This window comes from Haliotis asinina, chromosome 5, assembly GCF_037392515.1.
Source record: "Haliotis asinina isolate JCU_RB_2024 chromosome 5, JCU_Hal_asi_v2, whole genome shotgun sequence".
Classification (NCBI taxonomy): domain Eukaryota; kingdom Metazoa; phylum Mollusca; class Gastropoda; order Lepetellida; family Haliotidae; genus Haliotis; species Haliotis asinina.
In genome coordinates, this window is record NC_090284.1 from 73,662,791 (window position 1) to 73,781,571 (window position 118,781).

At 39.2% G+C, this 118,781-nt stretch overlaps 6 protein-coding genes across 6 annotated transcripts in view; 1 reads left to right on the plus strand and 5 right to left on the minus strand.

Annotated features, from left to right (window-relative positions):
• LOC137285252 (myosin heavy chain, striated muscle-like) overlaps positions 1 to 8,750 on the plus strand; it is a 12,155-nt gene extending 3,405 nt beyond the window's left edge. The window contains exons 10-32 of the mRNA XM_067817562.1: positions 1 to 104; positions 262 to 432; positions 639 to 942; positions 1,098 to 1,174; positions 1,406 to 1,493; positions 1,613 to 1,730; positions 1,917 to 2,174; positions 2,371 to 2,836; positions 2,994 to 3,349; positions 3,433 to 3,523; positions 3,676 to 3,819; positions 3,969 to 4,135; positions 4,257 to 4,335; positions 4,488 to 4,733; positions 4,892 to 5,088; positions 5,264 to 5,396; positions 5,542 to 5,758; positions 6,155 to 6,395; positions 6,543 to 6,735; positions 6,875 to 7,135; positions 7,449 to 7,688; positions 7,876 to 8,076; positions 8,560 to 8,750. The exon at positions 1 to 104 is cut by the window's left edge and continues 298 nt beyond it. Coding sequence (XP_067673663.1) covers positions 1 to 104; positions 262 to 432; positions 639 to 942; positions 1,098 to 1,174; positions 1,406 to 1,493; positions 1,613 to 1,730; positions 1,917 to 2,174; positions 2,371 to 2,836; positions 2,994 to 3,349; positions 3,433 to 3,523; positions 3,676 to 3,819; positions 3,969 to 4,135; positions 4,257 to 4,335; positions 4,488 to 4,733; positions 4,892 to 5,088; positions 5,264 to 5,396; positions 5,542 to 5,758; positions 6,155 to 6,395; positions 6,543 to 6,735; positions 6,875 to 7,135; positions 7,449 to 7,688; positions 7,876 to 8,076; positions 8,560 to 8,724 — 4,517 coding nt within the window. The 3' untranslated portion in view covers positions 8,725 to 8,750. The remainder of the gene's footprint in view (positions 105 to 261; positions 433 to 638; positions 943 to 1,097; positions 1,175 to 1,405; positions 1,494 to 1,612; positions 1,731 to 1,916; positions 2,175 to 2,370; positions 2,837 to 2,993; positions 3,350 to 3,432; positions 3,524 to 3,675; positions 3,820 to 3,968; positions 4,136 to 4,256; positions 4,336 to 4,487; positions 4,734 to 4,891; positions 5,089 to 5,263; positions 5,397 to 5,541; positions 5,759 to 6,154; positions 6,396 to 6,542; positions 6,736 to 6,874; positions 7,136 to 7,448; positions 7,689 to 7,875; positions 8,077 to 8,559) is intronic.
• A 13,844-nt stretch (positions 8,751 to 22,594) lies between these two features.
• LOC137285253 (myosin heavy chain, striated muscle-like) lies at positions 22,595 to 35,106 on the minus strand. The gene is made up of 32 exons (XM_067817563.1): positions 34,896 to 35,106; positions 34,617 to 34,760; positions 34,224 to 34,380; positions 33,895 to 33,922; positions 33,589 to 33,694; positions 33,371 to 33,463; positions 33,093 to 33,156; positions 32,452 to 32,550; positions 32,123 to 32,226; positions 31,536 to 31,937; positions 31,208 to 31,378; positions 30,698 to 31,001; positions 30,465 to 30,541; positions 30,156 to 30,243; positions 29,929 to 30,046; positions 29,482 to 29,739; positions 28,746 to 29,211; positions 28,085 to 28,440; positions 27,906 to 27,996; positions 27,608 to 27,751; positions 27,291 to 27,457; positions 27,091 to 27,169; positions 26,753 to 26,998; positions 26,394 to 26,590; positions 26,097 to 26,229; positions 25,738 to 25,954; positions 25,263 to 25,503; positions 24,459 to 24,651; positions 24,059 to 24,319; positions 23,520 to 23,759; positions 23,135 to 23,335; positions 22,595 to 22,786 (listed from the first exon to the last, which is right to left on the minus strand). The coding sequence occupies exons 1-32, from the start codon at positions 35,091 to 35,093 to the stop codon at positions 22,640 to 22,642; spliced, it is 5,790 nt and encodes a 1,929-aa protein (XP_067673664.1). The 5' UTR covers positions 35,094 to 35,106; the 3' UTR covers positions 22,595 to 22,639.
• A 4,057-nt stretch (positions 35,107 to 39,163) lies between these two features.
• Positions 39,164 to 74,437, minus strand: LOC137285256 (myosin heavy chain, striated muscle-like). The gene is made up of 32 exons (XM_067817565.1): positions 74,240 to 74,437; positions 73,886 to 74,029; positions 73,489 to 73,645; positions 73,268 to 73,295; positions 49,949 to 50,057; positions 49,631 to 49,723; positions 49,388 to 49,451; positions 49,136 to 49,234; positions 48,875 to 48,978; positions 48,150 to 48,551; positions 47,787 to 47,957; positions 47,194 to 47,497; positions 47,028 to 47,095; positions 46,147 to 46,234; positions 45,826 to 45,943; positions 45,426 to 45,683; positions 44,850 to 45,315; positions 44,329 to 44,684; positions 44,108 to 44,198; positions 43,783 to 43,926; positions 43,401 to 43,567; positions 43,146 to 43,224; positions 42,730 to 42,975; positions 42,388 to 42,584; positions 41,938 to 42,070; positions 41,534 to 41,750; positions 41,158 to 41,398; positions 40,722 to 40,914; positions 40,301 to 40,561; positions 39,816 to 40,055; positions 39,491 to 39,691; positions 39,164 to 39,364 (listed from the first exon to the last, which is right to left on the minus strand). The coding sequence occupies exons 1-32, from the start codon at positions 74,435 to 74,437 to the stop codon at positions 39,218 to 39,220; spliced, it is 5,784 nt and encodes a 1,927-aa protein (XP_067673666.1). The 3' UTR covers positions 39,164 to 39,217.
• Positions 63,076 to 72,779, minus strand: LOC137283253 (myosin heavy chain, striated muscle-like). The gene is made up of 23 exons (XM_067814678.1): positions 72,663 to 72,779; positions 72,492 to 72,561; positions 71,864 to 71,962; positions 71,515 to 71,618; positions 71,010 to 71,411; positions 70,494 to 70,664; positions 70,073 to 70,376; positions 69,801 to 69,874; positions 69,103 to 69,188; positions 68,700 to 68,957; positions 68,076 to 68,541; positions 67,750 to 67,959; positions 67,487 to 67,632; positions 67,223 to 67,313; positions 66,944 to 67,000; positions 66,765 to 66,851; positions 65,782 to 65,948; positions 65,463 to 65,541; positions 65,083 to 65,328; positions 64,518 to 64,714; positions 64,271 to 64,364; positions 63,434 to 63,634; positions 63,076 to 63,256 (listed from the first exon to the last, which is right to left on the minus strand). The coding sequence occupies exons 1-23, from the start codon at positions 72,777 to 72,779 to the stop codon at positions 63,104 to 63,106; spliced, it is 3,879 nt and encodes a 1,292-aa protein (XP_067670779.1). The 3' UTR covers positions 63,076 to 63,103.
• A 5,831-nt stretch (positions 74,438 to 80,268) lies between the features above and the next one.
• On the minus strand, positions 80,269 to 91,387 carry LOC137285258 (myosin heavy chain, striated muscle-like). The gene is made up of 28 exons (XM_067817568.1): positions 91,190 to 91,387; positions 90,855 to 90,998; positions 90,463 to 90,619; positions 90,240 to 90,267; positions 89,650 to 89,953; positions 89,396 to 89,459; positions 89,044 to 89,142; positions 88,697 to 88,800; positions 88,209 to 88,610; positions 87,785 to 87,955; positions 87,190 to 87,493; positions 86,851 to 86,921; positions 86,474 to 86,561; positions 86,225 to 86,342; positions 85,497 to 85,754; positions 84,106 to 84,571; positions 83,785 to 83,994; positions 83,525 to 83,670; positions 83,264 to 83,354; positions 83,003 to 83,059; positions 82,774 to 82,860; positions 82,272 to 82,438; positions 81,961 to 82,039; positions 81,581 to 81,826; positions 81,278 to 81,474; positions 81,033 to 81,126; positions 80,550 to 80,750; positions 80,269 to 80,434 (listed from the first exon to the last, which is right to left on the minus strand). The coding sequence occupies exons 1-28, from the start codon at positions 91,385 to 91,387 to the stop codon at positions 80,282 to 80,284; spliced, it is 4,704 nt and encodes a 1,567-aa protein (XP_067673669.1). The 3' UTR covers positions 80,269 to 80,281.
• A 9,943-nt stretch (positions 91,388 to 101,330) lies between these two features.
• Positions 101,331 to 112,505, minus strand: LOC137285265 (myosin heavy chain, striated muscle-like). Its single transcript, XM_067817578.1, has 29 exons — positions 112,263 to 112,505; positions 111,971 to 112,114; positions 111,559 to 111,715; positions 111,293 to 111,320; positions 110,984 to 111,089; positions 110,785 to 110,877; positions 110,520 to 110,583; positions 110,178 to 110,276; positions 109,630 to 109,733; positions 109,117 to 109,518; positions 108,669 to 108,839; positions 107,906 to 108,209; positions 107,700 to 107,773; positions 107,393 to 107,480; positions 107,146 to 107,263; positions 106,765 to 107,022; positions 106,119 to 106,584; positions 105,608 to 105,817; positions 105,357 to 105,502; positions 105,081 to 105,171; positions 104,651 to 104,707; positions 104,441 to 104,527; positions 103,987 to 104,153; positions 103,682 to 103,760; positions 103,294 to 103,539; positions 102,959 to 103,155; positions 102,657 to 102,750; positions 101,597 to 101,797; positions 101,331 to 101,480 (listed from the first exon to the last, which is right to left on the minus strand). The coding sequence occupies exons 1-29, from the start codon at positions 112,458 to 112,460 to the stop codon at positions 101,331 to 101,333; spliced, it is 4,599 nt and encodes a 1,532-aa protein (XP_067673679.1). The 5' UTR covers positions 112,461 to 112,505.
• Positions 112,506 to 118,781: the final 6,276 nt, after the last annotated feature.

Below are 118,781 nucleotides of genomic sequence, written 5' to 3' on the forward strand. Positions count from 1 at the left end.
TGTTCAACTGGCTGGTCAAGAGGGTGAACCAGTCACTGGATACCAACAAACCCAGACAGTTCTTCATTGGTGTTCTGGATATTGCTGGGTTTGAGATCTTTGATGTGAGTACAAGCAAATTTTTCATGTAGTAGCAAGACATCAGAGATATACATAATTTGTCAAGACTCTTTATCAAAATGTTAGTACACTTACCTTTAAGATAACTATGAGACTTAATACACATTGATCTTTCTAACCAGACTGACATTTGTGTTACAGTTCAACAGTTTTGAACAGCTCTGCATCAACTACACCAATGAACGCCTGCAGCAGTTTTTCAACCACCACATGTTTGTGCTGGAGCAAGAAGAATACAAGAAAGAAGGCATAGTCTGGGAGTTCATTGACTTTGGAATGGACTTGCAGGCCTGCATTGAACTCATCGAGAAGGTTAACAGTTCACTTGTAACTTATTCATGTTCTGTAAACGTAACAACAAAACAAAACCCAAACCACTTACCATTTATTACGCTGAATTTAAATAAATATAGCATGTTAATAATTATTCAGTTTAAGAGACATTTTAAATTGGTGCAAAGTAATTTATGTGCCATAGGGTTCACGTGATCAGTATTCTTTAAATGTTTATGTTTCAGCCTTTGGGTATTCTATCCATTTTGGAAGAGGAGTGCATGTTTCCCAAAGCTTCTGACAAGAGTTTCAAGGACAAACTGACTGAGAACCACATGGGCAAATCTCCAAACTTCCTCAAACCAAACAAGTCTATGAAGGGAGGTCAACACGGTGACTTCGCCTTGAAGCACTATGCAGGAACAGTTCCTTACAACATCGGAGGCTGGCTCGAGAAGAACAAGGACCCTGTCAACGAGACAATTGTGGATCTCCTGAAACAATCTAAGGAGCCACTTGTCCAGATGCTTTTCTCTCCAGCTGAACCAGGTGTGACACTATTCAATGATATGATTGGAGTTACTTTCATATTTGAGTTTAACAAGAAAGATATATGGGTGATTTAATAAAACAAATACCCGTTTTGTGGATAATTGTGGACAACCAATATGGTGTTGGTAATAGATATTTTTTAAATGGTGCAGATGCTGCAGCAGCTGCTGGTGCTGGTAAGAAGAAGAAGAAGAGTTCTGCTTTCCAGACAATCTCCGCCACACACAGGGTAAGAGTATATTGATAACGTTTTCCCTATGCACTTTACATGTGTATGTTTTGCAAGAGATCCTTTTTTGTGTTGGTATTGTGTAATATGATGAAAATGTTACACAAATGCTCATGAAACTATAAAAGACATTTATACATGGACAATCAATGCCTTGAACAAATGATTAGTTGTAATAAAAGTTATTTGAGCGGCTTCATGTAATAGTTGTGATTTAAATAATCGTTTCAGGAATCATTGAACAAGCTGATGAAAAACTTGTACACAACTCATCCACACTTTGTACGGTGTATCATCCCCAACGAAACCAAAACACCAGGTAATGACATTTTTAACATCCATTTCCATATACATTTTACAGTCAGTCATATATTTTGTATCATTTAAAGGGTATGATGTTCCTTGACAAATGAAATCAATGTGGAAATGTATTTCCAGGCCTGATTGATGCTGGTCTCGTGCTCCATCAGCTTCAGTGCAATGGTGTACTCGAGGGTATCCGTATCTGCAGGAAGGGCTTTCCCAGCAGGGTCGTGTACTCTGAATTCAAACAAAGGTGACAAATACTCAGTTTGATCAGTGATTACCAAAGGAAAAATAAAAGATCCACCATCTCTTAATTTTGAGAAATTTTCCATTTTTAACATGCATATAGTAGACAATGTATCATGTTTCATATGTAATGTCTTCTCATTCTTCACCACTAATTGTTCAAGTGTACTTTACTTTTCTTTAAAAACAGATACTCCATCTTGGCCCCTAATGCTATTCCCCAAGGCTTTGTTGAGGGCAAGGTCGTCTCTGGTAACATTTTGGAGGCTCTGAAAATGAACCCAGATGAGTACCGTCTGGGAAATACCAAAGTGTTCTTCAAGGCTGGTGTCCTCGGTTACCTCGAGGAACTCCGTGATGAGCGATTGTCTACCATCGTGGCTCTGTTCCAGGCTCACATCCGTGGCTACTTGATGAGGAAATATCTCAAGAATCTACATGATAAGAGGTACCAGTGTACACTTAATATATTGTCATAATATTTACATCAATCAATGCTTCTACTGCCATGTATCGAATGCATCAAATTTCAACGTCTGATAAATCAGTACCGACGCAAATCTTGTATGCTTTGATATAAGGTTAACTTGACTTAGCGTGAGTACACGTCATTCAATAACAATATCCAAAATGATTCTTTGCAGAGTTGCCCTGGAAATGATCCAGAAGAATATCCGCAAATGGCTGGCTATGAGGAACTGGTGTTGGTGGAGGTTTTACACCAAGGTCAAGCCTCTTCTCAGTATTGCTGCTGCTGAAGATGAGATGAAACAAAAGGAGGAAGCACTGGTAAAAACGAAAGAGGAACTTGAGAAGATCACATCTAGGTCAAAGGAACTCGAGGAACAGAACGTCACCCTGATGAAGGCCAAAAATGATCTAGTCCTCGAGGTCCAGACCAAGCAGGACATCATCGATGATTGTGAAGAAAGAGTTGAGCAGTTGCTTAAACAGAAATCTGACTTTGAAAGTCAGTTGAAGGAACTGGAAGAGCGCCTCTTGAACGAAGAAGATGCAAATGCTGATGCTGTTGAGAAGAGGAGACAAATGGAAACTGAAAACAATGAGCTGAAGAAAGATATTGAAGAACTTGAGAGCTGCCTTGACAAGGTAATTAAAATAATCTCATTTTCATTGAAACCGCATACATAATGAACCTGGTCCAACTTTATCTGCCCACAACTGATATGTCAAAAGTCAATTTTTCCAAAAATGATATTTTCAAAATCAATTTTAAACCCAAACTCAATATCTTTTTGTATTATAGGCAGAGCAAGAATCAAAAACCAAAGAAAACCAAATCAGAATCCTTCAAGATGAAATTGCCCAGAAAGACGAAGCTATGGCTAAATTGTCAAAGAACAAGAAGGACATTGAAGCCCAAAATCAAAAAACAGCTGATGCTCTTCAGGCCGAGGAAGACAAGGTCAACCATCTTACTAAATTAAAAACCAAACTAGAACATTCTCTGGATGATATGGAAGACTCTCTTGAACGTGAGAAGAAGGTGCGAGCTGATGTTGAGAAGGTCAGAAGGAAGCTGGAACAAGATCTGAAGATGACACAGACAGTTGTAGAGGAACTGGAATGTATTAGACGTGAAATGGAAGATACCATTAAGAGGTATTATGGTGTTATGTACTAAGACCATTTGATTGTGAAAATGCCTCATGACAACTTTAGTGACACATATTTCCTTTTTGCAGGAAAGATAAGGACATTTCCACGATAAGTTCACAGCTTGAGGACGAACAAGGCAATGGAGCTCAACTTCAGAGAAAAATCAAGGAGATGCAGGTATAAAATGGCTTGTGTAATTTTCATGCTCAACGTACATCCGAAAAACATCACTTTTGAAATTATTCACAACAAATTTATTTCCAAAGTAAACATCAAATACTAAAGAAAGTTGGAATGCAGTCCTCAGCCTTCTTCTTGACACATTTCAGGCTCACATTGGGGAACTTGAGGAGGAACTGGAAACTGAGAGACAATCCCGTTGTAAGGTTGAAAAGCAAAGGATGGAGTTGGCTCGTGAACTTGAAGAACTTTCAGAACGTTTGGACGAAGCTGGTGGTGCCACGTCAGTACAGGTACGGAACTGAGCTTAAAGCATAATCTTTCACTGTAAGGAAGTTCTTGAACAGTTATATTGCCACGACTGTTATTCCTACTAAAATTGCTATTCCTCTGACAAAATCAGAATTTATTTTTATAATTCCATCTGTTCAATTAATGACAGGTTGAACTGAACAAGAAACGGGAGCAGGAGATTCTAAAGATGCGAAGAGAGCTAGAAGAAAGTGCTATTCATCATGAAACACAGATGACTGTCTTTCGTAAGAAACACCAAGATGCTGTCAACGAGCTCGGTGATCAACTTGAGCAGCTACTCAAATTGAAGTGCAAGTAAGTGAAGAAAATGGCAGTTGTATGAGGAATACGTGATTATGGTCGAATGTGACTGAATAAAAAAGACACATGTTGAGCTGGGTTGAATTTTTACTCCCATTTTACATCATGTCTTCAGACTCGAGAAGGAAAAGCAAGTAATGAAGGTAGAAATTGATGAACTTCAAGTCCAGCTTGATCACGTCAAGAAGAACAGGGTAAGCAGCTACATTTGTTTAACTGTTGATGTTGCAATTGTCTCCAGAACATGATGATAAGTAATCATATTTCCGTTAAAATATATGAACTGAAAACCAATTCATAAATCCTTCTTAGAGGAAATATATTACAACCAAAACTTCCCCAACAGGGATGCTCGGAAAAGATGTCTAAACAGATGGAGACCCAGTTCACTGAACTGAACCTGAGGATTGAAGAGTCCACTCGACAAATCAATGAATTCCAGTCCTGTAAGTTCAAACTACAAACGGAATGCAGTGAGATCACCCGTCAGCTTGAGGAAGCTGAACATCACGTCAGTCACTTGAGTAAAGAGAAGTCCACTCTCTCTAGTCACTTGGAGGAAGCCAAAAGAAGTTTGGAGGAAGAAATGAGGGTATGCTAAGTACATGATCTAATTCGATTATCCTGTTATTCAGCATATTCACAATTTATCAATTCAGCACTAATCTAATGAAAAAACTAGTATCCATAGTGCAACATGATTCTTCTGGGCATTCTAATATGTCTAATGTTTATGACGTCACTATTCAGATTCGCATGAAACTCCAATCTGATATTCGAAACCTGAACTCGGACATGGACAGCATTCGAGATCTGCTGGAGGAAGAGCAGGAGAGAACTGCCACACTTCAGCGTCAACTGGCCAAAGCCAACAATGAAGCTCAGCAGTGGAAGTCCAAGTACGAGACTGAGGGCATTTGCAGGATGGAGGAGATTGAAGAGTCCAGGTAAACTCTAGGCCAATGTCATGAAATAATCCTACTTTCTTACACATATCAACGCCTCATTTTGGCTTAGCTTAACAAGTACCTATTCACCTTTATTGAATAATTCTATCAGTGGTGGGGCAGAATTTTATCATTTTGAGCAAGGTTTATGTACAACATTTTCTTGTTCCTCCAGGCGTCGTCTTCAGGTTAAGCTGACAGAATCTGAACAAAACCTGCAGGCAGCATATAGCAAATGCAACGCGTTGGAAAAGGCCAAATTTAGACTGCAGGGAGAATTAGAAGATCTCATGGTGGATGTTGAGAGGGTAAGTATATATGACAAATGGAATTCTCATCAGTGTATCAATGCATTGACGTGTTACTGTGGTGCGCCTCTGTGTAATGGATCTGTTCTTGCCATTGTCCCAGTGTCTTATATATTCACATCAAGCAAACCCATACATACTTCAGACAAACGCAATATCTACGACCTTAGAGAAGAAGCAAAGAACGTTTGACAGAACCGTGCATGAATGGCAAGTTAAGGTCACCAATCTGCAGACAGAGTTAGAAACTTCTCATAAGGAGTCCCGTAACTACTCAGCCGAACTCTTCCGCTTCCGTAGTGAAGTTGAGGAATACCGCAGTCAAGTGGAGTCTTTAACAAGAGAAAACAAGACCTTGTCTGGTTTGTATACGATACGCTTTATGTTACAATTGTATATATATTTGTAAAACCGTATGTATGAAGCATTAAGGACAATTATTTTTGTGTAAGTCTTCTTACATGTCCATTCTCGTGTTGACTAAAGGACATATATTCTGTTTGTTCCTGTACAGAACACTTGCACATGAACTGTTTTTTATGCTCTGTTCTATAAAATCTATTCGTTGAAGTCCACGAAATATCTAGTCAGTGAAGTGAAAGAAGCCTTTAGATTGTATGGGAACAATTTTAAAACACTTTTATAGACAATATCTTTATGAATCTTCTCCATCAGCCACATTACGTACTATTTTCAGTCATAAGATTGTTTGGTTAGACACAATCATGCATCTTATGCACTCGCTTCAAATTATCTAGCTGAAGTCCGTGAAGTAACAACTCAATTAAGTGATGGCGGCCGTGGTGTTCATGACGTCGAGAAGATGTGCAAGCGTCTCCAGATGGAGAAAGAGGAACTACAGACTGCCCTGGAGGAGGCCGAGTCCTCACTGGAAAAGGAGGAGGCCAAGGTGGCGAAGATAACACTGGAGTTAGCTCAAGTTAGAGCCGACATCGACAGACGTATAGCAGAGAAAGAAGAAGACTTTGAGAACACTCGGTGAGAAACAGTTATTGTCATTATACTTTGATGTAAGACTGAGGAATATCACACAGTTTATGCTGCATCATTTTTGACCCACCTGGCCAGCAGTCAATACATGTCTTCTGTTCAAAGGATATTGATCATGCTATTGTATGTCTGCAGCCGTAACCATCAAAAGGTTCTGACATCCCTGCAAATCAGTTTGGAATCAGAAACCAAGAGCAAAACCGACGCCATGAAGATCAAGAAGAAACTGGAACAAGACATCAATGAGCTTGAGATCGCCCTTGATGCAGCTAATCGTTCTCGTGTTGAGGCTGAGACAAGTTCCAAGAAATACTACGCTGAGATCAGGGTATATCATATATCTCTATAAACCATCTTTGTGAATTCGTCACGTGCATGGAGTTTGTAGCTGTTTATTAAGAATACCTTTATCACAAAATAATAAGTTACGATATATTTAGTAGAGGATATTTATCTGTCTATTTTAGGAGCTTAACATTAAGATCGAGGACATCCAGAAAGTGCGTGACGAGTCTCGTGAAGCCTATCAGTCCCTTGAACGCCGTTGTAACATGCTGAAGGGAGAAACCGAGGAGATGCGCACGTCACTGGAGTCGTCTGAACGCGCCCGCAAAGCCGCTGAACTTGAACTGAGTGACGTCACAGAACGTATGAACATGTTGACTGTCCAGATCACCTCAATCTCGAGCCAGAAGAGAAAGTTCGACAGTGACATCACGGCCATGCAGGTGAGATAGCAGTAGTAGCTATGAAGAAAATCATTGGCGTAGTAAAACAAACGTTATTTTATGAGTGTTTACAACAACCAGTTGAGAAGTCATTATCATCACCTCATTACTATCAAACATAGCGAATATGGTCGAGGCCTTACTCCTTTTGCTGGTCAAGCAGAATCGGGTATGGACAGAATATAATCAAACGTCACAATTAAAAAAACTGCCACAGCTTCACATCTTTTTTCTTCTGAAACCAGATAAAAAAAATTTTTTGAAACACATTTGCACCTACCCAATGTATTGAGCACTTTTGTTATGCCTACAGTCAGACTTAGAGGACATGCACAACCAGCTCAAGATATCCGAGGAAAACTGCAAGCGTGCTGTTGCTGATTTCACTCGCGTTTCTGAAGAGCTCCGACTTGAACAAAACAATAGCCGACAGCTGATGAAAGTCAAGATGCACTTTGAGAGTCAAGTTAAGGAACTTCTGATAAAAGTTGAAGAATCCGAGGGCTTGGGACTCAAAGGAGGCAGGAGGATGATCCAGAAACTCGAGATTAAGGTAAGTAATCCGGAGTTGTGGGCTGTTGTACTTCAAACACATGAAATATATACTGGCCCAGCTAATATACATCCAGCGATTTCTTCACTCAGAAAGTCAAAAGGAAAGGAAAATGATTTATTTATAACAAAAGACGATATTTTCTCATTAACTGGCAATAATCATATCTTCATTTGTGATCGTTTAGATTCGTGAACTGAATTCCGAGCTTGAGAACGAGCAGCGCCACCATGCGGAAACCCGTAAGAGTGCTCGTCTTGCTGAGCGGCGTCTGAAGGACCTGACTTTCCAGGCTGAGGAGGACAAGAAGACGCAGGAGAGACTCCAGGAGACTGTGGACAAGCTGAATGCCAAACTTAAGGCATACCGGGTACACATTGAAGAAGTGGTAAGTGAAGATACACTATCCGCATCTAACAATATTAAAACAACGGGTGATTTTGAAATGAATAGGAGATAATCAGTTAGGAAGAGCACTAGTGTTCCTGCAACCATTCGGGTGAAGTACAAATATGCTGTGTGCATACAGCTACATGTGTCCGAATAGATGAAACCATATACTGTATTGTGGTTATGTCTATCAGTGTGGTCCAATCAATGTTGAATGTCATCTGTCCACCAACACTGAATGTACGCTTTCAGTCGAAAATCATATCTCAGCATACTCACTTAATATCGGTTATGTCATGGCACTAACAACCTACCCACCCATAGTGTCAGTTTTTGTAAGACTAGGCTACACCAGGATTGCTACATGGATGAGGAGTTGTGAGCAGAATGTTCAATTTCCACAACAATCATTGACGAAACAGTGAACCCCAAAGTATGTACAAACACGATTACTTGAAAACCTATTCCCCCTTTCTTTCAGGAGGAGATTGCCACCATGAACCTGGCCAAGTTCCGCAAGATGCAGCAGGACCTTGAATATGCTGAAGAGAGAGCCGACTCCGCTGAGGCAACTGTCCAGAAACTGAGAGTCAAGAACCGCGTCTCTGTTTCGTCAGTTAGAATGTACTCCAAGACGCCGAAATAACTGACTTCGGCTATCCTCCAATGAATTGATCACCGTTCAATTTTCACACTTAATTTATTGATAGAACTTCTTTGTTTGAAAGCCAATGAAGTATATTTACAAAACGCTTTTGTGTCCTTATCATGTGGCAATATCGCGGCCGGATCTGCGTTTTGCATGTCCCTGTACCCATATGTGCAGCTATCACTCGGAACGTTACCATTCTCTTGATAAATGCTGAACTAGAGTACAGTATGCGTTACTGTGAATATATACTGACTGATACCCATGATTATTCACCCATGACTCTTCTCGTCCTATGTTGGGTAGTATACACGCACATAACACTTTCTCACTTACGGTTTTTAATACATGTATAGCATTTCTTACTAGACATGCACGCTACATAACATCTTCTCACTCCAGACCTTTAACAAAGTGTTTCCTACTAGACATGCGCACTACAAATATCTTCTCACTCAAGGCCTTTAATAAAGTGTTTCCTACTAGACATGCACACGACAAAACATCTTCTCACTCCAGGCCTTTAATATTCTTTCCTGCTAGATGTGCATACTACATAGCATCTTCTCACACCAGGTCTTTAATAAAGTGTTTCCCACTAGACATGCACACTACATAGCATCTTCTCACTCCAGGCCTTTAATAAAGTGTTTCCTACTAGAAATTCACACTACATTGCATCTTCTCACACCAGGCCTTTAATAAAGTGTTTCCTACTAGACATACATACTACATAGCATCTTCTCACACCAGGCCTTTAATAAAGTGTTTCCTACTAGACATACACACTACATAGCATCTTCTCACACCAGGCCTTTAATAAAGTGTTTCCTACTAGACATACACACTACATAGCATCTTCTCACAACAAGCCTTTAATAAAGTGTTTCCTACTAGACACACACACTACATAGCATCTTCTCACTTCAGGCCTTTAATATTCTTTCCTACTAGACATACATACTACATAGCATCTTCTCACTCCAGACCTTTGATATTCTTTCCTACTAGACGTAGCATCTTCTCACTCCAGGCCTTTAATAAAGTGTTTCCTACTAGACATACATACTACATAGCATCTTCTCACACCAGGCCTTTAATAAAGTGTTTCCTACTAGACATGCACGCTACATAGCATCTTCTCACACCAAGCCTTTAATAAAGTGTTTCCTACTAGACATACATACTACATAGCATCTTCTCACACCAGGCCTTTAATAAAGTGTTTCCTACTAGACATGCACACTACATAGCATCTTCTCACACCAAGCCTATAATAAATTGTTTCCTACTAGACATACACACTACATAGCATCTTCTCACAGCAGGCCTTTAATAAAGTGTTTCCTACTAGACATACATACTATATAGCATCTTCTCACTCCAGGCCTTTAATATTCTTTCCTACTAGACATACATACTACATAGCATCTTCTCACTCCAGACCTTTGATATTCTTTCCTACTAGACGTAGCATCTTCTCACTCCAGACCTTTGATATTCTTTCCTACTAGACGTAGCATCTTCTCACTCCAGGCCTTTAATAAAGTGTTTCCTACTAGACATACATACTACATAGCATCTTCTCACACCAGGCCTTTAATAAAGTGTTTCCTACTAGACATGCACACGACATAGCATCTTCTCACACCAAGCCTTTAATAAATTGTTTCCTACTAGACATACACACTACATAGAATCTTCTCACAGCAGGCCTTTAATAAAGTGTTTCCTACTAGACATACATACTATATAGCATCTTCTCACTCCAGGCCTTTAATATTCTTTCCTACTAGATGTGCATACTACATAGCATCTTCTCACACCAGGTCTTTAATAAAGTGTTTCCCACTAGACATACATACTACATAGCATCTTCTCACTCAACGCCTTTAATAAAGTGTTTCCTACTAGACATGCACACTACATAGCATCTTCTCACAGCAGGCCTTTAATAAAGTGTTTCCTACTAGAAATTCACACTACATTGCATCTTCTCACACCAGGCCTTTAATAAAGTGTTTCCTACTAGACATACACACTACATAGCATCTTCTCACATCAGGCCTTTAATAAAGTGTTTCCTACTAGACATACACACTACATAGCATCTTCTCACAACAAGCCTTTAATAAAGTGTTTCCTACTAGACATACATACTACATAGCATCTTCTCACGCCAAGCCTTTAATAAAGTGTTTCCTACTAGACACACACACTACATAGCATCTTCTCACACCAGGCCTTTAATAAAGTGTTTCCTACTAGACATACATACTATATAGCATCTTCTCACACCAGGCCTTTAATAAAGTGTTTCCTACTAGACATACAAACTATATAGCATCTTCTCACTCCAGACCTTTAATATTCTTTCCTACTAGACATACATACTACATAGCATCTTCTCACACCAGGCCTTTAATAAAGTGTTTCCTACTAGACATACACACTACATAGCATCTTCTCACTCCAGACCTTTGATATTCTTTCCTACCAGACGTAGCATCTTCTCACTCCAGGCCTTTAATAAAGTGTTTCCTACTAGACATATACACTACATAGCATCTTCTCACAGCAGGCCTTTAATAAAGTGTTTCCTACTAGACATACATACTATATAGCATCTTCTCACTCCAGGCCTTTAATATTCTTTCCTACTAGACATACATACTACATAGCATCTTCTCACACCAGACCTTTAATAAAGTGTTCCCTACTAGACATGCACACTACATAGCATCTTCTCACACCAAGCCTTTAATAAACTGTTTCCTACTAGACATGCACACTACATAGCATCTTCTCACACCAGGCCTTTAATAAAGTGTTTCCTACTAGACATACATACTGCATAGCATCTTCTCACAGCAGGCCTTTAATAAAGTGTTTCCTACTAGACATACATACTATATAGCATCTTCTCACTCCAGGCCTTTAATATTCTTTCCTACTAGACATACATACTACATAGCATCTTCTCACACCAGGCCTTTAATAAAGTGTTTCCTACTAGACATACACACTACATAGCATCTTCTCACACCAGGCCTTTAATGAAGTGTTTCCTACTAGACATACATACTATATAGCATCTTCTCACTCCAGGCCTTTAATATTCTTTCCTACTAGACATACATACTACATAGCATCTTCTCACACCAGGCCTTTAATAAAGTGTTTCCTACTAGACATATACACTACATAGCATCTTCTCACAGCAGGCCTTTAATATTCTTTCCTACTAGACGTGCACACTACATAGCATCTTCTCACACCAGGCCTTTAATAAAGTGTTTCCTACTAGACATACACACTACATAGCATCTTCTCACACCAGGCCTTTAATAAAGTGTTTCCTACTAGACATACATACTGCATAGCATCTTCTCACAGCAGGCCTTTAATAAAGTGTTTCCTACTAGACATACATACTATATAGCATCTTCTCACTCCAGGCCTTTAATATTCTTTCCTACTAGACATGCATACTACATAGCATCTTCTCACACCAGGCCTTTAATAAAGTGTTTCCTACTAGACATACATACTGCATAGCATCTTCTCACAGCAGGCCTTTAATAAAGTGTTTCCTACTAGACATACATACTATATAGCATCTTCTCACTCCAGGCCTTTAATATTCTTTCCTACTAGACATACATACTACATAGCATCTTCTCACACCAGGCCTTTAATAAAGTGTTTCCTACTAGACATACACACTACATAGCATCTTCTCACACCAGGCCTTTAATAAAGTGTTTCCTACTAGACATACACACTACATAGCATCTTCTCACAGCAGGCCTTTAATAAAGTGTTTCCTACTAGACATACATACTATATAGCATCTTCTCACTCCAGGCCTTTAATATTCTTTCCTACTAGACATACATACTACATAGCATCTTCTCACACCAGGCCTTTAATAAAGTGTTTCCTACTAGACATAGATACTACATAGCATCTTCTCACACCAGGCCTTTAATAAAGTGTTTCCTACTAGACATGCATACTACATAGCATCTTCTCACACCAGGCCTTTAATAAAGTGTTTCCTACTAGACATACATACTGCATAGCATCTTCTCACAGCAGGCCTTTAATAAAGTGTTTCCTACTAGACATACATACTATATAGCATCTTCTCACTCCAGGCCTTTAATATTCTTTCCTACTAGACATACATACTACATAGCATCTTCTCACACCAGGCCTTTAATAAAGTGTTTCCTACTAGACATACACACTACATAGCATCTTCTCACACCAGGCCTTTAATAAAGTGTTTCCTACTAGACATACACACTACATAGCATCTTCTCACAGCAGGCCTTTAATAAAGTGTTTCCTACTAGACATACATACTATATAGCATCTTCTCACTCCAGGCCTTTAATATTCTTTCCTACTAGACATACATACTACATAGCATCTTCTCACACCAGGCCTTTAATAAAGTGTTTCCTACTAGACATACATACTACATAGCATCTTCTCACACCAGGCCTTTAATAAAGTGTTTCCTACTAGACGTGCATACTACATAGCATCTTCTCACACCAGGCCTTTAATAAAGTGTTTCCTACTAGACATACACACTACATAGCATCTTCTCACAGCAGGCCTTTAATAAAGTGTTTCCTACTAGACATACACACTACATAGCATCTTCTCACAGCAGGCCTTTAATAAAGTGTTTCCTACTAGACATACATACCATATAGCATCTTCTCACTCCAGGCCTTTAATATTCTTTCCTACTAGACATACATACTACATAGCATCTTCTCACACCAGGCCTTTAATAAAGTGTTTCCTACTAGACATATACACTACATAGCATCTTCTCACAGCAGGCCTTTAATAAAGTGTTTCCTACTAGACATACATACTATATAGCATCTTCTCACTCCAGGCCTTTAATATTCTTTCCTACTAGACATACATACTACATAGCATCTTCTCACTCCAGGCCTTTAATAAAGTGTTCCCTACTAGACATGCACACTACATAATATCTTCTCACTCCAGACCTTTGATAAAGTGTTTCCGACTAGACGTACACAGTGCATCACATCTTCCCACACCAAGCCTTTAATAGATTGTTGCCTCCCAGACATACACCATGCATAACATGTTCTCACTCCAGGCCTTTAATAAAGTGTTTCCTACTAGATATATGCACCACACAGTCCCTTCTCACTCCTGGTCATTTATAATGTATTGCCAGGCGTATGCACTACATAATACCTTCTCACTCCTGGTCATTTATAGTGTAATACTAGACATATGCACTACATAATACCTTCTCACTCCTGGTCATTTATAGTGTAATACTAGACATATGCACTACATAATACCTTCTCACTCCTGGTCATTTATAATGTATTACTAGACATATGCACTACATAATACCTTCTCACTCCTGGTCATTTATAATGTATTACTAGACATATGCACTACATAATACCTTCTCACTCCTGGTCATTTATAATGTATTACTAGACATATGCACTACATAATAACCTTCTCACTCCTGGTCATTTATAATGTATTACTTACTAGACATATGCATTGCATAGAACCTTCTCACTCCGGGCTGTTAGTAAGGCATTACCTTCTCAACATAACCACAACATGGTACCATCTTACTACAAAGGATTCATTCTGTATTTGTTGCTGTAGTCTTTAACTCAAAGGTCTGTCCTCGTGTTGTGCATTGCAAATGTGAGTAAACCGTGAAGAGAATCACGAATTATCTTGTCCAATTACCTCAAACCGAATTCAATGTTCTTATTACTGATATTTCCTAAGTATCTGACTTTAATTTCGCATATTTGTATCGTCAAATATCCGCGTGAAATGACACTATTACGTGTATTTAAACGTATCATGTCATGATACAAACACGATTTATAAACATCCATGAGTGCTAATTTCAAGTATTTCGGTTCATTAAGTTTTGCACAAACCCGCAAAAAGCCGGTGTTAGATCATGTTACACGTACGAAAAACAAACATGGCGCGCTTCGTCCAACTCCTACATAAAATATAGCTATTTTGGTCAGAAGAAAGTTACAGAATTTCTCATTCTACAAGGGTTTCATTTATCATTTTCCGTTTAGTATGACGAGAGACAGACGAAAATTAAGATCGTAAAATCTAGCTTGTTTTCTAGTCAGTGCAAAGGTTACCGGATGTGATGTCAGAGACAGGGATTACCTGATGACATTCAATCGTTATTGAATATTAACAGAAAAGTTGGAGATATTCGTCTGGCAAACCCAAATTTAGCACAAATAACTTCTTGGTGTATTTTTGACTATATCATTCGCACATAGCCGACCCGGAAACAGTAGTCGATCGACACTACAGATGCACGTTTTTCAGTATTTGAATTTTTGTTCATATTGGGCACATTACTTTATTGTCCACTGAATATAACGATAGCAAAGATATAATTGTGATGCATGTTGATCCTAACTTATTCTTTTTTCTCACATGCCCCGACACAAAAACGTTCACAATCATCAGGCTCAACATCCGGTGCGCGGATATGGGCATGGTATTTGTGTTTCAAAAATGCTTTTCTTTTTGTGACGATGTAGTGTAGTGGCAACTGCAAGATACATGTTCTATAACCTAAAATATATTTTCATGAAATATTTTATGAAATCGGGGATGATTTTATACATATTGCGTTCATATTACATGTATGCAAGAATTATATGTCTCACTTCAGAACAAGTTGAATTACATTCATAATGTTATACAATAAATTAACGTTCTTGCTCTTGCTGGATAATTATGATAGATTTGTCAATGCTTTATGTTTCATAGCTGGTTACAACTTTAAATCTTTTCATATATTTTCATTAATAATATGACAAGTATTCTTCACTCCCAAATAGTCATGGGCAAAGACACTCAGGATCTGTCAATGCAACGTGCAAATAACGAAATTTTAAATAATGTCTTTCAGTGATGTGGAAAACTGACATTTTTACACAATTCTTTAATGTAACTACATGTATACCATAAAATATATGGAAAGGTGTTTCATATTATTTTGTGTGTTATATTTCTTTATAGCATCTTGCAAAAATGTACATCAAATACAAATGGATGATGAACTATTTTTATTTTCAACAGTACCTCTTTGTTTGGTGAATTATTTTTAATCACATATGACTAATGTCATTTATGTTGTTGCAGTAACAGCATATGTACACGTAATAAGTTATATTGTCTCTGGTGAATGTCAACAGGCCTCATATTCTGTAAATAGAAACTATCCTACCTTATTATCTTTTCCTTGGTTTAGGAGCAATGTCACAATATGAAATGAATCTATTGAACTTTCAAGGATTGTTTCTGTTTGCTGAAGTGTCTGATAATGATATATTCCAACTATTTAGTGTTCAATAGCCTAAACCATCATAAAACAAGAAATGTCAAGAACAGTCTTCTTTGAATAACAAAATGCCAAGGACTGAGCAGAATTTCGTTTAGGATCTGGACGCATTTGATATTTGTCTTTTCCACATACATATGGCAATGAAAAATTCCAAATCTTGAAAATCTGAATGAAATAGCTCCAAACTGGACAACAAAAACCACTCACTGCAGAGCTCTGTATTAGGAAAAAGAAATCTATTTGTCCCTGGTGCCACCTTACATGATTACCTTGATGCCACAAACTAACACAGGTTGCACCTCCTGCTCAACAGATAATTACCTGTCACTTGTAGTTTTGCTATTCCACATTCAGAACATCACTACAACAAAATTATTCTGGGTCTCGTATGATAATTTCATATTTCTTCATAAAATTCATCACATGAAAAAAAATGTGTCTCTCTTTCAATCACTGTCAGTGTAATCATTGCTCCAAGAGTTTGGATCATCAGTCTGTTTCCCAGATGAAGTCTGTTTAAAGGTCACATGCAACCAAAAAATCAAACATAATTAAAACACATTTATCACTTATTCATGACATCTAATATACATTGCTGCTTTAAAAAAAACCAAATAAACAAAATTATAAGCGTACAATCGCGATTCAAAAGTGCAATATTTTGTATTTGGTCTTACTCCCGCAGAAACGAAGCCGTCGGGAGACCGAACCCAGTGATAGCTGGTGGATATGCACTCAAGTGTAACGACGACTTCCGATTGGCTGTTTCATTTGCTGATATGCTGAGGGTTCATTGTGTGTACAGAAAGATGATCTGTTTGATGGACATTTTTGAAGTACAGCCTGTCACAAGAAAGTAAGATTCTTTATGGATAACAACCTCTTTTTGTGTACTTGATGCATCGTTTCAGTATGGATTCATATACTGTTGTCAAACAAAATCATATACACTAAAAGAAGTCGTTATCCATGAAGAATATATATAGAGATGTTGGGTTTGGAAAATACATGTTGTCTGAATTTGCGCTCGATCCAATCAAAAATCATGTCAGTAGAGTTGGTAAACTACTGCGTGGCTGGAATCTGTCATTCGTCCAAGTACAAAGCAGGACTTGAAACTGACAAGAGTTTGCACCAGTTTCCGTCAGATCCAGTCATCCGAAAAAAATGGCTGTAGTCTGTTTGCAACCCACAGACATAAAAACATGTCATGTATATCACACATGCCTAATTACATAATGTGGCACAGACTGGAGTCGGGTGCACGAGTCATAAATGAACTTATTATATTTATGTCGTATAGTCTAATAGGTGTTAAGTTCAAATTGCACGTGGTCAATGATTGAAGCTGTGTATTGCATGTTGTCTTTAGCAGACAGGCAGACAGACACATAGGTGTGAATAAACCAGACACTGAGCTTTCTCTGTTACAGAGACTGCTTACCGGAATCAACAAGCTTTTTTACGTAACGAGTAGATTATTTACTTGTTTGTGTACACAACCAAGATTAGACTACTGCTCACGACCTCAGACGCTGGGCAGACGCTGCATACCGTTTCAAGCTCCGCGAACCTATTCACTGTGCATACGTTATGGACGCTGCGCAGCACAGCTGTTGAAACCAGTTTTTCCCCCAGCGCTGGGGGGAATTTAGTGAAACGTTTGAATTCCGATTTCGCGGGCTTTTTTTTCATCGCGTTTTTTTTAACTTTGTAGGTTGAATTGGCATTTTTTGTGATTTGTTTTGGTAAGTGCATACCTAAAGGTACCAGAATCTGCAAAGTTGTGTTTTACGTTGCATGTGACATTTAACAGTAAAATATGAACAGAGACAGTGTGCAAGTAGGTAAAAATATGGCCATAAATATGAGGTACATTTAGCAGTTCAGGTTGCACTAGTGCAATATCTAAAAGCTGTATGGAGCCACGGACTGAGTCACATGACATTTTTTTTCATACAAATATGCACACACTTCAAACAATTTGATCTAAAACATTACCTGCAACACAGTATAGGTAGATTTAAATCCGAAAGCTCTGCTTTTTAAAGTGACAGAATAATTTCAATTTTGCTCCAAATTCGTGAACAAAAGATGGGATGTTTAGCTGTTTTAATGTCTAAAATAAATACTGATTCACAAAGACGATGGCAGTTGTTTTCTAAACAGTCACTAGTTTTTATGAAATCCATTTACGTTGCATTCTCACACTAGCTCTGGTTTCGTTCGTTTCTGCAAAAAGGAAAAAAATATTTCGTTCATGACATCATCAATCATCAAAATTGTACTTCTTGTGACGATATACACAGAACAATATAATGTTATAAGTTTATAAGTCTCCCCGTGTCAGAACAAGATCAACGCATCGGCGGCTAACTTGAAGGTTAAAACTACTACAACACAAGCAAGAAATGACAACTGCTATTGAACTCAACTAACAGTAAACAATTGAAGATGATTGAAAGGTAATTCTGGTGTATAATATGGATCTTAGGGGAATTTGAATCAGTTTAGAAAATGTATCAATGGTCGTTTTCCAACTGGTGTATATTTTACCTCCACGAGTGCCATGCGTGCTTCCGGTTTCATCATGGGCGGTTACAATTACAAATGTTGTGATATTGTTTCATGGTCTCCATTATATAGGTATTCAGTGATTTTCTTTCAATGTATATGAGTTCAGATTCTGCTTATGAACACGTATTTTCAAACATCCTTCGTGTCCTGTCACTTAGAAAAACAGCGCTTTTGGCCACGTCCTTTCGGCTGACAACATTGTGAATGTTTGGAGGTTTTTCAAACAAAATCAAAACAAACTCGCTAAATATGGTAATTTCTGTGCAGAGACAATAACATTTACCTATTCACACCATGTAATTAATTCCAGATAAAATAGTTGGATACATCAAAAGGATGGTACATTTTCTTCCGCATCAGATACATGTGAACTCGATTCTTTACCACCGTTGCCATTATCGTTCCTGTTCGTCCAATCGATTATGTAACATCGAGATTGGTTTTGTTTATAATTAATTAAGCCGGAAGTTACCATTTTTTAGAAAATGGGAAACTTATGAGCTTTCTCTTCGTATGTGTGGCCGTACATTCCATACATAATTCGCATGACACATAAATCCGACTCGTTGAATAATTATTGCAAGTTTTATTTGGAGATGTCATTATCCTGCACTCCTGACGAATGGGTTCGACAGTAGCATTGAGAGGATTAAAAGGGCAAGTGAAAATTGCATGCCACATACACAGTAACTCATTACAAAATCGACTTTTACCAAATGCATGGGTTGCTGGAGATCAATTCTGACCCGGATCTTCACGGGTGCTTACGAGGGTAGCCTGAAGTAACAGGTGCATTCTTGCGTTGTCTAAGGCACTATGTACAGTAATGGTAGTTTTTATCGCCGGGTAAGTTAAAGGGAGTGTGAAGGAAATATCCAGCAGGGTTTTGTCAATTACCTAAAATACCGCCACGTGAAAAAACGAACGAAGGTCACACTAATGTAGTAAACAGAAAACCAACGAACGTCTGACCATTGTAGTAAACAGAAAACCGACGAACGTCTGACCATTGTAGTAAACAGAAAACCGACGAACAGCTGACCATTGTAGTAAACAGAAAACCGACGAACAGCTGACCATTGTAGTAAACAGAAAACCGACGAACATCTGACCATTGTAGTAAACAGAAAACCGACGAACATCTGACCATTGTAGTAAACAGAAAACCAATGAACGTCACACCATTGTAGTAAACAGAAATTCGACGCACGTCTCACCATTGCAGTAAATAGGCTGATGTACGTAATATACACAATGCAGTCTTCAAAGAATAATCGTATTCTGAATAATGTTGAAAGGCATTGCTGCTTGAATCTGAGATATTACGTTTAGCTGTGTACGAAGTCCGCGAAGGCCATTTCTGATGGCTTAGTTTGAGCATTAACACTGCGGCAAGGAAAGATGTACCTACCTCGCCACTCTCTCAGGTGCCTCCAACTTCATGCAATAGAATACTTGTAATAGCAATCATACAAAGGAATGCGACTGAATTAATGCAAGCAAGTCAGTCACTTTGAACACCGAGTGTATTACCAGGTAAGCTTGTCATGGTTATATAAGACCTCCACGAGCAAACCACAGTCACATTACTCCAGTCAGCAGCGACATGACTGCTGATGACACGATCGACACTGTACTCTACGGGAATACTGGTTTGAAATATTCCTTTAAATGAAAGAGGTGAGAAAGGGCTAAACAATCACTTACACTGGATTTGATCGAAATTGTGTTGTTTCTGTAATAGGGTCGGTGGAGCAGCCTAGTGGTTAAAACCTGGATTCGATACCCTGCATGGGTACAATGTGTTAAACCCATTTCCACTATCTGGGGGCGTGTGGTCCCGTGAATAAAGCTCAGATCACAGTCAGTTAAGTTAAGCATCGATGGGCACTGACAGTGCTTGGATGGGTGACCGGCAGCTTGACTCCTGAGAGTTTCTATCACTTCAGTCTTGCCCCACAACGAAACATATGTGGTCTCACCTTAGAGTTTGTTCAAAATTGCCTCTGTTCACAAAGCAGAAAATAGGTACCCGGTGGGATAAGTCATATGACTATAACCTTCTAGCGCCTAGCAGGCAGCTTGGATTCTCCGCATAATAATATGCCTGCTTTGACTGTTAGCGCTATGAGCATTCACCTCGTTAATGGAGTTTGGCGCAATATAAATACACATAAAATTATTATCCGCATCGTTCTATTGCTGGAGTATTGCTACAAACGGCGTATTGCATACGGGTAATGGTCACAGAACAAGTCCCCTAAATGGAAAAGCTCCCTAACAATAAGTACATACCCGCGACTGTTTGTGCAAGACTGTTTATTTCACGTTCTCCAAACAAAGACTACCCTCATCATTTTTCTCATCCATGTTTCCCAGGGTAAGCTTACATCTGTGTATTTGTCGTTATTCACATATGTTTCCGGGTAATTATTCAATCTAAGATTGAGCTACAAACCCAGGTCTGACGTAACTTGACTAATTAAATTTAGATTTGCAATCTACTCAATGGATAATAAGAAGAAAATGTCCGTGAACATCTGATGTCCTTGTCCCAATGAAACAAGTGCACGGTAGTCTTAATTTCTGCATACAAAGCAATGCCTAGCAGGGCAGAAATTAATGTTATATCATCACGTCTAGTCATAATGTAGATTGTTTGCTGACTATGTTTTCATCACTCGTTACTTTGTGTTATCTACAAGGATACGATGTGCTTTATTCTATAATGTTGACTGACGGCATTTTAAGCCGCTTTTAGCAATATTCCACTAAAGTGGGCGCTCGTATCCCCAGGCCATGATATTGCTGGAATACTGCTAAAAGCGGGAAAAACCTCACTCTCTCTGTCTCTCATCAGAGAAAGATTAAAACGTTTACAGAGTGTAGCGGCCACAAAATTTCCGAGTCCCGTGCTGGGATTCGAATGACGGACCCTCTGATCCGAGGTCGGACGCCTTGTCCACATGACCAAAGAAGTTAACCCCGTCAGCAAGCTGACAAGGTAAGGATGTCATCTGTGGGATGACTCCACGCCCTGCTACATACTCCCCCGTCAACAGAAGGCACGTCCCGGGCCGCATAGTTGGGTACTGAGGCTTATTTGTTCAAATGTGATATGAACGTGCTCAGCCCCACGTTGGGCGCCAATGTAGCGGCCACAAAATTTCCGAGTCCCGTGCTGGGATTCGAACGACGGACCCTCTGATCCGAGGTCGGACGCCTTGTCCACATGACCAAAGAGGTTAATCCCGTCAGCAAGCTGACAAGGTAAGGATCTGTGGGATGACTACACGCCCTGCTACAAGAGCATGACGAAAGTAAGAATAGGACATATAGAATGATTAAAATATCAGGCATGGCGGCGAAACGTCACTGATGCTCATCCAGCCTTCCGGTGATCGAGTGGCGTCATGATCAGTGGACGAGGCGATATCGTATCCTGCTCAGTGATGTATTTTGGCAGTTTCCAATTGGCTATTGCTTTGAGAATCACTTGAAAATCACGCCCAAATGCATATATCTTACTCGATATTTCTACACGTAATGGTCGTTGTTTGTTAACACTTCACCTCAGTAAACCAGTAGCAAGGTTAACGTTTCAATGCGAACAACGCAACACTTGTGATTCCGCAAAGCATGACAGTTCGCGCACAGAACGTTAACGTGGTCACATGCGACTTTCCTGCTGGACACCCTCTTTGTTCGGTGTTGTTTCGAACCAACGGTTTAGGGTTATATTGAAGTCTGAGGCATTGCTGTGTTTGTGGCAGACATATAACTTGATATACATGAACGGAACATACTCAGTAATGTGATACCATGATTTTATTAGCATTTAAACAGTTTAAGTTTAAATCCTGAACAATGACACCTTGATTAGAATGTGTTTCAAAATTGAAACGTCTTGGTTCATTTGCGGATTATGGAAACAGAGACGCGACTCTTGGCTCTTAGTTTCTGGACAGTTGCCTCAGCTGAGTCGGCTCTCTCTTCAGCATATTCAAGGTCCTGTTGCATCTTGCGGAACTTGGCAAGGTTCATGGTGGCAATCTCTTCCTGAAAGAATTTAGAAACGTCCCATGTGTAATCATGTCTGTGTTATTAATATGTTTATTCAATTGTTTTCCTACTCATCGTTTTCAGTAGGAGGACAAGCACGATCTCTGAGATCCATTCCCGATGAGAAATCTGATATCCATCCAAGTTTTGAACATCAAGCAACAGAAAGGTAAGTACCTGTTTTTATGGACCCTCGAAAAGCAATACTGTCCGAGGACGAAGTCAGTATTAATAATATTGTATTGTAATATTACTGGGTCGCTTCTAGCAGCTCCATATACACTGTCTTTTCTCGCTTAAAAACACATCATTTGCTACTTTCTGGAGTGGAATTGCTGCACTTACCACTTCTTCAATGTGTACCCGGTATGCCTTCAGTTTGGCATTCAGCTTGTCCACAGTCTCCTGCAGTCTCTCCCGTGTCTTCTTGTCCTCCTCAGCCTGGAAAATCAGGTCCTTCAAACGCCGCTCAGCAAGACGAGCACTCTTCCGGGTTTCCGCATGGTGGCCCTGCTCGTTCTCAAGCTCGGAATTCAGTTCGCGTATCTAAATAAAACAGATGAAGGCATGGAAGTACAACGTTTCTTGATAGGGCAACACAATATTTTCTGTGATACCTCTTCAAAGTAAATTATTAATTTTCTGTGGAAGAGTGATAGTGTGTTTATACATTTTAAACACCCATAATACATCATACTGCTAGATCACCACACGACTGAATGACGTCTACCTTAAGCTCAAGTTTGTGGATCATCCTCCTGCCTCCTTTGAGTCCCAAGCCCTCGGATTCTTCAACTTTTATCAGAAGTTCCTTAACTTGACTCTCAAAGTGCATCTTGACCTTCATCAGCTGTCGGCTATTGTTTTGCTCAACTCGGAGCTCTTCAGAAACGCGAGTGAAATCAGCAACAGCACGCTTGCAGTTTTCCTCGGATATCTTGAGCTGGTTGTGCATGTCCTCTAGGTCTGACTGTAGGCATAACAAAAGTGATCAATGCATTGGGTAGGTGCAAATGTGTGTTCAAAAACAAACAATTTTATCTGGCTTAAAATGAAAATACATGAATAAATGTGACAGTTTGCTAAATGTGATGTTTGATTATATTCTGCCAATACTCGATTCTGCTTGACCAGGGAAAGGAATAAGGTCTTCTTTGACCATGTGCACTGTGTTTTGGTAGTAATGATGATGGCCACTCTTTTCTACTCCTGCTGCTGCTGCTGCTGCTCCTTCTCCTCCTACTACTACTACTTCTGCTACTGTCTCACCTGCATGGCACTTATGTCACTGTCAAAGTTCCTCTTCTGGCTTGAGATTGAGGTGATCTGGACAGTCAACATGTTCATGCGCTCTGTGACGTCACTCAGTTCAAGTTCAGCGGCTTTGCGGGCGCGTTCAGACGACTCCAGTGACGTGCGCATCTCTTCGGTTTCTCCCTTCAGCATGTTACAACGGCGTTCAAGGGACTGATAGGCTTCACGAGACTCGTCACGCACTTTCTGGATGTCCTCGATCTTAATGTTAAGCTCCTAAAATAGACAGATAAATATCCTCTACTAAATATATCGTAACTTATTATTTTGTGATAAACGTATTTTTAATAAACAGCTACGAACTCCATGCACGTGACGAATTCACAAAGATGGTTTATAGAGATATATGATATACCCTGATCTCAGTGTAGTATTTCTTGGAACTTGTCTCAGCCTCAACACGAGAACGATTAGCTGCATCAAGGGCGATCTCAAGCTCATTGATGTCTTGTTCCAATTTCTTCTTGATCTTCATGGCGTCGGTTTTGCTCTTGGTTTCTGATTCCAAACTGATTTGCAATGACAGCAGAACCTTTTGATGGTTACGTCTGTAGAAATACACAAGAATACATCAATAAACTTTAGAATAGAACATACACTAGCTACATTTTTATTAACATAAAAATGGTATTCTTTTGTCCGATATTGTACACAATTAAAAATAAATATGATTCGTAATGTGACTGGTTGTTCCAGCAAGAAGGATATCTTTCATAAACACCATGACAAATCTCATTGGTTTTTTTCACTATCACTGTACATGTTTTCATGTGTTTTCCCAATACTGCTTGCATAAGTGGCTTCTATCCCATCATGTGCTTTCCAATCATTCTGTTCATAACTAGCCTCCAATCATCCTATCATGTTAATCCTCCCAGTTGTATAAACACTCGGTACATCCCTTGCCCACTCTGTATATACAACATTTCAGTTAATCCTCTTGATCTCTGTACATCTCTGTACATCTCATCTGTAAATAACATCTCACTGGCTTCATGTACATACTTGAAGGGGCAAGAAGTAGCCCCAAAACGTCGTGTTGTAAACATTAAAAAAGTTGTAAATCCATATCATTCGTTGTCATGTCACCCACCAACTTTCATACACACATGCTCATGCTTCCGTCAGGACGGTTATGTTTAGAACAGGAATTTCTCACCGAGTGTTCTCAAAGTCTTCCTCCTTTTCTGTTATACGTCTGTTGATGTCAGCTCTTACTTGAGCTAATTCCAGTGTTACCCTCGCCACCTTGGCCTCTTCCTTTTCCAGAGAGGACTCAGCTTCCTCCAGGGCAGTCTGGAGTTCCTCCTTCTCCATCTGGAGATGCTTGCACATCTTCTCGATGTCATGAACACCACGGCCGCCCTCACTTAATTGACTGGTTACTTCATGGATTTCAGCTGAAACATTTGAAGCATGAATGTATATACAAACTGTTCATTAGCAAAAGCTCACAAAAATGAGAATTTAAGTATATGTTCGGTTGGAAATATTACTTTACGTGATGTATCAGGCTAAATGTGAAGATCCAAGATGGATTACATGAATGAGTTTAAGAATGATTCAAATCTAAGCGTGTTCTACACCATTTACATAAGGTTTTACATATCTGCTTCAAGAAGAACGATACATACCAGACAAGGTTTTGTTTTCTCTTGTTAAAGTCTCCACTTGACTGCGGTATTCCTCAACTTCACTACGGAAGCGGAAGAGTTCGGCTGAGTAGTTACGGGACTCCTTATGAGCAGTTTCTAACTCTGTCTGCAGACTGGTGACCTTAACTTGCCATTCATGCACGGTTCTGTCAAACGTTCTTTGCTTCTTCTCTAAGGTCGTAGATGTTGTGTTTGCCTGAAGTATGTATGGGTTTGCTTGATGTGAATACGTAAGACACTGTGACTATGCCGAGAACAGATACATTAGACGGATAAACTCATTAACACGTCAATGTACTGATACACTGATTAGAATCCCCTTTGCCATGTGTACTTACCCTCTCAACATCCACCATTAGATCTTCTAATTCTCCCTGTAGTCTAAATTTGGCCTTTTCCAACGCGTTGCATTTGCTATATGCTGCCTGTAGGTTTTGTTCAGATTCCGTCAGCTTAACCTGAAGACGACGCCTGGAGAAAATGGAAAACCTTGCTCAAAATGATGAAATGCTTTCTAACCACTAACAGAATTATTCAATAAATGTGATGGGTAGCACAAATCTACAAGTGAATGAAAGTGAGGCGTTGATATGTGTAAGAGTATGATAGTTTCAAGGCATTGGCCTATTGTATACCTGGACTCTTCAATCTCCTCCATCCTGCAAATGCCCTCAGTCTCGTACTTGGACTTCCACTGCTGAGCTTCATTGTTGGCTTTGGCCAGTTGACGCTGAAGTGTGGCAGTTCTCTCCTGCTCTTCCTCCAGCAGATCTCGAATGCTGTCCATGTCCGAGTTCAGGTTTCGAATATCAGATTGGAGTTTCGTGCGAATCTGCATGTAGACGTCATAAAAATTAGACATATTAGAATTCCCGTCATCAGACCAAAGAATCATGTCGCATTATGGATACTATTTCTTCCATTACATTAAAATTCTGGAATTGATAATTTTGAATATGCTGAATAAGTGGATTAGATCATGTACTTAGCGTACCCTCATTTCTTCCTCCAAACTTCTTTTGGCTTCCTCCAAGTGACTAGAGAGAGTGGACTTCTCTTTACTCATGTGACTGACGTGATGTTCAGCTTCCTCAAGCTGACGGGTGATCTCACTGCATTCCGTTTGTAGTTTGAACTTACAGGACTGGAATTCATTGATTTGTCGAGTTGACTCTTCAATCCTCAGGTTCAGTTCCGTGAACTGGGTCTCCATCTGTTTAGACATCCTTTCCGAGCATCCCTGTTGGGGGAAAAGGGTTGTAATATATTTCCTCTAAGAAAGATTCTGGAGACAATTGCAACATCAATAGTTAAACAAATGTAGCTGCTTACCCTGGTTTTCTTGACGTGATCAAGCTGGACATGAAGTTCCTCAATCTCTCCCTTCATTACTTGCTTTTCCTTCTCGAGTCTGAAGACATGATGCAAAATGGGAGTTAAAATTCAACCCAGCTCAACATGTGTCGTTTTTATTCAATCACATTTGACCATAGTCACGGATCCCTCATACACCTGCCATTTTCTTCACTTACTTGCACTTCAATTTGAGTAGCTGCTCAAGTTGATCACCGAGCTCGTTGACAGCATCCTGGTGTTTCTTACGAAAGACAGTCATCTGTGTTTCATGATGAATAGCACTTTCTTCTAGCTCTCTTCGCATCTTTAGAATCTCCTGCTCCCGTTTCTTGTTCAGTTCAACCTGTCATTAATTGAACAGATGGAATTATAAAAATAAATTCTAATTCTGTCAGAGGAATTAGCAATTTTAGTAGGAATAATAGTTGATGCAATATAACCTTTCAAGAACTTCCTTACAGTGAAAGATTATGCTTTAAGCTCAGTTCCGTACCTGTACTGACGTGGCACCACCAGCTTCGTCCAAACGTTCTGAAAGTTCTTCAAGTTCACGAGCCAACTCCATCCTTTGCTTTTCAACCTTACAACGGGATTGTCTTTCTGTTTCCAGTTCCTCCTCAAGTTCCCCAATGTGAGCCTGAAATGTGTCAAGAAGAAGACTGAGGACTGCATTCCATTTTTCTGTTTCGAATTGAGTTTGGAAATAAATTTGTGGTGAAAACTGTATGATATCAAAAGTGATTTTCTTCGGATGTACGTTGAGCATGAAAATTACACAAGCCATTTTATACCTGCAATTCCTTGATTTTTCTCTGAAGTTGAGCTCCATTGCCTTGTTCGTCCTCAAACTGTGAGCTTATCGTGGAAATGTCCTTGTCTTTCCTGCAAAAAAAGGAAATATGTATCAATAAAGTCGTCATGAAGTAGGATTTTTACAATTAAATGATCATAGTACATAACACCATAATACCTCTTAAGTGTGTCTTCCATTTCACGTCTAATACATTCCAGTTCTTCTACAACTTCCTGTGTCATCTTCAGATCTTGTTCCAGCTTCCTCCTGACCTTCTCAACGTCAGCTCGCACTTTCTTCTCACGTTCAAGTGAGTCTTCCATATCATCCAGTGAATGTTCTAGTTTGGTTTTCAATTTTGTAAGATGGTTGACCTTGTCTTCCTCGGCCTGAAGAGCATCAGCTGTTTTTTGATTTTGGGCTTCAATGTCCTTTTTGTTCTTTGACAGTTTAGCCATAGCTTCGTCTTTCTGGGCAGTTTCATTCTGAAGGTTCCGGATTTGGTTTTCTTTGGTTTTCGTTTCTTGCTCAGCCTATAAAACAAAATAAATGAGCATTATCATCAACAGTGCTGTTGAAATGTATTTTCATTGTAATGTGTCTACAGTTATGTGCTTGGTGATACCGATCATCATGATGTAGTCTGCACAACGATAAATCGGATTCTTAATGTCTGTGAGGCCATAGCAATCGGCAGTGTATTTGACATGTTACCCACTTTGACCTAACAAATCAGGGGTGTAACCTAGCAGTTACACATCATAGAGCTGCATACTGTAAATATGAATCAAGTTGAGTCATATGTCAGGTTTGTTTATCAACTAAAGATATTAAGTACCTTATCAAGAGAGCTCTCAAGTTCTTCAATATCTTTCTTCAGCTCATTGTTTTCAGTTTCCATTTGTCTCCTCTTCTCAACAGCATCAGCATTTGCATCTTCTTCGTTCAAGAGGCGCTCTTCCAGTTCCTTCAACTGACTTTCAAAGTCAGATTTCTGTTTAAGCAACTGCTCAACTCTTTCTTCACAATCATCGATGATGTCTTGCTTGGTCTGGACCTCGAGGACTAGATCATTTTTGGCCTTCATTAGGGTGACGTTTTGTTCCTCGAGTTCCTTTGACCTGGCTGTGATCTTCCCAAGCTCCTCTTTTGTTTTGACCAATGCTTCCTCCTTCTGTTTCATCTCATCTTCAGCAGCAGCGATACTAAGAAGAGGCTTGACCTTGGTGTAGAACCTCCACCAACACCAGTTCCTCATGGCCAGCCATTTGCGGATATTTTTCTGGATCATTTCCAGAGCAACTCTACAAAGAATCAATTTGAATATTGTTATTGAACATTGTTACTGAAATAGTCTTCTGAAATGTATTACAAAAACAGTTTTTGCATTGGTATGCTTTGTTTCATTTTTGATTCATCAGAAATTTAAATTTTATCGAGAAATTTGAAAGAATTTTAGTAACAATCAAGTATAAATATATTCTAAAAGCACATTACCGTAAAAGTTCAAGCATTGACAGGTTAATAAAGCTTATTAGAAATACTTTGACAATAGATTAAGTGTACACTGGTACCTCTTATCATGTAGATTCTTGAGATATTTCCTCATCAAGTAGCCACGGATGTGAGCCTGGAACAGAGCCACAATTGTGGACAGTCGCTCGTCTCGGAGTTCCTCGAGGTAACCAAGGACACCCGCCTTGAAGAACACTTTGGTATTACCCAGACGGTACTCATCTGGGTTCATTTTCAGAGCCTCCAAAATGTTGCCAGAGACAACCTTGCCCTCAACAAAGCCTTGAGGAATAGCATTCGGAGCCAAAATGGAGTATCTATTTGCAAAGAAAAGAAAACATAAAGTTTGATGAGGATTGATCAACGATTACATTTTAAAAGCGATATAGCTTCTAACATATGCAAGTTAGATATTCGAGAATATTTAGCATTAAGTGAATAGTGGTGACTATTAATAATTTTCATCTGGCGATTGTTACCCATTGGACAAAATGAGAATGTGTCACCTTTGTTTGAATTCAGAGTACACAACTCTGCTGGGAAAGCCCTTCCTGCAGATACGGATACCCTCAAGTACACCATTGCACTGAAGCTGATGGAGCACGAGACCAGCATCAATCAGGCCTGGAAATACATTTCCACATTGATTTCATTTGTCAAGGAACATCATACCCTTTAAATGATACAAAATATATAAAATGTTTATGGAAATGGATGTTAAAAATGCCATCACCTGGTGTTTTGGTTTCGTTGGGGATGATACACCGTACAAAGTGTGGATGAGTTGTGTACAAGTTTTTCATCAGCTTGTTCAATGATTCCTGAAACAAATATCAGATTGTGATTATATCATAAGGTCCTCCAAATTTGAATTATTACATCTGATAAGATTTTAAAAGGCATTGAGTGTGTTGTAAAGTTTCGAGAGTAAGTGTGTAAGAGTTTACTATCAAATAACACAACACAAATACTCCAATGATCATAGGTAGGCCATACTCATTCATACAATTGCATAGGGAAAACGTTATCAATATACTCTTACCCTGTGTGTGGCGGAGATTGTCTGGAAAGCAGAACTCTTCTTCTTCTTCTTACCAGCACCAGCAGCTGCTGCAGCATCTGCACCATTTAAAAAATATCTATTACCAACACCATATTGGTTGTCCACAATTATCCACAAAAACGGGTATTTGTTTTATTAAAACACCCATATATCTTTCTTGTTAAACTCAAATATGAAAGTAACTCCAATCATATCACTGAATAGTGTCACACCTGGTTCAGCTGGAGAGAAAAGCATCTGGACAAGTGGCTCCTTAGATTGTTTCAGGAGATCCACAATTGTCTCGTTGACAGGGTCCTTGTTCTTCTCGAGCCAGCCTCCGATGTTGTAAGGAACTGTTCCTGCATAGTGCTTCAAGGCGAAGTCACCGTGTTGACCTCCCTTCATAGACTTGTTTGGTTTGAGGAAGTTTGGAGATTTGCCCATGTGGTTCTCAGTCAGTTTGTCCTTGAAACTCTTGTCAGAAGCTTTGGGAAACATGCACTCCTCTTCCAAAATGGATAGAATACCCAAAGGCTGAAACATAAACATTTAAAGAATACTGATCACGTGAACCCTATAGCACATAAATTACTTTGCACCAATTTAAAATGTCTTTTAAACTGAATAATTATTAACATGCTATATTTATTTCAATTCAGCGTAATAAATGGTAAGTGGTTTGGGTTTTGTTTTGTTGTTACGTTTACAGAACATGAATAAGTTACAAGTGAACTGTTAACCTTCTCGATGAGTTCAATGCAGGCCTGCAAGTCCATTCCAAAGTCAATGAACTCCCAGACTATGCCTTCTTTCTTGTATTCTTCTTGCTCCAGCACAAACATGTGGTGGTTGAAAAACTGCTGCAGGCGTTCATTGGTGTAGTTGATGCAGAGCTGTTCAAAACTGTTGAACTGTAACACAAATGTCAGTCTGGTTAGAAAGATCAATGTGTATTAAGTCTCATAGTTATCTTAAAGGTAAGAGTACCAACATTTTGATAAAGAGTCTTGGCAAATTACGTATATCTCTCATGCCTTGTTACTACATAGCAAAATGTGTTTTACTCACATCAAAGATCTCAAACCCAGCAATATCCAGAACACCAATAAAGAACTGTCTGGGTTTGTTGGTATCTAATGACTGGTTCACCCTCTTGACCAGCCAGTTGAACACACGATCGTAGAGGGACTTGGCCAAAGCACCAACAGAATATAGAACCTGATCTTTGGTACGCCCCTGGGTGACGTAATCCATGGCCACCTTGATCTTGGGTTTACACAGAGCCTTCAGGAAGTCACCGCAGTTGACACCCAACAAGAAGGAAACCTTCTCAGCCTCAGCAGTTCCATCAGGCTCAGCCTGTTCACCCTTCTGCTTGAATTGCATCTCACCCATGTGCAATATTGAACCTGTACATTTGTAGGCGCTGGTTTTCTCGTCTCCGGTGAACCCTAGGACATCGAAGGCTTCCTGAATAAAAGCGAAATATTTAGTATAAGCTGTACTAAGTATAAGGTGCAACTGTTTTATTGCTGTATGATTCTACTGTTTTCAATGCTGATTTTCTTCAGTTCTCAGTAAGATCTTAAATGAAAATGATTGTGCAAAATAGAGTTATAAATTATACTTTTTGAGGGAGTACTCATTGAACTAACATCAGTCATTTTCATTTCCTCATTGTCGTTGATGCCGTTGACTGTAAGGACTCCCTGATTGATGAAGGTGTAAAGGCCAGCATCGGGTTTGGCCACAATCGTCTCTGTAAATGAAGAATGATAGCGATAAATGAACAACTGGGCAGGTTCTATGGATATACAGCTTCCTTGTTAGTAGCACCAGTGTAGTTATATTGGGGAAGCAACTAACCCAGTTATGAAGCAAATTTAGGACAACAAATTTCGTGCAAGTTTGAACTTTGTAGTTTTCGTTGATTTTAAAGCAGGATTAAGCTTATGAAGATAAATGTGCGTATCTTTCTGCTTACCTAACACAGACGGAACAGCCTGTGACAGCATCTGGTAGAAGATGTGGTAGTTCCTCTCAACAGATTGTTGGTAAGTGACGCGAGATTTTTCAAGAAGATCTGGACAAAATATGTATTTCATTCAAACAGATTTCTCTCACGGAATATACTCTGATGAAAATATTTGAAATAACAAAACATAAGCAGTTCATATGCATGTTTAATAAGAGAATTAAATAGGTATAAGATTTCGAATAAATGTGGTCACGTTACTCACAAAAATGAAACATACAGCTTTATGGATTACAACTTCTTGTATATTAAGTTGAGCGACGTTTCGATGCAGATTCTTACATCGTTTTCAAGCTAAATGTGAATACAACCAAATGGTGAGAAGCTTATATACATGTTATGTTGCAAGAAACAGGGGATGAACATTAACAATAGTATGTGATTGAGTAAACAAGTGGTACATAATAGGAGGAGGCCAGCAGTGGGCTAAAACAACAATGAGCACTAGTGATGAAGCAAATGAGTGGAATGAGTAGTAACAACAAACAGAGACAATGCTTAGATGGTCTATGGTTGGATCAGTTCTTCATAGGTCGACTGTATGTAGTATCCTTGGTCTGTATTGATCAAAGGTTTGTGGCGTTACTCACATGTTTCAATATCTGCACCAGCGATTTTGCCAGATGTGGCGAAGTGAATCCTCACGAATTTCCCCTGTGGAAGAAATTGATTCCTTACCATTTAACACCGAGTGTAGCGTATACCATTTAACACCAACAGTTATGAATAAATAATGTTATGTTGTGGGCTGTTACTGGAGATACACTTAATGTTATAATCTGTATTGATAATATATGTATCTATCAGAAAAAGATATGATTTCTATCTGAGTTAAAAGTATAAAGTAAACAATATTCGAATAACTCACGAATCTGGAGGAGTTGTTGTTACGGGACGTCTTGGCGTTACCGTAGGCCTCAAGGACAGGGTTAGCCTGCACGATCTGATCCTCAAGGGAACCCTAAAGACATACATAACGTGTGTTAAAATATATCTTAAGATAATCTGATTAATTGATATATTCATACTACATATAAGAAAACCTTGTTATTTCTAGTACTATTATTAAATCTGAAATGTTTCTACCTTCTTTTCGTCTTGTTCTGCTTCTCCCTTGGAGGCAGCTGCGACATAAGCGAAATAGGCGATGACCTTCTTGGTGTTCTCTGTCTTTCCGGCTCCAGACTCACCACTGATACAAAGGTGAAAATAAATTTTTATTCTGTTGCAAATTATTACTGTGCAGCTCTATTCGGTTTTACTCTCGATGCGTTGCTATACTAAAGGCATGTTTCTTTGTTTTTCACAATGATGATTTCTTGTAACCAGCAGTGTTAAGAGTAGTGTTCCTTCTGATCTTGTACTGCAATGTGTACGTAATGGGTAACTTACGTGATCAGCATGGATTGATTTTCACGATCTGTAATAAAAGGTAATATTTATCAAGCTACTGATAAAATAAGTACCTTGTGAGCCTTTCATGAAGGACAATTATATAAATTTTACAATTTCATTTACAGGTTTGGGTAAGACCTTTACTTTACTTATCTTTACTTTCGCAAGCAAATTGTGTGAGTAGTAGAAGCTATCGGCAGGTTGGGACATCAATAACTATTTTATTTACCCACCACCAACTTGATGTAGTCCATTGATTTTATTTTGCTCTTTAATCAAAAGGAAATATATTTTTTGTGGATAGTGGAAAATACACTACAGCATACCTTGCACCATGAACTGGTAAGCATTGTCAGAGATGGAGAACAAGTGAGGGGGCATCTCGGTCTTCCTCTTGCCTCTATACTTGGCCACGATGGACGGGGTGTAGATGGGAAGACGGCGATAGGGGTTGATAGCGATACAGAACAAGCCTGAGTACGTCTGAAAACGGAAAGTATCAGATTAGAATCAGACCCTACGCTGATACTCATTTTGCATAACCTGTAAACAGTTACGTTGAGCACATCGTGGTTCGTCACAATATATGTGGGTGCGCGTATGTGTGTGTGCATGCATGCGTGTGTGTGTGTGTGTGTGTGTGTGTGTGGTTTCGTGTGTGTCCACGCGTGCATGTGTATACGTGAGTGTGAACGTGTGTGTTTGTATGTGCTACTTACATAAATTAAGCCCGAGGTGTATCTGGACCTCAGGTTGTACAGAACGGCGGCTTCGTTCAAATAGGTCATGTTTGCGATGTCCTCGATCTTCTCGAACTTGGGAGGATTCATCGACTGAACTTCATCCCTTTTAAACGTCTTAGTCTGAAATAATAAGCAGAACAAAACCGAACTGTTGATTTGTGTGTATCCTTCATATTGTACACTCATGTTGACTCTCGTGTTTCATCGCAGCTGGCGTATGGTTCAGCTGAAATGGCAATATCTTAGCACTAATACCTCGTTTGTCTCAAGGATGAGGACGGTGACATCATCGCCCTTTGTGCTCTTCAGTTCTGCAGCACGGAAGCCCTGCTCTGCATCAGGCGCCCAGCAAGATTTCTTGGCATCAAAGGATTGCTTTTGTTCCTTCAGCAACTTCTTGCGGTCTACAGCAAGATACTGCATCTCAGGATCGGTAGGATCGTAGGAGGCCATGTTAACAAGCGACGACGAGTATTCCAAGGAACAGAGAGGATGAGTTATCAGCGCTGAAACGTAAAAAGGAATTATGAAATATCTGTTTACGACAGACATCGTGTCACTGGAAATCAGTTGCAATTGAGAAAGTTTCGGTTCCAAAGAAATCCACTTTACAATGAAATCCCTAAAGGTCTAATCATCAAGGAGGCCAGACTACAAAAGTCATCTGTGACTACCAGATTTATACTTCAGGAGCAGGGGTCATGAGTATTAAATGTATGAAGAATACATACAAATGCAGCTGATCTGATTCATCCGAGATTTTGAACCTGTATATATACCCCTTACGTGAGAATGACGGAGACTGATTGGTCAATGTGCAGCGAGTGAGGGGAAGAGGGGTCAGGAAGGGGGTCCATGCCCCACCCTGTGAAACCTTTTGGGGGTCTCTCTGGCCAGGAAGAGCGCTGGCTACTGCAGGCTCTATTTATGCAACATTACAATAAATTGGAATCCTCTCTAGCTACCGTCGACATGATTGCACGTAATGAGTACGAGTTAATGGATTCAGCTTTCAGTTACATCATGACATATAACGTTTTAACGATTTACTGTACCACGTTTCAAATTAGTAGAATATTCAAATAATTAAGATATCAAATTAGAGGACATAACGATACATTTGTTAACACTCTCTATAAAGCTGTCACTCTGGTCTGCCGTTGCCTTGGGTAAAAAGGAATGGCGATATTTATGCTGCGCAGAAATTAAAGTGTCGTTTCATTTGGCAGTTGACAATCAAACTCTCATTTTGTCAGAACAAATTATAATGGATCAGTTATTGGTATTGGCAACTTTTGGAAAAGAGTCTCTTCAGCTTTGATGAAGGTTGGTCGTGATTTATCTTCTTGAATCTTTCGTCGGTGATAGGAGAATTGCGGTAAACGTAAGGACATGTCAGTTGCTGAAGTGAAGTTTGTATTAGCGCCAGGTTCTTTCCTTTGTTTCTTTTGTTAGTCTGTCATGCTATTGTCACATTGTCGTCTCAGGAATTGAGGTGGTTCTTGACTTTTTCACGTGTATTATCATGTACACAGCCAAGATGTCCTCAACTATTTACCATGCAATAGAGTGTCTAATATTGTTTAACTGTAATATTGTTTAACACAATTTAGGGTCTTGTCTACTTTGTCATTCGGAGACTGAACACTTACACGTTGTTGTTCTGATGTTTACACCCTACACTCGTGAATAGAACACGTTTGAATGTAGCATGGGAGCCAACTCTGAGCTCCGTCATTAGCGGCGGAACTAAACGTCAGCCTCGTAGTGCATCCCAGAATTATGTTTGTTTTTTGTTCACTGAATTAAAGTGTTATTATCAGTATGGAACGTGTATATTTATATGAACCCGTTTATGTAATAATATTCCTGACGATAAAGCAAACTAACACGAAGAAAGTCAGTGAATTATTTGTGGCGAACCTTGCTTATTGAAAACACGCTAATCGGTTTGTGACATGAAAATTTTTAACAAAACTGTAATGATGGCAAGAATTAGTTTCGATCGCCAATTTTTTCCAGGTAGATCATTCTATCAATCGATGAGACACAATGAGCGGATTCCCCGATGTGTGCGACTGCTTTTCATCGTTACCCAGTGTAAACCTACAGTTCAAATCGGCGTTTAACCGGGCGCCCTAATTGTTCATGTGTCAGTGGAACAAGATATTTATAATTCGTTTGGATGTTTCGTACATGTAAAGTTGCATCACACTTTGCAATGGTAGAGAAATAATTATATATATATAATATACAGTTTACCGTAGACCGTGGCAGTACAGTCGGGACTGAATGATTTCATAATTAGTAACCACAGATGTATTCACAAGAAGTCGGAATAAGTATCAGAGAATTAAGGAGACGTTCCACAGTTACAAAACCTACACACTTACGTGAGAGAGGCATTCAGTCAGGACAGCTTTAGACTGCAAGCTGATATCTGTGCAGATTATATATACTTGTAAGGTCCATATAATCTAGGTTTGCAACAGTTACAAAAACTACACACTTACGTTAGATATGTGTTGCTTGGCACAAGCGAATTACATTGAAGACAATCATGTTTTAAGGTGCAAGGTTTCTTTTAAATGACAAAATCGTGCTTAGAATCGCTCTCTCATATTGACGAAGGCCCTAATTCGGTATCAACATGGAGACAATGCGTGAAGCCAGTGAAGGTGCCATAAGAACACTCACTCACTCACTCACTCAGCAAATGTAAGCACAGAGATACAACAGAGTACTTAATAGTACCTACACTTCACAACACGAAACTGCGTCTATTGACAGATTGTTTATTAATGTCTCATCACTGCACATGCTTAAACATACAGAATCATACAACAAGAGTGACATACAAACGTTATCCATGAGACGAAAGGCCTTCTCTTGCTACGAAACAGAGCAGTCTTTAGTAAGCATAATACACACACTGGCATCACTGAATATAAAACAAAGACTTTCGATATCAGGTTTAACTAGAACACCCTGATATACATTCATGAAAAGGAGTCTTATACACGTGAAAAAGAAAACCACAAACACCGTCTACTACGTCATTACAGTTTTGCAGTTTGGACAGATATACAATGTACTCGTTTTCGACTAGACAGGAGACACGCCTAAACTCCAAATACGTGTTTGTAATCAGCTACACTCTGAGTAAACATGTCACTCTAACGTATACCATATTCATTCAGACATGCTGCGTTTTACAAATTCCATTCTGCTTATCCTACCATTCCAATACGTGTATTCACTACCATTTACGTTATACCTATCGACCCATAAGCCCGTATGTTTAACCAGTGCATTGCATACTTGTTCACTGCCTGTAACAGTAGGCAATATCGTTCCCATATAAACATTTATTGCGACACACATGGTTCCATATAAAGTGGCTCTATGATGTATTTCACATGCATCATACCGCCGCATCTCCCACATCCAAAGAGGCCCCTACGTCAAGAACTGAACACATCATACATTAGGTGTACGCAAACTCAGTCTCACTGGCTGGCTGACTTAGCTTCTTTACGTGACATTGCGATAATAATTAAGTGGTTTAAGTGGTAGGCCAACACAATTGAACTCACTAACAGCATTCCAACATTAACTAATTACTTTGTCTGAATGATGTCAAATTGGATGGGTCGATGTCTAAACTGAACAATTTTAGACTCTCCTGTATTGATTTCTAACCAATTTGAGCGACAACATGTATGTAGTACAGATAATAAACTAAGACCAGTTTTGCGAGCTCCGAGTATACTCAGAGCATTTGCAAAATGATAACAACACTATATCATGGCAATGATAGATCTGTAAATAAGAAGACTCGTGCTGCATTCTGTGATAAAGCTGTCATGTTCTGGACAGTTACTGAACGATGTCTTCTTGAGAAGCATTTAGAAGTTAATGTGATGAACAGCGAGGAGAGTTATATGTACATACAACTTCTTCAGTATAATATTGGCTGGAGATTCAATGTAGCTACTAACAGCGATATCAAGCATGTCATCAACATACGTAATACTACTATCAATATGGTACTTATCAATATGATTCTAATTGCAGTCCACGTGTTCCTATCAAACGGTGACACCCGCGACTTGTTTGCCTCGACTTTAAAACGAAGGCATCTGACACTGGAATCCATCTGTTACAATGCACACTTCGAGATGTCGTGTTTGAATGTTCGTGTATGTTTTAATCACCCCTTGTATTTGTGTATGCCATTCGTCTCTAGGAGTATCATACAGAGAGCACAAAATCCTAATAGGAAAATGTTTCACAATAAAAAAATAAAATGGAACTTGAAGCATAATTTTTATTTCACAGCGGCATCTTCTTGCATAATGAAAGTTACATAAATATAGAATTGAATATTATGTCTATGGACGAACACAGTCAGGCACCTGTAAGACATCTGTAACAGATACATAATTGTGACACAGCAATATTTTCAGAGTTGGTGTTCTATATCGCCATACTGCGAAATGTTTCAGCTGTTTCAAGTATCAAGAATCTCGGAGATATCTGGCGTTCTATGACGCCTGTTGCATTCAAAGTTTTATTCAGTTGCGAGCCATTGAAACAGAGCTTCGGTTCTTGGCTCTAAGTTTCTGGAGAGTTCCTTCAGCGACATCGGCTCTCTCCTCAGCATCCTCCAGCTCTTGCTGTACCTTGCGGAACTTGCCCAGATTCATGGCCGCGATTTCCTCCTGTAAATTGTTTAAGTGGTGTAATGAGATATCAATTGTACGCTTGTGAATGTGTTCAGTCATGTTCATTGTCTTACAGTTTCTTGTAATAGGAAGTGAGAACTACTAGCTGGTATTTAGACTTACCGCTTCCTCAATCTGCATTTTGTATGTCTTCAATTTAGAGTTCAGCTTGTCCACAGTCTCTTGGAGTCTTGCTTGGTTCTTCCTGTCCTCATCTGCCTGGAAGGCAATCTCTTTCAGACGACGATCAGCAAGACGAGAATTCTTCTGGTTCTCAGCATGGCGTTGCTGCTCGTTCTCAAGTTCAGTCTCAAGTTCACGAATCTGAGAAAGCAAGCAGCATGTTATGGATGTGAAACAATCAGCTTTATTTGTATGTATGCTTCACAAAACATTTACTATAAACAAGTAATTACAAAGGTATGATCAGGGAATTGATTTTGAATACCCTTTGTTCGAGTTTCTGTATCGTCTTCCTTCCTCCCTTTAGTCCCATGGCCTCGGCATCATCAATTCTCATCTGAAGCTCCTTCACTTGACACTCAAAGTGTTTCTTGGCCTTCTCTAGCTGTCTGCTGTGGTCCTGCTCAATGCGAAGCTCATCAGACAGGCGAGTGCAATCAGCAACAGCATGCTTGCAATTCTCTTCAGATGTCTTGAGTTGATTGTTCATGTCATCTAGGTCAGACTGGTGGAAGAAAGGAGTCAACTTGTTACTTTGATATTTCTTCTTACAATACAATACCTACACAAGGGAACTGAGCGATCATCAGCTGGTGCGCTTTTAACACGCTTAAAAAGTTTCTAAAATTTCATCCTTTTGTCAGCTGCACAAAGGACAAGTAGAATCATAGTTAACGTTGTGAAAGTGTAGTCACCACATTGTTTGTTTTTCCGGTTAAATAAAACTCCCCACCGCCAAAAATAGCTCACCATCATAGCTGCGATTTCGTTATCAAACTTCCTCTTCTGGCTGGAGATGGACGTCATCTGGACAGTAAGCTCATTCACACGGTCTGTGGCATCGTTTAGCTCGACTTCAGCGGCCTTACGGGCTCGTTCCGATGATTCGAGGGACGTTCGCATCTCCTCATTCTCACCCTTTAGTATGTTACAACGTCGTTCAAGAGTCTGGTAAGCTTCGCGTGACTCTTCGCGTGCTCTCTGCAGGTCGTCAACCTTGATGCACAGCTCCTAAAATCACAAAATAGAATTCATGCGGTTACATTCTGTCAAGTATTTCCTCTTATATAAAAAGTGATATCGAGATCGTCACATCGGTGAGTACAATGTCAGTTTGATTGCAGTACTCTTGGGTTTTTTTCTTCAGTTAAGCAAACCTAGCTAAATGTACCTTTATTTCAACTTGACTTTTCTTTGAAATTTTCTCGGCTTCTGCTCGTGCTCGTCCCGCAGCATCCAGGGATATCTCAAGCTCGTTGATATCTTGTTCCAACTTCTTCTTATTTTTTATTGCTTCTGTCTTTCCTTTTGTTTCCGCCTCTAGACTGGCCTGTAGGGACTCAAGGGCTCTTTGATGATTGCGCCTGAAGACGAAGTATATAGATTTCAATAGGTACACATGTGGTCGTAATTGTTCAAAGGTTCGGTTTTCTTGTGATTGTGGGAAAGGTTTATAGCTGGCATTTAAAGTCTAAATATTTCTTTTCATATATAAATGCAGATGGGGACGAGTCCCATTCCCCCTCTAGTAGTTGACAATTGAACTACTTGTTGTTCGCTCAACACGCGATCTGCCATTGAGGTAATATAGCAGTAAAATTACTAACCGAGTGTTCTCAAAGTCTTCGTCTTTCTCTGCAATACGCCTGTCAATGTCAGCTCTTACGTGAGCAAGCTCCATGGTCATCTTCGCCACCTTCGCCTCCTCCTGTTCCAGAGATGACTCGGCCTCCTCAAGGGCAGTCTGGAGTTCCTCCTTCTCCATCTGGAGACGTTTGCAGGCCTTCTCAATGTCGTGAACGCCACGGCCACCATCACTCAACTGGCCAGTGAGGTCATGGATTTCATCTGGTACACATATCACAATATGATTACCACAACAGATAAACTAGAAGCAACAAGTAAGAATCAGATACTTATGAGCAATGTGTCATGCATGCTACTTTAATAATGACAATCATCAGATGGCAATAATTCATTTACCAGACAGGTTCTTGTTCTCTCTTGTTAAAGCCTCAACTTGACTCTGATATTCCTCAACCTGGCCCTTGAGGCGGAATATTTCAGTCGAGTAGGAACGTGTCTCCTTTTGACAGTTTTCAAGCTCGGTCTGAAGGACGGTAACCTTCGACTGCCATTCTTGAACAGTCTTATCAAACACCCTCTGCTTCTTGTCCATAGCGGTGCAAGTTGAGTTGGCCTGAAATAACGCCGCATTTTCACTATATATTCCAATTTCATATATCATGAGTAATTAACTTTTACACGTTAATATGATATACACTGATACTTATGCATTATTGCTTAAGACGATTTAACATGTTATAGATGTATTTCTTTTGTTCAGCGTCATTTCCTTACTGCTAAAGTGAAGCATTACCACTTACCCTCTCAACATCTACCATGAGGTCCTCCAACTCTCCTTGGAGTCTACACTTCACCTTCTCCAGAGAATTACACTTGCTGTAGGCAGCTTCCATGTTCTGCTCTGCTTCAGTTAGTTTAGCCTGGAGACGGCGCCTTTACACAGAAAGACCATGCATGTATATGAACAATACTTCGTGGCAAAAACACTAAAATTTGCTCACAACATTTGCACTGACATACTGCGTGAGTGAGTTTAGTTTTTGCAATGGTCTCGCAATATCATGGCGGGAATACCAGAAATGGACTTCACGCATTGTTCCCATGGGCGGAATCGAACCCGGGTCTTTGGCCAATCACTAATCACTAGTCGCTGCCCCTACACATGAGTGAGGCAAATTTATTATTTTGAAATACTGACAAATAATACTAAGTATTTATACCATATATGTATGTATGTGTGTGTGGTTTACCTTGACTCTTCTAATTCGTCCATTCTTGTGATGCCTTCAGTCTCATACTTAGACTTCCACTGCTGAACATCATTGTTGGTTTTTGCAAGTTGACGCTGAAGAGTAGCTGTCTTCTCCTGCTCTTCCTCCAACTGATCATGGACGTTCTCCATGTCAGCATTTAGGTTACGTACTTCAGTTTGGAGCTTCATGCGCATCTACAAATTACGTGAAATGTTCAGAATGAGGACACGGCAACTCAGTTACCGTTATTATACACCCACTTGTCTTGGTATAAAGATCACATATCTCATGTTCGACAGTCAGACGATTATAGTATAAGTATTATACAGAATAGCTCACCCTTGTTTCCTCTTCAAGACTGTTCTTGGCTTCTTCCAGGTGACTAGACAAAGTGGATTTTTCTTTAGTCACGTGACTAATGTTATGTTCAGCTTCCTCTAGCTGACTGGAAAGGTCACTGCACTCTGCCTGCAGTTTCATTTTGGAGGACTGCAACTCTGTGATCTGTCGTGATCCTTCCTCTATTCTCACATTCAACTCGCTGATCTGGCCTTCCATTTGTTTGGTCATCTTTTCAGAACAACCCTTGAACGACAAAACCAAAGAAGGCATTTATCACTCTGCCTTTGCCTAGGATGTATTCAAGTAACAGAAATGTACAAATTAAGTATGTTTGTAGAGGAATACGCACTAAATATCAGCCACTTGTTTCGATATCGCATTAACGACGGGAAGTATGTTCCTGCATAACTCACTCTGTTCTTTTGCACATGTTCCAACTGGGCTTGGAGTTCATCAGTTTCCGCCTTCATTGCCTGCTTCTCCTTTTCAAGTCTGGGAAGAATAACATATGTTTCGTAATGTTAACAGATGCAACCTGGCCTTGTCTATTGTATTACAAAGGTAAAGAAATAGACTTCATACAGTTTCTGAAAATGTTTAAGATAATGCCGTGACATGTACCAGTATTGTCTCATAACGTTTCAAGTATATATACGTATTCTACTTACTTTATTTTTTGTTTTACTATTTGGTCCAGTTGGTCATTGAGCTCGTTGAAAGCATCTTGGTGCTTCTTGCGAAGGATGGTAGTCTGTGATTCGTGGTTCAAAGTATTCTCTTCCAAATCACGACGGAGCTTGATAAGTTCCTGTTCCCGTCTCTTATTCAACTCAACCTGTAGACAAGTATCAATTGTTCTTGATCTTAAAATGATAGCTTTGCTATTACGAAATGCAACACGGATGATGGCAATGAAAAGGTGGATATCTACATGTGCTGTGACTGAATGCTGTATACCATTCTTCGATAGAATGATGGTGTGCCACACCTCATTATGACTTATGATAGATACATTGGTAAAGTGTCTTTCATTATAGAAACAGCACTTGCCTGGGCAGCAGTAGCACCTCCAGCTTCATCAAGACGTTCAGACAGTTCCTCCAATTCACGTTCAAGTTCAACTTTCTGCTTTTCAACCTTGCTTCTGGACTGTCTCTCTGCTTCAAATTCTTCTTCAAGTTCTTCAATGTGAGCCTGCCACGTATAACAAATGTTGAGACATGCAATTAACAACGAAATGCATTTGGAGTAATCGCAGTGGGTAATTTAAATTCAAATAATTGCTCAATGTTTTAGTGAATAATACAATACAATGAACAATGAGTATTTTTACTGGTTCAAATTTTAATAGCAGAAGATTAGGAATCTGATGTACCTGAAGATCTTTGACTTTCCTTTGGAGTTTAGCGACAAGGCCTTGTTCTTCCTCTACTTGTGTGTTGAGTGATGATATGTCTTTGTCTTTCCTGAAAGCAAATCAAACAATGTCACATGATATTCAGATTATCATGTTTCATTTGCACATGTCTTAGTCGAAAAATAACTGCAATGAATATAACAGTTGTATTATCAACTTTGGATTTTATGCACACTTACCTTTTGATGGTTTCCTCCATTTCTCTTTTGATGCGCTCAAGTTCTTCAACTGCTTCTTGTGATATCTTCAGATCCTGTTCTAACTTTCTCTTGACCTTTTCAACATCTCCTCGCATCTTCTTTTCACGTTGGAGTGTCTGCTCCATATCATCCAGTGAGTGCTCCAGTTTGCTTTTCAGTTTAGTCAAGTGATTCACCTTGTCCTCTTCGGCTTGAAGAGCATCTGATGTCTTCTGGTTTTGTGTTTCAATATCCTTTTTGTTCTTTGTCAGTTTAGCCAAGGCTTCGTCTTTCTGGGCAATCTCTTCTTCTAGTGTCCTGATTTGGTTTTCTTTCGTTTTAGTTTCCTGTTCCGACTGCAACAAGAGGCATTAATTTTTATGTGTGTGTATAACATGTCTCTTATTCCAAATATTTTGAAGACTTAACATACCGTTATCAGGCCTCACTGTCAACGCCCCCTTTAGCCAGGTGTTAAGATGACTAATTATCATGATTATTATTCGGGAGTCTATGCATACCTTGTCAAGACAGCTCTCAAGTTCTTCAATATCTTTCTTCAGTTCATTGTTTTCAGCTTCCATTTGTTTCCTTTTCTCAACTGCAGCAGAATTTGCATCTTCCTCATTCAGGAGACGCTCCTCCAGTTCCTTCAACTGAGCTTCGAAGTCACTTTTCTGCTTCAGCAGCTGCTCAACTCTTTCTTCACAGTCATCGATAGTGTCTTGTTTTGTCTGGACCTCTAGGAACAAATCATTTTTGGCCTGCATCAAGGTTACATTCTGTTCCTCGAGTTCCTTTGCCCTAGAAGTGATCTTCTCAAGCTCTTCTTTCGTTTTGACCAGGGCTTCCTCCTTCTGTTTCATTTCATCCTCAGCAGCAGCAATACTGAGAAGAGGCTTGACCTTGGTGTAGAACCTCCACCAGCACCAGTTCCTCATAGCCAGCCATTTGCGGATATTCTTCTGGATCATTTCCAGGGCAACTCTGCAAAGAATCATTTTGAATATTCAACATTGTTACTGACTAATGTGTACTTATATAATTTGTGTCGTTGTTGGATTATAAAACGTTTAAAAATAAGCAGTGTTTCTAACCTTTTGTCATGTAGATTCTTCAGGTATTTCCTCATCAAGTAGCCACGAATGTGGGCCTGGAACAGAGCCACAATTGTGGACAGTCGCTCGTCTCGGAGTTCCTCAAGGTAACCAAGGACACCCGCCTTGAAAAATACTTTGGTATTACCGAGACGATAATCATCTGGGTTCATCTTCAGCTCTTCAAGAATCTTTCCTGAGACTACTTTACCTTCCACAAAACCTTGCGGAATTGCATTTGGAGCAAGGATAGAATACCTGTTGAAAGGAATATACATTCTATAGAACTGACAAGATCGATTAAAACAATAGTTAGGATTCAATATTTATTGTTATTGTATTTTAATGAATCACATATATAACCATCATGCACATTTTATGTTTTCTATATAATAAATACCTCTGTTTGAATTCAGAGTACACGACTCTGCTGGGGAAGCCTTTCCTACAGATACGGATACCCTCAAGTACACCATTACACTGGAGTTGGTGGAGCACGAGAGCAGCATCAATCAGGCCTGGAAACAAACACGGGATTTGGTTTATTAAGTTACACAGATGACTTAGACAGGAATTGAAACATGTAAGTGATGTTATTCGAATACCACACAGATCTGTATCATGGACTCTGCGTTCGTGGGATATTCCTTATGATTCTGGTAATGCGTATTGATTTTTGTTATAAAAGAACACTTTTATGGTGATATCTATACATATTTACCTGGCGTCTTGGTTTCGTTGGGGATGATACAACGCACAAAGTGAGGATGAGTTGTGTACAAGTTTTTCATGAGCTTGTTCAAGGATTCCTGAAAAAAATAGCAAATGTTTAAGTCATGTACGTTTATAGATTCTTACAAATACATACCTACAAATATAAATGCTTACGAATACATTTGTCACACTTATAAATATCGTTTTCTGAAAGGCTGCGTGCTCTTCTGTTATTTTCAATGTACATACAAGCCTGGTAATATACCCCGCTGCCAAAAGCAACTCATTCGGCACTTTGTGGTTGTTACTTTTTTCATCTCGAATAACATTAAATCACGCATACCGCATGGACACCGATGTTTTGTGAATGGAAATCGATAGATATCTAGCAGGTAGATAACTCTAGATCTGCTTTTCCTGTGTAGCGATGGCTACGAAAACATTTGATTCTCTTTCCAAAATATACATTTTGACAAACAGTTCAAATGTAGTCCCTGTGAATATTAGAAGGGAAATTACATTTACTGAAACAATACCTACGGAAAAAACAGCAAGATGCAAGATTCGAATCGTTTGGTTCGCACAGGTTGACTGAAGTTTACGATCCGATACCCATGCTTCAAACAGTTCCAAATTAACATCGAGGTGTTCTGTAAGATGAATGTGTTGTTTACTGGTCCCTCGGGGACCATGGGTTGAGGTACCATCGATGTTTGTTTATGTTCCCGTAGGGTTCGTGGAACATAAACAAACATCGGGCGTACCTCAACCAATGCCCCCTCGTGACCAGTGAACAACTTATAATGTATATACTTTGTATGCCTCAATCAGCCCATGAACATACAAATTGTCAGTTGTGTCATGAAGTGATATTCAAACTATTTGTACCCTGTGAGTGGCTGAGATGGTCTGGAAAGCAGAGCTCTTCTTCTTCTTCTTTCCACCCCCTGAAGCGGCTGCGGCATCTAAACACAAGAATGGAAAAATGCATTAGATCTCAGAACAAGGCCAAACGGGGCATAAACAAAGTCGAAAGAGTGTGAACTTTACAAACCTCCTTCAGCTGGAGTAAAGAGAAGTTGGACGAGTGGCTCCTTGGATTGTTTCAGGAGATCCACAATGGTTTCGTTGACAGGGTCCTTGTTCTTTTCCAACCACCCCCCTATGTTGTAGGGAACTGTTCCAGCATAGTGCTTCAGGGCGAAGTCGCCGTGCTGGCCTCCCTTCATTGACTTGTTTGGCTTAAGAAAATTTGGAGATTTGCCCATGTGGTTCTCAGTCAGTTTGTCCTTGAAGGTCTTGTCTGATGCTTTGGGGAACATGCACTCTTCTTCCAAAATGGAAAGGATACCCAACGGCTGAAATAAAACAATGCGATTATCGTATCTCCTATTCCTCCATCACAATCATGAAGGTGTTTCAGTTCTTAAATCGAGCACTTCACCATGATAGTCATGAAGGCGTCACAGCTTTTAAATATATACATATGATAAGATGCAGCATGATTTTGCAGTGATATCTCATTAATGCCTGTATACATTTTCGCCCTTGGCGTTATGTTTAATGCATTTGCTTTAGTGTTATTATATGTGAATTGTATTGTTCATTTTAGCATTTGGTTTGTTGAAACTAGGCATGAACTTGTACCTTTTCAATAAGCTCAATGCACGCCTGCAAGTCCATTCCAAAGTCGATGAATTCCCACTGGATACCTTCTTTCTTGTATTCTTCCTGTTCCAGCACAAACATGTGGTGGTTGAAGAACTGCTGCAGGCGCTCGTTGGTGTAGTTGATGCAGAGCTGTTCAAAGCTGTTGAACTGTTTTGAAGATCAGAAAATTAAAAATACTTAAAAAACAAGATAGAGATTGGACTACAGATTTGATCCTTGAATTTAAAGGACCGATGAAAATTAACATGCATTAATATTAAGATAGAAAACACGGTCTTTCATTGAATTGCTTTCATTAGGTTCAACCAAATGACTGAATGTTCAACTATTTCAACTTACATCGAATATCTCAAACCCAGCAATATCCAGCACACCAATGAAGAATTGTCTCGGTTTCTTAGTATCCAGAGAGTGGTTGACCCTCTTGACCAGCCAGTTGAACACACGATCGTAGAGGGACTTGGCCAAAGCACCAACAGAATATAGAACCTGATCTTTGGTACGCCCTTGGGTGACGTAATCCATGGCCACCTTGATCTTGGGTTTACACAGAGCCTTCAGGAAGTCACCACAGTTGACACCCAACAGGAAGGAAACCTTCTCAGCCTCAGCAGTTCCATCGGGCTCAGCCTGTTCTCCCTTCTGCTTGAACTGCATCTCACCCATGTGAAGGATAGAGCCAGTGCACTTGTAAGCGCTGGTTTTCTCCTCAGTAGTGAATCCGAGAACATCAAAGGCTTCCTACAAACATAGACCAATAAATAGAAAAGAAATTATACACATATCACATACCAGGTGAGTCACAAATAAACAAAAACTGAGGAGTAATATAAAAAATAAACCCGGTAACTGACAGTAGGTTTCCATTCCACTGAAGTGCAATTCTGTAGTCCATCAATATGTAATTCTGTAGTCATTATGATGCAACACACTGTAGAATGTGTTTCCTTTTGCATGGTATTAAGTGACACAATTCTGGTAATCGTCGCACCATTTGTATAACAAAAGGGAATTCTGCTTTACAAGGAAACATTACTCCTATACTTGGTCATCAGGTGTCTTACATCTGTCATCTTCATCTCCTCATTGTCGTCGATGCCGTTGACTGTAAGGACACCCTGGTTGATAAAGGTGTACAGACCAGCATCGTTTTTAGCAACGATAGTTTCTGAAAATATATGAGTACGTCAATTCTATTCACGGAATTCGTTTACGTTTTCACTATACATGATATGTCATGGATGTGAAATTATTAAGCCGAGATGGAGCGAAAGAGAGGGAGAGAGAGAGAGAGAAGGGGGGTGGGAGGCAGGTAACGAGCTTACCTAGAACAGATGGAACCGCATTCGATAGCATCTGGTAGAAAATGTGGTAATTTCTCTCCACTGATTGTTGATAGGTGACACGGGACTTCTCTAATAGGTCTGCAAGAACGTAATATTTATAATGTACAATGTTGTAAAGCTTTTTAGGTATTCAGCGGTAAATTTTCATAGTATTGGATGGGATAGGGTATTTTTAGTATTTTGTTTACTCCAGTTTCTCTAAAAATGAGAGGTTGGACAAACATTACTCACATGTTTCAATGTCAGCTCCAGCAATTTTGCCGGACGTGGCGAAGTGGATCCTCACAAACTTTCCCTGTCAAAACATTTTGGTATTCAGTTATGATGAGAGCGGGTGTTTTTATATTTTGTTTACTAGCTCTAGTATTTGTCTTACTCTGGTTGCTTATAACTTACATATTTTATCTTTTATAATAATTATGAGATTGCAAGACTATAAAAAGAACTTAAACGTGGTATTTCTTGGAAACTTACGAATCTGGAGGAGTTGTTGTTTCGGGATGTTTTGGCGTTGCCATAGGCCTCAAGAACGGGATTGGCCTGCACGATTTGATCCTCGAGGGAACCCTGGAAATGAAACACTTTCTTTTCTAATATTTACGTGTTATTAGTTGTCTGTAAATGCTGTCCCCCATGCAGCTTCTATCTTTTTTTAAAGATGGCCAGTAGTTTATCGTGATGATATAACGTTACACTATTATTCTGCGCAGAACGTTACACTGAACGTTTATTTTCCATGATCATTTCGCATCCATTTTACTCGGGAGAATTTTCTCCTTATTAATATCTCACCTTTTTATCCTCTTGTTCCCCTTCCCCCTTAGAGGCGGCAGCAGCGACAAAGGCGAAGTAGGCGATGACCTTCTTGGTGTTCTCAGTTTTTCCGGCGCCAGACTCACCTCTAATTTGTTAGATTATTGTGTTTCAATGTTCTCGCAGTATATACATTCCATTTTACCGTTTTATAAATTAGTAATATGAATTCGTCACACTTTCGTGTCAATTATTCATTAAATTATATGTGTTCATGGAAGTGCGTAAAACAATGCTACAATACTCTAACGTTTCACTTACGTAATTAGCATAGACTGGTTCTCTCGATCTGTAAATATATGAATGGATAACTGTTATTGCAAAATTACCATATACCTTGTACATGTCGTAGAAGCCAACTAAACATGAGAATTGGGGATTATGATATGTGATTGTGTTTCCTTAGTGTCATATTATTCCCCATTCAGTTGTTTGCTTCAGGTAAAAAATGATTTATCTCATTCAGATTCAAGAGGTGATACATTGGGAATTTAGCTAACTACTGAAAATAAGAACATACAGTCAACAGATCATATTTACATAGACAGCTCACATCGTTCACATTTTGTCATGGACTAGATGATGCATGACAATGTTCATTAGCGCTTTGGTGATGTAGTAAGCACTGATTATTGCTGACGACAGAACAAAAGCAGTAATTACCTTGCACCATGAACTGGTAGGCGTTGTCAGAGATGGAGAACAAGTGAGGCGGCATCTCGGTCTTCCTCTTGCCTCTGTACTTAGCCACGATGGACGGGGTGTAGATGGGGAGACGGCGGTAGGGGTTGATGGCGATACAGAACAGCCCAGAATAGGTCTGTAAAATGTGTACTTTCAGTGAGGTTTCTCTTTGGGGCTACCTTTAATATCTCAAATTTGTACATAATGAAATCACATGCATCCTAATCCAACATATGTCATATTTGGGATTTCACTTTCTTAGTAAAGTACAAATTCTAGTACTTTTCCCATCCGGGATTCGAACCCGCACCCTCAGAGTCAGGCACCTAATCGCCAGCACACAAAGTCAGCCGCCGCTAGGTGGAAGTCGCGGTGGTTGAGCGGGCTAGGCGGCTGACTTTGTGTGCTGGCGATTAGGTGCCTGACTCTGAGGGTGCGGGTTCGAATCCCGGATGGGACTCAACCGAAAAAAGTACTAGAATTTGTACTTTACTAAGAAAGTGAAATCCCAAATATGACATATGTTGCATTTGACCACTTTCTAAATGGCATCGTGTAATCACATCCTAATCAAGAAAAGAATTGTAGGTTGTCATATGAAAGTCCCATCATTATTCAATATCAATATCAAGAGAAGAGGAAGAGTTTGATGGAGATGCAAAATAAGACTGAGTACGTCTGAAAGATCAGTTTACGATCTTTTGTAACACATCCTGTGGTTTTGTATTACTTATAATTCAGACTGGTTCATTGTTCATTGGTGTTTGTGCGTATGACAGCGTGCATGTGTGGGTGTTTGTTTTTGTAACGGTTGTTACTTACATAGATTAAGCCCGAGGTGTATCTGGACCTCAGGTTGTACAGCACGGCTGCTTCGTTCAAATAGGTCATGTTGGCGATATCCTCGATCTTCTCGAACTTGGGAGGATTCATCGACTGAACTTCATCTTTTTTGAACGTCTTAGTCTAAAGTAAGAAGAAATTGTAGTTGTTTAATGACTCGCCATTGTTAACTGAACAATGACATAGATCGGGAAATCATTGTGCCTTAATATATTGTATATATACCCATACTCATCGTCAAAGCAGCGACACCTTTCTTTTGGTGCATTCACAGTTTTCTGCATGTAACACTACCCATACTTGAACTACCAGAATCGTATATACTTATACCTCATTTGTCTCGAGGATCAGGACGGTAACATCATCGCCCTTTGTGCTCTTCAGTTCTGCAGCTCGGAAGCCCTGTTCAGCATCAGGCGCCCAGCAAGATTTCTTGGCATCAAAGGAGTGTTTTTGTTCCTTCAGCAACTTCTTGCGGTCCACAGCAAGATACTGCATCTCAGGATCGGTAGGATCGTAGGAGGCCATGGCAACTCAGTTGGCAAATAGTCGGTATCAGTGATCGTAAATCAGCTCTGTAATGAAACAAAAATGAAATGTTCATCTGTTTTAATAATAATTAATAAAAGGTGGGCATACGTAAAGATGGCTGTAAATTTAGAAGTTGCAATGAGATCCAATCTCAGCAGTAGCAACGAGGAGTAAGACATAAATCTCAATACAACACAATACAGTAGTACTTACTGCTTGAGCTGTTCTGGTTTCTCTGCTGAGGCATCAGCTATAAGTACCCGTTTATGAGAGAGGGGCGATTATGCAACCTGGCTTCCGATTGGTTTAGCTGTATGCGCGTAGCGAGTAGGTCCTGCTGGGACTACGGGTTGTGTTTCACCAGATGTACTATTAATTGTGACCACTGGGTGTGTGCGCTGCAACGTGGAATCCAGGCCCTGCTTCACTAAATGTCTGTTGAATGATATGACGTCATGGTCTTACCTATACTTGTATAATGATATATACTTTTAAATGGAGTAATGAATGTACTACATACATTTTATACGTGAAATTATACCAATATACGTCATTTAATCTCAGTGATGCTTCCATACCACAGAAATGCCGTTCTTGATGAGTTGAATTTGTAAAGTCATAATAAGGAAGAGAGTTTACGGATGATTATTTATTCATATTAAAACTCTCTTCATTTAGCGTATCACTTCTAAATGTCATTCAAAGACACACTGTGTTGACACTGCATAAAATATCGGAAACTGGCATTAACGCCAACTGACTAGCTTACACAAATGTCGTAATTTCAATTTTGATGTTACATGTTTTAGAAAGCATTCATTCCTGGGTGTCCCTCATAAAATCTTAACTTGAAACCTAAGTTATACGTTCATCTGTGAACACATTCATACTATCATTTTTATTAATAGGTGAGAGTAAGAGCGATCAGATTGTCATAGAGAAATATGACAAAAAGTTACTTCTCAGAATGTTTACTATAAAATTATACATAAACTCCCACCGTTAATGGTTCGTATGCTTTTATGAAAAAATAAATCTCTCCTTTTAACTATATACGTATATGATATAAATGTAATGCAAAATAGGATGCCTGTTTTATTGCATTTTAGGCATGTGAAACAGATATAATACGAAAGAAAATATACTGATCAGGAATGGTAGAATATAGATGCATAGTACTACTCAGTTTCTCATATGAACAGCAACAAAAGCAACCTATAACGGTAGCAGTAATAAAATAGCGTCTAAAATTCCAATCAGTTTGCAACATTCTTATTATATTTATGCAAACAGATAGCCAGAATATAGTTGTATTGAGTCCTTGTGTGCAATGTTGGTCGGATATGCGCTGATTGTGGATAGCGAATTTACTGCAAACGATTTGTCCCTCTGTATGACCCCAGATATTTGTGAATTTTTTCAGATTTTATAAACATTGTTGATAACTGTGCATATCTTATTACTAATATGAGTATTTAACTTGAAAAGGCGGAATATTTGTCCCACGATCGCGAATACTTAAAAGCCATGAAAGTGATAGCATGTATTCTATTGTATTTCTATACATTCCTTAATATTGTTCATGATTTTAACACATTACGGATGTCAGATATCATGCTTTGAAATAATAGTTCACTGTGTTACTGACTGTAGTTTAAAAATATAATATTAAGTTTCTCAACATGTTGCATGAATGACTTTGCACTTGCAATTACATCATCTGAAATGCCATCATTTTACACATACTACCATCACATGTCTAAATAGCAAATAATGGTAGCCAAATGTAAACATGTGCACTGTAGTCTGGCATTGTTATTACCGAGGCACATCGCATAATCGATGTAGAACATTGCACCCTGGGGTAGCTGAAAACATTGGAATACCACTACAGGGTTATTCCATGTGACATTCCCCTAGCACGTGGATGTGAACACGCGGTACATTTACCCCCTGCCGTTATGGTCGAATGCATCGACTAATTAGTCGCGTGGCGCGTGTTACAGGAGCGCACGAACACAGTGAGCCAGTCTACAGTTTGTCACTGGATACGTTAATGAATTGTTAGATTGCTTACAGCTGGACAGAAAAACGCAACATAATATGTATAATACGTGTAATTGCGTATAAAGGAAATACTTAGACATTGAATTTCTTATTTCTTTTAATGCTGACATCTGTAGTTTTGCTATGCAAACAGTTTAACTAACGTAAAAATGTATTAATGATGGATATTTAGAATTATATGGAAGAGCGTGAATTAAAAACTATGAGTAGGCTGTGCTATTTACACGGATTGTTTTATCTGGTGTCAAGATGGCAAAACTAGTTTTGTTACCACGACGTTTTGTTCTATACCTAACATGCATTGAATAAGCATTGGACTTGGAATACGTGTTACAATAGAGAAGTAGCTACTGGTCGTCATAGTTGTTTAACAGACTTCCGTTTAATCTGTTTCAACAGCCCGACATTAGAAATTGAGATATTTGGCTCTTCGGATAGAAATGTTTCTAAATTAGGATGAGCTCTCATTTTCAATTAACGAACAGATTGTTGTAATAGAATGTGCTTACATCCAAGAAACTTGTGAAAACCATTTTTGAATGCGGAACTACAAAAGCAAAAAATAGTGTCCAATTAAGTGACTAAATATATCGTCGTTTGGGCTGCCAAATATCTGTCTAGGTCTTGTGTGTATTTTAGTAATTTCGCGTTTTCTTTTGCCAAAATAACAGGGACTTTGAATAACATTTGTTTAGATTTAACTTGAGCTGCTGAAGAAAGTGTCTTAATACTGTCATTTTAAGAATTCACAGTTTTAATGAATCTACAATAAGTGACTTTTAAAATATACTTGTTCTGTCGAAAGGAACGCTTGTGTTAAGTTTGTTACGGGGCGATAAATTGAAGCAGCTCATGACTTGTAGGTGTCAGACGTGTTCATTATTAAGTGTGTTGTCGTAAGTTTCTTAATTCCTTTCTAGTGGTAGTCAGTGGCTTTCGAAAGATAAATTTTCTGTTGTGAAAAGTTAGTCAAGCTTTAACAAATTCTAGCAGCAGCAAGTTGTCTTATAAATGAGGATAAATGCTTGGCATTCGTAGGAAAATGCAAAGCCTTCATACATGTCTTGAAATATATGTTTCCTTGGTCGCACAATCACACTTCATCCAAAGTATGGCATCTTCAGACGAAGAGTATAATGATTTGAAGAATTTTACCACCAGTTCCTGACATAATGAATTTTCAAACAGCCTAAGTAACGGGGTCACAAATCACACAGTACTAGTCAAGGAGAGTCGAGCGTCAGGGCAGTCTTAAAAGACAAACTGCATTTGCAAGTTAATTGTTATTAATTGGTGATTATGGACATGTTTTGGTATGGACGGAGGTATCCAGATATGTTAGATTTCGGTTTTCAAAGATTCTTGTGTACACAAGAATGGGCTGGTTAGAAATGAACAAACTGGAGGACAAGACCTCCTTATAGCACGGGCAATACGAGTAATCTGTGCTCAGCTTATAGCTATGTATTCAAAGTCGTTCTAAATTCTACTAGTCTGTCTGACGAAGGGCAGACGTGGTAATGTAAGCGAAGGTAAGATATTCGAGTCTGCTATCAACTGACCACAACAAACTCAATCAGTCCCACCGCCACCACTTGATTGTTGTTGGAATGTATCAGTATCGGTTATTTGAACCTGGAGGCGTTGGTCAGCTACAAGATTTGATGATCGTCTGTGTTACCATTTGGACATCAACGACGTGTAGGGTGGTACTTCAGTAATATGTTACTAACCCAGCAACACTAACTGGTGTCAGTCACTGCCAATTAACTACTGGCGTTCCTTGTTAACCGCTCACCTCTGTTTTGTACTCATTACTTTTGTTGTTTTCCCATACCATCACTTTGTTTCCAAGCTTTGATTCACCCGACTATGGTATGAATAATACAGACATCGACATCCATTCAACCCAACCCCTTCCTAATGTGTATCAAATCTAATTCATTGTACTTTTGAATACACAGCGTAATCGTTATTGAATACACAGTATAGTAACCAAAGCCAAGCAACAATCCAAACAGAGTCGTTTATCTGCCATCTGGTTTCTGAATCACCACTGACTCAACAACGAGTTCCTACCAAAGAGGACGATCATTGTTATTTATCTGTCAATTAGCAATCAAATCTCTGTTTGACAGCTAAAGCTAACTAAAAGGTCACATGCAACCAAACAAACATAATTAAAACACATTTATCACTTATTCATGACATATAATATACATTGCTGCTTTAAAAAAAAACAAATAAACAAAATTATAAGCGTACAATCGCGATTCAAAAGTGCAATATTTTGTATTTGGGCTTACTTCCCCCGAAACGAAGCCCTCGGGAGACCGAACCCAGTCATAGCGGGTGGATATGCACTCAAGTGTAACGACGGCTTCTGATTGGCTGTTTCATTTGCTGATATGCTGAGTGTTCATTGTGTGTACAGAAAGATGATCTGTTTGACGGGCATTTTAGAAGTATAGCCAGTCACAAGACAAGTAAGATTCTTTATGGATAACAACTTCTTTTTGTGTACTTGATGCATCGTTTCAGTATGGATTCATATACTGTTGTCAAACAAAATCATATACACTAAAAGAAGTCGTTATCCATGAAGAATGTATATAGAGATGTTGGGTTTGGAAACTACATGTTCTCTGAATTTGTGCTCGATCCAACAAAAAAAACCCATCTCAGTAGAGGTGGTAAACTACTGCGTGGCTGGAATCTGTCATTCGTCCAAGTACAAAGCAGGACTTGAAACTGACAAGAGTTTGCACCAGTTTCCGTTAGATCCAGTCATCCGAAAAAAAATGAATGTAGTTTGTTTGCAACCCACAGACATAAAAACATGTCATGTGTATCACACGTGCCTAATTACATAATGTGGCAGACACGGGACTCGGGTGCACGAGTCATAAATCAACTTATTTTCTTTATGTCGTATAGTCTGATAGGTGTTAAGTTCAAATTGCACGTGGTCAATGATTGAAGCTGTGTATTGCATTTGTCTTTAGCAGACAGGCAGACAGACACATAGGTGTGAATAAACCAGACACTGAGCTTTCTCTGTGACAGAGACTGCTTACTGCAATCAACAAGTTGTTTTACGTAACGAGTAGATTATTTACTTGTTTGTGTACACAACCAAGATTAGACTACTGCTCACGATCTCAGACGCTGGGCATACATACTGTTTCAAGCTCCGTGAACCTATTCACTGCGCATGCGTTATGGACGCAGCGCAGCACAGCTGTTGAAACCAGTTTTTCCCCCAGCGCTGGGGGGAATTAAGCGAAACGTTTGAACTCCGATTTCGCGGGCTTTTTTTTCATCGCGTTTTTTTTTCAACTTTATAGGTTAAATTGGCATTTTTTATGATTTGTTTCGGTAAGTGCATACCGATAGGTACCAGAACCTGCAAAGTTGTGTTTTACGTTGTATGTGACCTTAAACAATGATCGTCCTGAACCAGCTATCCAAATGACCACTAATTGACGTACTGCCATTCAAACAAGGATAGCTATATACTTGGTAGTACACTATACTCCTGGTGCTATAGGTATCGTTCATTTGAGAAGTGTAAAGACATCAAAGTAGCAAAGTTACTCAACAACACAATAATGATATTACATGATACGCACGGAAGTAACTGTGAAAGGTAGAGTAACATCTCGCCTTGTATATAAACTTATGTATCACGTGTGACATCTGTCCTTATGTGAAAACATTAAGAAAATATATAGAAAAATGTCTAAGGCGGATTATTTCTGTGGAAAAAATTCAAATATTTTCTTTAGTGAAGCCTGAAAAAATATTTTCAAAAGTACACAATTCGATAGTGTGGTGCCGTTTAACGTGGAAATGTAGGCGCCTTAAACAACGAAGACTTCATTAAAGACAGAATTAAGAAACGCATGAACTCAAATTAACCGTTACATATCAAAGACTTGTGATAGGAAGCTCGTCTTTTTGCCGATTTCTCGACGTCAGCAAAGACATGCCGAATTGTTGTGTTGCCGTCAATTGCTCCTTGGGGTCGGGTGATGCTGTCACTATGCACAGATTTCCACTGGACCCCGTAGTTCGGGCTAAATGGGTTTGCGAGAGTTGTGGAAGCCTGTGGTATGTAATAGAAAGGATGAGTCCAATGTAATATCTAGAAATTTCATAGTTTGCCAGTGTGAATCACATTTCGCACGCACGCACGCCCTAGTGTGTGTTATCTGTATGAAAACACTTCACGACGAAAACAATGATTTTGTTGAATGCTATGACAACTTTATAAAAACAAAATGCAAATACTAAAATTAAAACAAATTAACGTTATGGGAGCAATGTCAGGCTATTACCTTCTTCGAGGAATGTAACCATCAACATCAACTAAAACCGGTGATATATAATTCATCTGCAGATTTCCCAAGTGATGGTGTCTTTTAACAGTCTAATATACGAAAATGTGATGTATCGTTTCAGGTTTTTCACATTGCTGTATAGTCTCATTGGTCACCCAAGATAGCAAACCTGGCAACTGATAGCATAATGTGCGTCATTCTTTTTAAAAAGTCATTTAGTTAGCCAAAAATGAGCAATCAATGTATTGGTGGTTGGTCCTTTGAAAGAAGGGTGTTGTTTTTACACAGACACGACAGAGTATATTCAGTATAGATTAGTAAATGTACATACATAAACACTGCCTTTTGACAAATCAGGTCCACCTGATTCCACAATAATTCCACATAAAAGTAATTAATCAATCAACGTGTTATCGGTTAATCCTTTGATCCGATCCAGAAATGCCAAATGGGGACCTTTGTCGGGTAATCTAAGTGGCGTTACCACTAATTATACCTGTTATAAATTCATTAACTGAGCATCAAGTGAATGATGACAAATAACGTGTAGGTTTACACCACCTAACACGGACTGCAACCTACCGACTCCAAGGGATTTTGACAGAATCGCCTATGAAAACAAGGATTGTAACTCGGAAACTAGGCAAAGCAGGAGACAAAACTAAAGGATAGTAGATTGTGTGAACGTATAGTTTTCATTTGTCACAACAGCTGTCACGATTTCAGGTTTGTACAAACCTGTAAACGAAATATTTGACCTCCTGAAATATAGATGAATCCTGCATAGGCCCTTATATCTATACCTCAAATTACGCGCCGCTCTGATTGGTTGAAATTTCGTTAGGGGTTGAGAATTGTGCACTGTTGTCAAAAAGGTCGATTTAAGGTAATTAAAGATCGAAATGAATAATTTTAATGATGGGGTTTCATTTATAACGATGCCAGTGTGTGATTTATGCATTTGCATCCCCTAGAGTTTATGTGATCTTTAACATCTATTTGTAGAAGACATATACAACTTTCGTTCCATTACACATCCAGGTTCAGCTCAAAGATGATGACAAAGCTACGCATAGGCGCGTCACAGAAGAATGGGATCGCTGAAATACTTTTATATTTCACAGTAACAATACTCGATTAGTTGATGTTGGACAAAGTGTAGACTTGACAATTGCCAGAGAAACTCTGCTCCACGGCCCCGTGGCCTGTAGAGGTCCAAACATAGTACCACATACGGAACTGATATACCGTAGCATGGGTATCAATACATAGTAGACAAACAGTATCGGTGAGATGACTTGAATGAAACATTTGGTCCTGGCTAAGATAAGATAGTGTTATAAATTTTGGTCTAAAGTGGTGAATGAATTATATTTTATGTAATATATATGCACGCGTCAGCGCAGTGGTCATATCTGCAGCAAAACACACTAATCAGGGATTAACCGATTATCAGTGGATGAATTAATCACAGTCCATTGGTCAAAAGTAAGCTTTACTGGTGTAGAAAGCAGACGAGAAGAGCCTTGTTCAACATGCTTTGTTAAAAGGATTTCGTACCGGGAAGGTTAATATCTATTTTTCAGAAATCCCGGGAAGGCTACAATGTATATTTCGGGTATCCCGGGAGAGCCAATTAGGGAAATATGCAGGGAGGGCTAAAGCTGCGGTCTCGGGAGTAAAGAGATCATCATTGAAAACATTCGCTGGTTTTGAGCTTTATATCAGTGGTGTTTTTACTACAGAGACATTTAATTAGAAGAAAAAATGGAGAAAGCGTTATCTGTGCTATAATATTTAAGGTGGAAACTGAAACTGAACTGTCATAAACATTGTCGTGATGGCATGTTAGAGTTCACTTCATCGAGACAGTTCGTGTGAGAAACAAGTTTCGCCTGAACCCTAAACTCTTCGACCAAATCTAGTCATTCCATGCCGAGGTCCAGGGACTCATGTTTGATCAGAACACTCAGAAGAATGTGTAAATAACTTTATATGAATAACTTTTTGTATGATTCAATGAAGTGTGACAATGAGTTTAATAATTCATGAATTATGTCAGAGGATTTTTCTTGTTTTTAAAAAATGTATGCCTATAAAATTTCTTCACTTACTACAAATTTTCATATGTGCCCAATTAAGAGTAACCACGTTAATCCTGTATTCTTTGTAATTTGTCAGAGTCTCCGAGTGGATTGTGCTATGTTCATTCAGCCATAACATTGCATTGGAAGTACCACGAAGGGTATGCTCATTGAACCGAGAAGCGTCACGATTTTAGCCTTCCCGGTCATGAACCGTTCAAGGGATTACCAATCAATACGTATACTGATTGTTAATTGTTATCAAACTCATCAGTGGATATCATGAACATCGTTGTCACGGCTCATCTGACCAACGAGATATGACACCTTTATGAAATACTGATTGGAGTAACCGACTTATAACATTCCGGAACGATATATATTTGAAAATAGTGTCTCGTTACAGACGCGTAACGTCGAACAGGTATCTATGTCGAAGCTTTTCACGTATGGGACATGTGGATAGTGATGGACAGATTTCCCCAAACAAGATAACTGGTCACGATCTATAGTGGTATACATCAATTTCTGGTAGAAATGACGATATTTGAAATTTTGCATAATGTTGTCCTTCATTTTCTTTGGAGAAATTGTGAAAGAGTTCAACAGCATTGGTAAGTTTGTTGCTTGCGTCAAGATATCTGACAATCGAAATCAAATATTTCAAAACGGTACGCCTTTGGTTACATGTATTCTGTTTAAATATATGCAGCAAAAGCTGTAAGATAAAGACACCGATACTGAAAAAATCACCATGATTACATGATCATTTTGCATAAAATTTGTCTGAATTACATTACATTTTCTGAAAGTCATATTTTTGGTATTTCGTGACCGAACCGCCGGTATATTGAACCAAAATATCGATATCATGTCCGGATGGATTTTGTCCTGTTGCCAGTTTTGTTTATGATCCTACTGATCGTAAAAACCTAACGTTTTGTCCAAACTGACAGACTTAAATATACAGCATAGCTAGCACTCATAAATCGTGTAAAATCGTGAATTATCTAATACAAATAAGTATTCATTATGATCAAACATGTAAAGAAACTGGTTAGAACTATTTTATGAAAAGATAATGATATAACTGATTAAAGAAAAGTCCACAACAACAATTCTTCTAAACATGTTTATGGTGTTGACACTTATGGCCACTCTTTTATGACCTCGAGTTGCCTTCTCCAACATGAATAGGAACGGGCAGATACAAGATGTATTTTGGGGGGATGTAGTCTGTTTTAACTGAAATACACTTCTTTTTGCAATGTTACATACATGAGGATTTTACAACAGCTCTTTTTGCATAATTTATTATGTTAAATTGCAAAAATGTCCAAATCCTACTACAAAAGTCTGCTCTTTAATACAACGTAGAAATGACAGTTTATATTACTAAATCACTGCTTTTGTATTTCATAAACGCCTGCTCCTGTATGCTCATTTTTCCCTCTTAACTTAAAATGAGTGACCTTGTGTCATATTATGGCTGTGTAAAGTCGTATGCCTGTGTATGTACAGTGGTGAGGCGTAAATCAAATATCTGTCTGTTTGTGTAAGCACACATTGTGCCATGCGTTACTCCCTTCATGCAACATGATACGGCTGATCATGGACTACACCTGCATTTGTAAGGCTCAGACATGTCAGAACAGTGGACCTGTTGAAATCGGGACATTTTAGAAGTTGTGAAGTACAATACACAACAAACTTTATGGATAACTTCTTTACTTCTGTTATTCGTGAGTGCGACGTTTCGATAAGGAATTCCTGTTTGACAACGGTACAAGAATTTGTATGGAGTTGAAGTAGATTGAAAATATATGAAACGTAAAAACCTACTGTAACTGAGAACTTTATCCTTTCTTACCGAGCAGTTATCGATACTCAGTTCCTCCATTTCAATGCGTCATACATTCCATGATTCCCCGTGGGATTTCATTCCAACCTACGCTTGTCATAGGAATCGGCTTACTTCAAGTTCTATGAGGTAGTCATCTTACCCATAATGTGTGAGACGCTGCTCATATCAACACAGTTTATAATTTACCCCGCATTCGATTATTGACAGATGAACTGCAGTATCGCTGATAATATGTTAACGAAGGTCAGAACATCACCTTCCAGGTCATAAAGGTGCAGTAAACAAGACTAAATAAACAAACACTAATCGCTACCTGCCACATCCGAGCACATATGGGCAGTTCGATCGCCCACGGTACAACACTTCATTTCAAACAACAAAAATACACCATTTCAAGTTATGTACATACAGCTTTATTGCATACAAAAGAGACAGTAATTTGACATTGCAATGGTAAATACACACAGACAACTACTCTGTGGAGCAGTTCACAGAATATTTCTCGAAATTGAAATTGCAGTTAAAGTGGAATACATATTAGTGAAAAGAAAATTATTATCGAGTCAATTTGATAATCAATTTTAAGGGTTAACACCGAATCTCAAACATGCGGCTTATAAGTCGGTCTCATAATCCTTGGGATAGACCATGGGTGATAGTTTATCTGTTCAAGATGCATGTCGAAAGAGTCCATCCTCATCCTATCCATGAATCAGATTTAGTAGAAGCTGTCGGAGTGGGCATTGTAGGTGCGGGACTTCCTGCTGTAGCTTTCCATGGTTTCCTCGGCCATACTGGCTCTAGTCTGAGCATCCTCCAACTCCTGTTTCACCTTGCGGTATCTGTTCAAGTTCGTGTTTGCCATCTCCTCCTGTGTAAGAGAAATATGGATTTTAGGAATGGGCGAAAAATGAGAAAACGGTTGTCAAGCTCGTCGCTGAATCTTCACGCTAAAGTATAAGTACACAGAGCACCATTGTTACTTCTTTCCATATATACCTTATTGAATATGTAGACTTTTCAATGTGCAGAAGGTCGTCATACTTACAGCATTTGCCAGTTGGGATTTGTATATCATCATCTGGCCGCTCTGTTTGTCAATTATGTCCTGTAGTTTGTCAATGGTTTTCTTGTCTTCATCTATCTTGTAGGTCATCTCCTTTACACGGCGCTCGTAATGGCGACAATTCTTGACAGATTCACCATGGCTTATCTGCTCCCGCTCAAGCTCATCCTCAAGGTCTCTCACCTGCGGAAGAAAAAAACTCGTAGAGATTATTAGCCGCATACATATCATCCTTTACATACATGGATTTGGAATACATAGTTTTGTGATGACAGCAGCCATGTTACATATCTCTGATGTACGATATTTATGATGCCAAAATATATGAAAATACTATGGACCATCTTTTAAAATTCATACTTTATTAGTTTCTTTCCCTTATATAACTTTTCACATCGCCAAAGAAAGCGAACATTATTTCATTATTGTGGAACATTTTATTTGAAGAATTGGTTTACATTAGCATTCACAAATCATACATGTATGTAACTTATAAGTGCGTTTTATATATATGCTTTGGGTGTCTTATTTAAAGACCTTTGAGATCGAATCGTTGTTCATTTCTTGTGTGAAAAAACAAGTGCGATAGCAGGTTTATCACAATGCATAGTAATAATGATGATGATAGCACGATAACGTGTTCAACAACATTGTTATGTTTAATGTAATGAAAGTTTGGATAGATGATAAACATGTTGTTTTGGTTGAGTGCGCTGTTGGAAAGAATAATACAACGTTCAAAACTTTGACTAACTTTGATAATTCCCTTAGTTCATAGCATATAAAATGTCATGCTTTAATGTTCAGGGAGCAACTTACCATTTTAGCTTTGGCCATCTCAAACGAACTGGCTTTAGCAATAGCTGTAGACAGGTTTTGTTCAGCTTCGTTAAGTTTGATCTGCATTCGGCGCCTGAAAATAAAGCATCATTGTGACTGACCATATGAAAAATAGTTGTTTTTTACCACCAAACATCTGTTACTATGGCTGCTGTAATGGCAATCTAACCTCAGGCTCAGATATCCATGATCCTTCAAACACGTTGTGTAGTATGAATTTCCCTACCTGGACTCCTCCAGCTCTTCTACCCTGACCGTGCCTTCGGTCTCGTACTTGGATCTCCACTGAAGCATCTCCTGGTGTGACTTTGACAGCTGGCGTTGTAGAGCTGCTCGAGCCTCCTGCTCCTCCTCAAGCTGTTCCCTAAGGCTGATCATTTCAGTGTTCATGTTCCTTATCTCAGTCTGGAGTCGCTGACGCACCTAAGGATACAAATGTTAGGTTAGGGAATGTGACAAAACCCGCAGTTTTGTCTATAGTGTGTTATTGGTCTCTTGTATGTCTATTTCTCTTATGCTTCACCTACTGAAGTTTTTTCCTCAAATTTCAAACTGAGTTTGACAAACTGAAATAGCCGAAGTTCTAACTCAACTGTGTAGTTAAAATATAAAAACGCCCACATAAACTTACGTAATCTATCCACTAAACTCAAATCGCCTGCTATGGTCCAGTTTAATATCGATTTTAGTTCATTCTGGAAAATACATTTGCCTGTGTTTTCTCAAATTTGTTGCAGCAGGCCCTGATGGTCGGCTGGTAAATTAAAATCTTGCAAAACACTGATACATACTCTCTGTTCGTCATCCGAGGTACGTTTCATCTCTTCTACTTGGACACACAGAGACGATTTCTCCTTGCTGAGCTTTCCAATTCGGTTTTCAGTCTCCTCTAATTGACGGGTAAGGTCAGCAGCCTCAGCCATGAATTTGTTCTTCTCTGTCTGCAGGTCGCTTATCTGAATGGATGCTTCTTCAACCTGTGTATTCAGCTCAGCCATTTGGGTTTGCATCTGCTTGGACATCACCCCGGAACATCCCTGTACACGAAACATAAAATGAAAAATGATGGTACCTAGAAGATATATGCTCGTTAAATGTTTATGCAAATATTGATTATTATATGTGTTGTATTTGGATGAATTATTCAAACAAACAGTGACTTGTAAACTACCTTGTTTTTCTTGGCATGTTCAACCTCATTTTGCAGTTCATCAACGTCAGCCTTTAGTTGGTTCTTTTCCTTCTCTAATCTGGAAGATAACACGGCTATTATATTTCAAAGTACATATGACCATCAGGTTTCACCAATAATTAAGTAGATACCACTTGTTTGTTTGTTTCCTGTTTCTTACGGTGAAGGCACGTTTAGTTAGGTTATTCGTTTTTATACCAATCTACGTTTTAATTTCTGTTTTTAATTGTGTACCATCATTTACATGATGTCATAGTTATGTGAGACTCATTGCCCTTATACGTTATTGGAGGCTTACCTTTGTTTGACCTTCTGAAGTTGTTCCATCTGATCAGTCATCTCAGCCATGGCATCCTTCTGCTTCTTGCGGAAGTTGGCTATCTGAGACTCATGTTGGGATGATGCCTCTTCCATGTCATGCTTCAACTTTTGAATCTCCGTGTCACGCTTCTTGATAACGTCTGACTGTTGGAATGGGTTAAACCGTTTATTAGTTCAGTCCTACGAACACAACTTAATTATAAGTGACATTTGCTTTATAGTTTTAAAGTATCTTTTCGGCAAAATACAATGGCAGATAAAACATAGATCTGTGTAGTTTAACACATATTTGCTATAGTGATAGAAGTTATTCTAGTAGCCCAAACAGTAAAAGATCTGGGTGTCCTGATAGATTCTACACTTTCTATACGGCCACACGTGAGTAACATATGTAAGATCTGTTATCATCACATAAAGAATATCTCCAGCATACGCCACCTATTAAAAGTGACGCAACACACCATCTTTTTTAAGATGTATGGTGTTGTCCCGCTTAGACGACTGTAACAGTTTGCTTGGGAACATGACGAAAGTCTTGCTCTCCAGGTTGCAAAAAGTCCAAAATGCAGCTGCCACATTGATCTGCAGAACCACTAAACATAGCCACACACCCAATCTACACTGGTTACCACTCCCAGCAAGGATAGAATATAAGATCAGCCAGTCAGTCACTGCTTATCGTCACAAATGCACGTCTCAAGACACATGGACACCGACGTTTTTTCCTATTTGTCAGCTATCCCCTGGAACAACCTGCATGTTTCTGTCAAAGAATCCCTCTCAATAACTAGGTTCCAGGTTAAAAACTTTCCTGTTCAAGAAGCACAATGGCCTCTAAATGAATTCCTGTTGTAAATATGTATATGTGTCAGCGCCATGAGCAACCACTTGGTGATTGGATATGGGGCGCTATACAAATGGACTTATTAATATTATTGCCAAATTTTGATGTCATCCCACCTGAGAAGTAATTGTGGAGTTTGCTTCTTCCAGACCTTGTGTCATATTGTCCAGGTCATTGGCTAACTGTGTTCTCTGCTTTTCCACCTGAAAGAGTACGTAACAATGTAGTGAGTGACAAGTATTTTCATATGCACTTCATTACATTTCCGGCACTAGAAAAGCAGATCATGCTTTACCTTTGACCTTGTCTGTCGCTCAGATTCCAGTTGTTCCTGACACTCATCAAGGTTACTCTGCAAAAAAAATATATGAGTAATTTTGTTGAGATGTTTATACATAAATTTATATTTAAATCTTTTGGTTATTTAACATTACTTAAAAGTACATTTTAAGTACTTTGAGTGTTCATGTCTAATCAGTTTTTCCCTTGACAGATCAGTCCTTTTTCTCTGAAATAATGTTCAAACATATCGGCCCAAAGAAGCATGGATGTTTGTGATATGAATCACAGTTACCTGAAGATCTTTTATTTTCTTCTGTTGTTGGTTACCATGTGTTTCTGACTCCTCCAAAAGAGACATAAGCCCTGCTATTTCCTTTTCCTTCCTGAAAATAGGCATATATAGGTAATGTGACTGTAACAAGATAAATGCAACTTAGGATACCTGTAATACAAAGGTGAACAAGAGAACAGAATCTTAATATCAGCTGAATGCATCTCAATGCTGAGTTAAAGAATACGTTTTTATGTGCAGTGATTTATGTGACGTAAGGCTCACTTCTTTATCGTTTCCTCTGCACTTGTCTTCATACTATTCAGATCTTCACAGTTGCTCTGGCAGGCCTTCAAGTCCTGTTCAAGTTTTTTCTTGGCCTTTTCCACATCACCACGCACCTTCTTTTCATGTTCAAAACTGGTTTCAAGCTGAAAAAGATTTTGTATGTATGAAATATTGGCTGGCAAAGTCATAGATTATACAAAATTGATTTTTATAACAATCAACATTATGTACCACAAATTTATGCTTCTGAAGTAGCCCACCTCTCTAATAGCACCCTCTAGTTTCTGCCTTAATTTGTTGAGATTTGCACATTTGCCCTCCTCTGTCTCCAGGTCTGATTTGGTCTTGGCAAGTTGATCTTCAGCGTCCTTCTTTCCCTTTGTGAGCTTGGCAACAGTTTCTCCCAACTGTGTAGTTTCATCTGTGAGAGATCGGATTTGCGAATCTTTCGCCTTGATGTCATGTTGACTCTGAACAGAAAGGAACGTTATTTATTTCTCACTTGAATATAGTTCTTTCAAATGTGACTTTGTTGGTTTGGTTATTTATCAAACAAAAAAATGGATGGATCTAAATGAACATTTACCTTTGCCACTGCTTCCTCAAGAGATTCTACATTTGTCTTGAGGCCACATATTTCCATGTCCATCTGTTTTTGTTTTTCACTCAGCATGGCATTATTAGATTCTTCCTCTAGTACACGATCATTCAGCTCCTTTATGTGGGCATCAGTTTCTTCCTTTTGTTTCAGGAGCTGCTCTATCCTCTCTTCACAGTCATCGATGGTATCCTGTTGGGTTTGAACCTGTAGGAACAAGTTGTTCTTGGCCTCTGTTAAGGTCACGCTCTGTTCCTCGAGCTCTTTGCATCTCTGTGTCACCTTCTCAAGTTCATCCTTTGTTTTACCAAGTGCCTCCTCCTTTTGTTTCATCTCATCTTCAGCTGCAGCAACACTGAGGAGTGGCTTGACCTTGGTGTAGAATCTCCACCAGCACCAGTTTCTCATGGCCAGCCATTTACGGATATTCTTCTGGATAAGTTCCAATGCAACTCTGAGAACAATGTAAGTATTTCTTGGTACAGAATACTCAAAGCTATTTATGAAGCTTGTTTATCGACAAACATAAACACGTTCTGATTCTTAAATGAGCAAAAAAAATTCTTCCTCATTTCTCTCACTTTAGGCTATATCAACACGGACAAAGCATACCTCTTATCATGGAGATTCTTCAGATATTTCCTCATAAGGTATCCACGAATGTGAGCTTGGAACAGAGCAACAATCACCGACAGCCTTTCATCACGGATCTCTTCCAAGTAGCCAAGGACTCCAGATTTGAAGAACACTTTAGTGTTGCCCAGACGGTATTCATCCTGACCCATCTCCAGGGCTTCTAAAATCTTGCCAGACACCACCTTTCCCTCAACAAATCCTTCAGGGATGGCATTTGGAGCCAAGATCGAATATCTGGAAACGAAGTCAGCTCCTTATATCACCTCTGGCTAGTCATCTCTACATTGTTGTTCAGTTAACATCAAGACACACCACGCCGAGGAGTGATTGAAACATGAACGTTTCAGTTTAAGGACATAATATAGAATACTATACCTACCTCTGTTTGAATTCAGAGTATATTATCCTGCTGGGAAAACCCTTTCTGCAGATACGGATTCCCTCAAGTACGCCATTACATTGTAGCTGGTGGAGCACAAGGCCAGCGTCAATTAGACCTAGAAGTGCACACTTCAGGGTTAAATACTGACTTGATTGCAATAAGTATTGAACGTTTAGTTACAAAATAAGTATCATCTACAACTATTCAACTACGTCTTCCAATCATATACCTTACCTGGCGTCAATCAAACTGAGAAGCATATACTCATGCACTTCAGTATCAAGTTTTGAATATGTGTATTAAAACGCGTTATTTAATTATCCAATTAAATACCATGAGGTCTGGTTATTTTCCATACCTGGAGTCTTGGTCTCATTGGGAATGATGCAGCGCACAAAGTGAGGATGTGTGGAGTACAGATTCTTCATCAGTTTGTTCAGTGATTCCTAATGCATGAACGATATTTTTAGTTTTCGAAACTGTAATTGTTGCAATATCATATATGGCAAAGCCAACACAAAGGACATGAAATGAGCCTTTCAACACACCATAAAAACGCCCATGAATAGTAGTATCAGCTTTTTTTCTAGTAGTGGACGCGTCAACGTTACCATAGTTTTCATTAATCAAAAATATTCATTGATGGAAATTAACATATACATGTTCACGCAATGTAAGTAGTGCAATTATTATACCCTGTGAGTAGCAGAAATGGTCTGGAAGGCAGAGCTCTTCTTTTTCTTCTTACCACCGGTCGCCTCAGCAGCTTCTGTATCGAGAAATCGAGAAACAAATGGATGTCATTGCATTCTGTAGTCTGGAATTGCCATCTCAAACAAACCATCATTTATTGAAATTAATAATCAAACCATATATTTCCTATCAATGTTTATAATGCCGAGTTTAGTGTAAGAGACTATGATGATTTTGTAAATCAACATGTAAAGAAGAGTTGCTAAAAACAAACCTCCAGCAGGTGGAGAGAAGAGCAGCTGGACAAGTGGCTCCTTGGACTGTTTTAGGAGATCCACAATTGTCTCGTTGACAGGGTCCTTATTCTTCTCAAGCCAGCCTCCGATGTTGTAGGGAACCGTACCAGCATAGTGCTTCAAGGCGAAGTCGCCGTGCTGACCACCTTTCATTGACTTATTTGGCTTAAGGAAGTTGGGAGATTTGCCCATGTGGTTCTCGGTTAATTTGTCCTTGAAAGTCTTGTCCGATGCTTTGGGAAACATACACTCTTCTTCCAAGATTGAAAGGATGCCAAGGGGCTGAAACAGAGGGAATGCACCGATGAATATGATTAAAGAAGAGGAAGTAAAACTCTGATGCATGTGGTAACGAGCAAGACGCAGATTCACATTTCTGTATGACAACACAAAACAGACCTTTTCAATAAGCTCAATGCAAGCCTGAAGATCCATTCCAAAGTCAATGAACTCCCATTGAATGCCTTCTTTTTTATATTCTTCCTGCTCCAGCACAAACATGTGGTGGTTGAAGAACTGCTGAAGTCGTTCATTGGTGTAGTTGATGCACAGCTGTTCAAAGCTGTTGAACTGAAAACAAGAGTTACGAATGCAGAAATAACTATCTCAAATTCTGCACATTGGAATTCCTTATTTCATCATAGGAACCATCTAGTATAGGTGGCTTAGCTTAGTACTTTCAAGTAATGCAGTCATCAAATACAAAGCATATGGAGTATTTGTAATTGAGAATGTCACATATGACTGTAGTTTAATTCCTAATGCCATACTACGTAACATTAGTGTAAATACAAAAGGATGTGGAACTGACTGAGGGAAACACATCATTATTTAAAATTGGGGATTTTGGACATTTTATGTTCTTTCATTCCCATTCAAACAATAGATTACCTAAAGGTAAGGATGTACACTCACATCAAAGATTTCGAAACCTGCAATATCCAGAACACCAATGAAGAACTGCCTCGGTTTCTTGGTGTCCAGGGAATGGTTGACTCTCTTGACTAGCCAGTTAAAGAGACGATCGTAGAGGGACTTTGCCAAAGCACCGATAGAGTAAAGAACCTGATCCTTCGTTCGTCCTTGGGTGACGTAGTCCATGGCCACCTTGATCTTGGGTTTACACAGAGCCTTCAGGAAGTCACCACAGTTGACACCCAACAAGAAGGAAACCTTCTCAGCCTCAGCAGTTCCATCAGATTCGGCCTGTTCTCCCTTCTGCTTGAACTTCATCTCGCCCATGTGGAGGATAGATCCTGTGCACTTGTAGGCGCTGGTTTTCTCCTCAGGAGTAAATCCGAGCACATCAAAGGCAGCCTATAAACGGAATATAGATGTGATTTCTGGTATATATATAAAGTAGATATTAATATGTGTGTTTGATTATTAATAAAATATAAAAAAAATCTAAATTATTTACGTCTGTCATCTTCATCTCCTCTACATCGTCGATGCCGTTGACCGTGAGTACTCCTTGATTGATAAAGGAGAACAAACCAGAATCGGGATTGGCCACGATTGTCTCTGAAATTAACATATGCTGTGATAATTAATGCAATGAAACCAATATTTTCGAATGCCTTTTGAATAGATGGTTGTCGGCATGATTGTGTGCATAGTAAAATTATTAACTGGATCACATAAAGTCTGTTTTAAATTATATCTAGAATTGCCAGGCCTGATTTACTGTTACCTGATATTGTTTGCAGATGTAGTGTACATTAATTGATGATGACTATAATACTATATAAGCGATCTCTGTTACCTACCTGCAACTGATGGTATTGCTCCAGACAGCATCTGGTAAAAGATGTGGTAGTTCCTCTCAACAGATTGCTGGTAAGTAACACGAGATTTCTCCAACAAATCTGCAATGAGACGTACCAGTATTGTATATTAGAAACTATCATGATAAGGAAAATGTCTGGTGTGTGATGGTGTCACCTTGCGTACACATCAATACCTTTTATGACAAGATATCCCCAATAAATATGTTACAAGACAGGATTATATTGGTATTTGGTATTTAAAAGCTACTTGGGATACACTTATGTCCGGTACAACGGTGTTGTCGACGGTAGGCAGTAACACAAAGATAGTGTTTATGTGAACATCAAAGGCTACTTACATGTTTCAATGTCGGCGCCAGCAATTTTCCCGGAAGAGGCGAAGTGGATTCGAACAAATTTACCCTGCATAATAATTTAAAACGACTTGTATAATATTATTCCAAAGCATTTCTATACATTATGAACAAATATTCACGGGAAAAATACGCAACAAGATCACTCGTATGATAATATAGATTGAATACAGCTGTTTTCGTCACTCTGTACTAACAAGAGATAAGTCTTGATGTCAAATGCAGACTTACGAATCTGGAGGAGTTGTTGTTACGTGACGTCTTGGCGTTACCATATGCTTCAAGAACAGGGTTAGCCTGCACAATCTGATCCTCTAACGAACCCTGCAATAAAACATCACGTTTATTAACTGAAGTGAACATTTGGGGAAAGGAAAACTAACCAAATAAAGTTTCATGAAATCACTGTCTCAACATTTACATACCTTCTTTTCCTCTTGTTCCCCTTCTCCCTTGGAAGCGGCGGCAACAAAGGCGAAGTAGGCGATGACCTTCTTGGTGTTCTCAGTTTTTCCGGCCCCAGATTCACCACTGTATAACATACCACATTGTTGATAAGTCTTTAAAATGTAATCCGTATTTTGACGTGAAATGATATCATTTTATCTGTCTTAAAGAAGTGGTTAGGGCGTTTTACGCCGGCGGCCTGGCCTCGATTCCCCATATGGGTACAATGTGTGAAGCCATTCCTTGTATCCGTGATATTGCTGGAATATTGTTAAAGGCGGATTAAAACTGAACTCATTCAGTCACTCAGTTTTATTCGCGACCACTGAACATAAACAATGGGGAAATGGATATGATATATATTATGTAATAAATACAAAACTGTGCTCATTGGTACGAATGACACAGCTTGTTTAATGATTTCATGACCAATGCACTATTCGTCGATGTATTTTTCTGTTAATTTCATTAATGTTAGACACACAAACTTATACCAACAAAGACAGACTTTGCATATATAAATATAAATATGCTATAACTAAAGAATAACTTAATACGAATTGAAAGGGACTGAAATACTTACGTAATCAACATAGACTGGTTTTCACGATCTGAAATATAACCAAAGCATCTTACATAAGAAAATTAGTTCTAACATCATTTCCAGCTTATAACTGCGACCAACCAGGCATCTAAATCCATAAGCAATAGACCCCAGGGTAATTAGTGAACAACGTCTTCGTTGTTTCGTACTGAAAAAATGTAATCATCATTCCAACCTAAAATTACATTAATGCTACTCACCCTGAACCATAAACTGGTAGGCGTTGTCAGAGACGGAGAACAAGTGAGGTGGCATCTCGGTCTTCCTCTTGCCTCTGTACTTGGCCACGATGGATGGGGTGTAGATGGGGAGACGGCGGTAGGGGTTGATGGCGATACAGAACAGCCCAGAATAGGTCTGTAACAATGCGTTTTATTTTGGCCTAATGTTAATGCGGGGAATGCTAACGTATTTCAATATTTGATGATGAATTATTAAATGACACATTATGAAACAAAGTCTAATTTTCCAAACATCTTTTCATTTAGGATACGTTCACACTGAAACGGTACATTCCAATGATGATGAAAACGCTTGTAATATAACACATAGTACATGGAACAATCTTCTACACATTTCAATATCAGGATTACTCACGTAGATCAACCCAGAAGTATATCTGGCTCTCAAGTTGTACAGGACGCTGGCCTCGTTGAGGAAGGTCATGTTGGCAATGTCCTCGATCTTTTCGTACTTAGGAGGGTTCATCGACTGGATGTCGTCCTTCTTAAACGTCTTCGTCTGAAAATGAAAGGTTTCATTTGTTTAGTTTCATTCATGACATTCCAGGGATGCACTGTAAAACAAGTAAAGTACTTGAAGTAACGTTTCTGTTCTTACGAAAGTCTGTGACATAAAATGACTATCCACTGCTGCATAATCGCACGTGATTTCGATACACCATCTCTTTATCGGATATTCATACTGGTTCATATCTTGTCGAAATCGCACCTGCTTTGAGTCAACAAGGAGGACTGTGACGTCATCGCCTGCTGTACTCTGTATTTCAGCGGCAACAAATCCCTGCTCTTCATCGGGCGCCCAGCAAGATTTCTTGGCGTCGAAGCTTTTAGTCTGCTCCTTCATCAGCTTCTTGCGGTCTACAGCAAGATACTGCATCTCGGGATCGGCAGGGTCGTAGGATGCCATGCTGACGTGAGTCGAAATACGACGAAATCAAGAAAGACTGTAATCGATCAACTCTGCTGAACTGAAACAAAATGCTCTAGGTAACCTTGATGGTGTATTTTGTTGTCATGCCTACATGGTTTAGCATACACGTACTAAAGTTACTTTATTTAGGCTGGGACAATCTCTACTCCTTGCTAATGCATGACACAATCAGGTAATAGGGTATCAGAATTAGAATCAGGTAATGCTGTATGCATGTGTCTGTGTTACAAATGTCAATACCCATGAAGATTGGTTGAACTTGGGCGTATCCCATTTGCGTAGATTGACGCTCATGCTGTTGGTCACTAAATTGTCTGGTGAAGACTCGTTTATCTGCAGACCACCTCCATATGACTGGAATATTGCTGAGTGTGGTATGAAACTAAACTCACTCACTCATTTACTTCATGTCCGACTAGTAATGACACCTTATCGAATTCAGATCTGTTCAGATCAATTTCATTTCTCTAATACACGTATACACCTAAACATCCCACATGATAGCATATTTGTCGACACTTTATAAACTGAAAACACACTGCATACTTACGAGTGCTGCTCTGATCTCCTCACATGTTGTACCCCTTATATACCCCGCCTGGCTGGTGTGTTATGTAAGCTGTATACGATTGGTCGGGTTCCTCTGCCAGACGAATGACATAACCGCTTTCTGAATACGGCAGCATGCTAAGATGGAATCGATTTACACAGCTTGAAGTCAGTGTCTGTAACATACAGAATTATTGTCGCATATTACGAATTACGAATTATTGTACATACTATTTACTAACGATTTAAACGGTACTGATACATCCACACCAACGATTTACTTTCACAAAGAATCCTAGTTTACAATGATGGTGTATAATTAATAAAGCATCACGGCGATATAGTAATATGGTTCAGTAGCTGGTATATGTATTTAGCCTTCTGTCAAAGAGATATTACGGAAGAAACACAGTTTGCTCAAAGTCAGTAAGTCGGATTCGGAAAGTAGTGGGTATACTGTGTACAGATATATAGGGTTTTGTTTTGAAATATTTAGTACCATTCATCGTATGATTCACTTTCTCACAGCACCAAAAACGTATAAAAAGGGTATGCATTATCTAAGGGTGTTATGACACATATTATTAGTGTTCCCCTGAAGAAGTAAAATATAATTTAGGACGTCATTTGATCTACAGTGCAAAGATATCTCTCAACATTACTCCAGATGTGGCCAACCTATATGCAGACTAATGGTCTTGCATATGCCACCCCCTGTGTATGTACAGGTTATGTTAGAGCAGATGTGCACATGTGTGAGCTAGAAATACATGTTGTCCCTCACACCAGAACCCCAGAGTCATATTCCCCATACTAACGTACACCTACGTTCTCATTCTCAGATGGTTACTGTGGTGGAAAACTTTTTCTGCACATTCTGATATTTTATTCGTCATCCAGAGTCTATTCTACGCAAAAACTGCTCCTCTCTCGATTACAATTGCGAATGCTGTCAACGCAAACGGCTTTCGTGTGAAAGTATTGTGTACTTTGTGTGTATTTGTCTGTTTCTTATCATACCGTGGGTAAAGTATGTAACTATTTAACTGTTATAGCTATATGTTAAGTTAATTATAGTCTGTCTTACGACTCGAACTATACCCTCAGCAAAAACACACAGGTGATGATGATTCCTGAAATTTCAAATATTTTTAGATTAGTGTTAACTTGTTATAATTTCGCTATTACAATGCTGGATTGTGTACAAATACAAAACGCATCTTCGGAAACGGTAAGATGTCTTGGAGAAAAGGTTTAGTTAAGAGGAGTGGTGAAACACTCCTGCAAACCAAACACTGCCATTGAACGTCTAGAGCCGGGGAATCTCAGTTTGCAGTTGCACGCCACCTCAATGTTCACCCAAGTACCATCAGTCGCTTATGGAACCCATGATGCGCTAGTCTACTCGAAGTGGTAGCCCTAGGATTACTACTGCAGCGCCGGGTAGGTACGAGGGGATGTCAATAAGTTTTGAGCCTTGCATAGAAAAACACAAAATATTGGTATGAACCACATTTATTTTTCAACATAGTCCCCTTGTGAGTCAAGATATTTGTTCCTTTTCTGCCAGGCGCTGATGCCATCTCTGTAGAAGGCGCCATATTGGTCCTCAAACCAAGCGTCAGTAGCAGCAATAAGGTCATTATCATCCTGAAATCTACGACCACGCAAGTGTTTCTTGAGATTTGGGAACAGATGGTAATCACTTGGTGCCAGGTCTGGAGAGTAGAGGGGATGCGGCAAGATTTCGTACCCGCATTTCTGGACAGCAGCGGCTGTAACGCGAGAGGTGTGTACTGGAGCATTGTCTTGATGTAGAAGAATACCACGTCTGATCTTGGCCGGGGCTTCTCCTTGACTGACTGTCGCACTTGCCTCAACAAGTTACCGTAATATTCCCCATTCATTGTTCTTCCTTTTGGTAAGTAATCTATGTGGATGACGCCTTTGCTATTCCAGAGGACTGTTGCCATAACCTTCTGCACTGATCTGGAGGCTTTGAACTTTTTGGTCCTTGGAGAAGTGACATGTTTCCATTCCATGGATTCTTGTTTGCTCTCAGGATCATAGTGGTGGATCCAGGTTTCATCACAGGTTACTAGCCTAAAGTGAAAATCTTCTGGATTCTTGTTGTATTTGGTTAGCATAGAGTTGCTTATGGTGACCCTTGTTTGCTTCATTTCATCTGTAAGCATTCTTGGCACCCATCTTGCGCCCACCTTAGACATGACGAGATGTTCATGAAAAATTGTCTCGATGGATCCGTGTGAAATGCCTGTTTTCCTGACTAGTGCTTGTTGTTGGGCGACCTGGACGGGGGTCATCTTCAAGACTCTCTCTACCATGCTTAAATTCATTGACCCATCGTTTGATGGTAGCAGATGAAGGGGAAGACCTCCCATAAACTGCTGAAAGCCTTTCGTCAATGTTCTTCGCTGAATTTCCTTCAAGAACTAAAAACTTAATTACTGCTCTATACTCAATTTTATTCATTTTCACTGCCGTGAGGGGGGTCTCTTTCTGTCAGTGTGAGCTGTTCAATAACTTCTGAGGATACCAAAACTTATATATCACATCAGCCACACCCCAAGGTTCAATGTCGTACGATAGGAGTACGTGTCTATCGACGTTGAAGTTTTACCCAGAACTGTGTCGCCCAGGTGGACTGATATGGTGTTGGAAGCGTCATGGTGTGAGAGACATCCTACGCCCAGAAATGTAACTTTTTGTCAAGACCTCAGAAACACCGAGCATTTGTGGGATAAGCACGGCCGATGCATAATTGCAGAAGGACTGGGCAAAAAGTCCACAAGGTCGAATTCAAAGACTTATTCATCCCATGCCAAGACCGTGCAAAGCAGTTTGGGGGGTTCATGGTGACCACAACAGGTACTGAGGGCAACACTCTACTGGGAACAGAGGCCTTAGCTAATGAACGTTTTATAAGCTGCACATGTTAACCTATCATTGATCTTTTACACTTTACGCTGTGAAATGTGGTCGTATTTGATCCAGAATTACAGTTATCTCACTTTAACGTAGATTAAATTCGTGAAAATACATATGCGTTTCATTTGAGGGAGAGTATGTATCGCATTACAATTGTCTGCTACTTTCATTCCTGTTCAAAAATGAAACATCTGGATGGTACAATGTGAATATGAATGATGCTCACATGTCAAATATATGAAGGAAACTCATTCTCTTTTTTCGTAGACGGTGGGATAGGTTAGTTGTTAAACTCGTCACATCGATGACCCTATTTGGGATTACGCCTTTCACTGCAGTGTAGATTCTAGTACGTTGGTTAGGGTGAGACCCATCGGGGTTCGTCCCCTTACTCCCAGAGTTCACAAGGAAGAAGTATAAGCAACTGAGTTGGTAGTCCAGATGACGCACTAGGTGCACCCCTCTTGCAACTGGTCCCATTGGCTGAAAGCCACGGTACATGTCTCCCGCAGTGTTGTATAATCTGTCTACCATGTCGCCTGGTAGCTGATCCATGACGTTTGATATCGATGATTATAAGTCGTCCGTTTAAGATATTGCAGATTAGTCTAAGATGCTTAGCTAAAAATCAAAGGCTCCGATATTACTTTGTCAGGCGACACACAACACTCTGAAGTCACCTTGCATTGACGTCTCTATTCCGTTGTCGTCTGTCTGTCTGTTATCAAACGTGCTCTTGGTTACCCACGTCACGATGCATATTATTTGTCATCGCTTCATACAGCATCCAGACAGGAACCTACTCCACAGCACCACCTATCTTGGTTTACAGAGGTTTCACTCGGCCTCCTACACTGGTGTAAAACTCAAGTATTCGTTTTCCAACGGATAAAATGTCTCAGTTCGGCTCACAATTAAACAGCGACACGGCAACGTTCTCAATGTTTACACACGGTTGACGTTGATCATATGGTTGACGTTAATCGCAGATGTAAATAAAGTGCTTTAGAGAAGCATTTTGACCCAAACGTAAGCCGTCATGACACTTCATCATTTGTTTTCCTGGTAAAGTATATCCTAATGTAGGGGCTAGGCGTGTAAAACATAACAGCCCGTCAGTCATCCCTGAACGAGGATTGCTAATTGTTCTGGTCGACACCGTCGTTTTTCGTCGCTTGTTTCCTGCCTTAGGTTAAGTGTTATATTTGGCCCCTTGGAAAGCAATACAGTTCACTCCACCACCATGTATAGTATAATAAAACACACTTTCGCCTTGAACAATAAAGATGAACAAGAGGACGCGAAAGTGTGTTTTAATACACTGTTTATGGCGGCAGAGCAAACTGTATTGTTTTTCTAAGGTGCCAAATATAACACTTAACCTAAGACAGAAAACAAATATTTTACGTCCATTTGACACTAGTGTAATCACCCAATCTATAAAACAAACTCGTGATAGTTTAGGTAGTTGTATATAAACAATCCCTTTCAAAACACTTGAAAATTGTAAAATTTCAGACCTTCCAAGAACGATCAACTATAAATATTGTTTGAATATTTTAGTATGACTTGGACTTGTACGCATACATATGTTATCAGTTATGACAATTATTTTGAAACCTACCTAAACTGATACTATTGAGCCAGGTCACCGGCGGATTAGTGATCGAACAAACTTTCATCGTGACTTATAACTTTCAGTATGTCTTATCCTGGAATAAATCACCCTTGTAACTGTCAAATGTATTCCTGAAACTACACGATTAATAAAGCAAGGTTCAAATTAAGACGAGTGCAGTAATGTAAGATTTTTCTTCTTTCTGTTCACTCTTTCTGAGAAGGCCGTTAATGACATTATTTGTGTAGGTAGCTAATATGTACAACGGAATCACAAGTTTCCAGGAGACTATCAGCAATATATCCAAATGATTGCAGCAATATGTGTATTTGTAAGTATATACATAATAATATATAGATCTATAGATAGATAGATTCAACTTCCCAAATACCGGTCGTTTGTTTGCCCCCTTGTCACAGGACTAATTCAAATCCACAATATGAAACCATGACATCTCATCATGTATAGCATGCCATCAGACTATCAAAAGGCAGTTCTTGGTGCTGGACCACTGCACAACATACACAATATAAAAGCAATCTTTGCAGCAATAAATATTTTATTACATATGATACAAGCAGGCCATCTCACAAAGAAAAGATAGCAGTATTATAAAAAAAATTATGTCTTTTGATGCATCCAGAGAACGCACTGAATTTCAAAACTGGTTGTCGCCATCAGATTATCTCTATCTTGACCATGAATTAATACGATGTGTCGGGGTAGACGGTGTAGGTACGAGTCTTCCTGCTGTAACTGGCCATGGTTTCTTCAGCCATGCTGGCCCTGGTTTCAGCATCCTCCAACTCCTGTTTCACCTTGCGGTATTTGTTCATGTTCGTGGTCGCCATCTCCTCCTGTATGAAAGAGCCAAAGTGTTGTTATTAATGAATAATTATCGATAAAAATAATCCAATAAGTGCTAGTTTGTATCAAGAGTAACTTTATTTCACTCCTGGAAGTCGTACTTACAGCATCAGCCACCTGGGACTTGTATATCTTCATTTGGCCGCTCTGCTTGTCAACGATGTCCTGCAGTTTGTCTATGGTCTTCTTGTCTTCGTCCACCTTGTAAGTCATCTCTTTGACGCGACGTTCGTATTGACGACAGTTCTTGACAGACTCAGCATGACGCATCTGTTCCTTCTCAAGTTCATCCTCCAGATCTCTAACCTGGGAAAAAGGAAATACCGTGTTGTAAATACAGATAATGGGCTGAGCATGGAAAATACCATGCACGCAAATTCATATTTTCTTTAATTTTTCTAATATGTGGCATTTATGACAGTTATGACATTCACCATCGTAACTTCTGATATTTCGTAGGAATACAATGACATGAAGAAATTGCCTATCTATAAGATGGTGAACAGTGTAGGGCAGCAATGTTGCGCTACTTGCTAAATTTCCCGGAGAATGTACGTTCACGTAGAAGTAGTTACAGTTATGACATACCATTTTAGCTTTGGCCATCTCACTCGAACTGGCCTTTGCAAGTGCCGCCGACAGATTTTGCTCCGCTTCGTTGAGTTTGATCTGCATTCGGCGTCTGAAGATCAAGCAGCAGTATGAATATACCATGTGACAGTTGTACTTACTTAGCAAAATACATTTTACGATAAACTACATCCAGCAGTCAGACTCAGCCATCCATGATCCTGCAAATACGTTATGTTGTGTGCTGTTTCAACTTTACGTACCTGGTCTCCTCCAGCTCTTCTACCCTAACGGTGCCTTCGGTCTCGTACTTGGATCTCCACTGAAGCATCTCCTGGTTGGACTTAGACAGTTGGCGCTGTAGAGCTGCTCGAGCTTCCTGCTCCTCCTCAAGCTGTTCTCTAAGGCCGACCATTTCAGTGTTCATGTTCCTCATCTCAGTCTGGAGTCGCTGACGCACCTGAGGTGACAAAAGTACGTTAGGGCGTGTATTTAGACTATATGGAATTGAACTAACTTTACGGCCATTATATATGCCTTATGTACATCTGACCTGTGATACTTACTCTCTGTTCATCATCAGCGGTACGTTTCATCTCATCTACTTGGGCACACAGAGAAGATTTCTCCTTGCTGAGCTTTCCAATTCGGTTTTCAGTCTCCTCTAATTGACGGGTAAGGTCAGCGGCCTCAGCCAAGCATTTGTTCTTCTCTGTCTGCAGGTCGCTGATCTGGATGGATGCTTCTTCAACCTGTGTATTCAGCTCAGCCATCTGGGTTTGCATCTGCTTGGACATCACTCCGGAACATCCCTATAAACGAAACATACAAATTCATTCGATGAAGATTAATGACATTAACATATCTAAGTTTGCTTTGTATTTATATCAGTATTTTATATCAGATGTATAGTGAATGATATAATTGATAGTGACTTAAGTAATACCTTATTTTGCTTAGCATGTTCTAACTCATTTTGAAGATCATCAACGTCAGCCTTTAGTTGGTTCTTTTCCTTGTCCAACCTGCAAAATAATTCATGTACCTTGAAGTATGTCCATTAACTGATCTGTGAAGATTCAGCAGATACCATATCTCTATTCGTTCGTTCCGTCCTTCCTTCGTAACGTCATGTACATATTTATTTATGTTCTTTTGTGAATTAGGGGTTTTAATGTGGAATGGTTCGGATGTGGGATGATATGTTAACTTATATTGTAACACATGCCAAAGCATCATTCATTACGCAATGTATACCTTTGTTTGACCTTCTGAAGTTGTTCCATCTGATCAGTCATCTCAGTCATGGCATCCTTCTGCTTCTTGCGGAAGCTGGCTATCTGAGACTCATGCTGGGATGATGCCTCTTCCATGTCATGCTTCAACTTTTGAATCTCCGTGTCACGCTTCTTGATAACGTCCGTCTGTTGGAATGGGTCAAACAATTTATAAGTTCAATCCTACGATCTTTCATATTGAACGCAAATAAAATGTATAAGTAACATGTTCTGTATGTGTCTAAAGTATTCTTTTGATAAAATGAAATGACAAATACTGAAACCATTACTTTTCCCGTAGTCGTAGTAGTAATAATATACTTCAGAAGCACCAAAGATTGACGAACCAGTGACTTAATTGTAAAAGTTATATTATTAACATTGTAAAGTATCCTTTGGACGAAATCAAATTACTTACATATGTATTTTAACATATATCTTCAACGATGATAGAGGTAATTCAAATATTGATTTCAACTCACCTGTGACGTAATTGTGGAGTTGGCCTCTTCAAAGCTCTGTGTCATGTTGTCCAGTTCATTGACTAACTGTGTTCTCTGCTTCTCCACCTTGAAAAGAAACACGCATGCAATGACGGAACAGTTATGCGTAATATCACATGTCGCATCTTAAGTTGTATGACAAATGTAGCATGTTCCAAACGTCTCTATGAATTCAATAAATATTCAGAATAAACTATGCATGCGTTACCTTTGATCTAGACTGTCTTTCCAATTCAAGTTGTTCCTGGCACTCATCGAGGTTGTTCTGTAAAAGGAACGGGTGTGTTGAACTTGCACTAACTAATCATACATGAATAGTCCATATTTAATGTCAACCATTTTGTTCGTGTAAAAGGTAATTCATAAGCATAGTCGCATTGCCTTTTGACAGACTGGCCAATTTTCTTACATGGCAAATGCACCTCAGTCGTATTTTTCAAAGGACATGACAGGATGTTTAGCTATGTACCTGGAGATCTTTGATCTTCTTCTGTTGCTGGTTACTGTTTGTCTCAGACTCCTCCAACAGAGACATGAGCCCTGTGATTTCCTTCAGTTTCCTGGAAAAGGTCATGCAAAGGTGACGTGATGTGTTCACAAACAGAACGTCAGTAAAGATTTGCGATTTCACTAATGATACGCAACAGGTGCAAACGGGTGTCTCCCAAAAATATTCCTATTGGAAGGAATAAACTTTAGTGCAGTGGTGAATTTATCTCGCAGTACTCACTTCTTTATCGTTTCCTCTGCTTCTGTCTTCAAACTATTAATATCTTCACAGTTACTCTGGGAGACTTTCAAGTCCTGTTCAAGTTTTTTCTTGGCCTTTTCCACATCGCCACGCACCTTCTTTTCGTGTTCAAGCATGTCTTCAAGCTGCAAAATATTTACATGTATGAAATATTGGCTGGCAAAACAGATAAGTTATGGCTAATTGACTGTTTTCATAAACGTCAAAAAATGTGCGACAAATTTTCTGAAACCACCTACCTCTCCAATAGCACCCTCAAGCTTCTGCCTTAATTTGTTGAGATTTGCACATTTGCCCTCCTCTGTCTCCAGGTCTGATTTGGTCTTGGCAAGTTGATCTTCAGCATCCTTCTTCCCCTTGGTGAGCTTTGCAACAGTTTCTCCCAACTGTGTAGTTTCATCTGTGAGAGATCGGATTTGCGAATCTTTTGCCTTGATGTCATGTTGACTCTGAAAAGAAAGAACAGTATTTTCAATTTACATTCTTTATTTCAATACATATTTTCAAATGTGACTGGTATTTTGAAGCAATACGGTACCTGTCAATTGAACACCACTTACCTTTGCCACTGCTTCCTCAAGAGATTCTACATTTGTCTTGAGGCCACAAATTTCAGTGTCCATCTGTTTTTGTTTTTCGGTTAACTTGGCGTTGTTAGATTCTTCCTCTAATACACGATCATTCAGCTCCTTCATTTGAACATCGGTTTCTTCCTTTTGCTTCAGGAGCTGCTCTATCCTCTCTTCACAGTCATCGATGGTATCCTGTTGGGTTTGAACCTGTAAGAACAAGTTGTTCTTGGCCTCTGTTAAGGTCACGCTCTGTTCCTCGAGCTCTTTGCATCTCTGTGTCACCTTCTCAAGTTCATCTTTTGTTTTACCAAGTGCCTCCTCTTTCTGTTTCATCTCATCTTCAGCTGCAGCAACACTGAGGAGTGGCTTGACCTTGGTGTAGAATCTCCACCAGCACCAGTTCCTCATGGCCAGCCATTTACGGATATTCTTCTGGATAAGTTCCAGGGAAACTCTGAGAACAAAGAAGTTTGTGTTACAGAATAGCTACCAATGATGTTTGTTTACTGGCAAAGAAGAACATTTACCTTCATGTCGGAACTGAAACAATTTAAACCTTCCACATGTATAGTGATCCATTCGTAAACCAACCCTTCACACATCCCTAAGAGCAAATTTACAATTCTTTCTATAACATGAGTATGTGTGTGTTGCAGCAGTATAACAATATGTTTGCAAACAATCCAGTGAGTAATGCCATACGATACGATGGCAGAGCATGTGTGTGTGAAGTAGCTATACCAGGTGTTCACGAAAAGATGAATGTAATCTGTCCCACCTGGCACTCACACAGAAATGCAAGTGTCAATTATTCTTCTGAAATAATCTGAGAACGTATGGTTCAAGTCAAAACAAGGAACTGTATCGGAAATCATTATTGTCACAGATGCATCAAATTTGGAAATGCCTTCTACGTATCGACCATGAAACGTTTTCAAAGCTTTACTTGGGCCTTTAATCTTATACACTTGATCCATCAACTTCTGATCAAGAGTGGCATGTGACGCTCTATCAAATCTTAGTTGCATCTCAAAAGTTGTTTGATTTGGGACAATAAAGATTACCATCAATGTGTTGCATAACATATCTTTCTCCCAAAAGTTTTTATATTACTTATAAGCATCAAAACATCCGTGCGTCAGACTGCTTTGTAGCATCGGGAGGGTTGGTAGTAGCACTGGTGGGTGGTACTGGTAGGACAAGAAATGTTCACTCTTTTCACGAACACCTGGTGTTTTCAATGACATACATTGTTAGCAATGTTTTCCTTACACGAAAAGAATATTTGTTCCAAAGGTAAAACACTGCGTATTCGTTTCCACTGACGTTCTGTACGGTATTCTATCAAATCACTCCATATTAAAATAGACAAAGCATACCTTTTATCATGGAGATTCTTCAGATATTTCCTCATAAGGTATCCACGAATGTGAGCTTGGAACAGAGCAACAATCACCGACAACCGTTCATCACGGATCTCTTCCAAGTAGCCAAGGACTCCAGATTTGAAGAAAACTTTAGTGTTGCCCAGACGGTATTCATCCTGACCCATCTCCAGGGCTTCTAAAATCTTGCCAGACACGACTTTTCCCTCAACAAATCCTTCAGGGATGGCATTTGGAGCCAAGATGGAATACCTGAAAACAAAATGTGTACTTTGTATCCATTCTGTCGCATCATAAGTTTTCACATTCACTGGAGGGTGTCACTGGAAATTGTCAGACCCAGCCAGCCGGCCAACAAGGATAATTCACAATGTCAACCTCAGCAAATATGATGATGCATTATCTTACCGAATGTTTTAAGCTATCATCAATAGAAAGAAACATTTTGACAGAAAGGACAGGAAACAGCTGATCAATTGGCAAAACAGTGACCTATGAATATATCACGCGACATGCACCGACTGACGTGAACGTACGCTGTATTCATGTAGTTGGGTATAAGGCATTAGTTGGGCGTTTGAAAACCCGAGAGGGCGCTGTACACGTAAATTTGTTCAGGGTTACATGGACAAATCAAGGTTCTTACATGAGGTAGGACAATGTGTTTTGCTTGTTTCAAGGGATGTATGAGTGGGAAATAATGGAGATAATATTATGCCTACCTCTGTTTGAACTCAGAGTAGATGATTCTACTGGGGAAGCCCTTCCTGCAGATACGGATACCCTCAAGGACACCGTTACACTGGAGCTGGTGGAGCACAAGACCAGCGTCAATCAAACCTAGAATCATATACGTATGTACTTCACTATCAAATTATGCTTTAGTGCAGTAAGCTTTGAATGTGTTTTAATGACACACATTGTTTAAATTATCCAGTTAAACTACCATGAGCCTTAATCATTTTCCATACCTGGTGTCTTGGTCTCGTTGGGAATGATGCAGCGCACAAAGTGAGGATGTGTGGAGTATAGATTCTTCATCAGTTTGTTCAGGGATTCCTAATGAAAACAGGTTATCGTAAATTTCAGAACGCCTAGCACATGTAAAAATGGCATATGCCATAACATATGCAAGAAAATACTCTATTTTGGAAATCCGTTTGATTTAATCCGGGGTGAGTGAGTTTAGTTTTACACCACACTCAGCAATATTCCAGCTATATGGCGGCCGTTTAATTTATACTCATCAGAAACATGTGTGTGAAGGTGCATGGAGAAACGTGATCAGTTATCTATATTGAAGATCGCAAAATATTGTTATGTAACGTAGGGAGTAAAATGAGTATACCCTGTGTGTAGCAGAGATGGTTTGGAAGGCAGAGCTCTTCTTCTTCTTTTTACCACCGCTGGCTTCGGCAGCTTCTGTTTGGTATATAGATTATATGTAGTCATTGTAAAACATTACATTAAACTGACAATGTCAGTGTGACGTTGTATTACACATCACAGTTAATTAGTTATCATTAGGATACCTCAAACGACACCAAAGTAAATGGACCATCTAACTTCATGTCACATGTCTGAGTAAAGTTACGTTTACACATCACCATTTCGTCTGAAATAACCACTGTGATTGGTTAATCAATTTGAGTAAGGTGCAGTTGCAATGTCGTCGCTGAAAACAAACCTCCAGCAGGTGGAGAGAAGAGCAGCTGGACAAGTGGCTCTTTAGACTGTTTCAGGAGATCCACAATGGTCTCGTTGACAGGGTCCTTGTTCTTCTCAAGCCAGCCTCCGATGTTGTAGGGAACTGTTCCAGCGTAGTGCTTCAGGGCGAAGTCGCCGTGTTGGCCACCCTTCATTGACTTGTTAGGCTTAAGGAAGTTTGGAGATTTGCCCATGTGATTCTCAGTTAGTTTGTCCTTGAAAGTCTTGTCCGATGCTTTGGGGAACATACACTCTTCTTCCAAGATTGAAAGAATGCCAAGGGGCTGAAGTAGAAAAAAGACATGATGGAGACATTAATAATACAGAAACAGAACGCCAGCGCAAAGGAACACCCAGCACCGAGCTCCCTCTGAAACAAACCCCTACACTGGCTTAACTGGATCACCAAAACTTGACGATGACACAAGGTGTTCGAGTAAAGAACACCACCAACGACTAGAATGCACGAAGCAAAGCCATGCGTAATAGCATAAAACCACTAAATATAGATTGGGAGCATCGACATACATACGACGTACATAAACTGTTATAATATGACATAATGCAACACACACCTTTTCAATAAGCTCAATGCAGGCCTGAAGGTCCATTCCAAAGTCAATGAACTCCCACTGGATGCCTTCCTTCTTATATTCTTCCTGTTCCAGAACAAACATGTGGTGGTTGAAGAACTGCTGCAGGCGCTCGTTGGTGTAGTTGATGCAGAGCTGTTCGAAGCTGTTGAACTGGAAACAAAGTAACAAATGCAGTGAGGTATTTCTCAAATTGTCTATTTCCTTTGATGGCAAGTCCACTGCTATGTAGCATGAACCTATTAATGTAATCGGAACCCATTGTTGGGACACATAAGTAGAAGCGATTTGAGGTAAACATAAACATTAATTCAAATGAGAATGTTACATGAAACCATTCTGTAATTTCGAGTCCAATACCACAGTAACGGCAATATCAATAGATATATAACGCATTTATTCTCACATCAAAGATTTCGAAGCCTGCAATATCCAGAACACCAATGAAGAACTGCCTCGGTTTCTTGGTGTCCAGGGAATGGTTGACTCTCTTCACCAACCAGTTAAAGAGACGATCGTAGAGGGACTTGGCCAAAGCACCGATGGAGTAGAGAACCTGATCCTTCGTTCGTCCTTGGGTGACGTAGTCCATGGCCACCTTGATCTTGGGTTTGCACAAAGCCTTCAAGAAGTCACCACAGTTGACACCCAACAAGAAGGAAACCTTCTCAGCCTCAGCAGTTCCATCAGATTCGGCCTGCTCACCCTTCTGCTTGAACTTCATCTCGCCCATGTGGAGGATAGATCCTGTGCACTTGTAGGCACTGGTTTTCTCCTCAGGAGTAAATCCGAGCACATCAAAGGCAGCCTATAAACAGAATATAGACGTGAATTCTGGCATGCATAGATCGTTATGTGCATTTGATTCTTATGTAACATGTCTAGAATACGTACGTCTGTCATCTTCATCTCCTCTACATCGTCGATGCCGTTGACCGTGAGTACTCCTTGATTGATAAAGGAGAACAAACCAGAATCGGGATTTGCCACAATTGTCTCTGAAATGAAATTATGACGTTAAAGTCAACGCATTGCAAGCTGTGTGTTTACAGATGTGACACAATTCTTGAATAAATCATGGCATGTATAACTGAATAAAGGGTACAATGTATGCGACAATATGAAAACATTGACGTCTACTTCAGAGATTGTAATTCCATTTAAGGTCTATGAATACGTAACGATATAAAGAATTTATTGATGATGACTTTAGTACTATAAACATGAAATCTGTTTCTTACCTGCAACTGATGGTATTGCTCCAGATAACATCTGGTAGAAGATGTGATAGTTCCTCTCTACAGACTGCTGATAGGTGACACGAGATTTCTCTAGCAAATCTGTTAGGAGTCGAAGCAATATTTTGTTATAAAATCGATCAAGATTAATAACATATCATTTATCAGGAATTCACTTAGCTCACAGTATACTATTGTTCAGTGTTCATGTTTCCACACAGTGTCAGAGGATAAAGTTTGATTTACAAATTTACCTAGGTTGTGAGTACTGTTGGTGGCAATGACGGTAATAGCAATGCGGACATTGTTATTTTGCCTTATACATGTAGGGATATCTGTATTATAGGTTACTTACATGTTTCAATGTCGGCGCCAGCAATTTTTCCGGAGGAGGCGAAGTGGATTCGAACAAATTTACCCTGCATAAAACATTAACACCATTAAGAAACAAACTTGCATGCTATTATTCCAAAGTCAGCATTGTGTACACCATAAACAACATTCAGAAAGGACCTAATGCAATGTGTTCATTGGTGTGACAAACCCGATTCAGTAATGTTATATGCACCACTTTGTACTCATTAGCGTTTGCGACATATGTATACTTACGAATCTGGAGGAGTTGTTGTTACGTGAAGTCTTGGCGTTACCATATGCTTCAAGAACAGGGTTAGCCTGCACAATCTGATCCTCTAGCGAACCCTGCAACAAAACATCACATTTGTAACTTGTGTAATTAGATAGAAAAGGGAAAATTTCAGATGATGTTTTGTTAAATAAATATATACTGCGTCTAATATCACTAACCTTTTTATCGTCTTGCTCCGCGTCTCCTTTACAGGCGGCGGCGACAAAAGCGAAGTAGGCGATGACCTTCTTGGTGTTCTCAGTCTTTCCTGCTCCGGATTCACCACTGTATAAAATACCACATTGTTGCCATATATGCCAAATGTACTACACATTTTTATATATGATGTTGCACCATCGTTCATTTTTAAAAAGTGACACAACAACAGAAACTAGAGAATCTTACACTTTACAGAATATTAAGCAATGCACATCAAATGAATCCATCAAATACAAAGCTGTTCTCATTGTTTCATGACCGTGAAGATGTATATCTCAATGCTAAATACATCCAAGCAAAGTGATAAAATGAGACCTATATAGGGTGGAATTGTGGTGACTATTGTACTTACGTAATCAACATAGACTGGTTTTCACGATCTGAAATAATAATTATAAAGAATGCATAAGTGAATGATTGAGTTGTGATAATCATTCCCTGTTCAAAATATTGCGATTCTTAAGTGGGCCTTGGTACGACTGAACTTGTAATTTCACATTTATAAAGACAAAGAGATTGCTCTGATTGAAAATGTGAACATCATCATTCCTCCTTAAATTTGAAATAATGATTACCTTGCACCATAAACTGGTAGGCGTTGTCAGAGACGGAGAACAAGTGAGGTGGCATCTCGGTCTTCCTCTTGCCTCTGTACTTGGCCACGATGGATGGGGTGTAGATGGGGAGACGGCGGTAGGGGTTGATGGCGATGCAGAACAGCCCAGAATAGGTCTGTAACAATGCGATTTATATTGGAGTGATGTTTGTGCAGGAAATGTATTTCAATATATGGATTATGAATTATTAAACGATACGTTATCTAATAAATGTAATGTTCCAAACATATTTGCAGTTGAGGATACGTTCACACTGACTTTGTATATCTCAGTGATAATGAAAATCGTTGTAACGTAATATATAATGATAGGAATAATTTTGTACACATTTCAATATCAGGATTACTCACGTAGATCAACCCAGAAGTATATCTGGCTCTCAAGTTGTACAGGACGCTGGCCTCGTTGAGGAAGGTCATGTTGGCAATGTCCTCGATCTTTTCGTACTTAGGAGGGTTCATCGACTGGATGTCGTCCTTCTTAAACGTCTTCGTCTGAAAATGAAGGGTTTCATTTGTTTAGTTTCATTCGTGACATTTCAGGGATGCACTGTAAAACAAGTAAAGTACTTGAAGTAACGTTTCTGTTCTTACGAAAGTTTGTAACATGAAATGACTATCCACTGCTGTATAATCGCACGTGATTTCGATACACCATACAGGTTCATATCTTGTCGAAATCGCACCTGCTTTGAGTCAACAAGGAGGACTGTGACGTCATCGCCTGCTGTACTCTGTATTTCAGCGGCAATAAATCCCTGCTCTTCATCGGGCGCCCAGCAAGATTTCTTGGCGTCGAAGCTTTTAGTCTGCTCCTTCATCAGCTTCTTGCGGTCTACAGCAAGATATTGCATCTCGGGATCGGCAGGGTCGTAGGATGCCATGTTGACGTGAGTCGAAATACGACGAAATCAAGAAAGACTGTAATCGATCAGCTCTGCAGATAGAAAGATAATTAATCTTCATATGTTCTGTCTCCAAGTATCTAGATTAGGAACATTACGTTTTGCTCGTATGAAAATCCTTACTCGATAATATCATAAATATATTGATCAGATAATAAGATGTGTGCTGTAATTTTTGGAAACTGTTTTAGAAGTAGTAATAATGTTACTAGACATCAACTAACAGGATGTTAATGACACACTATAATACATTCATATTCAACAATATAACTGTTCCGATTCACATGGTTTTCTTCTTACCAATATGTCTCAACACATCATATATAGAATAACATGAAACAATGTCATTACTTACAACGAGAGCTGTTCTGTTCTCCTCACATATTGTACCCCTTATATACCCTGACTAGTTGGTTTCTTATGTAAGCTATCTATGATAGCTCATGTTCTATTGCCAGACAAATGGCGTAACCCCTTACCGAATACGGCAGTATGCTAAGGTGGAATCGATTAACACTGCGTGACGTTGATCTATGTTGCAACCAGCTTTAGTAATGACGCAATATAACGGAGCAATAATGCTGCGGCACTTTCAGTTTGGATTTCAGTTGATGATCTTATTACAAACATACTGGAATACAATATTGTGATCATATCATTACCTGTTATCAGAGGGAGAGAAACAGTAATATTTATGTTTCTACAGAATGCATAATGTCATTCTTTATGCCTTCACAGTTGTGTTCGTGGATATGTGGAACGTGTCAGAACATACACTATTTAACATTCTCATATCATGCTATATATTTCTTCCAGTACCTAAACATACATACATGCATGCATGCATGCATGCATGCACGCACGCACATACATACATACATACATACATACAACACAGATACATGCATAGATTCATAAATGGATCAGTATATATGAATTTATTAATATTCTTCAATATCATGCTGACTATCGCATTTTATCTAAAAACATTATTTAATATTTTGGAGTTATGATAGATATGTTATCTTTGCTGGCGTTCTTTTGCAAACGCTAACTTTAAGTTGGGTATTCGTTTGAGATACAAATTATAGAGACACCTTTGAACATAACTCCACATGGGACAATGCTCATGAGCACTAATGGACTTGCACCTACCACCCGTTGTGTATGGACCGTTTATGTCAAAACAGATGTGAAAACCAGACCTACATGCTGTTCCTCAAACAACACAGAAGTCTAATCTTGGAAATGCTACTTATTGCTACTTAAACATGCATCTATGGCCACAACGGTGAGCCTGCGATATGGAACGCTGTCCTCACATCGTGGCATTTTAGTCGTCGCTACTGGACTATGTTACATCCAGTACTAACGCCTCTCTCCCATTACTTCCCATTACTTGCATGTTGTTTGCGCAAGGGAGTATCGAGCAAAAGTGTGGTGTGCATGTGCGTGTTTGTGTGTCTATAAGTGTTTAATCAAGCGATAAAGAGTAAAATGTATTCATCTGTTTGAGCTACTTGCTGATTCTATGAACAGATACGATGTTTCCCTGGTCACTGATAGTAGTGGCAGGATCCAGTATTGTTCAATGTGTGTGGAACTGATCACGAAATAACAAACAAATCATGTCGATTACAGTCTGAAAAGTAACTGTTGGGGTTCCATAATTGTCTTGTGGGAAAGACACAAGGTACGAATAGACATCTCATTCCACAATGTAAACGTAACAAGTAAACGTCAATGCTTTATGGTAAGCTGATTGGTGACTGGAGATGTGGACGACATGTTGGCAGTACTTCTCAAAAGACTCATGGAACTCATGCAGAAGGATACATTAAGGTCTAATGCTGTGGGAAAGTTACTCCTCTCTATATATGACTGTCTTGGTCACAACACTACCGCAGTTAAGCTCAGGTAAACCAACGATCCAATCAGAGTAGGCTTGTTTGGTCCGCTGGTGCCTCTTGGTGTCCTGGGTATGTTTCATCTGTGTTTGATTGCTTGGAATACAACTACTGGAAGATCAAAAGTTTGTTTGAGAGGTTTTAGAAAACGGAAGAACGAAAATACGCAATACGAAACTTAAAGGTCACATATACTCTAATAGGGTACAAATGCACAATCACTTGCTGATGTCGTTATAAATGAAACCCCGTCATTAAAACTGCTCATTTCGATCTTTAATTAACTTAAATCGACCTTTTTGTCAACAGTGCACAATTCTCAGCCGCAAACGAAATTTCAGCCAATCAGAGCGGAGTGTCTCCGTAGTAGGTATAGAAATGAGGGTCTGTGCAGAATTCATCTACATTTCAGGGGTTAAATTATTTCGTTTACTGGTTTGTACAAACATGAAACCGCGAAAGCTATTGTGAAAAATGAAAGCTATATGTTCTCACAATCTATTATGACTTAGTTTTTTCTCCTACTTTGCCTAGTGTTCGAGTTACAGCCCTTGTTTTCATAGACGATTCTGTCAAAATCACTTGGTGTCGCTAGTTTGTAATCCGTGTTAGGAGGTATAAACCTACACGTTATTTGTCATCATTCACTTGATGCTCAGTTAATGAATTTATAACAGGTATAATTAGTGTTAACGAAACTTAGATTATCCGACAAAGGCCACCATTTGGCATTTCTTGTGTCTGGATCGATCAAAGAATTAACCGATAACACGCTGATTGATTCATTAGTTTTATGTGGATTTAAATGGGGGATTTGTCAAAAGGTAGTGTTTATGTATGTACATTTACTGGTCTATACTGAATACACTCTGTGGTATATGTGTCTATGTAAAAACAACACCCTTCTTTCACAGGATTATACAATAATATCATTACATTGATTGATTATTGGCTAACTAGTTACTTTTTTAAAAGAATGACGCACATTATATAATTAGTTGCCAGGTGTGCTATCTTGGGTGACCAATGAGGCTATGCAGCAATGTGAAAAACCTGAAACGATACATTGCGTATATTCCATTGTTGAAAGACACATTACTTGGGAAATCTGCACATGATTTACATATCACTCGTTTTTGTGGAAATTGATGGATACTTCCTCGAACAAGGTAAGAGCCTGACATTGCTCCTATAACTTTAATTTGTTTTAATTTTAATATGTAATATGTTTTGTGTTTTGTTTTTATTTAGTTGTCGTAACTTTCAACAGAATCATTGTTTTCGTCGTGAAGTTGTAATGATACAGATGACATACACTAGGGCGTGCGTGCGAATTATGATTCATATAGGCAAACTATAAAATGTCTAGATATTACATTCCTGTTATACATTCGCAGATCGCTTCTTTTTATGAAGTTTCGAAATGCCCTCAAGTATGATTATAAAGTAATTAGGATTATGAGACCAAGTATAAAGACGTAAACTGACAAGTGTCTACATACTGGTGAGTGAATGTTTACAAACCAAGTAAATTTAGCAAGTGTAGAAATTTATCGCGCAGTATTTTCACTTCGACTCCGACCTCGCTTACGTTACGTTACTTATTATGTCATGCAAACTCCATTTGGTCCTGATTCAAATACATATTTAACTACTAGTAGAAAGTAGTTTCGATTTTCTAACTTGATGAAAACAAACCATAATCTCATTAATTCAAATGGACTTTAGTCCGTGACTTCACGATTTTCAAAAATGGCAGAGCCCTGTCTGAGAATGAATGCTATATAAGTTTGTTTTCATAGACTTACAAAATCAAAATTACTTTCTACTGGTAGTAAAATCTGTATTTTTATTGATGGACAACAGGCCTGTGCATGGCATTGCTTCTAACATAACAATTTCACTCATGGAAGCGAGGTGGAGGGCACGATAATTAGCAATATTAATGTCACTTCGACCCCCACCTTGCTTCCGTGGAAGAAATCGTTATGTTACAAGTTGTGTCATGCAAAATAATTTTGGTCATGATTCAAATACACATTTAACTACTGGTAAAAAGTATTTTGGATTTTCTAAGTTGATGAAAACAAACCATAATATCAATAATTCTAGCCGACTTTTCCCGTGCCATTTTCAAAAATGGCGGCGTCCTGTCTGAAGATAAATGCTATTTAAGTTTCTTTTCACCGACGTACAAAATCCAAATTACTTTTCACTGGCAGTAAAATATGTATTTTATTGATGGGCATAAGGATTTTACATGACATTGCTTATAACATAACAATTTCACTCTTCGAGTGAATCGAGGCGGGGGCCGATATAATATTATTTACGATAATATTGGCACTTCGACCACAACCTCCCGTCCGAGGAAGAAAGCGTTAAATTCATGCAAAATCCTCTTAGTCAGCAGTGTGTGGTAAGCAGTTTTTATTTTATAAACTTCCATTTTCTATCCTGGAAGCGTGGTTGGGGGCGAACCATCCAATTTATTGTATCCCACAGGCTTCCACACGCTCGCTTCGCACACACACACAACCAATTTAAGCACAAGCTACGAGGTCCGGTGGAAATCTGTACACAGTGACACCATCATCCGACCCCATGGAGCAATTGACGGCAACACAACAATTCGGCATGTCTTTGGTGACGTTGAAAAATCAGCAAAATGACGAGCTTTCTACACATTTTCTATACAATTATGTAATTGGAAATCGTTCCTTCTATTATGTCACGTCCGGTTCTCTGACGACTGTGTTACGTAACCGTGTCTGTGGTTTCGTTTGCGGGCAAGAGAGAGCCAGACGGCTTTTTAGCAACTTTTAAGCGCTTGGTATTAATTAACCACAAGGTATTTTTTTTTTTTTAAAAAAAAAAAAAAAATGGTGTTTCGTTTATGACTAACCAGAAGTCTTCCATATGCAGTGATAAAAAGAGTACCAAAAATTGAGTTTAGTGGTCCTATAAAGTGATATTTAACAACCAAGACGTCACTAACATTTGCACGTGCCATCAACACAAGTACAGAATGTATACTGTTGAAAATGTCATATTGAAATTGTCAAGCTGCAGGTTGTTCGCAATGGTAGTTTTGATCCAGATACATGCTGCATCGCGAGTGATACACGTTTCTCACAGTATTCGATTCAGATTTGGGGTCTTGTCAATGCATTTTGTTTACATATGCAGTTTTGTGTCAAGTATGATCTGACGTACGCACTTCTACCATTCCTGAATACATCATGAAGTAACTATCATTGATAGAGACGTGCGTATATTCGAACTGACACTGATGCATCCGGTATGGTAGGCACGTCTTCCACTTTCCAAATTTCTTTAAACATTACCCCGTCTCCATCTAAAATATCTATAAAGTGTGTGTACGTGCGTGTTTATGTGCGCATGTGGATTAACCCAAACAAGCGGCAATGCATTAGGGCATACATACATACATACATACATACATACATACATACATACATACATACATACATACATACATACATACATACATACATACATACATACATACATACATACATACATACATACATACATACATACATACATACATACATACTTACTTACTTACTTACTTACTTACAGACAGACACACACACAGACACACACACATACAAACATACCTAAATACATACATACATACATACATACATACATACATACATACATACATACATACATACATACATACATACATACATACATACATACATACATACATACATACATACAACACATACTACATAAATCAAGATACATTTTCTTACACATAATCATCATACGTCGATATACACGACACATACTACATAAATCAAGACTGACAAGCGAAAGACATGATGCATCTGCTGACACATACAAGATATTGGTCTTGGACATTCGATATCAGTGTGACCACGAGTGAAGTACACGATAAATTGAATTAGCCTATCTCTATCTGTTAACACTTACAAGATATTTCGATATTTCAATAAAATATTCTGTCATAGAATCTTTATAAAATACAATATAATACATACATACATACATACATACATACATACATACATACATACATACATACATACATACATACATACATACATACATACATACATACATACATACATACATACATACATACATACATACATACATACATACATACATACATACATACATACATCAGGTACTGTTCAAATCCCAGATTCGTCCTGATTATGGTCTGCTGGTCTTCTGTCCTCTGACTACGTCCTTTCCAAAACTGTGGCGTGCACAAGCAGGTCCATAATTAACTCTGTACAATTCGCGCTTTCATAATCCATGCCGTGATAAACAAAACAAGAATGAAATTCTGTGCAGAATGCTATTGAGAAACAGAATATACTGAAATGCGGACAGCACAGAATCTGTTCTCTCTGTGCTCAAGCTGTCACACTTCAATCCAACTTAACTGTCGGGAACAGAGATGTTTACAACTACGTTTGATACTGGAAACACATGAAACAAAGCAGACACGACTGCGGCACTGAAACACACAGCCGTGTTTGCAGTATTACATTGTGCAGTGTTTTCACGAATGTTTCCAGCCCAGCAAAGTTATTATACTGTTTGCATCTCTGCACTCAAATTTAACTTTGCAGTGTATACTTTCTTTAATGTTAATGACAGCGATAAGCCAGAGTCACTCTTTCACTCGGTTTTACACATCGCAAAAACGTAAATGTGTTTGTTATGAGTTTGCTTCCCCCACGTGGGTATATTGTATTAAAAGCCAATAAACACATTTCCGAAGTCCTTGTTTAAGGATAATTCCCTGTACGATTTCAGCGTTATTATGAAGATGCGTGATGGCACCCGATGCAGAAGCAACGGCATCACCATATGCTACACTCTTGAATAGTTAATGTGAGCATAACTCGTTTGTGCCTCAAAATGTGTGTAACCAACATTCGTAAATATCAAAAGTAGGAGCCCTTTGAGTACTGTTCAGCCGTCGTAACATTGAATGAAACTAGCAAATGCCTTATTATAACCATTAGAGTCTGTACAAACTCATTTAAACCATTCCGATTTTATCGTAATTGGGTGTTTGATATTAAGTACCATTAAAGAGATGACACAAGGGTTCGAGAAAAGATGAGCTAACCCTGGCCGTTTTGGTCAAAACGGAAATGTGCTCCACATGTCTCCTACTTTACTGAGGTCTTCAGTATTCACACACTGAACAAACAACATCTGTGTAGGAGAAGTAGAACGCTCTGAAATCTTAGTACAAGAAGCATGTTCTGTTGTACTCCAACTTGAAATGTTACCTGACATAAAGGGGCAGTTGACTATTTGAGATCTCATGACATCCCTGCTGTAAATCAGTAGATTATTTTGTGTTGTGGAAGTGTTTTGTCACGCTTGTAATACTCACTCATAGATATATAACATGACACACATCAGGTGGTCTCTCTTATATTACTACTTCAGGTGAAAAGGTGAAGGATATCAGCGTTTACATATACTTGATGCTTAATTTGATGCGGGTGTTTCACGCTTTGATATTGCTGAAATTGTGTTGAAAGGTGTGTAAAACCATACTCACTCATTCACTCACTCAGACATTCAGCTTCTTGCCAAAATTACCATCGTCCTTTGACAGTATTGACTTTTAATTTTCCCCAAACGACGTGTAATATTGCACCAGTAGAATTATTACATCGACTTCCAGTTACATTCCTGGGGCTAAAACGGTTAGTACATTGCTAAACAGGGCTTTGAGACGATTGTGATTGAAAACATCGCGTCACATTTCAAGCAATACTTACATACGTTTAAGGTAAACATGTAAACACACACCCATCGCTTGCAATACTCGGGATAACACATTACACAGTTTATCTGTCTGCCTGACCTGTAGAACATTTTCCTGTTGAGCCAGAGGTCATGATTGCTGAAACGTTAGCAGTGCTATCTACTGCTGTCATTGGAGATTCATCCAAGCCAGACCTAAACAGATCCCGACGTATTTGGGTAAAGGAATATTGATAGATCTGCGTTGAAGGTATCGGTCCTAATTGTGTCCAGATGAATTAGAAAATGGAGACACAAATTCCCATATATAGCATTATTTTCTAGCACTTTAGTGACTGGTTACCACAAACTATTCTTTCTTAAAAAGGGACTTAACATCGACCTCTTAAAGAGCATTTTTGTATTCTGTCATTTGTTGTGTAACAATAATACGACGGCACGATTTTTACGATTCCGACTTTTTCATTGTAAATATAAATATCCTTGTAAACCGAGATCAAATTCATAGAAATAAAGAGGAACTCTCTGTAAAACTGAAATTAGAGTCAGCATGAGTAGACCGACATATTGACACCAGCGTTCGAAATAACCGCCGGCCCGAGGCCCAGTGCCAGTTGTTACTGTATAGGGCCGGCAGTTTCAAATATATGCAGGCCCTCATGGCCTTCAGTAATTATCTGTCAATTATTTTTCGACTGGAATGTTTCCCCATTTCTCCTTTATTAGTGCTCGGGAATCATCTACGGTCCATCATGTTACGATAACTTTAGTTTCACTTCCAGGTATTTAAGCACCGTAGAATCTCAACACAAGTCTAACAAATAGTAACTCCCATATGTGCCATAGACTTCGTTTGATTTTGTATAGACTGAAATTGAAACTGAGTACAGTGTAGTCTATTTCGTGCTTATTGGTTTGACCACGTGAGCCTGCAGATTTCATTCAGGGCTTGTAGACTTCATGGCCTTCATGTATCAGTAGGCCCTGATGGCCGACTGGTAAATTAAACTATTTCAGACACTGATTGACATCATTAACATTTTGTATGTATAACAGGTATATATAAATATATGTGTGTGTGTGTGTGAGTGTGTGTGTGTGTGAGTGTGTGTGTGTGAGTGTGTGTGTGTGAGTGTGTGTGTGTGTGAGTGTGTGTGTGAGTGTGTGTGTGTGAGTGAGTGTGTGTGTGTGTGTGAGTGTGAGTGTGAGTGTGAGTGTGTGTGAGTGTGTGTGTGAGTGTGTGTGTGTTTGTGTGTGTGTGTGTTTGTGTGTGTGTGAGTGTGAGTGTGAGTGTGAGTGTGAGTGTGAGTGTGAGTGTGAGTGTGTGTGTGTGTGTGAGTGTGTGTGTGTGTGTGTGTGTGTGTGTGTGTGTGTGTGTGTGTGTGTGTGTGTGTGTGTGTGTGTGTGTGTAAATACTCAGTGTCCAATCCGGACTGATAACCGGTATAAGGCTGTTGTTATTGATGTTGTAGCTCATACACATATACATTAAACAAAGAAGAAACATTGTAGCTATAATAATTATATTTCACATTATACAAGCAGTTCACTCAGCAATGTACCGACACAAGAATCGGAAAGTCCGACTCCAGTCATAATCAGGATCTAGTCTACGTAAACTCAGTACTATTTGTTTACACTGAGTCTTACAAACCCTAGCAGGGAAGTAGTCAGGTAACCTTTGGTTGACGTATGACCGTCCAGTCAAATTCGAGAGGACCGAATGGATTTAACCAATCACATAACAAATACTGAGTTCGGCGGGGATTCCCCGGTCACTGACACTGATCTCTCAACAAATGAAGACACAGACATTTGGCCCCTCAGTATATTTGAACACTTTCGGAGTTCTGCTGACGCTTACCATTATCTAATATTTCCGAAGCTGACATCCTTAAATAATACCACAATGTTATTTTCAGCGACTGTTTACTCACCGTTGTGGCGTTCTTATTGTGCATCAGACGGATAAGCGATAGTGCGGAAAATAGCATTCGGATTCGTTCGGGTACAAACCTTTTCGAGAAAAAAAGTTTAAAGGTATGTGCTGATGTCAACTTTAGAGATTTGGTAAGCTGTGTTGTGATTGGTCAATCTCAAAGGTTACCTGACGCGACCTCTAACTAGGGTTTGTTAAACTCTGTGTAACGAATAGTACAGAGACGAACTTTAGACTGAATCAAACTTTTATTTGTTCCCGTGGTGCAGTCAGTGACCTAATACGTTGTGTCGGAGTAGACGGTGTAGGTACGAGTCTTCCTGCTGTAGTTGGAGGTTTCTTCAGCCATGCTGGCCCTGGTTTCAGCATCCTCCAACTCCTGTTTCACCTTGCGGTATTTGTTCAGGTTCGTGTTCGCCATCTCCTCCTGTATGAAAGAGCCAAAGTGTTATTGATAATGAATAATTATCGATAAACATAAATCTAATAAGTGCTAGTTTGTATCAAGAGTAACTTTATTTCACTCCTGGAAGTCATACTTACAGCATCAGCCACCTGGGACTTGTATATCTTCATTTGGCCGCTCTGCTTGTCAACGATGTCCTGCAGTTTGTCTATGGTCTTCTTGTCTTCGTCCACCTTGTAAGTCATCTCTTTGACGCGACGTTCGTATTGACGACAGTTCTTGACACACTCAGCATGACGCATCTGTTCCTTCTCAAGAGCATCTTCGAGCTCTCTTACCTGAAGAAGGAGAAATGCCGTGTTGCAAATGCAGATCATACGCAAAGTGTGTTAATATGGTTTATGCATGCAAGTGCATATTTTCTTTAAATTTCTGGCAATGTTGCGTTAATTGCTCACATCCCCTCAAAGCTATCCAACGGTGTTAGAAGCCAGTATTCACCAGTCCTGTGTTTCGGCCCTATGGAGTGTACTTGCATCTGCATATGCATACTACTATGACAATGATGCCATAAATTATAATAAGATAAATTGGTCGCATCAATAACACTATTCAGTACATGACAACAGAGACGTGTCACCCTAACATCATCTTTAAAAGATAGAAAGTGACAAGCACGATCAATTGTGAGAAATTTCACATTTCGTTTACTGTATTGTATATCCACATAGTAATACAGTAATACGGTGTTCAATACAATAATGCGACAGACTTGTGTTAGTTATCAAAGTGATAGAAATTGCCATAGTCATAGTCAGAGACCCGTGAAGGTCCCGGGGTAGAATAGGCCTTCAGCAACCCATACTCGCAATAAAAGGCGACTGTGCTTGCGTTAACAGGCGACTAGTGGGATCGGGTGGTCAGACTCGCTGACTTCGGTACCCAATTGTGCAGATGGATGCTCATGTTGTTGATCACTGGATTGTCTGGTACAGACTCGATTATTTTCAAACCGCCGCCATATAGCTGGAATATTGCTGAGTGCTACGTAACACTAAACTCATTCACTCACTTATAGTCAGAATGTGAAGTAAAATATGATGTTAACAAGTAAAAGTACTTAATTACTGTGCAAGAGACCCAAGAGATTTCCCAGCAAAAGGAAGTTCATGCAAAATAGTTAGGCCTATGTCGTACCATTTTAGCTTTGGTCATCTCAGACGAACTGGCCTTTCCAAGTGCCGCCGACAGATTTTGCTCCGCTTCGTTGAGTTTGATCTGCATTCGGCGTCTGAATCAGTATCAATATGTACACTTATCTAACACAAAGTGTTCTATGGCCAGGGACAGTAATGTACATGTACGTACCCTCGTTAGCCTGGGTATGAGTGCCATATGAGCTTACTATTACAACTACAAATTATTTTACAACAAAAATGATATAAAACAATTAGACTCCATAATCCCTGAAATAGGTTTTGTGGGATGAATTGCCTTACTTGGACTCCTCCAGCTCTTCTACCCTGACCGTGCCTTCGGTCTCGTACTTGGATCTCCACTGAAGCATCTCCTGGTTGGCCTTAGACAGCTGGCGTTGTAGCGCTGCTCGTGCTTCCTGCTCCTCTTCAAGCTGTTCTCTAAGGCCGATCATTTCAGTGTTCATGTTCCTCATCTCAGTCTGGAGTCGCTGACGCACCTGAGGTGACAAAAGTACGTTAGAGCATGTGAAAAAGGTAGAATATCTTTAATAGTACGTGCATTTAGACTATAAGGAATTGAACAAAATTCACTGCCGTTACGCATGCCTTATGCACAACTGATCTGTGATACTTACTCTCTGTTCGTCATCAGAGGTACGTTTCATCTCATCTACTTGGGCACACAGAGAAGATTTCTCCTTGCTGAGCTTTCCAATTCGGTTTTCAGACTCCTCTAATTGACGGGTAAGGTCAGCGGCCTCAGCCATGTATTTGTTCTTCTCTGTCTGCAGGTCGCTTATCTGAATGGATGCTTCTTCAACCTGTGTATTCAGCTCAGCCATTTGGGTTTGCATCTGCTTGGACATCACTCCGGAACATCCCTGTGAACGACACATACACCAATCAATAAAGAATGAGTGCATTGAGAATTATATGCGCATGTTACATATTTATACAAATATTGACTATAATATGCGGTGTATATGATATAATTGTTCAAATTAACTGTGTCTTGTAAACTACCTTGTTTTTCTTGACATGTTCAACTTCATTTTGAAGTTCATCAGTTTCAGCCTTTAGTTGGTTCTTTTCCTTTTCCAGTCTGCAACCGGAATCATTCATACATTATGGAAAAAGTATGATCCTCCACACATGATTAGGATTGTCATATATATTCAATGAGATATCATTTCTGCATTGATTTTAAACACCATTATATAAACATATTATGTGGGTTCTTATTTGTTTATCAATCAATAACTTTCATGTTTTTGGGGTAGATATTCAGCACGATATCGTCTTAACATCATTCATTTTCCAGTGTTTACCTTTGTTTGACCTTCTGAAGTTGTTCCATCTGATCAGTCATCTCAGCCATGGCATCCTTCTGCTTCTTGCGGAAGCTGGCTATCTGAGACTCATGCTGGGATGATGCCTCTTCCATGTCATGCTTCAACTTTTGAATCTCCGTGTCACGCTTCTTGATAACGTCCGACTGTCGGAATGGGTCAAACAGTTTACAAGCTCAGTAATATAATCCCTCATATTGAACGCAGCTAAAATGTTTCAGTAACATTTTTGTTCCTAAAGTATCCTTTTGAGATGAAATGTCAAACACTGAAATGCTTACTTTTACCTATATTTTGCTCGTAGTGATAATGCATTTGAAAGCCACAGTTGTGGGTAACTGTAAAAGTTGGGTTTGTTACATGACTCTAATTACTGCCCCATGCCCTTCAACATATATCTGCAACATTGACAAAGTAATACACTTCAGCCCACCTGTGACGTAATGGTGGAGTTGGCCTCTTCGAAGTTCTGTGTCATGTTGTCCAGTTCATTGGCTATCTGTGTCCTCTGCTTCTCCACCTAAAATATGAAAAGTAAATGAAAACGGCCAAATAGGTCTATGTGATATCACATATGCAGTATGTAATACATTGCGCAATCTGGTTATTTTCTAAACCTCTCTATATAAATAGCTTGCTTTACCTTTGACCTTATCTGTCGTTCAGATTCCAAATGGTCCTGACACTCATCAAGGTTATTCTGTAAAAGAAATTGGAACAACTTACATTTGTATTAGCATTCTCTAGTTACTTTCCTTTAACTGTATATTTGCAGTAATTTGAATTAACAAATTGTGACTGTCTGTGCATTCTTCTTTCACACATTCGAGTGGGTTTAGCATTACGCCACACTCAGCATTGCCCTAGCTATATGGCGGTGGTCTGTAAATAATCGAGTCTGGACCATACATCCCCGTGAGCATCAATCTACCTAACTGGAAACAGATGACATGTGTCAACCTGCGCGAATGTGAGCCATTAATCGCCTCGTACGACAGGCACGGACTACACATTTAAAATCAAACTGGCAGGTATTCACACGTCGGGAATTCTAACCTATGAATTACAGTTACCTGAAGATCTTTGATCTTTTTCTGTTGTTGGTTACCATGTGTCTCAGATTCCTCCAACAGGGACATTAGTCCAGCAAGTTCTTTCTCCTTCCTGGAAATTGGCATATATATCTACTGTGATGTGCTCACAAACAAAGCATCACTGGAGGGTTAAGATAACACGTTATTTTATGTAACAGTAGAACTCAAATAGAACATCAGATAAATGAGAGTCCTTTTATTAGGAATTAAAACAGTAACGACCAGTATATTGATTTTCAGTGACGGAGTGCTCACTTCTTTATCGTTTCCTCTGCACTTGTCTTCATACTATTCAGATCTTCACAGTTACTCTGGCAGGCCTTCAAGTCCTGTTCAAACTTTTTCTTGGCCTTTTCCACATCACCACGCACCTTCTTCTCATGTTCAAGCATGTCTTCAAGCTGAAAAAAATATTCATATGTATGAAGTATTGACTAGCAAAATTGTAGTAACTTATTTTAATACGGATCAAAAACATGAACAGGGTGTTTCTGAAACCACACTACCTCTCCAATAGCACCCTCAAGTTTCTGCCTTAATTTGTTGAGATTTGCACATTTGCCCTCCTCTGTCTCCAAGTCTGATTTGGTCTTAGCAAGTTGATCTTCAACATCTTTCTTTCCCTTTGTGAGCTTTGCAACAGTTTCTCCCAACTGTGTAGTTTCATCTGTGAGAGATCGGATTTGCGAATCTTTTGCCTTGATGTCATGTTGACTCTGAACAGAAAAGAACCATAATTAGAATTCAAATACATTTCTTGAGCATATTATTTGCACATGTGACTGTAGTTTTTCAAAACATTAATAATGATAATGATCATAATAATAATAGTGGATATTTATGCAGCGCCTGTATAGCAGAAGCTGTCTGTGAGGCGCCAAAAGGTTATAAGTCTCACCACCTATCTGACAGGGTATCAATTTTCTGCCGGGTGAACACAGGCAATTTTGAACAAACTCACTTGCCTAAGATGAAACTACATGTGTCACATACTGTACCAATGTAATTAACATTTACCTTTGCCACTGCCCCCTCAAGGGATTCCATATTTGTCTTGATGTCACAGATTTCAGTGTCCATCTGTTTTTGTTTTTCGGTTAACTTGGCGTTGTTAGATTCTTCCTCTAATACACGATCATTCAGTTCCTTCATTTGAACATCGGTTTCTTCCTTTTGCTTCAGGAGCTGCTCTATCCTCTCTTCACAGTCATCGATGGTATCCTGTTGGGTTTGAACCTGTAAGAACAAGTTGTTCTTGGCCTCTGTTAAGGTCACGCTCTGTTCCTCGAGCTCCTTGCATCTCTGTGTCACCTTCTCTAGCTCATCCTTTGTTTTACCAAGTGCCTCCTCCTTTTGTTTCATCTCATCTTCAGCAGCGGCAACACTGAGGAGTGGCTTGACCTTGGTGTAGAATCTCCACCAGCACCAGTTCCTCATGGCCAGCCATTTACGGATATTCTTCTGGATAAGTTCCAGTGCAACTCTGAGAACAATGTAAGAATCTTATGTTACAAAATATTTAGAAATAACTGTTTATATATGAAACTTGTTACCGACAAACGAATTACTTTTGGTTCTTAGTTAAGCGAATAAAAATAATTTCCAAAAACATTGGTACTTTATTTCTCCCACTTGAGGTCACATCAATACTGACAAAGCATACCTCTTGTCATGGAGATTCTTCAGATATTTCCTCATAAGGTATCCACGAATGTGAGCTTGGAACAGAGCAACAATCACCGACAACCGTTCATCACGGATCTCTTCCAAGTAGCCAAGGACTCCAGATTTGAAGAACACTTTAGTGTTGCCCAGACGGTATTCATCCTGACCCATCTCCAGGGCTTCTAAAATCTTGCCAGACACTACCTTTCCCTCAACAAATCCTTCAGGGATGGCATTTGGAGCTAGGATGGAATACCTGAAAACAAAATCAGTTATTTATGTCCATTCTGTCATCTTTTCATTGGCAGCCACGAATAGTTTAAGATAAATATTTCACATTTCAAAACGATCATATCAAGACAGATAATACAATACCTACCTCTGCTTGAACTCTGAGTAGATTATTCTGCTCGGAAAGCCTTTTCTGCAGATACGGATACCCTCAAGGACACCATTACATTGCAGTTGGTGGAGCACAAGACCAGCGTCAATCAAACCTAGAAGCATATACGCATTTACTTCAGCATTAAATAGTGCTTAAATTTGATAAGCTTTCAATATGTATAATATAACACGTTGTTTCATAGTACTATTACACTACTATGATGTGTAATTATTTCCTGTACCTGGTGTCTTGGTCTCGTTTGGAATGATGCAGCGCACAAAGTGAGGATGAGTGGAGTATAGATTCTTCATCAGTTTGTTCAGGGATTCCTAGTGAATAAAGGTTATCATTGATATCAAAACACTTGGCTATTTCAAGATCGCATGATATGCAAACATATCATATACAACGAAAGAAACCAGCTTTCAATCACTTTCCAATGTATCATTCTGCATATGAACATACAACTTCATGTGTCTGCGCGTGTAAACATTACGATTAAAAAATTCTATATCATTTATGCCAAGTAAGCAATTCAATTACTGTACCCTGTGAGTAGCAGAAATGGTCTGGAAGGCAGAGCTCTTCTTTTTCTTCTTACCACCGGTCGCCTCTGCTGCGTCTGTATAAGAAATAGATGACTTACGTCAATAGGATGTGTGTCATTGCACTCTCTTGAAAACACGGGTTTGACAGTATTACGATTTTTTGCACTTGAATTGCAAACTATAAGGAAACTACTCTAAAAACAAACCTCCGGCAGGTGGAGAGAAGAGCAGCTGGACAAGTGGCTCCTTGGACTGTTTCAGGAGATCCACAATGGTCTCGTTAACAGGATCCTTGTTTTTCTCCAGCCAGCCTCCGATGTTGTAGGGAACCGTACCAGCATAGTGCTTCAAGGCAAAGTCGCCGTGCTGACCTCCTTTCATTGACTTATTTGGCTTAAGGAAGTTGGGAGATTTGCCCATGTGGTTCTCGGTTAATTTGTCCTTGAAAGTCTTGTCCGATGCTTTGGGGAACATGCACTCTTCTTCCAAGATTGATAGGATGCCAAGGGGCTGAAATAGGGGAACGCAACAAATCTATATGTATGTTTGCAAATTTAACAGCAAGAACAAAATCAAACATAAGGATATGTATTGTGCTGAAAAAATACATACAGCCTTTTGGCAATAACGCAAGCATGAAGGAAAACGATTGTCTATAGAGAAGAAACACTTGTTCAGGTTCTTTTCTAGCACAACGAATCACGCTAAGATCCGAGTTAGAACTGCTCTTCAGGAATCCATCTTTTATTCAAAAAGCGACATACGGGATCGGTAGGTCAGGCTCGCTGACTTGTTTCACAGGTACATTCTATCCCAATGGCTGAGATCGATGTTCATGCTGCTCATCACTGGACTGTCTGGTCCAGACTTGATTATTTACAGACAGTTACCATATAGCTGGAAACATCCCTGTGTGTCTCTCTCTCAAACCAACCAAACCAGTTTAATACGATGAGATACAATACAGACCTTTTCAATAAGCTCAATGCAAGCCTGAAGGTCCATTCCAAAGTCAATGAACTCCCATTGAATGCCTTCCTTCTTATATTCTTCCTGTTCCAGCACAAACATGTGGTGGTTGAAGAACTGCTGCAGGCGCTCGTTGGTGTAGTTGATGCACAATTGTTCGAAGCTGTTGAACTGGAAACAGAGATACAAATGCAGATAAATCGAACTAAAGTTCAGCATATCAGCAGAAATCTGATATTTCACGAATTGACACTGTTGTGTGTCTTATCTTCCTTATGTTTGGACCTGACTGAAGTGGCATATTAAATCAAGTACTTTGGGGGTATTGGCGAACAATGAATGATCCATGGGCTCTTTACAACTGAAATATTGCCCGCTGTCTCTGCATTAAGCTTTATCAAATACCATGTTATCTTTAATGTTATATAAGAGTAAGATTTGTCCTCACATCAAAGATCTCGAAGCCTGCAATATCCAGAACACCAATGAAGAACTGTCTTGGTTTCTTGGTGTCCAGGGAATGGTTGACTCTCTTCACCAACCAGTTAAAGAGACGATCGTAGAGGGACTTGGCCAAAGCACCAATAGAATAGAGGACCTGATCTTTGGTACGCCCTTGTGTGACGTAATCCATGGCCACCTTGATCTTGGGTTTACAAAGAGCCTTCAGGAAGTCACCACAGTTGACACCCAACAGGAAGGAAACCTTCTCAGCCTCAGCAGTTCCATCAGGCTCAGCCTGTTCTCCCTTCTGCTTGAACTGCATCTCGCCCATGTGGAGGATAGATCCTGTGCACTTGTAGGCGCTGGTTTTCTCCTCAGGAGTAAATCCGAGCACATCAAAGGCAGCCTATACCAAGAATAGAGATGTATATTTATATGAATTTGGTAGAAACTAAAATACACTTCTATGCAATAAGATATTTACTCAGTTCTTTAGTAGAATGAATAAAAGATTTACGTCTGTCATCTTCATCTCCTCTACATCGTCAATGCCGTTGACCGTGAGTACTCCTTGATTGATGAAAGAGAACAAACCAGCATCTGGGTTGGCCACGATTGTCTCTGAAATGAAATCATGCAATTATAGTTAACGCAATGAAACCAATATTTCTGCATGCCTCGTGAATATATGACCGTCAACATGATTGTATGAATGGGAAAATGTATGAATGGAACCACATAAAGTCTGCTTTAAGTTATATCCAGAGATTGCAAACCAGCATCAGGACTGGCCATGACTGTGTCTGAATGAAATTACGCAGTTATAGTCAACACATTGAAAACTTCAGGTTTACTGGTGACGCATAATAAGTTTTGCATATATGATTGTCAGTATAATTGTAGAAGGTTGAATGCATTAATGCAACGATAGAAAGTCAGTTTGTTGCTGGGATTGGAATTTCATTCACTTTCAGGGATTGGAAATTCATTTACTGTCAGCGAATATTGTTCGGTTATTCAGACAATGATGACATTAATATTAGAAACGTGATTTCTGTTTCTTACCTGCAACTGATGGCATTGCTCCAGACAACATCTGGTAGAAGATGTGGTAGTTCCTCTCAACAGATTGCTGGTAGGTGACACGAGATTTCTCCAACAAATCTGTAATGAAACGTAGCTGTATTGGGTTTTTTTCCAAACGATCACTACGGTCAAGAAAATATCATCATGACTACTACACTTGGTATACATTAAAAACACAATAGGTCATCGCGGAATTTCCTCAACAAATATGTGTAACCTCCAACATTAGTAATCCTAGTGCAATAACAGTGTGAAAAATAAGGACCAAATCGAAAATGATGTTTATGTAATAAAGAAATATCTACGTGAAAGGCTACTTACATGTTTCAATGTCGGCACCAGCAATTTTTCCGGAGGAGGCGAAGTGAATTCGAACAAATTTGCCCTGCACATATTAAAATTTAGTATAACTTGTATGTTGTTATTTATAAGTAACAATCCTGTAAAACTCGAGTAACACTCATAGAGAACGATAGGTAGTAATATACAGATACTTTGTAAGACAAAAGATATTAGATTTTGCTATTTCCATATCTCTTTGTGTTGGCGAACCATATGAGTCTTAGTGAACACCAATGCGACTTACAAATCTGGAGGAGTTGTTGTTACGTGAAGTCTTGGCGTTACCATATGCTTCAAGAACAGGGTTAGCCTGCACAATCTGATCCTCTAGCGAACCCTGCAACAAAACAGCACATTTGTAGCTTATGTGATTATCTATGGAAGCAGCAAAACCTTATTTTTTAAATAACCGTTGTTAAATTACTGCGTTTACATTCACTAACCTTCTTTTCCTCTTGTTCCCCTTCTCCTTTAGAGGCGGCGGCGACAAAAGCGAAGTAGGCAATGACCTTCTTGGTGTTCTCAGTCTTACCTGCTCCGGATTCACCACTGTATGGAAAAGCACATTTTACGATGCATGCCTGTAACTTCATTAGTAACACCTTGAGTCACAATTCTAAATATGCTAAAATCCATGCACAATATGCTACTGATGATAAAATTAACACCCCGCCCACACAGTCTAGGTATATAGCGGTATATTATAACAAAATATTTCAATTTGATATGAAAATGGATATTAATATACTTACGTAATCAACATAGACTGATTTTCTCGATCTGAAATAAAATAAAAATGGCGGATAATAAATGTTGTGATAAATATATACTGATGGAATCGGTAACTCTGTGGAGCGAACTGCGGTTCATTGGGCCACATGTCTCATTAATGAAGTTTAAGTCAGTTGGTAACAGCATTTATGTTGCAGTTCATAATTACCATTCATCCAGTTTAGAGAAAACGTTTCATTGAAAACGTGTTATCATTATTCCGCTATAGGTTTCAAGCAGTGATTACCTTGCACCATAAATTGGTAGGCGTTGTCAGAGACGGAGAACAAGTGAGGAGGCATCTCGGTCTTTCTCTTGCCTCTGTACTTGGCCACGATGGACGGGGTGTAGATGGGGAGACGTCGGTAGGGGTTGATGGCGATACAGAACAGACCCGAATAGGTCTGAAATCACAAATATTTGAGAACTGTTTGTAAAGTCATCTTATTATGCAGTGGAGGGCAGTAGCGCAATGTGTTTAATGCAAATTAAAGAATTTGATTGAAGCTCCGAAATATATTATACGTTTTACATGTGCATGTGCATAGTGAAGTTGAATTTTCATGGGGTTCAGTGATTTTTTCACTGCTGACGATGGTACATGCAAATACAGTTCATGTGATTATTTTTAAACATGTTCATCTGCCACATTTACTCACGTAGATCAACCCAGAAGTGTATCTGGCCCTCAAGTTGTACAAGACGCTGGCCTCGTTGAGGAAGGTCATGTTGGCAATGTCCTCGATCTTTTCGTACTTAGGAGGGTTCATCGACTGGATGTCGTCCTTCTTAAACGTCTTCGTCTGAAAGGGAGTGATTCCATTTCTATTATACATGAAGCGATCAATTCTCAAGACTCTCCCTACATTGCGTTGATAAACTGGGTGACATTGGTGATATCGTTCCGATTCTACTGGAACTTAAGAAGTAACGTCTTGGGCACAATCGCACCTGCTTTGAGTCAACCAGGAGGACTGTGACGTCATCGCCTGCTGTACTCTGTATTTCAGCAGCAACAAATCCCTGCTCTTCATCGGGCGCCCAGCAAGATTTCTTGGCGTCGAAGCTTTTAGTCTGCTCCTTCATCAGCTTCTTGCGGTCTACAGCAAGATACTGCATCTCGGGATCGGCAGGGTCGTAGGATGCCATGTTGACGTGAGTCGAAATACGACGAAATCAAGAAAGACTGTAATCGATCAGCTCTGTAGACGAACAGATAAGATAATTCGTATTATACGTGAGAAGCGAGTTCATGGAACCATGTAGCATATTTTAAGCGATACGACAAAAACATCAGAACAGTACTGGAAACGTCGATATATAGAACAGAAAAATCAACACTTGTAATTTTAATTCTATAGTTCAAGTATCGAAATAATATTATGGCAAGTCACAAGAACTGAGTTTCTTATGAGACATATTCAATACTTACAACGAAAGCTGCTCTGTTCTCCACAGAGATTCTTCTGTTTATATACCCTGATTTTGGCTAATGTATGATGCAAGCATGCTACCGATTGGTCAAGTTCCATTGCCAAACTAATGACATAATGCACTACCGATTGCGGTACCATGCTGGCACCGGCTGTCATTAGCGCATCGTGAAACTAACTGATGTAACAACGAGGCCTTGTAAGTGACTTTAAACGTCAGTATTATTTACCGTGGGTATTCAGAGGTATTACTTTGTGTCTTTTAACATATGCATAACATGTTTTTGCATACAATTTCCTTTTCTGTACATTTCACTGGCGTGGATAATTGGGCGGCATGATATAGATACATGTGTTTCGATAAATATACTCAGATGTATGTCTCGTTTGAATATGATTCAAAGCCATGTGTTTCAGGGAAACTAAAACTTATGTATATCACCTATCTGATTTTTAGTGGTCCTTAGGGTTATCTGTTAAATATTTCTATGTATTTGCGACAATGCACAAAACACAAGGGGCGCAAGAGTTTCAGGTGATGTAAAGTATAAATGGCCAGGTTAACAACTCCACATGGGGTAAGTCAAACGCTGCTGACTAACGGCATGGTATGTGCCGCCCACTGTGTCGGTAGTGTTGATGTCCAGACATCTGTACACGTGGATAACAACTAATGCCAGCATGTATACTTGAGACAAGTCAAAGCTCTGGATCAGAACGATCATCTGAAGGCGGCGAGTAGTGAGGGAACTTTATAATATTTATCTATTTCGACTGTAAGTGATAACATGAGTTTGAGGAAAAAACAAACGCAATGTCACGATGTCATGTGCTGAGTAGCTTCCACCAATGAAGCTCAAACAAAGCTCACCGGTGACGAATGTTTTTACCCACCTCCAACAACAACCCCCACCCTCTACCTCATACCCACCCCGCACCCACACCCCATCCCTCTCCTCCGAAAGTGTCTGTAAAACAAACATGTGGTATAAGGTCACAATTGCAACCCCTAAAGCTGAAACTGGCACTTCCATTAAAGTACGATATAGTTAGCTGCCATACTGGTATGACTTGATTTACTATAGAATGTTTCTGTAAGAGCAGATGCGTCACTACGTAGTGTTGTAACTGACATAAGGAAGAGCACGCCTGCGTTAACATTAGCTCTTTAAAGATGTCACCGTCGCTAGTAAAAACTAGTTAAGGTTTTAACAAATGATCTGTGCTTAAAAAGGCGTTAGTGATATTAAGAATAAGTTCCTGGAAGTTTTAGCGTCAAACTTTCCAGAGCCTAGCTATCGTCTCGCCGAAGACCCGGATTCGAATCCCAACATGGGTGGGTGCAGTGTGTGAAGTCCATTAATGTTGAAATCGTCGTAAAACTAAACTAGTCCTTTAAGAAAGCTGTGGCTTCAGTACCATGTCGCTGTCTATAACGACATCACTTATAAGGCGACAACCCAACAGTCGGAAATTTTTCAGCATTTGTTGCACATAATATAATTTTAAATGGTGTTATTGATTTAAGAGACTAGTTGTCAGTCTGTGGAATCGCATTGAAGCAGGAACAGAAAGACAAATATGACATGGGGACTTTTTTTTCAGAGAAATTATCATTTTATATATATGTTTTTCGTTTAGATTTTGGAACCCCCAAATAATAATGGTTTTAGCATTTCATCAAAAAGATACAATTAACCTTAAAGAGAAAAGTTGAACTTTATGAAACATTAATGTTTATTGTATTGCTATCTTCATCTGTGCGACCACAAGATTGTATACCGTTGTACACGGGTCTACTAATTCATGTATATTTATGGTGTCCTCCCACTACGCAGTCGGATAGTTCGCAGATGCCTTGAAACAACATTTACGCTTCAATTAACAGATTAGATACTATCTGTTTCCTACATATTATAATAGAATAGTCCAAACAAAAACACAGCAAACACCTGAAGCTATATTATTAACTTTCAAAGATGGCCGAAAAGATTTGAACTGTGATTGCTGTGATTTTCATAAACATTTGGGTTTAACCTTCTCTAATTTAAACACATTGTGATTTCCACCACATTTCCCCTCCCCAGACACAATCAAGATGTCACATACAAATCTTTCTCGCTTGCAGTAAATAACTCTATTAGACAGAGGAGGATGAACATATTATCAACATTTGAATATCTTTCTTGGAAACCAGATCGTGATTCATGCAATATACATTATGATCTGGAAACTATTGTTTATGCTTCTGCTTATTTTGCCAGATTTTCAGACTGAAAGAGCCAAAGTTTTCATGCTCGTTTCTTACGTTAACTGAGTCTTTGTGAATTAGTTTTAGGAAGCTATCATGCCACTCTGATAAATAACATAATCCAACATTATGTTGAATAGTTTTTTTCATATAACCGCAACAATGTATTGCATGGATGATGTGCGTATTTGTATTTCAGGTGGTCTTCTGTCTCGTTACTTTTGAATGAATATATTCCTTTTGGAGGGTACATCATGGTATTTTAACAACATCAATTATATTTGCCGGCCTTGCTTTTCAAATCATTTGCTTATTACCAACTGTTTTCTGCCTGTGGAAAATTGGTTTTGACTTGTTGGTATTTATCTTGATTGATTTTATATTCTCGTCTGAACCAGCGTCCGTGCTCTAGCTTTGGCCGTGTGTAAGTTTCCAGTCGTAGATTCGTCAGTATTCATAAGTAAGGTTTCTTCAGGAGATTAACAAATCGTGTCAGTGGGACGATTAAAGTTAATATATTGTTCACAGAGGTTATACTGTCACTTTACACTAAACTGTCCATCAATGATAATTATACTATTGTTTGAACATGGTATAAAAGAAAGTCTAACTTTCTAGGTTTGATTTGTAGAATCTTGAGAATGTTTATTCAACATTCACAGACATCATATGCACACTTGCTAACTCAGAGGGATTAATTTCAGGTTCCCCGGTCAGATGTCACGTGTTGGAACGAAGGGACTAAGGTCGGGATCATCTCATGTTACGATAGCTTTATCATTAGTTTCATCTTTCTACTTCGCAATATCTTCATGGTAAGCATTCTGAGATTTGCACTTGTGGAAACAGTGGGAATGTAGAGACGATTTTAATGAAATGATCATAGGAAAGTAACTATTACAGCAAATTCTAATAAATTCAGATAACTTGAAATCCAACCGTTGAGGCAAACTACTGTACTGTTATCATGGTTGACTCGAGGCTGTTTGATTACATGTGCACCAAAAGATTAAAGTATAGACAATATATATATAAACTATATATATTGCTTATACTTTAATCTTAAACTATATATATTGCTTATACTTTAATCTTTGTGCACATGTAATCAAATATCCGAGTAACTCTACTGACGCAACTGTCACATCATCTGTTTCAAAGTAGAGATGTTTGATCGTGGTGTGAAACCTCTGACTGTTAAGATTCATCTCTCATTTATCAATCCTAAGACTACGTACTGACTGCGTCCCATTCAACACTGTTACCACTTACTGGCCGTTATTGTTTCGTGCGTTTAACTGGCTTTCCTCTCGTTTAAACATATTTAATTAACAACGTGAAGTGGCTCGCGAACACACTCCGGGACTTAACCAGTTTCCAAGAATATTTACAGTTAACATTTGCATCATAGACAGCTATTAGAAAGAGACCCAGAGGAATACTGACATTTGAGGGGATATGTATACTGCTTGGAAACATTTTGAGATGTTTTCTGTTTACACTGTGATTAAAAGAAACACCGGCGTGGATAGAACACATATTTATTCTTAATGTACCATCACGTCGTTCTCCAAACGTAGTTGATGTTCGTTAGCCTTGAATCTTGTCTGGAGACGGTAGTTTCAATTTAAGATCGAACATGGTAACCGGTTCCATGAAAGCCGACGGTACCCTTGAAAACTGTTGTCATGATCATGTTATCAAACGATGGTGTGAGTCCTCAGAATCAACGATTCAATTGCCACGCCCACTTCGACTATTCACACATTTACAATGTGTGACGCATATTAATAGAATGCCTCATCATGCTGAACGATTTCTGTAAGAGACTAACTCACGTGTACTCAACCATTCAGTTACTCCAACAATGAACCATTATGGCACACCTTAGCAAATGGGTAGCAAAGGGCAGAAATAGAGAACAGATTTTAATGGCTTGATCACACTGCCTTGGACTGTTAGGGACCTTGTACCCATATATTGTATATGTATGGATACAGGATTTGAGCCGGGGGTCAACCCCTCTGCTCAATCCGTTTGGTGGTAAGTACGGCATTTTTGTTTGTTCTGCTGATCTGTTTAGTTGGCTGGCTGGATGGTTGCATGATTTAAAGAGAATTAGAAATCAGATTAGATCTCAGCGTTGTATTAAACTCAAGAACATGACTGAATTAACTATGCTGAAGCCCATGTTGACGGTCTGAGTACACATGAGTGGTCACCTGGTTAGAACACTTCATCCAAGGGGGTAGCTTTAACTGAAAACACTTCCTACGCGTACTTTGTTGCAATTTCAGATGTGGAAATGAACATATGTTAAGTCAAATACCGCTTGCTCAGCCTGCACTGATCAAGTGAATACGAGAGCGCCGTGTCACAACTGGTTGGGTCGATTATTGAGTAGGGGTGGGGGCACCTTTGTTAGCTGATTGTCAACATGTGAGACAAGTTTGATATGTCAGTGTCAAAAATCGTCAGCAATGTCATTTCTCGAAACGATGTTCTTTTTCAGAAGGGTCGTTTTCTTGGACAAGTTCTGTAACGAATCCATGTATGCATGTTTCGCACGAACGCAACATTAATAATATTCCCTGTTCCCCTATTTAATACAGTTAAATCGACCTACCGCTGTGCCATTTTGACCTCCTGGGTCAATCATATGTAGAGTAGCTCGGGTCAAGCTGTACAAATTGTAGATAGGTGACACCATCTAATGAATGACTGTGTGAACCATGTTATAAATATGGCCTCGGAGAGTATCATTATTTATATTCATGCCCTACTTTCCAATTAGAGAGAAGCTAATATTTACAAGCATACTTTTATAACAAAACAAGGTATTACGAAACCGATATCGAGTTGCTATGAACTCTCGGAAAACTTGTTACGCATTGTCATATGATCATGTTGTGATCGAAATAACAATCTTGACCTTACATCATTTATTTTACAAACTGTACCAGTTACAGTATTGTATACACAGCTGTTGTATTTACAGTATGTGTATACTATATTTGCACTCGTATCTGTACATTAAAATGTCATTTCTTTGTGTATGTTATGCAGTTGTTTGCGTTCTGAGTATAATGCAATCGTGTTTATAACATTAAACCCACCGATGTGAAAATTCAACGTACGTGGCTTTGAATGCACAGTGCCATTTAGAAAGTGGTCAATCAAATGTTATATTTGGGATTACACGGTCTCGGTAATGTACAGATTCAATTACTTTTGGTGCATTGTGTCCCTTCCGAACCCGTATACTCAGAGTCAATCACCTAATCACTAGCACCCAAGGTGAGCCGTCTAACCAACTCAGCCACTGCGGCTTTCTCATAAATGAAAGTCAGATAACTGATGGTCTGGACTGGGGCTTGGTGTACCCCTCTGCTACGTGTCAAATTCGACTGACTATAGTAGTTTGACTTGACCATAAACTCACACAAGTTTGTAGGGCACAATTTCAGTGTTTGCGGGAGCTAGTAAAGCTTCATGTCTATAGTGATGTCATCGTTTTATTTGTATATCTGCGCAGTCGTCGTTGTGTTGTGCGTTGTGGTAATTCGTATTACTTACTATAAGTAATTAGTGGATGTAATTATTCATTAACCGAACATTTGCACACACACAAACAAACAAACAAACAGACAAAAACACAGAGTAAAATCACTTTGCAGACAATGTATTGAGTGTATCTAGGTTATCCTGGAGATGTGTTACATGTGTGTCGTTATATAGACCGTCTGTCTACACTTGTTATCATCGATGAAGACTGGGCTGTTTCAC

Excerpts from the sequence above, each read along its gene's own strand:
- LOC137285265 (XM_067817578.1), bottom strand. The coding sequence starts at position 112,460 with ATGGCATCCTACGACCCTGCCGATCCCGAGATGCAGTATCTTGCTGTA. Across the intron at positions 107,774-107,905 it reads CTTCTCTCCACCTGCCGGAG|ACGCAGCAGAGGCGACCGGT; the intron begins GTTTGTTTTTAG and ends TTTCTTATACAG. Across the intron at positions 105,503-105,607 it reads TTGAGGGTGCTATTGGAGAG|CTTGAAGACATGCTTGAACA; the intron begins GTAGTGTGGTTT and ends TATTTTTTTCAG.
- LOC137285258 (XM_067817568.1), bottom strand. The coding sequence starts at position 91,387 with ATGGCATCCTACGACCCTGCCGATCCCGAGATGCAATATCTTGCTGTA. Across the intron at positions 83,995-84,105 it reads TTGAGGAAGCAGTGGCAAAG|AGTCAACATGACATCAAGGC; the intron begins GTAAGTGGTGTT and ends CTTTCTTTTCAG. Across the intron at positions 82,861-83,002 it reads AAAGACAGTCTAGATCAAAG|GTGGAGAAGCAGAGAACACA; the intron begins GTAACGCATGCA and ends TTTCTTTTCAAG.
- LOC137285256 (XM_067817565.1), bottom strand. The coding sequence starts at position 74,437 with ATGGCATCCTACGACCCTGCCGATCCCGAGATGCAGTATCTTGCTGTA. Across the intron at positions 73,646-73,885 it reads ATACTTCTGGGTTGATCTAC|ACCTATTCTGGGCTGTTCTG; the intron begins GTGAGTAATCCT and ends GCATTGTTACAG. Across the intron at positions 47,498-47,786 it reads GCATTGAGCTTATTGAAAAG|CCGTTGGGTATCCTTTCCAT; the intron begins GTACAAGTTCAT and ends GTTTTATTTCAG.
- LOC137285253 (XM_067817563.1), bottom strand. The coding sequence starts at position 35,093 with ATGGCCTCCTACGATCCTACCGATCCTGAGATGCAGTATCTTGCTGTA. Across the intron at positions 32,227-32,451 it reads GGCTGTTCCGTCTGTGTTAG|AGACGATTGTGGCCAAACCC; the intron begins GTAAGCAGAAAG and ends CTTCATTTACAG. Across the intron at positions 30,244-30,464 it reads CAATCTCCGCCACACACAGG|GAATCATTGAACAAGCTGAT; the intron begins GTAAGAGTATAT and ends TATTTGTTTCAG.
- LOC137283253 (XM_067814678.1), bottom strand. The coding sequence starts at position 72,779 with ATGTTATACAGTGGTGAATCTGGGGCCGGAAAAACTGAGAACACCAAG. Across the intron at positions 70,377-70,493 it reads GCATTGAGCTTATTGAAAAG|CCCCTTGGCATCCTTTCAAT; the intron begins GTCTGTTTTGTG and ends CCTCTGTTTCAG. Across the intron at positions 67,314-67,486 it reads GCAGAGGAAACGATAAAGAA|GAAGGAAAAGGAAATAGCAG; the intron begins GTGAGCCTTACG and ends GCCTATTTTCAG.